Source organism: Callithrix jacchus, chromosome 10 (assembly GCF_049354715.1).
Source record: "Callithrix jacchus isolate 240 chromosome 10, calJac240_pri, whole genome shotgun sequence".
In the NCBI taxonomy this organism is placed as follows: domain Eukaryota; kingdom Metazoa; phylum Chordata; class Mammalia; order Primates; family Cebidae; genus Callithrix; species Callithrix jacchus.
Window position 1 is genome coordinate 117,123,720 of NC_133511.1, and position 110,079 is coordinate 117,233,798.

Here is a 110,079-nt window from a genome sequence, read left to right on the forward strand (position 1 = left end):
AACAAAAATCCCAATCACCAATAATTTTGCCACACAGAGATCACCACTAAAACATTCAAGCGTGGATAATATTTTAATGTGGTCGTGTAGTAGCCTTCATTCACTTGGAGTTGCCTTCATTCACTTCATTTATTCACTTCATTCATATTCATCATGAATGTCTTTCATGTCAGCAAAAATTTATCTTCAACATGACTTTTAGTAACTTTTAAGTATCCCCTCATATGGATGCACCAGAAGGTTTGTCCATTGTCCTATTGTTGGACATCTAGGTTGTTCTATTTTTTGCATGTTACAAACATTATGATATGTTATGATCCGAGAGCACTTTATTCACCACCCCTGAGATTCCCTAACATTACAGTGACGGTCCTGGCCTTTTTCTGGGATAGAGGGATTTACCTAATAGATGAGTTTGAAATGAGGACCTGGACCTTTCTCCTGGGAGCCAGACTGTTATCAGAGAGCATGTACTTGCTCAGAGATGCCTAGATGGGAGGCTTGTTCCCAGGCAGTTCAGTCTATCTGATTCTGGGTTCAGTTTTGTGCCTGTACATTTTACATGTAAGCTCTGGTCTATAATAGTTACCGCAGACCTTTTGATTCTTACATATTTATGTGTCCTCTTATATATATTTGTAGAAATTTCAGAATTGGGAGTTTTTTGGTCAAAGGTGAATATATTTTAGGTCTTTTTTTTTCTTTTTTGGAGATGGAGTTTCATTTTTGTTGTCCAGGCTGGAGTGCAATGGCGCTCTCAGCTCACTGCAACCTCCACCTCCTGGGTTCAAGCGATTCTCCTGCCTCAGCCTCTGAAGTAACTGGAATTACAGGCATGCACCACCACACCTGGCTAATTTTGTATTTTTGGTAGAGACAGGTTTTCACCGTGTTGGTCAGGCTGGTCTTGAACTTCTGACCTCAGATGATCCACCCACCTTGGTCTCCCAAAGTGCTGGTATTACAGGCATGAGCTACCACATGCGACCATTTTAGGTCTTTTGATACAAACTTTTATATTATCCTCCAGAAAGTTTGTACTAGTGTTGACTTCCACCAACAGAGATTAGAGTTATGTTTATCTTTGAAAGCTTAAATTTTTTCCAAGATCTATATCTATTTATCATATAAAACATATATTAAATTATATATAATCATATAAAATATATATTAAATTATGCATAATATATTGAATGTGTTAATTTACATTTTACATATATAAGTAATCTAAATATATATTTGAAATGTGAATTTAACCAAAGAAAATATTGGAAATGGAAGGAGAGAGTTAAAACATAGCATCATTTACCTAGTTCTGAACCATCTGGGAGTTTTATATGTTGAAATGTTTGGCCATTTCATGTATACATGTATGTACATACATGGGCATGTTTACATTAGGCAACTTGAAAAGGAGCACTTGGTATAATAAGAAAATATGAGATTTAAAAAATATATAATTTATAGAAATATGGAGTGCGTTATTTAATTAATCAAGAAATCAGAAAGATATCCAAAAATATCAGCTACTCTCTCTTTTCCCTCGCCTTAGGTTTAAATGGTAATTGGCAGTCATTGTGTTGAGAAGCTGGAAATTTTATTTTTATGAGTCATAGATGTTGAGACTCCAGTGAACTTTGCATTTTTATTTTACATAGTGGTTTTCCATGTTTTTATCAGGAATATGGTGGCATCACAGGCATTCACTTTTTGGCAAAGATTTGAAATGAAGTGGAAAAAATTTCACCCATCTTTTGGAGATGTTTGGTAGAAGCTGAACCCACCTCCTCCTTAGTACTGTGTGAAATTGGCTGTGATGTGCTCGTGGTTGAAGGGTATGTAGTCAGCAACCCCTGGAAATAAGCAGAGAGTAACACCAGGTGACTGTGGTGCATGTAACCACCTCCATCAGCCAAGGGATGCAGTGAGCTAGATGACGTGAACCCATTACATTTTTAAAGGAGTAACCTCATCCTGGAGATAAACAGGCAATTTGATTATGGAGAGAATGTGAAACTGAGATTTAGGAAGTTCTCGTTTCTACACTCTGGTCACCATTTCAAGGAGTATGTCTTTGGGTATACCCCGAAAGATGCACGAGCCTCTTTTTTTCTCACATTCAAGATTTTGTAAATAATATTTACTCTGAAGAGTCATTTTCAGAATTAGGAATAATGACCACTAGGTGCCTAATACAGTACCTGGCACAGAATAATTGTGCAACAAGTGGTGGTTACTGCTAACATGGCTCACTTAGGCCAAAATCAGGGCATTCAAGGGAGAACCTCATGCTCATTTTTGAAGATTTTTTAAGAAATAAGAAAGAGCAGTGGGTTGAGAATTTTTGGCTTTCAGGACATGAAAGATAGATGATGGCAATATCTGTTACCATTTACGTAGTTGGACAACAGAAAGAATGACAGTTTCAGGCCCAAATATTTTTTTCCTAAGAGGCCTTTATCATTCTTTCTCCCAGGGAAGAAAAGTAGTCGGTAGACATATATACACATATACATGAGGATATGCCTAAGTTCCTGGGGCAATTACTTCCTTTAAAAAAAAGTTCTGGGTGTTTAAAACAGTTTTAATTTTTGTGGGCACACAGCAGGTATATATATATTTATGGGGTATATGGGATATTTTGATACAGGTATTTCTTGAGATGAAGGTGATAGGAAAACTAATAATAATAATGATGAATAGTATTTTTGAACACATGCCATGCAAAAACATTGTACTCAATCATTCTTTCCAATCCTCACAATAACCCAAGTAATGATTAATGCAATTTCCATTTTAAAGCTGTGGAGAGTGGCTCAGAGATTTACTACTAATGTAATGCAGCTGTTAAATAAGGGCAGGAGCTTCTAACCAAGTCCTCTAAGACTCCAAGGTCTTTATTATATGCTTTGCTGCGATCCCACAAATTCTGACTGGCAAGATTTTGTTAAATACATGATAGACTTAAAAAAAACCTCCCCCTACTGTAATATTAGATAATGAAATGTCTTTACCAACCTATGACATTGGCTCTACTGTGACTTTATTTGGCTTTACATGTCTCTGCATGGTGACAGTTAACCATCAGGTTAACTAGGTAACATCATGCTTAGACAAAAGCCATATGCTAATGCTCTTTAAATTTGAGAATATTTTAACATGTGTGCAAAAGCTTTAACAAATGTTAAGGTTTTGCTGTTTTATTCTTCCCACTTTCTCCTAATTTTTTCAGGGTAAACATGCAGCAATATGCACATGTAGGCATTCTTCTCTTTGGAATTTTTTTTTTTTTTAAAAGAAGGCGAAGCATGAATTTTGAGTGAAACTATTGCAGAAAGTAAGTTTGTCCTAAAGTTTGGAAACCTGGGTTTAATCATCCACTTTTACATTCTAGATGCATGCCTTGTACAAGTCCCTTCAATGTCTCTAAGACTTACTTTCCTTCTCCGTAAAAAGTATTACCACTGCCTACAGAATTAATCTCTTTATCTAATGATTATATATATACATACAAAATATATATGTGTATACATATATAAGCAATCACTGTCTATAGAATTATTGTATATACACATGATCTCATAATTATTAATTGATTGAATGAATGAATAAATCAAATGAAAAATATAATTAAGGAATGTAGCCTTCAATCTGTGGAAGATAATGCCTATGCCTTTTCTTCCCTCACCTTCATTCAAAGGTGTTACGCCGCTAAGGAACTGCCAGTATGTCTTGTGATTAACATTTTCAGCGATATTGTTGATAGAAGAGACAACAAGGCCCCAAGATGTCATTGTGGTTTCAAATCTAAAAAAAAAATTATATATGATTAATATCTCACTTTAGGTCAGGGAACATGGGGTAAGATGAAGGGATAGAGGCATTCAATTAATTAGTTATAACTATTAATTTTTTTAGAGACAAGGTGTCACTTTGTTACGCAGGCTAGTGGTGAGATCACAGCTCATGGCAGCCTTGAAATCCTGGGCTCAAACAATCCTGCCGTCAGGATAGAGACATTTTAAATGCTTCAGATAAATGCTTCAGACATTTTAAATGATCATTCTCTTTTGAGTTCGATTTTATATGATCATTTTATCAGATAAAATCATGTTCAAAAGAGAAAATGCTTTAACCAGTCTACTGCTAATGGGCATTTAGGTTGATTCCATGTCTTTGCTATTGTGAATTGTGCTGCAGTGAACATGGATGGAGGTCATTATGCTTAGCAAACTAAGACAGGAACAGAAAACCAAATACCACAGGTTCTTACTTATAAGTGGGAGCAAAATGATGAGAACACATGGACACGTAGAGGGGAACAACATACACTGGGACCTGTCAGAGGGCACAGGTTGGGAGGAGGGAGAGGATCAGGAGAAATAACTAATAGGTAGTAGAATTAATATCTGGGTGATGAAATAATCTGTACAACAAACTCCCATGATACAGTTTACCTGTGTAACAAACCTGCACATGTACCCCAAACTTAAAATAAAAGTTAAGTTAAAAAAAAAAAAGAGAATATGGGCCGGGTGTGGTGGATGATGCCTGTAATCCCAGCACTTTGTGAGGCTGAGGAGGACAGATTGCTTGAGCCCAGGAGCTTGAGACCAGCCTTGGCAATGTGGTGAAACCCTCTCTCTAACAAAAATACAAAAATTAGCCAGCCTCATAACCTGATCTCAAAATAAATAAATAAATAAACAAATAAAGCAAACATGTGAATGACTAATGAATATGAAATTACTTCACTTAGCTTGAAATGAAAATGAATGGGTTTTGAAAACACGTATTAATAAGGAAATTTAAAAAATGTAAATTCCCTCTAATGGATAAAAAATTAGATGAGTGATTGAATGAATATCCAAGACTAAATATTTAGAAGCCATGAAAATATTGTCAAAAATTTTCAGTAACACAGGAAACGACTTGTGCAATAATGTTAAGTGAAAGTATGAGATACAAATTTTACATGAATTATCTGTCCCATGTATATGCTGGATCACACCTATGTGTAATATGCACAGAAAATAATACCTACAAAAGTTATAAAAATATTACAGTTGTGATATTGTGGGTGGACTGTAGATGATTTTTTTATTAATGCTTTTTCCCTCAAAATTTCTGCTATGTGTATTTGTTACATTTATAATCAGAAAAAGAAAAATCAGGTAAAATTAAAGCTAAGCTCAGAGAAATAAAGTACAGTACATTCAGAGGGTTTTAAAATCAAATATTTTGGGGCCAGGCATGGTGGCTCATGCCATTAATCCCAGCACTTTGGGAGGGTGAGGTGGGTGGATCACCTGAGTTCAGGAGTTTGAGACCAGCCTGACCAACATGCTTAAACCCGTCTCCACTAAAAATACAAAAATTAGCAGGGTGTGGTTGTGCGTGCCTGTAATCCCAGCTACTCAAGAGGCTGAGGCAAGAGAATTGCTTGAACCCAGGAGGAGGAGGTTGCAGTGAGCTGAGATTACACCATTACACTCCAGCCTGGGTGCTCGCAAAAAAAAAAAAAAAAAAAAAAAAAAAAAAAGAATAATTTTGAAGTGCAATTTTTATCCTGACCTGTCTGTGGAAGTTGGGGAAGTTATGGAGTCATGCAGTAGGCAGCAGACACAATGTGCTCAACAGAACTGGGTGGAATAGATCCCCACGTGGTATCACTCAGTTGTCAATTCCTTAGCCTTTGTCAGTATACTTTCTTGATGTCTCCCTGAAGAATTTGGACCATATCATCTTTTCTTTGAAAATACCTCCGTTTTTCCTTTCTATGACTTGGCACTTTTCTTTTTCTCCTCTTACGGCTTAGACTTCTCCATGTTTCTTTACTGCGTCCTCTATTTGCAAACTATAAACATTCCCTAAAATTGAATTTTCTTCTCTGTGATTCATTTTGGTATCTTCCCCAACCCTGATAGGGTATCAGATTCAGTCCAGTCTGGGTTCAGCTCTCTATTAGTTGCATATTATGTGATCTTAGGAATATCACTAACATCTTGGACCTAAGGGTTCTATCTGTAAAATGAGAATAACTAAATCTGTCTTATGGTTTCGTTGGGTTTATGTATCTGCTACCTACTGCACGGGTTCTTGCCTTTGGTCATCACCTCTAAGAGATGACTGTCCAATTTTTTTTGCCTGTCCTGACCTCTTTTCCTAGTATTCTTCTGTACCTCCAAAAGCCTTTTTTCTCCTTCCTTCCTTCCTTCTTTCTTTCGTTGTTTCTTTCTTTTTTGGAGATAGAGTCTTGCTCTGTCCCCAGACTGGAGTGCAGTGGCACAATCTCAGCTCACTGCAACCTCTGCCTTCCAGGCTCAAGCAGGTCTCCTGTCTTAGCCTCCTGGGTCACTGGGACCACAGGCATGCTCCACCATGCCTGGCTAATTTTTCTATTTTCAGTAGAGATGGGGTTTTGCCATGTTGCCCAGACTGGTCTCGAACTCCTAACTTCAAGTGATCTGCCTGCCTTGGCCTCCCAAAGTGCTGTAATTACAGGCGTGAGCCACTGTGCCTGGCCTGTACCTCCAAAAACCTTCTAATGTTCCTATTTCAAATGCCCACCATAAAACATATCTAAGGAATTTAATCCCTTTCTTTGAAAGATATTCTTTCTTCTTGACACTTTTATCCATAATTTTGAAGCTTCTTTCTCTTGATCTCTATGTCGTGTCACTCATAGAGGCTTAATGTGGGTCCGTGTATCCCAGAGGAAGTCATCATCACTTCACAGCTCCATTATTTCAGTCATGTCCTACTTTTTAGCCTTGTCTCCTATTATCGCGACCCAAACAACATTTTACAATGTGGATTTTATTACTCAAAAACTTGCAAAACAAAGTTCAGTCTCCTTAGCCTGATATTGCAAGACTTTTACACTGTCACCCAACCTGGTGTGTCCACCTGGCTTACTCACTGGCCCCAGATTCCTTGCTCAGTCTTAACGCAAATATTTGTTCTAGCCATTTCTTTTCCTGTACATACCTCTTCCCACATCTTTCTAAATAATACCTATTCTTTGTGGTTCAAAGGTACAAAGTCTCTTTTTACTGTTCTACTCTGCAATAGACTTTCGAATCTCCTCTGATTTTTCGTTTTTAAAACTTCATTGTGCATTGACTTGTATGATTTGAGTTTTCATGAGAGCTTTACCTATTTATTAGATTGTAACTTGCTCAAGGGGCTATTAAATAAAAATCTGTTATCAAAAGGAAAAAAGTTAAGAAAACAGAGGATGAGAAAGAAAATGAGAGTTCAGATTAGACCTGGAGAGAATGATGAGTGACACTTGTAACACTCACTTGAACATAGGATTTTTGCGCTGTGCTTCTTCTAGGACAGTCAGTAACACTGAACCACTTTTCACACTAACGTCAATGGTCTCATTGAACAGCAGCTCAACGCCCCTCAGCTGGTTGTTTATGGTGTATTTGACAGTGATGTTAGATGTGGAGGTGGGGCCAGGGCCAGGAGGGCTGGGTAGAGTTGGTTGTACCTCATGATCTGTGAAGGACAAAGAGGCCACATTTGTCAAAGATTATGGGGTTTGTATTATAGGTGCAAAATCTCTGTTATTGGCAACTCATCCCAGAAAACATTTCAAGAAAGCAGTGAGTTTCATACCATTTAACCAAGTAATTGGACAACTAGTGTAGAATTCTGGCAAAAACTCCATGGCCACTTTATTAAGGTTGGGACATCACTGGGAAGCAGCCTAAGGGGTTAAGTGAATGTGGTCATGTTTGGAAGGATTGGGATCAGTTTGCTTGATTTTGGTCTCCACATTCTGCGTTGAGATAGACAAGAAACTTATTAATCTCTTCTTGTCTTAGGAAGTTCATGCAATGCAAGAGAAATGATATTTTATGTTAGCATTAAGAAAAAAGGGAGGTTGAGGAATTGATACCAAACACTAGTAATTTCTGGAATGATAAGTTTTTATGTAAGACCTCCACTTTCTAAATGTATATTTCTGTAATGTTTGAATTTTAAATATTGTTCAATTTTATGCATAATTGGATAAAATAAAGGTAGTTTTAATTAAAAAGTGGCATGCTAGGTTTCCACTCCGTCTCATCCATGTGTCATGTGCATCAAGTGTTCACATTTAGATCTTTAATTCTCAACTTATATATGAATTCAGTTCTTCTCTGAAGCCTCCTAAACAAAATCAACAACGGGTCACTATTTTTCTTTTTTGCATTTGCACCTTGTGTGGCTTTAACTTCTATTTAATACTAATTTGATTGTCCCAAATGTTGTAGTTTTTGTTTACACATCTGTCTTCTGACTTTGTGAAAGGCAGATATGATAAGATATGCATAGTGTTTGATGGTACGTTTGTCAAATGAATAAATGAAGCTATATGTTATTTGATTGTTGGGACCACAGACCTTCTCCTACCTCTAGTATCCCACAAGATGCTCTGCACATAGTAGGTACTGTGTAAATATATGTTGAATGCAATAGATATGGGGCTGAGTTCTGAGTGCAGGAAGGTATATCTGTGTGCTGGCACACACTCTTTAGGACTGGAAGTCAGATGTGCTCTGCTCACATGGGAATAATGGACATTACAAGCCTACATGCCACTTAACATTGATCCATATGTCATTCCTGGCATAAGTTGCGGCTTTATAACATAAGGAGAGGTGGATGTCTTACCAGGGCTACAAGTGACCTGGGGCACATCTAGGTATGTCTTGCCTTTCAGGGAAGGGAGGATTTGAGCAATGGACATGGGGTTGTGGAATTTCCCCTGTTTAATCTCATGGAGTATCATATCCATAGTCTTCTTGCAGTTCCATTCCTTTGTAGGTGGCTCAGGTGTTACAGAGAGAGCCTGGAACAGGAAGAGAGAGAGAAAGAGAGAGAGAGAGAGAGAGAGAGAGAGAGAGAGGAATTAGGCATAGCTGAGAGTTGGCTCTTACATGTCTTAAGAGATAAACTTGATCACTCATCATTGTGATCTCCTAGTCATCCAGAATGCAAAGCCAATGCTATGTAAGTTTTGGAACACAATGCTATGTCCCCACCACTTAGCAGAGTCTCTGTCACACAGCAGACACAGAACAAATATCTGTGCAGTGATTAGATGCAGGGAACACCACTAGGCAGTCATATTTACCAATGATTCTTGAATGTAGAGTGAGGGTGAGAGCTGGGCTCCAGAGGGAGCTTTAGTTTAGGACAAGCTGGGCTCTAGAGGGAGCGTTAGCCTAGGACAATCTAGCCACATAAATGGAGTAGACCCCTTGTTTTATGCTGTCATGCACCCTCTTTGGTGGACTTTTCCCTCACTTTGTGCTTGTGTTAAGACTGTCAGTCAGAGGCTCCACAACCCTGGCTCAGGATGGACTCATGACCTGGGCTGGGCTGATGGTGGTGCCCATCCCCTTGATGACAGTGATTGGTGGACACTTGTACTAATTAGAGTTGTTCCCTGACATACAGACATTGGGAGACCAAAAGAATTTTTTTTCCCCGCTGAGGTTATTCAAGTAAGACCAAGCAAGTACACACTAAGCTGCTAGTGACCATCTTTCTCAGCCACTTTGAAGAAGAAGCCCTGTAGCAGGAAAGAATGAGGAAAATCAGGGCTGGACAATGAAAAAAGAATGGCCACTGATATCATGATTTGAGCCCTTTATTCTGATTATTCCTGAAACCACCTAGTTCAGCCCTAGACTTCCCAGTGTATGTGAGTAGTAAATCCTCATTTTTTTTTTTCTTGAGCTAAAAGGATTTGGGTTTCTGTTACTTGCAAAATGGGTCTTGATTAACACATCAAGTGATTCACCTATTTTGCTGAGTTACATATTGCACGAACAAAATGGAAATAATAATTTCTGCCTATTCTTATGGGAGTCATTTGAGGTTAAGGGGCTAACGTATAAAAGCATTTCGTGATGTGTGATATGGAATTTGTCATTATCACCTCCCTTCCTTTACAGTGCTGATGATGGCCACCAGGGCATGTTAATGGGCTGAGATTGTTGATGACTGGTTCACCTGAAGCTTGGAATAGGTCATGGGAGAAGGGAGAGAGGAGTCAGAAATGGATGTCTCAGCTGGGGTCAGTATGCACATTTGGGCATTTGTGACAGGCACGACCATCACTGTTAACCTCGGCATCCATGAACCATGGCTCTGGACAGAGGCCGCTTTACAAGGCAGTTTGCTCTAATGGCCATCAGGTGGGTGCTCCTCTGCAAAGCATCTTGTCCACCTGTCATATGCATCTACCAAATTTCACTAAGCAAGAACATCATTAATAACTTTCCATCAAGAAGTTCATCAGATCTCTTTTCTTTTTTTTTTTTTTGTTACTGAGACAGAGTCTCGCTGCAACTCACAGGCTGGAATGCAATGGTGTGACCTTGGCTCACTGAAACCTCTGTCTCCCGGGTTCAACTGATTCTCCTGCCTCAGCCTCTCGAGCAGCTGGGATCATAGGTGCATGCCACCATGCCTGGCGAATTTTTGCATTTTTAGTAGAGATGGGGTTTCACCATGTTGGCGAGGCTTGTCTTAAACTCCTGACCTCAAGTGATCTGCCTGCCTCGGCCTCCCAAAGTGCTGGGATTACAGGTGTGAGCCACCACACCCGGCCTATCAGATCCCTTTTCAAGATAAGCGCCTATCAGAGGAATCTTGAAAGCCATAGGATATTCATGGAAGAGAGAAGGGAAATTCTAGAGCAGAGGAAATGCCTCATGAGCATCTTTGGGTAGGGTTGAATGTGGTCTGGGCCACTGGAAGGGCACTGACTTCTTGGAGGAAGGTGAACAAAGACTGAAAATGAGGTTTGCTAGCATCACTGTTGTGCTGAGACAGATGGCAAACAATGGTTAAGCATGACATTATGCATGAGATTTTTTGTTTTGTTTTGCTTCGTTTTTGCAGACCACATTTTATTTAGCCTAATTGCAACCTTGCTATTGGGGAAGATAAAATTTGGGGAACTTCAAAAATTTGTCTGAGATGGTGGCAGGTCTGGGAGTCAAACCTAAATTGTGATAGCTCCAGAGCCCTTTGATTTTTCTATATCAGAATGTTTTAGATTAAGAAAAGATTAGGCCGGGCGCGATGGCTCAAGCCTGTAATCCCAGCACTTTGGGAGGCCGAGGCGGGTGGATCACGAGGTCAACAGATCGAGACCATCCTGGTCAACATGGTGAAACCCCATCTCTACTAAAATTACAAAAAATTAGCTGGGCACAGTGGCGCATGCCTGTAATCCCAGCTGCTCGGGAGGCTGAGGCAGGAGAATTGCCTGAACCCAGGAGGTGGAGGTTGCGGTGAGCCGAGATCGCGCCATTGCACTCCAGCCTGGGTAACAAGAGCGAAACTCCGTCTCAAAAAAAAAGAAAAGAAAAGAAAAGATTTTATATTAGACACCTATTGATTCCAGATTTCAGGATGCCTAAGTAAACTCCAGATAGAGATGGTAAAAAGGGTAGGGAGAGATTATGTATTCTGACTAGAAATCCACGTGGCCTGTGGTATTTGGATACAGATATGGTCCTGCCTTCTGATAAAAAAAGCTTTAATTCCCAGGTACGGCTTATCAGAGTGTACTCAGCAGGTGATAAAATCCAAACAGAATTCACAAACCAAGTTAGCAAAAGTAAACATTTCTCTGTCTGGTGCTAAATTGAAGCAAGGTTACTTTTAGTGAGTCACACATTTAAAAAAATCCCGAAACCATCTTTTCAATCTCTTCCAGACTGCCTTTTTCCTTCCAAAAAGCTTCTAGATTAGAGCACTGGGAATGCTCTTGTAAAATTCAGCCATGGAAAACACAGCGTTTTGTTCTATGACAAAGTCTCCTTGACCGTGACATAGAAGTGAACTTTGTTTTTTATTAGTCACTTCGTACATGGTCCATTGACATGGAAATTTTGTTTTTGCTCTTACGTTTAACAAGAATCAATTCTTAGGCTATTTATATCCTTTTCTAATGTTTAATGTATGAAATCTCAATACCAGTCTCTATTGTTTTACCCAGGAGACAATTTATTTCTAGTAGTCCAGGACCATGTTAGGTTTGGAGCTGGTGTCATCACTCCATGATTCTTCCTTTCCTGGGCTTTCTGAGGTGAAGAGTCCCTGGTCCTATTAATTCCCATAGGAATTAATTTTGAGACATTGGAGCTCAAACTTCTTAGTTGGGGTTAGAGGATTCAGCCACAGATGGTTGCTAGTTTTTGATTCTAGTTGGTCATTTTTGCCCACTATTATTGGTTTATCTGTCTTCTGTGGAAGAAGCTGCCCTAATCAACTAGGGTAGAGTGGGTTGTTGGATTTAGAACTATTAATACCAAGCACATCTTGCAGAATCCAAGCCTGGGAATACATGCTAGGAAAGCATAGAATTAAGTAAGGACTTGGCTGCCAGATATGTCTGCTTTACCATTTACTGTGAGTTTTTCGGAGGTTTAGTCAACTTTAGGTTATTGTCCTTAATCATTTTGAGTATAAACTTAACGATTTTTGGATCAAGGTAAAGTACTGAAAAAGAACACTTGGCTGGTAAGATTGCATTAGAAAATTCTCTATTTTTTGAGGGCCTACTTTAATATTCTTATTATTTGTACATCAAAATTGCAATAGTCTGTAACTGTTACAAATAAATTGATCATTGTTAATAATAAATCAACATATTTCTTGATTTATTTGTTTCATTTTTTTTCCCCAAGGAAGAGAAATGTGTTTATATAGATTTGCTTTCACACTTTACATGGAGTTAGGAAGGAATTAACACTTACCTGCATTTTACCAGTAGAGAAATTGAGGCCCAGGCACCACAAAGAATATATCTCAGGTCATACTAGCTGGACTTTCACAGAGATGTTACTAGAAGCATGTGGCCTCTTGAGTGTGCAATCCAGGCTTATTGGCAGGAACCCAACCAAGAGCATCCAGCATGTGTTTACCTGCATGGCGAGGCCAGTACTGTAGATGCCTCCAATGATGCCATTATCTTTGATCCTCATGCTGATATTCTCCACAATATCCTTTAGTACCTGACCAAACAGGGCTCTGTAACCTTCCTCTGAACCTACAGGGATCTTGTTGTACATGCAGGTCAGAGCCAGGGTTGCCATTGCTCCTGTGTCTGTGAATGACAGAGGGGATAAGATCACCATAGTCACCACCGCAATGTGAACAGCTAACATTTATTGTGTGCTTATTGTGTTCTGGTTCTATGATTTTATTTGCTCCTTAGAACAACCTGTGAAATAATACCTGTAATTGCCTCCCTTTAAGAGACAAAGAAATGGAGGCTCATAAAAATTAAGTAACTGCCCAAGGCCACATAGTCAGTAAGTACAGGGCCAGGATCTTAACCCAGAACTATACAACTCAACATCTCATGCTTATAATTAATGTAGACTGGCAGTATGTTCAGTCACACTGCTCTTGTGCCAGAAAAGACAGACGCAGTCTCTTCTCTAAACTGTAGCATTTGTTGTTTATATGGCTGTTACAGTCTTGGGGCTCTCTTTTATTTTTATGTTTTGTTACTGTGCTCTTAGATGTGAACTCTTAGATGGTGCGAGCTTTGCATCCACCAAAGCATGCCACAAAGGGACTTTTTCTTGTTTGCATGCAATAAACACGTGGAACCAATGAGCAAGTTCTGGGATGACAAGACTAGAATAAATAAAAGACTTGCCAGTTATCATCGTTTATTTCATTGATCCCCCCTCCTCACCTTAATCTCCATTTGAAAGTTGCAGAACTTCCTTAAGGGTGATAGTGTTATTGACAACCAGAAGCAAATAAGTCCGAACTCTTGGAGGCAGAGATGCCCCAGAAATGTGTGAGGTCCCAAAAGTGAAAGGGACCAGCTTGTTCTTGACCCTCAGGGAGGATCCTAGAGCAATGAAACTGAAACTGTTTGTCTGACAGAAACTGAAACAAGAGGGGTTGCTGATGGGGCATGCGTCAGGGAGTGAAAATCTGAGATAATACTACTTACTGCTTGGAGAGTTGGCAGAGGAGAAAAGGTGCCCATGAATGCGGGCTGTGACAGTGGCCCCCACAGAGAAGGGTCATTATCCATAGAAGGGGACAGAAGGAGGACATGACGTTGTAGAGGAAAAGGCTCCCATTTACAAACAGCCATGTGCTTGCAGAACAAAGCTGCAGGGTGGTCCCTGGGTTTCCATGAAGGGAAACATTATGAGTTAGGGTTCCGAGAGTAGCTGTTTCATAAAGAGAGGTTATTTGGCTGTAGTGAGGAGAGATATTGAGAAGAATGGAGTGTGGGAGCATAGGTAGTGATTAAAGAGAGGATGCAGGGGAGAAGTGAAGCAAGACATTAATATTTATTTTGGGAAGAGCTCTGACTTGAATGACAGGACTATTGTTCCCAGTGGAGTTTCTGTAGTTGCTAGACATATCACGCGTTTTATTCGTTTCTAAATGCTGCTATCTCCTCTTCCTTCATGTGCTCCTCAATTCACATCCAACAGACATCTGGTAAGTATCTCCCATCCACAGGCATGTTCACAGTCCTTAGCTCCTCCTCCATGGAAAGCTCTCCTTTCCCACTTCCCTGCCAGCTCCACCATTCAGTGCACAATGCCTCTGATGTTCCCAGTTCAGGGCAGTGGCGATCTACTCACCTACATTGAAGGGAGAGGAATTGGCCAGCAGGGTCTTGGCAAAGCGGACAGCTATTGGTAGGGTTGCCTCAGAGTTCTTCTGGCACAGTGCCAAGATCGCTAGACTGGCCCCATAGAAGGCTGATGCTTCAGTGTTGGGGCCTCAGAAGGGGACAGAGAAGCTTCATCAGACTCACGTTCACCATGATGAGGACATTTGCAAAGAAGGAAAAGCCAAGCCTTTAAAATGGAAATTGCTAGAAAACCTGCCCCCAAAGAGATACAGCACAGGCAAAGAGCAACTTCAGTGTTTTTCAAAAGAATGTCATTAGGCATCTGTAAAGAATGAAAGAGACGACTCTGTGTCTTTAGACAGGTGATGGCTCGATAAGCTTGTGCCCTTGGGGTCATGGCCATTTCTAGTTCATTTTGATTGGAAATGAATCTCTCCCTTTTGTGATTATCAGAAGGACCAGAGTGAAGGATACATTGTGTCTCTTCCCTGACTTTTCTTTCTCTCCACCCGCACCCTTTTCCTTTCTGGATTTAAAATTCTTAGGAAAAACCATGTGCCTGATTCTCTTCTTCCTTCCAGTGAGGTCTTACTGGAAGGTGCCCAGTTCTCCATTTGTCTTTGTAGGATGGATACTTTATCCCCAGGGTCTCGGCAGGAGGAGGTGAGGGCCATGATGGTGAGGCCGAGCTGCCCGATGGTTAGATCTGCATAGAAGAGAACAGAACAGTTAGACAGAGACATTCTCAGGGGACAGCTCTCCAGGAACCAGGGGTGAGGTTTCTGCTTTTTATCCAGAGCATTTTGACTTTTTAATAATGAGCAGTTTTTTTTTATCTTTCCAAAGAAAAAAATATGGGAGAATATGTAAAGGAATATTTAATCTAGCAGCCTTTGTGTAACTTGACTCTAGTATTTGGTATTTGAGAATCCCTGATATTTGATTAGAAAAGCAGCAAGAACACTCATTTAGATTTATATACAGAAATTTACATTTATGAAATAATTAAAACTTTATTATCTAACTGGGGCCTCCAGGCAACTCTTGGGAGATAGGTAGAACAGAGATTTTATTATTATCATTGCTGTTAGTATGTTAGTAGTAGTAGCATTATTGTTAGAATCATCTGGAAGGTGAGGCTGAGCAGTATCTGGTGACTCGTCTCAGATCCCAGAGTTAGGAAGTGGCAGAGCCAGAACCGGAAGGCTGCTTTTTTTTTTTTTTAAAAGATGGAGTCTCCCTCTGTCACCAGGCATGATCTTGGTTGGCTCGCTGCAACTTTTGCCTCCCAGGTTCAAGTGATTCTCCTGCCTCAGCCTCCCAAGTAGCTGGGACTACAGGCACACGCCACCATGCCCTGCTAATTTTTGTATTTTCAGTAGAGATGGAGTTTCACCATGTTGGCCAGGATGGTCTCAATCTCTTGACCTTGTGATCCGCCTGCCTTGGCAAGGCTGCTCTTTTGGGGTCTATTCCAGAGCTTGCTCTGATTGACTGCCCTCCTTCATGAATGCTCTAACTTCACATGTGTTTTTTTCCAGGTATCTTCCAGGTATGTAGGGAAAGGTGTTTGGATAGTTTATGTACAATCAGAGGCAGCATTGGGGGCGGGGGTGGGAAGGACGCTGAGTTGGGATCTGGAGGTGGTGAGTGACGTGCAAGATTCAGGGAGAGCACGAGCAGCTGGATGTCTCACCGTCGGCGTTGCTGGACATGAGCTGGTAAGTCAGGAGCTTCTGGGCTTTCAAGCTGTAGGCTCCGACTAGATTCATGGCAATCAGGATGCTGGGGTTTGGGTAGGCTGATGAAGTCACCGAGCTCTCCATGAGGACTTGTATGCCATTGACCAACTGCTCCTGTGCTGAGGGAACGTCTGAGAAGAGAAAAGCCATTTAGTCACCTCCTAATCCTCATCCCTTCTCAAAAACACGATTCCTGTGTCTTTGATGCCTTTTAGGAGAATAGTTGGTTAGCACTGGTATCCTGGTGTCTAAAGAGAAATGGAGAAAATGGTGAGATTTTACTTTTGAGGACAATTAGTCTCTACATCTTCCCAAATAACCCATATCCTTAAGAAAGCAAATTTTAAATTTAGTAACTTAAAGCAATATGACTCACGACATTTCTCATAATTTCTATCACTTTCATAAGAATCACTGATTTCCTTGCATTCATTTTTTCCTCACTTTTTCATGAAGTATAGTAAAGGTTTGGGATATAATTTATCCTCAGTGAGTTCCAAAATCTCTCACTAGTATGCAGTGGTGTCGGGTCATAGTAGCCACTGAGTGTCTGTCTTTGTACCATCAACCATCATTCCTGCAGTAGTACTTCCATCTCTTTTATTTTTATTTATTTATATTTTGAGATAGGGTGTTGCTGTGTCATCTAGGCTGGAGTGCAGTAGTGGGATCATAGCTAACTGTAGCCTCGACCTCCTGGGCTCAAGCGATTCTCCTACCTCAGCTTTTTGAGTAGCTGGGACCACAGGTGCATGCCACTATGTCCAGCTAATTTTTTTTTTTTTTTGAGACAGAGTCGTGCCCTGTCACCCAGCCTGGAGTGCAGTGGTGTGATCTTGGCTTTCTGCAGTTCAAGCAATTCTCCTGCCTCAGCCTTCCGAGTAGCTGGGATTACAGGCACATGCCACCACGCCTGGCTAATTTTTGTATTCTTGGTAGAGACAGGATTTCACCATGTTGGCCAGGCTGGTCTCAAATTCTTGATCTCATGATCCACCTGCCTCGGCCTTCCAAAATGCTGGGATTGCAGGCGTGAGCCACTGTGACCAGTCCATTAAAACCAGCTAATTAAAAATTTTTTTCTTTGTTTTGTAGAGATGGAGTCTTGCCATTTTTCCCAGACTGGTCTTGAACTCATGGGCTCAAGCAGGCCTCCCACCTGAGTCTACCAAAGTGATGGGATTATAGGTGTGAGCCACTGCACCTGGCCCCATGTCTCTGCTATTTTCAACCACTTTCTCATCAGCAGAGCTTAGCGTCAGAGGTCACAGCCCCTCCCCAGTACAACTGCTTTGCTGACCTCCTTGGAAAAAACATCATACTCACAGCATGAACTCCGGGTCTGGGTACTTGTCCCAGCCACAGCCCAGAGAAGGCTCAGGAGGTACAGGGCAAACCAGGCCATCTCACTCTCCCATCCACGTCTCTCATCCACAGGTACCGTGATTTGCAAGTGGAATATTTCTTTACCTTCTCTTATATGTGCTTCCCTTTGTTAAATAATCTCCCCCAACCCAGCCACTCCTAAGTACCTCTGTGCTGATCACTCCTTTCCTGATACAAGTAAGCAAATTTTCATTTGCTTATCTAAGTTTACCTACTATAGACCCTCCAAAGTGTTTGAAGGTGACTTCTAAGTTACACAGTCATGTGAGAAGAAACCTGGCACTGGGTATGCAGTGAAGACAATGTTGAGAAAATGTCCTTTACCAAAGTCCTGGGTCAGATATCAGGAACTCTGGCTAATGTGCCTGTATCAACAAGACTTCTCCTAGCCCTTATTGTATCCAATTACACAGTCATTGGGCTGCTTTTTAGTAACCACTCACTGGGATTTAGGCCATTCCTTGCATCGGCTCATTTTATGATCCTAGGCACCTGCTTTACAATATACCCTTTTAGGCTCTCAGGTGGGGATCTGCCAGGTGACAGCTGGCTTTAGGAAATTAATTATGTCTACCTGGACCTGGATTCTAGCCTAGACTATTTGAAGTTGTTTGACTTTAGGCAAGAAATGGACCTCGGTTTCCCAGAAATGGTTTTGTTTGATTTCTCTTTCCTTCTCTGGGAATAAAAGCAGTCTCAAACACCCAAAGCTTTCAGATATTATCTTTTAAAGTAAGTAATTAGAAAATGTGCCATCAGTTAAGTATACATATTTCAGATGTGTAGCTATATTAGAAAACAAATTATACCTCTTTATAAGCGAGAACTGAAAATGGTATCTTGAAATTAGAAAGGAGTTTTTTTTTGTTTTTGTTTTTGTTTTGTCTTTGCATGTAAAGTAGCTCATTTTAAGGGGAAATTCTCCAGTGGCTCCCATCATAGCATAAAAGTCAAAGCTGGGCAGGCTCAGTGGCTCACACCTGTAATCCCAGCACTTTGGGAGGCCAAGGCCGGTAGATCAAGAGATCAGGACTTCAAGACCAGCCTGGCCAATATAGTGAAACCCTGTCTTTGCTAAAACCCAAACCAAAATTAGCCGGGTGTGGTTGTGCACGCCTGTAGTCCCAGTTACTTGGGAAGCTGAGGCAGGAGAATCGCTTAAACCCTGGAGGCAGAGGTTGCAGTGAGCCGAGATTGCACCACTGCACTCCAGCCCAGGCGATGGAGCAAGACAAAGCCCTTTTCATGACCTACAAGGCCTTAGAAGATCTGGCTTCTGGTTCCTAACCTCAGCTCCAAGCATGATCTCCTTTGCTCACACTGCTCCCATCACACAGAACTTCTTATGCCCCTTGAACACTTCAGCTACCTTTGCACATGATGTCCCCTCAGCCCAGCACCCTCTTCTTTTCAATAGCCTCATGGTGGCTTCCTTACATCCTTCATTTCTCTGCTCAGAGGTAAGCTTTTAGAGAGGCCTTCCCAGACCATTCTACATAAGAGCGTATATCCTCACCTCCACTGACACTCATCATGCCCCTGGCCTGCTATAACTCATCGCCCTCTGTTGCACTATGTGTTTGTCTGTCTACCATTTATCTCCCTACTGGAATGACTGCTCCCCGAGGGAGGGGCTTTGTCTCTTTAGCTCACTGCTCTATCTTAGCTCTTACAACACTACCTAGCTCACAGTAGAAATAAAATATTTTTTGAATGAGTGAATTAGTGAGCAAATGTAAGACATGGATAATAAAGCAGTGTTTTCCCCCTCGGGAAACTTGGTGAGTTTTGTGAGATGAGAGCATAGGGTACATATTGGGGTGTGCTGGACAATTTCTAACATGGCTCCGTGTTTTCACCTCCTGGTATTCATGCCTTGTGTAGTCCTTCCCCCTAGAGTGTGGGCTAGCTGGGGCCACATTCTAATATAATGAATATAATGCAGCAAAGGTGGTGGGATGTGGTTGCAGAAGACCAATTTCCCTCTTGCTTGCCTTCTCTCTCTTGCTCTTCCTGCTCTGATGAAGCCAGCTGCCAAGTGTGAGCTGCCTTATGGAGAAGCGCATGTGTGGCCCCTTAAGAGTAGCCTCCAGCCAATATCCAGGGAGGAAACAATCCTTCCCCAGTGAGCTTTGAGATGAAGGCAGCCCCAGCTGACATCTTGATTGCAGCCTTGGAAGAGACCCTCCTAAGTCAGAGGACCATGTAAACCCTCCCTGGATTCTTGACCCACAGAAACTATGGGATAATAAGTGTTGTTTTAGGTCACTAAGTTTTAGAGTAACTTGTTATGCAGCAATAGCTATCCAATACATGGCATATGGTGGAAGATAAGGCTGGAAAGACAGTTCACATCTACTTGGTGGAGAGCCTTGAATGGGGTGTGAAGGAGTAGTAGGCAGAATAATGCCAGTGCTGGCATCCCGCCAAATGCTCATGCCTAATCCCTGGAACTTGTGAACATGTTACGTGGGTTATATGGCCAGGAAGAATTAAAGATGCAGACGGAATTAAAGTGGCTAATGAACTGACTTTAAGAGAGGAAGATTAGCTTGTATCATCTGGGTGGGTCCAATGTCTTCACAGAGGTCCTTGTTAGTGGCAGAGAAAGGCAAGAGAATTAGAGTCAGAAAAGCAAATGTGATGTTGGAGGCAGAAGTCAGAATGATGGAATTGCTGGCTTTGAAGTTAGACAGGGGCCATGAGCCATGCAATGTGGGTAGCTTCCAGAATCTGGAAAAGGCAAGGGAATGGATTCTTCTCTAGAAGCTCTGTTACTAGGGCAGCCCTAGCAAAATAGCTGGGAAGTCTTATTTTCTTAAACAGCTTTTTCCCCTTGGTCTTTTTATCTAAAGGTGCCACTAGTTATAGAGCTCTAGATCTTCCAGGATGCTGCAGAACTTCGTGATCCCTTGCCAAACACCAGAGGAAGAAAACAATTTTCTTTTAAGGGAAAAGAATCTCGTATTATAATGACATGTCAATGATCTAAAGGTAACTAGGGGTTGCCGGTTCTGGTTTGCACCTGTCTCATGCAGCCTGTCCCTGTCCCATGCAGCCTGTCCCTGCCCCATGCAGCATGGGACTAGTTACTTTTAGGTAATTAACATATCATTATAATACTAGATTCCTTTCCTTCAAAGAAAATTGTTGCCATGTTGTGTACATATGATGTAGGAAGAAGTATGTCTGGGGGTTGCGCCTGCGTGTTCGGAACTCCACCCTCGGGCTGCTTACATTCCTCCCTGCCCCATGTCTAACTCTTGAAAATTCCCCTGCTGCCTACTGCTTAAGGAGAAGGCACCTTCAGAGAGAAGCTCCCCTTCTCCATTCCCTGGCCAGTGAGTATGACCTGATTGCTTTTGTCCAATTGCATGTTCTTTCTTTGTGACCCATAACAAATAGGGTAAGAACTTGGTTTACTGGTGCCACCTCTAGAAGAAACACAGCTCTTTTGAAACCTTGATTTTAGCCCAGTGAGACTTCTGACCTCTAGAACTGAGAGATGACAAATTTGTCTTAAGTAACAAAATTTGTGGTAATCTGTTACAGAAACAATAAGAATCTAATACAGGACTATGAGTCCGATATGGTGCTGACTTTGGGTTCTAGAGCCTGCTCCTGATCATCCTGAGATGATCCACACACCCTTGGCCTGCCAGCTCTAACCACTCACTTCCTTGTGTTAAAAATTGCCATTTACAGCCAGGGCTGCTGCAAGACTGATCGTGACACAATTGTAGCAGTTAGTAAATCCCAGAACAGGAACCACACAGGCCATACATTTCTTAATAGAGGCATTTTGACATTCCTTGGTTAACTATTGACTGGGATTGTGTGTTCACTTATTTCCTTGTTTCTCCTGTGCCTAATATTTGGATATTAAAGCACTCAGACTCTCTCTGGACATAAGTAAGGTTTATTTGTGGTGATTATTCTTTGCTGTGGCAGCAGAAGCAAGTTTCTCTCTTTAGGCTCAGTTCAGGTTCTGTAATAGTCTCAAGCTGTAGTAGCTTCTTGTTGGGCAAGTGTGGTCTGAACTATCTTTCTTTCTTTCTTTCTCTCTCTCTCTTTCTTCTTTCTTTCTTTCTTTCTTTCTTTCTTTCTTTCTTTCTTTCTTTCTCTCTCTCTCTCTTTCTTCTTTCTTTCTCTCTCTTTCTTTCTTTCTTTCTCTCTCTCTCTCACTTTCTTTCTCTCTCTCTCTCTTTCTTTTTTTCTTCTTTCTTTCTTTCTTTTCTTTTTGACAGAGTCTGGCTCTGTCACCCAGGTTGGGATACAATTGTGTGATCTTAGTTCACTGCAACCTCTGCCTGTAATCCCAGCTACTTGGGAGGCTGAGGCAGAAGAATCACTTGAACCCGGGAGGTGGAGGTTGTAGTGAGTCGAGATGAGATGGTACCACTGCACTCCAGCCTGGAGACAGAGTGAGATTCCATGTCAAAAAAAAAAAAAAAAAAGTGACTTCTTAGCATGACAAAGATTGATTAGAAAAATAAAAAATAGAAAAAAAGGAAAAAAATGAATTCTGTGGAAATGAAGATTGGAAGTGATTTTTTTTTTGCACGTGCATTTTGATATGAATATTGGGGTGATTTTATGGGGAAATAAAGGGAAAATAAACCTAAAAGAAAAACAAGTAGGACCCCAGGGGAGACAGCTGGAGGCAGGGGATGAAACTGTTTCTCAAACTGTGGTCAGACCTTTTATGTATGTGCCTCACTTTCCCCTTCTGAGCAACATGTTTCTTTCTACCCACTACGCATATGAAGTCAGTGTGACCACTGGGTTCCTCTCTTGCATCTGGGCCTCAGAGAGCTCAGTCTCCTGCAGAGTTTCCGCTTGATCTCGCTGGTTGCTGCTGCAATGTTAGACCTAAAACCTTATCACCGTTTTACCCAGTTGCCCAATGCCACTTGGTTAATAGGAGAACCCTGAGTAGAACCCCGCTTATTAGACACGTGGGCTTTCCTCTAATACATTTTAAAATCCTCTAAGAATGAACTAATTAGAACATGCTCTTTTGTATGGTGGTTAATCTTTTATTGAACATGTAGAGAGAGAAGGGGAGGTTATGAACTCTCCTACTGGTACTGGGATAAATGAAGAAGAAGGCATAAGGCCAGTTGGCATGGAACTCCACTGCAAATGGACTTCATCCAGCTGAGGAAAGTTTGGGCTTATTAGTATGTCCTCCAGCGAACCTCCAGGTTTTCTCCATTATGGACAACGTAACTTCCAACTCCTGAAAACGAAGAGGAAAGAGACCTGGGTCAAATGATTTGACCACTAAATCACCAAATAATGGATGTCATCTCTTCTAACGCCTTGGCCCAATCACCACGAAGGCTCACAGCCCTCTCCATGCTTTGGGCATTTTTGGCACGAGTCTTTTTGGCATGTCTCACCCTTACCTTGGCTCAGTGGTTTGCCTCCACTCAGAAGTTCCCAGTAGGTTCTGTCATCATTGCTGGCCCATAAACCCTGAACAGAGGTGATGTAGGGCCCCCATTGGCTCTCCTCCATTGTGAAGCTGTGGGCAACAGCAAATACGTTACTGGAACTTAGAATTGTCAAAGGAAACCCTCAATGATCATTTCTCAAACTTTAATGTACCTGACAATCACTCGATGATATAAAAAAATGCAGATTTCCTGGCCTTATCCATAGACACTTTAATTTTAGATATGAGGTGGGGGTCAGGAATCTTCATGTTTTATAAACACTCCAGATGATTCTAATGCAGACAGTCCACACTCCATGCTAAATTAGAGAAATGGTGCTCATGGTTTCTGCTTCTCCCCCGCCCTTCACCTGCTATGGTAGATACTTTTCAGACCACAGCTTCAACCTTCCACCCCAAGATAGTATGAGCTGAAGATACTGATTCAGTAGAAGAACTTGTTAATCTCATGTCTTGGAGGTACCATAAGTTAGTGAGTTTTCCCTTAGGAAAGAGGAACAGGAAAGGATAATTTGATATTTCATACTGTGTTTTCTAAAATGCGACATGGTCAATATCTGTTTTATATTTCTTAGTCATTTTCTACCTTCCTTAAAGCCCTCGAGGGTATCCTTTATAATATATATTATATTATTATTCTGATTTTCTTTATAGCATCCCACGCTATGTTGTTAGACACAATAAATAACTGTCAACTAGAGTTAAGGAGCCAAATAAATCATACTTTTTTTCAGAGGCAAAGCCATCATTTTAATTTTAATACTTGACCTCCTTGGCAGTAACTTTAACTTAGGGATCTATGAATTTTCTGAAAGCAAGGGCAGGGAGAAGCTTCAGGGCATCTGTGAAACTCCCAATTTAAATGCCAAATTTGGCAGTGGCTCATGCCTGTAATCTCAGCACTTTGGGAGGCTGAGGTGGGCAGATCTCTTGAGCCCAGGAGTTCAAGACCAACCTGGACAACATAGTAAGACTTGTCTCTAAAATAAGTAAACAAATAAATGCCAATTTTTGTTTGTATGTTCATTTTTTTCTGGGGTGAACAGTCATTGCATTCATCTGATTTTCAAAGGGGTCAGTGATTCAAGAAGAGTTAAGAACCACTGTTCTAGATCTCAAATGTTTGACTTTAGAAGTTATATTTATTGAAAAACTTTTACTGAAATAAGAGAGAACCTTGAGACAAATTAATCTATTAAGTGAATATTAATTTACTACCTAATAGAAACAAGAAGATGAAATAGCTCACCTCCTATTTTAAACTCCTCCTGTGAGATGTAGATGGACAGCAAAGCTACTGACCCAGAGCGTTTTAAATATACTTTGTATTTAGGTGCAAAGGCATTCTTACTGCATCTTTAGAAATGACTGTAAACACCTTAGTCTCAAGTTAGGTAAAGACCTACCAAAATATGGTCTGATTTATTTCCTGAGCTTTCTCCATCACAGCGAGGAAGACAGAACCCTCTGGCACAGTGACATTGGCTGAATATGTTTCATTAATTCTCACAGAGTAATTGACTGAGATATTTGATTGTGACTCAGGAGGTGTCACAGTTACAGGCTCAGGAATGGAGATGTTGAAGTTACCTGAGAGAGACAGAAAAACCCAGAGCAATATTCAGAATAATAAACATGATACTAGAGTTTGCAGATCTACCTACTTAAGTCCTATCCAAGGACTCCTTGCCTTTATGCAGACATGGATTTACTATAAAGAACAATTATCATTACTCAAAGGGCAAATTTCTCATATGACTAAAGCCGAAACTAAGACCAAAACTCACCAGCTTGTGAATGTTGGCACTTGGCACAGCTCCCAGCTGTTGAAGCAATTCAGTTGCTCTAACTTCTGTTTCTCACAGAGGATCCTGACTTTTTTTTTTTTTTTTGCCTTGGTACAGAATACAATAATGCTTACCTTTTCTCCTTTTCAACTGCTTAACATTTATTGAAAACATATGAAGTGCCAGGCACTGTACTAATCATTTTAAACTGATTGTCTCATTCAATCTTTACAAAAACCTACATTAGATATTGTCCTTGTTCCCAATTTTTACATTAGAAAACTGAAGCTTAGAGGTTAAATATTTTGTCCAAGTTTCCTAAATCTGTAAGTGGCTGAACCAGGAGAGGGCAGAGATGTAAGAAAATGTCTCCTTTCCTTCTACCTGGTTGCAAAGTTATTTGTTTGAATAAGTAATGTATGCTACAATTTTCGCATACTGGCATATCCTTTCTACACAGATGTCTCATTTCCCTGAAGGATCACTCAAAATGGAAAGTCAGAGTCACGATACCAATCCTCTCTGCTTTGTTTAGGATGAGAATGATGCTCAGATTCTTCTATACCCAACAATCAGAAAATACGCCTTTGGAGATAGACATTATTTAATCAATCCGCCTTGTTAATGTTTGAACTAAGAAGGACATCTAGCACTCAGTTAAGAACAAATCCTCAGGTGGCTGTAATCCCTGATAACATTACGAAAACTGAATTCTCTCTGGTAACTATTATGTTTTGGAGGTTTATCTGGTCACTTTTGGTTTCTAAGGACACCTGAATCTCACATGCTTTGGGTGCTATGGTGAAAAGCAAAACAGTATGCTCTTTAATACTTGTACCTGAACCAGAGACACAAGAAGAGTCTCTGTTAACATCCAAGTAGGTCTTTCCCAACAGGGCAGGTAAGACCTGGGCTGCAGCAGTCGGAATACTGAATGCTCCTTGGGAAATTTTCATGAGCACTGCTTTCAGAGTTTCTTGGCAATTCCACTCATTTTCATTATAATAGTCTGATGATACAAAGAGGGCCTAATGAGGCAGGGCAACGGGAGGGGTGACGAGATAAAGAGAGACAGAGAGAATATGAGACGCTTCAAATAAGAACTAATTAAGTATTAATTGAACATTGACTACCTAGGAAGCACCTCAGAGAACTCAGATCCCTTTCCTATTATCCAGAAGCTTATAAACTAGTTTGGGCGGGGAGGTGAGAACTGTTTAATAACATAAGCTATAATAGTTCCAATGAGAGCAGACTTTGCCACATTATTTCTATATCCCAATACTGCGAAATACTGGTCATATAGGAGACACTCAATAAATATTAACAAACTATTGTAAAAAGAGATGCCAGAGGAATATCCTAAGGGATGCAGCTAGTGGCATGTCTCCTTCAAAAGAGGAGAGGAGCTCACACACATTTAATGAGGCAAAAAAAAGCCTCCTGAAGAAGGTGATATAACTCAAATACCTTGGAACGTGAGATGGAATTTAAATGCCAGCTGAGATGAGAGATGGGGAGCTCTGTACTCAAGAGGAACAACATGAACAAAGGTGTTAGGTAGGTGTGGCCAGGATGTGATCTGACAGTGATGAGAGTATCTGCATTTTAGCAAAGTTTCTCAGGGGATTTTTACTGGTTTAGGAGAACCAGTGTATAGGGAACATTGGAGGCAACTGTGGAAGAACAGGCTGGAGAAGGAAGTTGGGCTAGACTAGCAGATGCTTGAATTTTATGGTGAGGTGTCTGACATCATTTGTTGACAACAACAAGGAAGTAGCTGACATTATTTGATTGACAATGGGAGTCTAATAGTTCATTAAACAGAAACTCTCTGGGCAGCAGAATGTAAGCTCTATTGAAGGGGCAGAATTGTGAGGTAGTAAAGGTTAGGAGGGTATTGGGGTGAGCAAGACAGGAACTAAAGTGGGTTGGACTTGAACATGCTCTGTAGTTTCTCAGGGATGGATGGTTCCTGTTTTCATCTTTTCTTGGAGGTTCTTAAGCTAACCAAGTGATCCACAAGCATTTGTGGGATATTAAGAAAAAATAAAAACTGGTCATAGTAATCTCCTCTTAAGACACATCAATAAATGTTATTCACATACATAACGATAAATTAAATGTTATTAATATTTAAAAATACCCAGCAATGTCGTGTAGACAAGTAGCTCTTGATCATACTGTGAATCTGTGTCAACTGTAGGGCTTTTAAACAAGAGCAAGGCGCAGGCTCCACCTCTAAATTTCTGTACTACCTGGCTGATGTGGGCCTAGGTTTTAGTGTTTTCTAAGAGCTCTTTCAGGTGATTCAAACGTGCAAACAAAATGGGAAACCAGTTATATATTCAGTTCAAACTTAGTAAGGCAACAGCAACATAAATAGTAACAACAACAATACAGATAACCTCGTGACTGGACCCATGCTTACACCTCCAGCCTCCTGCTATGTTTCCCAAGGACTATGTGCTGGCCATGCTGAACACCTTGACCTTAAAATGCCTAACAGGGGGAAGGACGCAGCAAACCACCAAGGCACATGTATATCTATGTAACAAACCTGCATGTTCTGCACGTGTAACCCAGAATGTAAAGTATAATAATAAAAAAATGCCTAATTTTTTGTGCTTTTGGGTCTTTGTCCTTGCTGTCATCTCTCCCTTGAAAGTCCTCTCACCCTGAGTCAGCCTGGAAAACACCTGTTCATACTGAGAATGCAGTAATTTTTTTTTTTCTGTAAACCTTCCTCGATTGCTTCTAATAGCTTCCCCTTAGAGTTTGTAAATCAGTGGATGAATGAGTGCAGAAATGAAGTCTCAGACCTCAAGGAGCGTAGGCATGACAGGGTAGGTGCTGAGTGTCAGTTTTGAGAACAACTGCCCAGGTCCCATCCCAATCTGCACCATTTCCTGGTTTTGTGAGATTAGGTAAATTACTGACACAGTTACTGTGACTCATGCTTCTAGTTTAGAAATGGAGATAATGTGGTAGTTCCCTCTTATCAGCGGGAGATACATTCCAAGACCTGCAGTGGATGTCTGAAACCGTGGATAGTACCAAGCCTTAAATATACTATGTTTTTTCCTATATATCTACACCTATCATAAAGTTCAGTTTACAAATTAGGGACGGTAAGAGATTAACAACAACATAAATAATAACATAGAACAATTATAATAATATACCACAGCACCGTTACTCTTGTGCTTTGGGGCGATTATTAAGTAAATAAGCGTTACTTGACCACACACCCTTCAACGTTGGGACAGTTGATAAGATAACGGGCTACTAAGTTATTAACAAGCATAGATGGAGAGAGGAATCACTTCCTGGGTGGAACAGAGCCGGAAGGTGCAATATTTTATCACACTACTCAGAATTATGCACAATTTAAAACTTAGGAATTGTTTATTTCTGAAATTTTCCATTTAGTGTTTTCAGATCTTGGATGACCTTGGGATACTGAAACTGTGGAAAGTGAAACTGTGGATAAGGGGGGACTACGGTGTGTGTGAAAGTGTAAAACTACATGTGATAGAACAACAGGGTAGATTGTGTAGACTCTAGAGTTTCTTAGAGAAATTGTAGTTAGGAAAAGTTTCTAGAAGCATTGGTTATGGAGAAGTAAAGCCGAAGATGAGAAGAGTACATGTCAAGCAGGGGAGGGGAATCATATGAGCAAAATCAGTTAGTATAGGAACCGCAGAATGGATAATAAGATCTTAGGAGGCCAATAAGAAAGGGTAAAGATACTGGCCGGATGCAGTGGTTCATGCCTGTAATCCCAACACTCTGAAAGGCCGAGGTGGGTGGATTACCTGAGGTCAGGAGTTTGAGACCAGCCTGGCCAATATGGTGAAACCCCATCTCTACTAAAAATAGAAAAAACTAGCAGGGCAATGGTGGTGGGTGCCTGTAATCTCAGCTACTCAAGAGGCTGAGGCGGGAGAATCACTTAACCTCAGGAGGTGGAGGTTGCAGTGAGCCGAGATCACACCATTGCGCTCCAGCCTGGGCAACAAGAGTGAAACTCCATCTCAAAAAAAAAAAAAAAATATATATATATATATATATATATATATACTGCATTCTTCCAGAGAAGACTCCCTTCTCTGCCTCCTGTTTCACCCTTTGACTTACCTGCATGGCGTCTCCTGTACTAAATGTGTTTCCAATGAGACCATTTCTTTTTTTCTTAGACAGAATCTTGTCTACCAGTGACTTTGTATAGTTACTGATCTTCATCAGATCCCCTCCATCTGCTTTGACCTGCCCATTTATTAGACTCCTTTTCACACAGGTCAGAGCCAGGACAGCCATTGCACCAGTATCTGTCAGGAAACAAAACATTGTTGGTAGGGGACCAACCATCTTAGTTTGTCCTGGGCTGAGAGGTTTCCTGGGATGTGAGATTTTCCTGGGATGTTGTGCTAAAAGAAAAACAGATTTAGAAAAACTGGGATGGTTGGTCATGCTAATTGATGAAGAAAGATTTCAAGATATAGTAATCATCTCTCCAGCACTAACCACTCAAATATTTATAGATTTCTTAACAATGTTTGGTTGCTATGTACTCCATACTTCATACCTCATACTGTAGTGTGATGGGTTTCCCACCAGGTTATTTAAGTGAGTATGTCTGCTGCCTGAACTTTGAAGCCAAGGCCATGGTGCTGAACTGAGGAACAGGTGTCTCTAAGAATCCAAACATCCTGGAAAGCATCTAAGAACTTGCCAAGGCAAAGAGACCCATCACACATACATAGCAGGTAAAGAGCCAGGAAATTACCTTAAAAGCAGTGTATAGATGGGATGTAGCACAGATATCTAAAGCTGTCTTGCTGCCATGAGGAGTGTTTTTTTTTTTCTGAGATGGAGTCTGTCTCTTGCTGTGCAGGTTAGAGTGCAGTGGTCTGATCTCTCCTCACTGCAAACTCTGCCTCCTGGGTTCAAGCGATTCTCCTGCCTCAGCCTCCAATTCTCCTGCCTCAGCCTCCTAAGTAGCTGGATTTATAGGCGTGAGCCACCAGGCCCAGCTAATTTTGTATTTTCAGTAGATACGGGGTTTCACTATGTTGGCCAGACTGGTCTTGAACTCCTGACCTCAGGTGATCTGCCTGCTTTGGCCTCCCAAAGTGCTAGGATTACAGGTGTGAGCCACTGCGCCCTGCCTTTTTTTTTTTTTTAAATACAATTCTGGGTTTTTCTCATTACACATACCTTAGTCACAAACACCTATGGATTTGTAGCTGCATACACATGGACAGTATTTCACTTTTACACATTGGTTGCTCTCATCTTTTCCATCTTTCTCCAATCTTGTAGCCATGTCAGCCGAGGAATTGAGAAAATTTGGGACAATGCACCAAAGAAACTTTGTCTTTGTAAACCTCTCAAAGGTTTCATTAGACTGATTAGAAAATAGTACTTAACAGAGTTATTGCCCAGTAAACCTCTTTAAAAAAGAGAATGAGGCAAGAGATTGGAAGAAGGAAAGATAAGGACTCATTTTCTGGCTTGATACTTGGTCCCTCCTGTGTTCTTTAGCATGGGACCTTCCCTCCCTCATGGGAAAAGAAGTCTGAGGAATCTCACAATTCTCCTTACTATCCAGAAATACTAAATGGTGACTTGCTTTGAATTTGAATTTGGAGAAAGATGAACTTGTGTGTCTGGATCCATAGAGGCTAAGCACCTATGCTAGCTGTCTAAAGACTTCTTTTTGGATGTTAAAGCTGACGCAGTGGGAAATTTCCAGTTTATTTCCCAAGGTGAAATATACTTTATTGATGATAATATTGGACTTTGTCACTGGAGAGCTGGTGTTGTTCAAGACAATATTGGTATTCAAATTGTCTCAATAAGCCAGAGAAAGAGGCAGTGATAAGATAAACGAATTCCATTGCACTTTCCTTTTCTAAAACTTAACATTTCTAAAATGTTTCATGTAAATATTCTCATGCTTTATCCTCATTTTACAGTTAGAAAAATTAAGACCAAGAGTTAACATTCTTTGTTTATATAACTCAAAGAAGAGCTGGAGCAGAAACCAGGTATTTCTAGTATACCACACATCTAGAAAGAGGCTTAAATGCCATCCATCATCCATTCTTCTCAAAAAGAAAATTCCCTTTTGAGGAGACTAGAGCAAAGACGGTAGAAAATAAAACCCAAGTGCTTACCGGTAGAAAAACACAAAGGGCAAGACCTACTGGTGACCATGTCCTCTGTACCAAAGGCATTGGGCTTAGTAACTCACCTACTGAAAACTGGCTACCAAAATAATAGTTTTTATTTTCGGGATTGAAGCGTTTGACAACTTCAGCGGTTGAGTAGTTGCCATCAAACAGACACAAGGCCAAAACATCCAGGCTGAGCTGGTAGTAGTTAGTCAGGGGATTGTCATTGTGTGTTTCTAGAAAAGAGAAGAAATACCTCCCTTACTCATGGAAGCAGTAATGGAGTACACATTTTCAATCTGTTTCTACTTACTCTATTTCCGTTTCTTGACATTTAAGGAAAAGTGGATAATAGAAGCATGAGGTCATGCATAGAATCAGAAAATCTGAGGAACATAAAGGCTTTTAAGGGCCACTTAATTCCACTCAACTTCTTTCATTTTATAACTGAGGGGACACAGCCTTAAAGAGATTAAGATGCTATCTAGATATCCAGGTGGTTCCAGAGCTAGGGCCAGAATACAGGTTTTCTACCTCCAAGACTCTTTCTATTGTGCTTTCAATAGCAAGGTGTTGAAACTGTTACGTAGAAACGCAGTTTGGAGGCCATCTCAAACGAAGATGGACTTAATGAAAAATAGAATAAATATTGGGTGGGAGCTGAAATAAAAACAATGCACCTCACTAGTGGCTCCCATGGCCAGTTTATTTTTCCCAGTGATAATGTGCTCTGGCCACCTTTAGCTCATACACTAGCATTGCATATTTTGGTACTTACGCCACTGTGTCCTGTGTTTTTAAGCTATTTCTGGTGTAATTTATCATTTGACTTAAAGCCAAGCTCCTGGAGGATTACAGAATGGAGTCGTGTGTGTGTGTGTGTGTGTGTGTGTGTGTGTGTGTGTGTGTCTTGCCATCATATGTAAAGTAGTACTTGACACAGGGTCAATGTTTAGCTAAACATATTTAAAAAGAAAATTCATAGAGCTCTCCACTTCAAATACACAAAATATACATTCTTGTCAATACCACATCACACCTACTCATAGGTTTATATGAAACATTGATTGGCCATTATTAATACCCTTTTTTTTTCAGAATAAAGCAATATTTCCGTTCACCCTCCCTCTTTCTCTTCCTCTTTCTTACTCATTTTTTTTCTTTCCTTCTCTCAAAAAAAAAAAAAAAAAAAAAAAAAGAAATCAACTTGTAAACCTCTAGATCCAGGTCGGCAATTTCTCTCTCATTGCTTGATTTCCTTCCCTCCCTTCCCTCCCTCCCTTCCTCTTTCTTTCCCTCCCCCCTTCCTCCCTTCCTTCCTTCATCCCTTCCTTCCTCCCTCCCTTCCTGCCTTCCTCCCTTCCTCCACCCCCCAAAAAAAAAAGAAAATTCAAGATGCATACTGAAAGGGAAAAGGAAAGTGCCCTGTAAAGATATAGTGAGATGAATGGGTTTACGAGGAGAAGGAAAGAGTGGAGGGAAACTTCATATAATCTGAATCAGTGGAGGATAAGGTAAGGTTCTCTATGGTCTCTAAATATTTGATTCTTACCCATATTTTTGATTTCTGCTTGGAACTTATTTTCTAGCTGGTCAATCAGGTGGTAATCATATATTAAGGTTTCCTCAGGGCTACGACATGCTCCCAAACCCAGTATAATCAAGGCAAGCTCTCCCGAGCTTAAATCTGACACTGAAAAGAAAAATATTCGAGCTTAACAAGGTACATGCTTGTGATTTTTTGGGCCTCCCGATTTCCTTGAGACTTACATTGCCTGTCACTTCTTTCTTCTGTTGCACTCTGTACAGTCTTGTTGCACTCTGACAGGGATAAATTCTGAGAAACTGGTTGTTAAGCGATTTTGTCACTGTGCAAACATCATAGAGCGTACTTACACAAATCTAGATGGTATAGCTGACTACACACCTAGACTATAGGTTACAGCTTGTTGCTCTCAGGCTGAAAACCAGCACAACATATTACCATCCTGAATACTAGAGACAATTATAGCCCAATAGTATTTGTGTATCTAAACATATCTAAGCACAGAAAAGTTACAGTAAAAATACACTATTAAAATCTTGTGGGACAGTTGTCGTATATCTTCATCATTATGTGACAGAAATATCATTCCTGTACTGATATTTGATTCCTCTCTTCTTTATCCTCAAAGCAGAGCCTTCTAGAGCAGTACTGTATAAATGCAAACTAGATCTTGGTCTTTTCATTTTGGAATCATGCAATCCTTATAAAAGTGAAAAAAGAGGAAAATCATTTTGGAATCATGCAATCCTTATAAAAGTGAACAAAGGGGAAACATAAACAACATCTTGGGATTTTTTTCTCTCTTTGTGGTGCCAGCTTGCTCAGATAGTAGTACTTGATTTTTTAATATTCTGCCTCATAGAGTATCAAAACTTTCCGGCTTCTCATATTCTTATACTAATATTATGAGGTAGATAAGAGTGGCTTCATTTCCCCTTATGCTAGTTAGAAAACCGAGGCTCAGTATTAACATGACTGGTTCAAGGCCAACTCACACCTAGTCCAAATCTGGTTTGCTCCATGGTTGCTTTGCCGTCACCAGCTTTCTTAGTTGTGATCTGTATTCCCGTGTGGTTGTGAACTAAGCTAGCTTATATAACAGCATTAATGGATAAGAATCAATAGCTTTTGTTTGTTGCTTCTTGAAGAAAAATTATTATTACTATTTTCAGTTTTTTAAAGTTGTACTTTAGGTTCTAGGGTACATGTGCAGATCATGCAGGATTGTTGGCTAGGTACACACAGGGTAAGGTGGTTTGCTGCCTTCATCCCTCAGTCACCCATATCTGGTATTTCTCCCCTCATTATCCCTCTCCACCCTCCCACCCCCACTGTCCCTCCCCTAGCCCCCACCCAACGGTCCGCAGTATGTGATGCTCTCCTCCCTGTGTCCACCTGTTCTAATTGTTGAACACCGGCCTATGAGTGAGAACATGTGGTGTTCGGTTTTCTGTTCTTGTGTCAGTTTGCTGAGAATGATGGTTTCCAGATTCATCCATGTCCTTATGAAGGACATGAACTCATACTTTTTTATGACTCTGTAGTATTCCATGGTGTATATGTGCCACATTTTCTTTATCTAGTCTATCGTTGATGGACATTTGGGATGGTTCCAGGTCTTTGCTATTGTAAACAGTGCCTCAATGAACATTCGTGTGCATGTGTCTTTATAATAGAACAATTTATAATTCTTTGGGTATATACCAGTAATGGGATGGCTGAGTCAAATGGTATTTCTATTTCTAGGCCCTTGAGGAATCGCCACACTGTCTTCCACAATGGTTGAACTAATTGCATTCCCACCAACTGTGTAAAAGTGTTCCTATTTCTTTACATCCTCTCCAGCATCTGTTGTCTCCAGATTTTTTAATGATCGCCATTCTAACTGGCGTGAGATGGTATCTCAATGTGGTTTTGATTTGCATTTCTCTAATGACCAGTGATGATGAGCATTTTTTATATGTTTGTTGGCCTTATATATGTCTTCTTTTGTAAAGTGTCCTTCACCCACTTTTGAATGGGCTTGTTTGTTTTTTCTTGTATGTCTGAGTTATTTGTAGATTCTGGATATTAGCCCTTTGTCAGATGCATAGATTACAAAAATTTTTTCCCATTCTGTTGGTTGCTGTTCACTCTAATGATTGTTTACTTTGCATTACAGAAGCTCTGGAGTTTAATTAGATTGCATTTGTCTATTTTGGCTTTTGTTGCCATTGCTTTTGGTGTTTTAGCCATAAAGTCCTTGCCTATGCCTATGTCCTGAATGGTTTTGCCTAGGTTTTCTTCTAGGGTTTTTATGGTGTTAGGTCTTATGTTTAGATCTTTAATCCATCTGGAATTAATTTTAGTATAAGGTGTCAGGAAGGGGTCCAGTGTCTGCTTTCTGCTCATTGCTAGCCAGTTTTCCCAACACCATTTATTAAACAGGGAGTCCTTTCCCCATTGCTTGTTTTTCTCAGGTTTGCCGAAGATCAGATGATTGTAGATGTGTGGTGTTGCTTCTGAGGTCTCCGTTCTGTTCCACTGGTCTATGTTTCTCTTTTGGTACCAGTACCATGCTGTTTTGATTACTATGGACTTGTAGTATAGTTTGAAGTCAGGCAGCATGATGCCTCCAGCTTTGTTCTTTTTGCTTAGGATTGTTTTGGCTCTTGCACTCTCCCAAGACTAAACTGGGAAGAAGTTGAGTCCCTGAATAGACCAATAACAAGGGCTGAAGTTGAGGCAGCAATTAATAGCCTACCAACTGAAAAAAGTCCAGGTCCAGATGGGTTTATGGCCGAATTCTACCAGACATACAAAGAGGAGCTGGTACCATTCCTTCTGAAATTATTCCAAACAACACAAAAAGAGGCAATCCTCCCCAACTCATTTTAGGAGACCAACATCATCCTAATACCAAAACCGGGCAGAGACACAACTAAAAAAGAAAGCTTCAGGCCATTATCCATGATGAACATTGACACAAAAATCTTCAATAAAATACTGGCAAACAGAATGCAACAGCAAATCAAAAAGCTTATTCATCATGATCAAGTAGGCTTCATCCTGGGGATGCAAGGCTGCTTTAACATACGCAAGTCTATAAATGTAATCCATCACATAAACAGAACCAAAGACAAAAACCACATGATTATCTCAATAGATACAGAGAAGGCCTTTGGCAAAATTCAACAGCCCTTTATGCTAAAAACTCTCAATAAACTAGGTATTGATGGTATGTATCACAAAATAATAAAAGTTATTTATAACAAACCCACAGCCAATATCATACTGAGGAGGCAAAAGCTGGAAGCATTCCCTTTGAAATCTGGCACAAGGATGCCCTCTCTCACCACTCCTATTCAATGTAGTATTTGAAGCCCTAGCCAGAACAATCAGGCAAGAAAAAGAAATAAAGGATATTTAATTAGGAAAAGAGGAAGCCAAATTGTCTCTATTTGCATACGATTGTATATTTAGAAGACCCCATTGTCTCAGCCCAAAATCTCCTGAAACTGATAAGCAACTTCAGCATAGTCTCAGGATACAAAATCAATGTGCAGAAATCACAAGCATTCCTATACATCAATAACAGACAGAGAGCCAAATCAAAAGTGAATTCCCATTCACAATTGCTACAAAGAGAATAAAATACCTAGGAATACAACTAACAAAGGATGTAAAAGACCTCTTCAAGGAGAACTACAAACCACTGCTCAATGAAATAAGGGAGGACACAAACAGATGGAAAAACATTTCATGCTCATGGTTGGGAAGACTCAACATCATGAAAATGGCCATACTGCCCAAAGTAATTTATGGATTCAGTGCCATCCCCATCAAGCTAATGACCTTCTTCACAGAACTGGAAAAAAACACTTCAAACTTCAAATGGAAGAAAACTTATTTTTAAGACCAAAATAAGCAAGACCTTGCTCTAGGGTGAGTGGCGTGGGCATGTATTTTGGGCATGTTTCTGTTACCTCAAGTTTGGTACCATTAGAATGGATGTAGCAGGGATACTTTGGACGCATCATTTTTAGGATTAGTTGCAGATAATATTTTTTAAGATTCTCTGTAAATCTTCCAGAGAATACAGAAACTTACCTCTCATTTTCACATTGTATTTGATTTGTTTGATCATCTCTTGCCTCAGGCTTTGGTTCTGGATTCCAACAAGTTTGAGGGACAACAGGACATTGGCAGTGCTGGGTCCCCTGGTATACTTTGAATGGATCATTGTATTCAACAGAGGGGTTATGTCATTTTTTTCACTTACCTCTGTGGCAGAGGAGGAAGAAATAAGAAACACATATTCAGAAAATAGTAAGACTTAGAACAGTCGTATAAACTGTTAGCAGTTGTATAAAATATTTAGTAACAGGTATGGCACAGATGTAAACCAATCCAGTGGCGCTGACTGTGTTGGTGGAATAATACAAAGGTGGCTCTTGAACCATGCTCCCATGCCAGACATGACTCCTTTAACCACTAGCATGAAAATGTTTTAATATTTTAACAACTGGTACAGCCTTACCATTGTGTACTGGCAGACTCCTTGCCTGGGATATCTAGCATCATTCCCTAATTTCATATATGACGCTTAGAGAGAGTGTCCTTAAAGAAACCTCCATAATTGGAGGCTTAGCTGAAACTAGACTGCATGTCTTCTGATTCTTAGTCAGCTGGACTTTCTACTTCCTGGATTCAGTTCTTTCCTTCTCCATCTTCTAAATCAATTGGGCTAATGCTGAAAAAATGCAGGTACAAATTCTGTTATATTGGTGATTGACCCCAAACCTTCATTGTCTGATTGCCCAGATGGCTGGGCATCAAGATCATTATTCAGCATTATGCAGCCTTTGAAAAAGCCTCCAGTTTTAGTCTACAATATGCCCCAATTCCAGAGATGGAGAGAAGTCACATTATACTGTGGAAGTAGGAGAATCTGGAGCTCCCAAAGAAATAGAGGTGAATAAAAAGAGTTACTGTTAAAAACACAGAACAGTTTCTCAATATGTTTTTCCATAATCTTGAGGGGTAGCCCCAGATCCTACCCTTCTCCATATTATCTAACGGATTAGTAGGGGAGTGAGAAGAACATGAGCTTTGGATTCATATTTTGGCCACACTCTGTGCTCCTTAATTTATGACTGTGAATAATAAGTTACGTAGCTTGTTTTACCCTTAGTTTTCTCATCTAAAAATTGTGGCTGTTAACACCTACCTTACAGATATTGGTCAATAAACCACTGAATTAACTGTAAAATGCTGCACATATTATTATTTGTAACTCAACTGGAGTTTTTATCGCTATACTTGAGAATCAAGGAAATGTAATTTCCCTTGCCCAGTTTTCTTCGCTTTAAAAGGAAGAGTCAAGAAGATCTGAATGCAGTAATTGTAGAAAGGTCATGATGTGTTGCAGACACAATGGACCAATTGAGTCAATTCTCTGAGATTTTGTGGACGCATCCAGCTCAGCAGATTTTCTGGCCCTGAAACAGACTTTTTAGTTCCTGGTCAACAACTCAAATCAGCTTCCTTGACTGCTAAAGATAAATTCAATTATTATTATTGTTACTTAAAACAAATTGAACTCTAAAACCTACATAGCCATCCCCTATTCTTAGGATCCAACAAGGGAAATGTTAGGCCGAGAAGAAAAATTAGTCAGAAGAGTCTATGCTATAGCCTGTATGTATACAAGCCTGTCTTCTGTGGTGTTGTTCTCTTCTTACTGGTTACAGAGCACAGACTGTACCACCTAATCATCTTTGGGTTGAAGCTCAATTTTAGAGTAAAGTCTCACAAAAGAGAAGGCATGCACCTGAGAACTGCACCAGACAGACTTCAGGAGATAATTTGCTTCAATAGCCTCCCCTTATTATCCTTCATTTATGAAGAAAGCTAAAGAAATTCAGAAATGTTGGGTCATTCAGCGACTAAGGGAGCAAACTAAACATGAATCTAGTTTTTCTTTCTCTTGCTTTATTATTCTTTTACAGAACCACACAATCTCTGGGTATAACATCCAGGCAAGAGATGATGGAACTTTATCCCATGTCTCCTAAGAAAGAGTTGAAGGGATGTGGACATGCAACTTGGAACATCTAAACTCACTCATGATAAGACAGCAATCATCACTATTTGAAAGAGATTATTAGTTTTTTTCTGTGTAGTTACAAGGGGTTAACCCAGAAATCATGGATTGAATTTCAGAAAAAAAGATTGCATTTCAAAACAAAAAGATCACTTTCCATGATCTAGAAAAGTTTCTGGGAGCGTACATTTTCTGTCATTGGAAATTCACATGAATAAAAAGTTACTTGGCAGGGATGCTGTGCTAGAGAGGATCTGAGCATAGAAAGAGCAGTTAGGCAAGTTAACACACAATCTATAATTCCTCTTACAACAACATGCATTGTGGGACTTTCCTCACCATCTCCTGCCACCCTTGCCATCATTCATGGAGTCCAACCACATATGGAACGGGAATGGGATCTTTTCTCAGGTAACTCTATATAGAGTCTCTTGTCAACAGTCTTCAGCAGACTATCACTCGAGTAATTTTAGCTCAAAGTGTACTCACCACAGATCTCACATAGCTGGCTTGGAATGAGAGAAAACAGTAAGAGCCCCACTAGGGGCAGCTGGTGTGACTGCCTCATCTCTTCAACAGTGTACCGGAATGTTGAGGGATTGGCTATTTATTAGGTGATGGACAGAAGGTAATGAGAACTCCTCCTTCAGGTTGCCTCGGCTTCTTTTCACTCAAGCAAATATTGAGAAATGTTGGGAGGTGTGGTCAAGTGTATTTGTCCATCTAATGTAATAAATCAGGAAGAAGAATTGTAAAGTGTGGTTAGAAAGAATGAGGAAATAACTTTCCTTTGTTTCCTGCCCCAAACTTTCAGGATTCATATCCATTATTTACCTTCCACTCAGTGAACCTATATTAGGTGAATGACTCCTGTAATGTTTCCCTTTTTTTCCATTTCACTTTATGTCTTATGTTTCCTGACAAAGTAGATTTGATCATGCAAACACATACAACATATAAAAATGGAAGTAAAATAAGACATCCAAATGGCAAGCAGGCATATGAAAAGGTGCTTGCAAAGGTGCTTAACATCACTGATCATCAGAGAAATGGAAATCGAAGCTGCAATGAGATATCCTCTCATCTCAGTTAAAATGGCTTTATCCAAAAGACAGGCAGTAACAAATGCTGGCAAGAACATAGAGAAAAGGGAACCCTCATACACTGTTGGTGGGAATGTAAATTAGTAGAATAACTTTGGAAAAGAGTTTGGAGGTTTCTCAAAAAACTAAACATAGAGCCACCATATGATCCAGCAATCCCACTGCTCGGTATATACCCAAAGGAAAGGAGATCAGTATATGGAAGAGATATATGCATTTCCATGTTTGTTGAAGCACTGTTCACAATAACCAAGATTTGAAAGCAACTGAAGTGTCCATCAGCAGATGAATCAATACAAAAAATGTGGTACATATACACAACAGAGTGCAATTCAGCCATTTAAAAGAATGAGATCCTGTCATTTGTGACAAAATGGATGGAACTGGAGATCACTATGTTAAGTGAAATAAGTCAGGCATAGAAAGACAAACATTGCATGTTCTCACTTATTTGTGGGATCTAAAAATAAAAACAATGTAACTCACAGAGACAGAGAATAAATAGATGGTTACCAGGGGCTTGGAAGGGTAGTAGTGGCAGGAAGGAGGAAGAGAGGGTTAATGGGTACAATAAATTAGAAAAAATGAATAACAGGGTAACCATAGACCATAATAATTTAATTGTACATTTTAAATAACTAATAGTATGATTGGATTGTTTGTAACATAAAGGATAAATGGTTGAGAGGATGGATATCCCCTTCTCTATAATGTGATTATTATGCATTGCATTCCTGATTCAAAACATCTCATGTGCCCCATAAATATATCCACCTCTTATGTACCCACAAAAATTAAAAAATTTTAAAAACAGAAGTAAAAGTCATAAGTCTGAAATTGAAGCAGGCGGTATTGGAGAACCCAGCACATGAAGAGATCTTTGGCATAGTGGTTTTTGACCTATGACTTTTCTCCTAAGATAGATCCCCTAGCCAAGGAGGAAAACCAGAGGGCTATGCATCAAATGTGGATTTCCTAGCCACTGTGAAAAGAGAGAGTTTCCTAGCCAAGGAGGAAAACCAGAGAGCTATGCACCAAATGCGAATTTCTGCCCTGCCAGGACAGTTGCTACATGTGAGAAGTGTTGCCTGTCACAGTTCTGATTAGCGAATACTGTCAGCCTAGCTAAGGATGTCATGACTTAGTGACACACTATTTGCATTGTATCTCTGTGCTGGTCAATTTTCTGCATCAACTTGATTGGCACCTGAGTGTTCATATTAAGCACTATTTCTGGATGCATCTGTGAGGGTGTTTCCAGATGGGATTAGCATTTTAATTGGTGGACTCAGTAAAGTAGAATGCTATCTCCAGTGTAGGTGGGCATCAATCAATCTGTTGAGACCCTGAATAGAGAAAAACCGTGAAGGAAGGAGGAATTCACCCCTGTTATGCTTCCTGCCAGCCTGTTTGAGCTAGGACATCTTATCTTCCCCAGCCCTCAAGCTGAGATTTACATCGGCTCCCCTGGGTCTTGGGCCTTCAGTTTGGTCTGAATCACTCCTCTGACTTTTTTGGGTCTCTAGCATGCAGACAGTAGACTGTGGGACTTCTTAGCCTCCATAACTGCATGAATCAATTCCTTGTAATAAATCTCTTTCTTTCTCTCATATATTTATGTAATGCATATGTGGAAACAACCATTCTACTCTCTGTTTATATGTATTTGATATTTTTAGAATCTACATATAAATGAGATCATAGTATTTGTAACTTATTTCATTTAGCATGATATTCTTCAGGTTCATCCATGCTGTCTCAAAGGGCACTATGTCCTTTGTATGGCTGAATAATCTTCTATTAGGGTAATATATATACACACACACATACACATACATTGTGTATCACAATTTTTATCCCATCATCCATCAGCAGACACGTAGGTTGTTTCTGTGTCTTTGCTATTGTGAATATTGCTGCAATGAACATGGGAGTACCTATATTTCTTTGAAACACTGATTTTGTTTCCTTTGGATATATACGCAGAAGTAAGATTGCTGGATTATATTGCAGTTCTATTTATAATTTTTTGAGGAGCCACCATACTCTCTTCCATAATGGTTGTGCAAACTTATATTCTGCAAACACAAAAGATTCTCTTTTCTCTACATCCTTGCCAATACTTGTTATCTTTTGTCATTTTCATAGTAGCCACTCTAACAGGTATAAGGTGATATCATATTATGATTCTGCTTTGAATTTCTCTGATGATTAGTGATATTGCACATGTTTTCACATGCCTGTTGGCCATTTTTATGTCTTCTTTGGAAAATGTTGAGGTCCTTAGCCCATTTTAAAATCAGGTTGTTTTGTTTTGTTTTTGCAATTGAGTTGCATACGTTTCTTACATATTTTGGATATGATTATCAGATTCAGGTTCACAAATGTTTTCTCAAGTATTCCACAGGATGCCTTTTCATTTGTTTTTTCTTTTTTTTGCTTTGCTATTGATAAAATTTCTAGTATGATGTAGTTTCACTTTATTTTTACTTTTGTTGCATATGCTTTTGATGTCATATAAAAATCATTATTATGAGCAATGTCAAGGGGCTTTTCTTCTATGTTTTCTTTTAGGAGTTTTGCAATTTTAGGTCTTGAAATTATTTTTTGTGAATAATGTAAGAGAGGGGTCTAATTTCATCCTTTTTTGTGTGGATTTTGAGTTTTTCCAGTACTTTTTATTGAGGAAACTATTCTGTCCTCATTGTGTATTCACAGTGCCTTTGTTGAAAATTAGTTGACTGTATAGATGTGGGCTGATTTATGAGCTGTTGACTCTGTTCCATTGGTCTGTGTGTCTGTTTTTAATGCCAGTACCATACTGTTTTGATTACTATAGCTTTGGAATATAGTTTGAAATCAGAAAGTGTGAGCCTACAGTTTTGTTCTTTTTGCTTTGGTTATTTGAAGTTTGTTGGTTACATATGGATTTCAGGATTCTTTTTTCTATTTCTGTGAAAAATGCCATTGGAATTTTGAAAAGGTTTGCATTGAAACTATAGGTCATTTTGGGTGATATGGACATGTTAATGATATTAGTTCTTCCAATCCATGAACATGAGAAATGTTTCCATTTATTTGTGTTTTCAGTTGCTTTCATCAATATCTTGTAATTTTCAGTGTACAGATCTTTCACCTCCTTGGTTAAATTTATTTCTATGTATTTCATTATTTTTGATGCTATTATAAATGGGATTATTTTATTTATTTCTTTTTCAGATTATTTCATTGTTAATGTAGACAAATACAACTGATTTATTAATTTGCTTTTTTGCAATGTTATTGAATTTGTTTATTAGTTCTAACAGTTTTTTGGTATAGTCTTTAGGGCTTTCTTTATATGAGATTATATTATCTGTACACAGAGATAATTTTAGTTTTTTCTTTCCCATTTGTGTGCCTTTCATTTCTTTTTCTTTTCTTTTCTTTTTTTTTTTTTTTGCCTAATTGCTTTGGTTAGGACTTCTAGTGTGATATTGAATAGAAGTGAGAAGAATGGGCACCCTTGTCTTGTTCCTGATTTTAGGAGAAAAGCTTTCAACTTACTATTGAGCATGATGTTAGATGTGGGTTTGTCATATGTGGCCTGTATTATGTTGAGGTAGATTTCTTTTTCTCTTTTCTTTTTTCTTTTACAGTGATGAACAGGTTTCCTTACTGTCAGATATTCCCCAGCCTCCAATATCTAATGCCTTTTGACTCTCTATAAAGGAAAATTCATTACGTATTAGGCTACATTTCTACAAATGTTGGACCATGGAACACAGAGTTCTCCAATTGTACTTGGTCATAGAACACTTTTTCTGTGAAGGAACTGTGAATATCCTGGGGAACTATTTTTTCAAAAAATTAATTTTATTTCAATAGCTTTTGAGGTACAAGTATGTTTTTGTTACATGAATGAATTATATAGTGGTGAATTCTAAGATTTTAGTGCACCTGTCACCTGAGTAGTGTACATCGTACCTAATGTGGAGTTTTCTTTCTTTCTGGCCTCCCTTCCTTCCCTCCCTTTCTGAGTCTCTAAAGTCCCTTATATCATGGTATTTGCCTTTGTGCACTCACAGCTTAGCTCCCAGTTATAAATGAGAAAATATGATTTTTGGTATTCCACTCCTGTGTTGCTTAGAATAATTGCCTCCATCTCCATCCAAGTTGCTGCAGAAGACATTATTTAATTTCCTTTAATGGCTCAGTAGTGGATTTCTTCTATACCTAATTTGTTGAGAGTTTTTATCATGAAAGGATGCTAAATTTTTTCAATTGCTTTTTTTTTGCATCTCTTCTTTTAATGTGCTGTTGAATTTGGGTTGCTTGTATTTTGTTGAGGATTTTTGCATCTACGTTTATTATGCATATTGGCCTGTGATTTTTTTTTTGTTGTTGTTAGTGTCCTTATCTGGCTTTGGTATTAGGTTATTACTCATCTTGTAAAATGAGTTTGGAAATATTCTTTCTACAATTTTTAAAGAACAGTTTGTGAGGAATTGCCATTAATTCTTCTTTAAATATTTGATAGAATTCACCAGTGAAGAATCTTTTCCTAGGCTTTTCTTTATTGGGAGTTTTTAAATTACTGATCCAGTCTCCTTATTTATATTTTTGATCTGTTAAGATTTTCTATTTCTTCATGATTCAGTACTGGTATATTGTATGTTTCTAGGAATTTATGCAGTTCTTCTAAGTTATCCAATTTGCTGTCATATAATTGTTCATATTCTTATGATTTTTTGTATTTCTGTGATAGCAGTTGTAATGTCTTCACTTCTTTCATTTATAATTTTACCTATTTGAGTTTTCTCTCTTTTTTTCTTGATTAGTCTAGCTAAAGGTTTGTTGATTTTTAAAATCTTTTCAAAAAACCAACTCTTAGTTTTCTTGATTGTTTGCATTGTTTTTCTATTCTCTATTTTGTTTCTTCACTGATCTTTGTTTCTTTGGTTTTTCTTTGTTGTTTCCTTCTTTTTGATAAGTGGTTTTTGATAAGTGGGTTTAGATTATGCTTTTTCTAGTTCCTTAATGTGTGAACTTAGTTTGTTCATTTGAAATCTTTATTTTTTCTTAATGTAGACATTTATAACTATGAGCTTTCCTGTTAGTACTGCTTTTGCTGAATCCCATATGTTTTCAGATATTGCATTTACCTTCTCATTTGTCTCGAGATACTTTTTTGCTTCCTTATTTATTTCCTCCTTGGCTCATTGATTGTTCCAGGAGTGTATTATTTAATTTCCATGTATTTGTAAATTTTCTAATTTTCTCACATTTTTGATTTTCAGTTTTATACTATTGGAGTCAGAAAAGATACTTGATATAATTTCAGTATTCCTAAATTTGTTATCAGTTATTTGTGACTTAGTGATCAATCCTGGAGAATGTTTTATGTGTGCTTGAGAAGAATGTATACTCTTCTGCTGTTGGATGGAATGTTCTGTATATGTCTGTTAGGTCCATTTGGTCCAAGTATTGTTCAAATATGGTAGTTCCTTATTGATTTTCTGTTTGGATTGAAAGTGGAGTATTAAAGTCACCTACTATTACTGTTTTGCTGTTTATTTTTCCCATTAGTTCTGTTAATATTTGCTTTATGCACCCAATGTTGAGTACATAAATATTTACAATTTTATATCTTTTTGATGAATTGGCTTCTTTATCATTATATAATAATTTTTTTTTTGTCTCTTGTAACAGTTTTTGAAAATGCCTCTTTGTCTGATATAAGTATAGCCACCCCTGTTCTCTTTTGGTTACCATTTGCATGGAATATCTTTTCTCATTCATTCACTTTCAGTCTTTGTGTGTCCTTATAGCTACTGTGGGTCTCTTGTATGCAGAATCTTGTTTCTTTGGTTTATCTTTGAGACTGATTCTTGCTCTGTAGCCTAGGCTGGAGTGCAGTGGTACAATCTTGGCTCACTGCAGCCTTCGCCTCCTGGGTTCTCCTGCCTCTGGAGTAGCTGGGACTATAGGTAAGCACCGCCATGCTTGGCTAATTTTTGTATTTTTAGTAGAGATGGGGTTTTAGATTATTTGGCTTTAATTGAGCTACCAGATGACTAAAGTCACATGAATAACAGTGAATAACAGTGGCCAAGACCAATGGAAGTGCCTAGCTAACTCTAACCCAAGTTGTTACACATAGATTTGTGAGAAAATGATTGTTTTAAGCCACTAAGTCGGGAGGTAGTTATGTGGAAGTAGATAAATAATACACTATATTTAGAAGTTTTTCCAGTTATATAGTTAAAGCAATATTTTAATCAATTGACCATCTATTTAATTCCCAGTTACCTCATGTTTTGTTAGGTGATGTCATAAATCATTGTGGATCAATCACAGTGACACTTCTGTTGTCACTCTGATTCTATAGCCGGCTATGGTAATTTCTACAACTTGTCTTTGATGATTAGGTACTGCCATCTAATTCTGGCTAAACTGGGAACACATTATAGTGACTGAGATAATTTCAGCGGCTAAATCTTTCACTGTCAATCCCAACAATTTGCTTTCACTAATTCATATCGTAATGTCTAATTCAGGTAGTATTCTCTGGGCCTTTCCAGGAAAGAAAGAGGCCAGGTGAGTTGGAACAGATTTTTGTGCTTGTCTCCTTGGGGTGTAATGGGATCCAATCCTAATGATAATTCTAGAGGCAATTTAATATTGTACATAATAAATCCCCTTCTAAATTCTTACCTCTCTTAGCCTTTGGCCACACATTTCTGGCATCTCATTGAACTGAAGAATGTAGTTTGGTGGTTTTTAGTGTATTCACGAATATGTGTAAACTGTCACACCACAGTCAATGATAAAGCATTTTCATCACCTCGAAAGAAACCTCATACCCATTAGCAGTGACTAACCCGTCCTCCCAGTCATAGGAAACCTTATCTATTTTCTCTCTACATACTTTGCCTATGCTGGAACATTCATAAAAATGGAATTATACAATATATGGTCTTTTATAACTAGTTTTTTCATTCAGTATAATGTTTTCAAATTTCATCTATGTTGTAGCATGTATCAGAACTTCATTTTTAAAAATTTTTTTGAGATGGAGTTTCACTCTTGTCGCCCCAGCTGGAGTGCGATGGTACAATCTCGGCTCACTGAACCTCTCTGCCTTTCAAGTTATTCTCCTGCCTCAGCCTCCTGAGTAGCTGGGATTACAGGTGCCTGCCACCACACCTGGCTACTTTTTGTATTTTTAGTAGAGTCAGGGTTTCACCATGTTGGCCAGGCTGGTCTGGAACCCCTGACCTCAGGTAATCCATCCGCCTCCGCCTCCCAAAGTGTTGGATTACAGGTGTGAGCCACCATGCCCAGCCCAGAACTTCATTTTTAATGGCCAAATAATATTCTATTGCATGGATATATAACGTTTATCTATTCAGTAGTAGGGTTTTTTTTTTTTTGTTTGAGACAGGGTCTCACTCTGTCACCCAGACTAGAGAGCAACATGATAAACATTTCTCACTGCAGCCTTGACCTCCCAGGCTTAAGTGATCCTCTCACCTTAGCCTCTGAGTAGCTGAGACTACAGGCGTGCACCACAATGCCCAGCTAATTTTTGTATTTTTTGTAGAGATGGAGTTTTGCCATGTTGCTCAGGCTGTTCTTGAATTCCTTGGCTCAAGAAATCTGCCCATTTTGGCCTCCCAAAGTACTGGGATTACAGGTGTGAGCACCATGCCTGACTCTTTTCAGTAGTTGATGGACATTTATGTTGTTTCTATTTTTTTTTTTTTTTGCTAATGCTGCTATAAACATTTGTGTACAAGTTTTCTATGGACATTTTCAATTCTTTCTGTGTATATTTAGGAGTGGAATTACTGGGTCTTATGGTGATATGGTAACATTATGTATACCTTCTCTAATGACTAATGATGTTGAATATCTTTTCATGAAATTATTGGATATTTGCATATATCATATATATATATTATTTTTTTTTTGAGGCAGTCTTGCTCTGTTGCCCAGGCTGGTGTGCAGTGGCAAAATCTCAGCTAGCTGTAACCTCCACCTCCTGAGCTGGGATTACAGGCATGTAGTACTGCATCCAGCTAATTTTTGTATTTTTTTTAGTAGAGCTACTCTCTCGACACTCTGTACTTTTGTTTGCAGCACTTATGAGAATAGCAATTAATTTTCTGCAGGATTATTTCTTAACTGTGTGTATTTGATGTTTGTCTCCCTGCCAGACTACAACTTCCTCAAAGGAAGTCTTTCTTGTTCACTACGGTGTCCTCCACCGTACCATGCAAAATGCCTATGATGCAAGAAGTTATCAAGTATTTGCCAAAAGGAACCTCAGATCCTTAAGCCAAATGATAAATTAATAACACGTATCAGGAGATAATCTCATTGGATAAATATTAGAAGTTTTTACAGGAGCAAACTAGAAAAGAAGTAAATGATAGAGGTACATTCCATGGAAATCAAGGGTGCGGTAGGGATGTAAACATCTGGGGTGGAAGTCAAAGTGGCCCAAGCCTTAAGTATGTTATTCACATTTACCCAGCATTCCTTTATCTCCTCAAGCAGATCCACTTTGAAATAATCAAGACTCCTTTTTTTTTCACTTCTCTCCATGCTAAATAAGACCTATGTAATTCTGATTATTTGCTTGACTCACTGAAGGTGAACATTGATGAGTGACCTAAGCACAAAGATGTTTAGTAAAACCCAGGTCCTTTGAGGATTATTGGCAAAGCAAGACAAGGTCCTAAGAGAGTTCCCAAGGAAACCAGTAGATATCTCCCAAGACAAGTTATTAGGTTGGTTCAATAATAATCGCAATTTCTGCCAATAAAAGTAATTGCAAATTAAAAGTAGTGGCAAAAACGGAGATTACTTTTGTATCAACCTAATAGTTTGTGTGGAGGGCAAATGGCCGCAAGTCTGCTCCCACCTCACGTGCACAGGAACTGGAGCAAGGGTACAAGTGGAAGCACATAACGTGTATATTTATATAAAAGCTTTAAATGAAGAAACTAGTAAACAAGATATGTTATGTCTCCTATTTTGAGAAACATTCTTTATTTTATTTATTAAAACAATTTTTATTTTATTTGTTTATTATACTTTCAAGTTCTGGGGTACATGTGCAATGTGCAGGTTTGTTACATGTGCCACGGTAGTTTGCTGCATCCATCACCCTGTTATCTACATTAGTTATTTCTCCTAATGCTATCACTCCCCAATCCCCCTGTCCCCTGCTGTCCCTCCTCTAGTCACTCCACCCACTGATACGCCCCAGTGTGTGATGTTCCCTTCCCTGTGTCCATGTGTTCTCATTTTTCAACACCCACTTATGAGTGAACATGTGATGTTTGGTTTTCTGTTATTGTGTCAGACAAACTAACTTTCATAATGAGATAGAAAGATAGATTTTAATCTAAAATTCTCAGAGTCCTGGGAATTTCACACTGGAACACTGCAATGTGGTGAGAGCTGCCATCTGTCTCCGCTCCCATAGTTCATGGCCAAATCCCTCCTCTTTCTAACCCCACTCTGACTTGCATTGTAGGGGTCCTCGAGTGTACATGTGTAGACACTCCAGGTGTTGTGTCCAAGCTCCATCCATATTTCCAGCAGACAACTGCCCCTTGGCCAGCCAGCATTAGGCTCAGGGCTATATACGCCTGAGAGAACTGACTCAGGGACGCAGCTCAAGCAGTCCTTGGATGTAAGTTCAAGGCCATTTAGGCAGGAAATTATGAAGGCTTGGGATTTGGATGGCATGTTCCCTTGTTTCAACATGTTTCTTGTGCCCAGAGAAGAACATGACAAAGTTCAGAGTGGAACCCTCTAACACACGGGTCCCTGAACAAAGGCTCTTCCTTCCCAGATCTGAGGGAAAGTAGTATGGTAGCAAACTGATTTATTCCGTCTCTTTTTTTCTGTTATAATATGTAGGTGTGTAGAAGAAGCTAAAATTGGGAGGAAGGTGTGAAATGTTTCATTGGGTGAAGGCATTTTTATTTTATTTCTTGTATCTCTTATGGGAAGACTTTGTTTAGACTGCTGATTCTGGAACTTGGCCCAATGTCATGCTAGTTGGACTGGTCTCTGTTTTAGGTCATTCCAGATTCTCAAAAGATAATGACTAGTAGCACAGATAACGTATATGCTTTGCAGGGTCTATATTATAGATGTTGGAAGTCTCAGGAGACTATATGATGAGAAATAGGATTTGGATTTATGGTTTTACTCCTTATTGATCCATCAAAGACGTCATTTATTGAGTAGCCCCAGGCACATCTGATTTCTTATTTAAAATCATGATGTTACATTTCAGGTCAAAGGATGCTGAGAAGTTATCATGTAGGTGTTTTCAAAAAAAAAAAAAAACACCAAAAAGATCTAATATAAAACAGATAGAAATAAAATGAAAATAATCAAAGGTGAATTGGAGATCTGCCCTCCTTGCCTCATCAGCATCCTGAGGACTTCTCTGCTCAGTTTCTCGAAGAGCCTCCAGGAATTACCTGCGGGCAGTCGTTAAAAATGCAGATTCCTGGGTCTTGCCCCACTGAGTTAGACTGTGAGAATCTGATTGTTTGACAAGATCCTGCAGTGATTTATATGTGTTCTTACACTTCCAGCTACAACAGATCTCACTGGACTAGATTGGGGTTAGGATACACATATTTTTAAAGTGTTCCGGATAATTTTGAAAATTATTCTAAAATTTGGGAGCTGTTGAAATAAATACTCTCTAAAGTGACAACGTCTGAAGCAGTGGTTCTCAAAGTATGATCCTGTGGCCGGCAGCATCAGCAGCACCTGAAAACTTTCAGAAATGTAAATTCTTGGCCCTCCTACTCCCAGGCCTTAGTAAGAATCTCCAGAACATGGCCCACCTATCGGAGTATTAACAAGTTCTGCAGGTGTTTCTCATGCTGCTGAAGTTTCAAAATCACTGGTTTAAACAACCCCCTTAATACCATTCCCCAACAATTCAATAAACATGCGTTGACACTCTGTGAACATTCGGCTCTAGGAACTTTGGAGAGCCTGAAGAAGTCACAGTTCTCAAAGACTGGTCAGTGACATTTTATTTGCAGTCCTGATTTTGGTTCTGGAGAGATCAAGAGAATGTCAAGTTTCAGCAGGTAGAAAAATTCTTTCTGTGAATATAAAAACAGTCATTTTTAGAAATAGTTTTTATTTTATTCTTTATACTTTCTGTATTTTTCAAATATTAAACAATTTAGATTGGCAAAAACAATACAATTCTGGAAAATATAAGCCATTGGCAAAAAGTGATTTGTCAATGCAGCCATCTGGGTGTGGCCGTGGGTATAAAAGTATCCCAAGCAGGGCAGCCGCTTCCAATTGCCTGAATTTTTCAGGAGTCATTAGTAGGCTGCTGACGTCATGAGGGATTTTGTGGGGTTGCAATCGTCTTTGCTTTTGTCTCTTTCTGAGCAAAAGTCAGGTACAAGTGACCCTTATATTTTGTTGTTTAAAGGCATGGTTTCTTAACGGCTGTGGGCCTTTTACCGTTTGTTGTTTTGAGTAGAAGTGACTTTCCGATATAGTTTTCTGACTTCCGTAGTGGTATTGCTTCCTCTTGTTTGTTCTCTACCACCCCATAAAGCAAATGATTGATCTCGTTTATCCTAATGCGCGGGAGAGAGCTATTTTTCATTATTCCTCTGGATTTAGGTGTTTTCTGTTGCGTTTGGTCACCCCATTCACCCTTCCTGTGGAAAAATATTTCTCTGTTTAAAGTTTCAACTCGATCTTCCACCTCCCACCCTGATCTCCCACTCATAATCCTGCTGCCTGCCTCCTGTCCCGCCCTGTTGCCTCCTAAGTGATCAGGAGTTAGTGATCATAAATCAGGTTGTGAAAATAAAGCTCTTCATTCTTTCGCCTCTCACTTCTTATTCTTCCTAAGTCATAAAGTTGTTATCATTAATATTAATTGTTTTATTTGTATTCCACTTACTTTTTCCTTGTGTCCTACCTACCTGCGGCTTATTTTACAGTAATCTTCTCATCTAAACTATATGTTTTTTCTTTATTTAAAAAGTTACTCTATAGAAATGCCACATATAAAATAAATGTAACTTTGTTATTTCTAGTATTTTTTTTTATTATGAAAATACAGTGATGAATCATTTGTTTAGACAAAAACATGTTTTTGTCTAAAAACTTTTTTGGGATATGTTTCTGGTAGTAGAGTTAATGGACACAAGTGAGGAAATGCTGCTGAAGCACCACAGCTGTGAATGTTTTGAGTTGGCAGACTCACCAGAAGTGAATAGGTTTTAATCTGAGACGATCTTCCTTTTCATCATAGAAGGATGCAGGGTGGAGACATAGCAGGTGCAGCTCTTTATCTTATTGGCAGGTCTAGCAAATGCTCAAGGGTACAGTTTCCTTTGTCTCTTCACCCACATGGGTTGTAGATGTCTGCCAGGGATGAGAATAGGAGGCCACAGAAGCTGCAGCTTCAGTGCCCTATCAGTCATCTACACCAGCCTAATTATGTAAACTCAAGCCAGCTTGAGGCTCCTCCAATCCAGACAGCAAAAGAAGCAGAGACAGCATCCCACATTTAGCTTACTGTTGAACTTTTAAGGAAACAGCACTGGAAGTGTGGGGAAGACAGAGGTTGTCTCTAGATAGGCTTGAATAGGACTGATCCTCCATTTATAATTTTACCGTTTCATCTGAATGATCATATTGTATCTCTCAAGGATATTTTACAGTAGTATCTTTTTAAAAAAAATATGCTATGTTCAAATTTCCTCTTGGTGTCCTCTAGCATAAAGTTTCTATCTAAATATTTTGTAAAAATATTTTTCAACAGTGTCAGTAGGATGTACTTCCTCTATGTTCTGGGTTGTGGCTGAACCAACTTTACTTGGTCAAGATCATATTTTGCATTCTGATGAAGTATCTCTAGGAACTGGCTGTCCTGTAACCAATGTAATTGAGAAGGGATATGAGTTTAATTACCCTGTCACTGAGTGTGGGATTCAGAAAGAGGTAAGAGCTGTGAGCATTTCAAATAATAAACTAACCTGTCGATTGTACCTTGCAGTAGCACTGTGTGTACTGTCAGTGTGAGATATTTTTATGGCACTTGAATTTGGTATTTTGAGGATAGGAAAACCAGTGGGAACCTTGATTTGGCCATGAAATATAATGGCTTATGGCCATTGTGGAGAATACTTCCACATACATATATATTATTATAACTTTCCACGCACTCTCTCCTTTTTTTTTTTTTTTTTTTTTTTTTTTGAGACAAAGTCTTCCTCTGTCACCCTGGCTGGAATTCAGTGGCACGATCTCAGCTCACTGCAACCTCCGCTTCCTGGGTTCAAGCGATTCTCCTGCCTCAGCCTCCCTAGTAGCTGGGATTGTAGGCAACAGCCACTGTGCCTGGCTAATTTATTTTTATTTTTAGTAGAGACAGGATTTTACCATGTTAGCCAGGCTGGTCTTGAACTCCTGACCTCATTCCACCTTCTTCAGCCTCCCAAAGTGCTGGGATTCCAAGCACTTGTAACTCTTTTTTAGTCCTTACATCCCCTAAAGTCTAGAAGCACTGTAAAACAGCCATTGTTCCCAGTTTTCACAGTAAGTAACTGAGGCTAAAGTGAGATAAAACATCTGTCCAACAGATCTATAAATGAAACTTGCATGTTGGTAAATTAGGATTTACAATTCTCCCTTCAAAGAAGAAGGCAATGAAATAAAGTGGATAATAACAGAGGTAGAATTCACTAGGGGAAATCAGAGGAAAAAAACTCTGAGGAGATTTGAGGTTAAGGTGGATTTGCTAGTATGTTGTTTTTAATTTTTACATCTATGTCTGTGAATGAGATTGGTCTATAACTCATTCTTTCTCATATTGCTCCTTGTCAAGTTTTGAAACAGTTTAGTTAAGACTGGAATTTTTTGATCCTTGAATGCTCAATAGAATTTGGCAATAAAATCTCCTGTATCTTTTCTCTGTGGTTTTATCACTGGAATGACGTTGAATCTAGGTGGTGAAGGCAATTGAATTAGGGAGGAAGAGAGCCAGGATTTTCTGACAGCAACGTACAGACTATTCAACATGAACCTTTGATGGAGGATGAAAAGTGGACTCTGCAGCATGCAGTGGTTTTACAATGTGAAAAAAGTAGTATATTTTGGGAGGCTGAGGCCGGTGGATCACCTGAGGTCAGGAGTTCAAGACCAGCCTGGCCAACATGGTGAAACCCTGTGTCTATTAAAAATACAAAAATTAGTCAAGTGTGGTGGCAGGTGCCTATAATCCCAGCAACTCAGGAGGCTGAGGCAGGGTGAAGAATTGCTTGAACCTGGGAGGCGGAGGTTGCAGTGAGCTGAGATTGTGCCAGTACGCTCCAGCCTGCAGGACAGAGCAAGACTACATCTAAAAAAAAGTAGTATATTTATAGGAAAATTAAGTGGTGAATAACCACACTCTCCATTTAGAGGTATGTATGTCCTATACAAACCATTCTGATTTCTTCCATATGTTGTTTCACATCTACAAAACTTATTAATTTAACTTTACATGGAAGTTTATAGATTTCTAATTTCTTTGGCCTTTGTAGTTTTTCCCTTATTTTGAAGTGTGACTTATTATGGATATACAGAAATCGTTACAAAGACCAAAGGATTAATAACCTGACTTTACAAAGTTTGTACAACTAAACATGAGACACTAGGAGAGGCAGAGACATCAACCACAATGTTATTACAGGAGCCACAAACTCTGAAGTCAAATAACCAATCAGAGCTGTAGGTTTCTTTTGAAGGCCTTTTTCCCCCTATGGCATGAAAACCTTTTCTAAAGTTTTCAGGGTCTTATAACACCCCATTGAAATTACCCTTTAAAGGGCAGATTGTATATGGAACAATTTGGTTAGTGTTTAAAACGTTCTTAAGTTTCTATAGAATACAAAAAACAATGTTAATATTCACATGAGTAATTTGATTTAATACCTTATCAAATCAGGTTATTTCAAGGAGTTTTGATGCAAAGGATCTCTCTCTACCTTGGCAGCTTCATTTCTTTCTTAGGTTTTTAATTTATAAAGATTTTCCATTTAAAGGGCAGGATCTAGAATTTCAACCATATTAAAAACAAAACGAAGACTGTAGCACTCAGTCTTAAGCAGCAGACGTGGATTAGGAAAGAATTAAACATTTAAGCGCACAATACATGGTTTTTAGTACACTGAAAAACTTGTGCAACCGTCACTGCTATCTAATTCCAGGATATTTTAATCACCTCTCAAAAAAATGCACCCATACCTATTATTAGTCACTCCACTGCCTCTTCTCCACTAGTTATAGGCAACCACGAGTCTAATTTCTGTTTCTATAGATTTGAATACTCTGGATATGTCATATAAATTCAGTCATACAATATGTGGCCTTTCATGATGTTTGCTTAGCATGTTTTCAAAGTTTATATCATAGCAAATCTCAATACTGTGTTTCTTTTTATGGCCAAATAATTGTTTTTACTTTTTGTCTGTTACTGCTATACATTTGTGCACATGTTTATGTGTGAACGTATGTTTTCGATTGTGCTGCGTAAATATCTAGAACTGAAATTTCTGGCTCATATAGTAACTCTTTAATTTTTTGGAGTTGCATAGTCTTTTATTTCTCTAAACATGATGAGTCTTTGGCTGGATGTCTTCAATAAAAGGTCTAACAATCAAAGTTAATCATTTATTTGTCCCAACTCCAACTCTTCTGTGGGAACAACTGTTCATCCTATTGTTTGGTTTCTTCCTTCAGTGCCCACCCAAAATACCAGTTTTAATGCCCACAGGATCAAAGCAAAACACTGAAACACCAGAGTTGTTGTAAATGAGTAGATTTTTTAAACAGCCAATTTGGACACCTGTTCATTGGAACTTATTTTTGCTCCAGCTTTAGTTCTTTGAGAAATGCAGGAATTCTTTTCACCAAACTATCAGCCTGATCCAAGAATGTTGAAAAGTTAGCTGCCATTGCTACCTCCAACCTCCAAAGAAACCTAAAAACCTTAGAAGATTAAATGTAGTAAAATGTAAACAGGAACTATAATGTACAAGCCACTTGAGAACTATAATTGTGCAGAATTTACCCATTTTTCAAATTATTTTTCTGAGTGAATAGAACATTTGTGAAACAAAGTATATGGTGCTTAGAAGAGTGGTTAAATGATGGGTTAGCTTTAGTACAAAACTTTTTCTGTCTTAGCTGGGTGCAGTGGTTCACCCCTACAATTCCAGCACTTTGGGAGGCCGAGGTGGGTGGATCACTCGAGGTCAGGAGACCAGCCTGGTCAACATGGTGAAACCTCGTCTCTACTAAAATACAAAAAGTAGCCAGAAATGGTGGCAGGCACCTGTAGAGCTGCTACTTCGGAGGCTGAGGCAGGAGAATTGCTGGAACCCAGAAGGTGGAGGTTGCAGTGAGTGGAGATCACCCAACTGCACTCCAGCCTGGGCAATGAGACTCCATCTCAAAGCAACAACAACAACAAAATAAAAAACTTTTTCTGTCTTAAGAAAGACAGGGGACTGCACAATCATCCTGTCAGGTAGGTCCTCTTATCCCCATTTTACAGAAGAGGAAAATGAAGTTCAAAAAGATTAAGTAACCTACCAAAGATCACACAGCCATGACTGCCAGTCTCTTGCTGGACACTGCAAACTTAGCTACTTTTAAAAGAAGACAATTTTAAATGGAGTACTAATTGTTATCCACAAAATGAAAACATTAATGTGATTAACAACAAAATATTTCTCAGATAACGGTTTTATAGAGAGGTTAAGGAAAACCAAAGTTAAGGATTCTGGATTCATATATAAAGATTTGGATTCTTTTTCAAATATAAAACACTCCTAATATTCCTGGTTCACTATTGAGAGGAAGGGAAGAATCTTGCAGTGGCTTAAATAACAAACAGCAATTTAATTCCTGGGTAGATATGCAAAAGAATTAAAAACAGACATTTAAACAAATATACCTGCACATATGTTCTGGAAATGAAAAGGAGAGGGCAAAGAGAGACACAGAAGAGAACCACTGCCGCTGCTGCCAGGATCCAGCTGAACTTGAGATTGTTTTATTAATTTTATTTTCAAGTTGTTCATTGCTAGTGTAGAGAAATAGAATTAATTTCTATCTATTGATCTTGTCTCTTATAACATTATTGAGCATGCTTATTAGTTGTAAAAGTTTTTTTGGGGTGGATATCTTATGATTTTATATATACAAGATCATGTCTTATTTATTTATTTAAAGATGGAGTCTTACTCTGTTGCCCAGGCTGGAGTGCAATGGTACGAACTCAGCTCACTGCAACCTCTATCTCCTGGGTTCAAGCAATTCTGCTGCCTCAAGGCTCCCAAGTAGCTGGGACTACAGATGTACACCACCATGTCCTGCTGTATCTTTTTATTTTAAGTGGAGACCAGATTTCACCATGTTGGCCAGGCTTGTCTCGAACTCCTGACCTGAAGTGATCTGCCTGCCTTGGCCTCCCAAAGTGATGGGGTTACAGGCATGAGCTGCTGTGCTAGGCCTCATGTCATTTTTAAATAGAGCTAGTTTCACATCTTCCTTTCCAATCTGGATAATTTTTGTTTTGTCTTCTTGCCTAATTTCCCTGGCTAGAACCTGCAGTACAATATTGGATGCAAGTAGTGAGAGTGAACATCTTTACATTATTTTTGATTATAAGGGAAAAGCTTTCAGTCTTTCACTGTTAAGTATGATGCTGGCTGTGGGATTTTCACAGGTGCTCTTTATCAGGTTGAGAAAGTACCCTTTTGCCTTTAGTTGTAGAGAGTTTTTTTTTCCATCACAAATCATATTGAATTTTACATTTTTTTCCCTTGAGGCTATTGAGATGATCATATGGGGTTTGCCCTTTCTTCTATTGATATGGTGTATTACATTGATTTTTGTATGTGGAGCCAACATATGCTTTTCCTGGGATAAATCCCATTTAGTCACAGTGCTTAATCCTTTTTATAGTTGCTGGATATGGTATGTTAGTATTTTGCTGAGGTTTTTATTTTTTTGTTGGTGGGGGGAGTGGTTAGACAATGGTTCTTCTTTTTTTTGTTTCTTCAACTTTAAGTTCCGGGGCAAATGTGCATTATGTACAGGCTTGTTACATAGGTAAACATGTGCCATGATGGTTTGTGGCACAGATCATCCCACCACTTAGGTATGAAGTCCAGCATGCATTAGCTGTTCTTCCTGATGTTCTCCCTCCCTATACCCTTGACAGGCCCCAGTGTGTGTTACTGTCCCCCATGTGTCCATGTGTTCTCATCATTCAGCTCCCACTTAAAAGTGAAAACATGTGGTATTTGGTTTTCTGTTTCTGCATTAGTTTGTGGAGGATAATGTCTTCCAATTCCATCCATGTCCCAGCAAAGGACATGATCTTGTTCCTTTTTATGGCTGCATAGTATTCCATGGTGCATATGTACCACAGTTTCTTTATCCAATCTATCATTGATGGGTATTTTGGTTGGAATTTTTTATATGTACATTCATAAGGTACATTGATCTATAGTTTCTTTTTGTGATGGCTTTGATTTTGTTATCAGGGTAATACATCATAGAATGAGTTGAATAATGAGCTCTCTTCTATTTCTTTTTTTAAAAAATATTTATTTAATTTTTTAAAATTTTATTTTAAGTTCCAGGGTACATGTGCTGGATGTGCAGGTTTGTTACATAGGTAAATGTGTGCCATGGTGGTTTACTGCAACTGTCAATCCATCACCTAGGTATCCAGCCCAGCATGTGCTAGCTGTTTTTCCTAATGCTCTACTCCCCCACCCTCCCCTGACAAACCCCTGTGTGTATTGTTCCCCTCCCTGTGTTCATGTGTTTTCATTGCTCAGCTCCCACTTATAAGTGAGAACATGCAGTGTTTTTTTTTCTGTTCCTGTGTTAGCTTGCTGAGAGTAATGGTTTGCAGCTTCATCTAAGCCCCTGCAAAGGACATGATCTCATCCCTTTTCATGGCTGTATAGTATTCCATGGTATATATGTACCACATTTTCTTTATCCAGTCTATCATTGATGGGCACTTGGGTTGATTTCATGTCTTTGCTATTGTGAATAGTGCTACAATGAATATACACATGCATGTATCCTTGTAATCCAGTGATTTATATTCTTTTGGGTATATACCCAGTAATGGGATTGTTTGGTCAAATGGTATTTCCAGTTCTAAATCTTTGAGGAATCACCATACTGCCTTCCACAATGGTGGAACTAATTTACATTCCCACTAACAGTGTAAAAGAGTTCCTATTTCTCTGCAACCTTGCCAGCATCTGTTGTTTCTTGACTTTTTAATAATCGCCATTCTGACTGGTATGAGATAGTATCTCATTGTGGTGTTAGTTGGCATTTCTCTAATGATCAGTGATTTTGAGCTTTTTTTCATGTTTGTTGGCCATATGTATGTCTTATTGTGAGAAGTGTCTGTTCATGTCCTTTGTCCGCTTTTTTTTTTTTTGAGACAGAGTCTTGCTCTGTTCTCCAGGCTGGAGTGCTGGAGTGCAGTGGCATGATCTTGGGTCACTGCAACCTCTGCCTCAGCCTCCTGAGTAACTGGGAATACAGGCATGTGCCACTATGCCTGGCTAATTTTTGTGTGTGTATGTTTTTAGTAGAGAACAGGTTTCACCATGGTGGTCTTGAACCCCTGCCCTCAGGCTGGTCTTGAACCCCTGCCTTTAAGTGATCCATGTGCCTCAGCCTCCCAAAGTGCTGGGATTACAGGCATAAGGCACCATACCTCTTTGCCCACTTTTTAATGGGGTTGTTTTTTTCCTGTAAAGTTACTTAAGTTCCTTATAGAGTCTGGGTATTAGACCTTTGTCAGGTGGATAGATTGCAAACATTTTCTCCCATTCTGTAGGTTGTCTGTTTGCTCTGATGATAGTGTCTTTTGCAGTGAAGACACTCTTTAGTTTAATTAGATTCTATTTGTCAATTTTTTGCTTTTGTTACAACTGGCTTTGGCGATTTCATCATAAAATCTTTGCACATGCCTATGTCCTGAATGGTATTGCCTAGATTTTCTTCTAGGTGTTCTATAGTTTTGGGTTTTACATTTAAGTCTTTAATCCACCTTGAGTTAGTTTTTGTATAGGCATAAGGAAGGGATTCAGTTTTAATTTTCTGCATATGACTAGCCAGTTCTCCCAGCACCATTTATTAAATAGTGAATCCTTACCCCATTGCTTGTTTTTGTTAGGGTTGTCAAGGATCTGTTGGTTGTAGATGTGGGGTTTTATTTCTGAGTTCTCCATTTTGTTTCATTGGTCTATGTGCCCATTTTTGCACTGGTACCATGCTATTTTGATTACTATTCCCTTGTAGTATAGTTTGAAGTTGGGTAGCATGAGGACTCCAGCTTTGTTCTTTTAGCTTGGATTGCCCTGTCTGTATGAGCTCTTTTTTGGTTCCATATTATTAAAACAATTTTTTTTTTTCTAATTCTGTCAAGAATGTCAGTGGTACTTTAATGGGAATAGCACTGAATCTAGAAATTGCTTTGGGCAGTATGGCCATTTTCACGATATTTGTTCTTCCTATCCAAGAGCATAGAATGTTTTTCCATCTGTCTGTGTCCTCTCTGATTTCCTTGAGTAGTGGTTTGTAGTTCTCCTTGGAGCCCTTTACTTCCCTTGTTGGCTGTATTCCTAGGTATTTTATTCTCTTTGTGGCAATTGTGAATGGGAGTTTTTTCATCATTTGGCTCTCTGCTTGTCTGTCGTTGGTGTGTAGGAATGCTTGTGATTTTTGCACATTGACTTTGTATCCTGAGACTTTCCTGAAGTTCTTTATAAGCATAAGAAGCTTTTGGGCTGAGTCCATGGGGTTTTCTAGATCACGTCATCTGCAAACGAAGACAATTTGACTTTCTCTCTTCCTATGTGAACACCATTTATTTCTTTCTTTTGCCTGATTTCTCTGGCCAGAACTTCCAGCTATGTTGAATAAGAGCGGTAAGAGAGGGCATCCTTGCCTTGTGCCAGTTTTCAAGGGGAATGTTTACAGCTTTTGCCCATTTGTTATGATATTGGTTGTGGTTTGTCATAAATGGCTCTTATTGTTTTTAGGTATGTTCCTTCAATATCTATGTTATTGAGAGTTTTAAAGACGAAAGGGTATTGAATTTTGTTGAAGGCCTTTTCTGTATCTACTGATATAATCATGTGGTTTTTGTCTTTGGTTCTGTTTATGTGATGGATTATGTTTATTGATTTGCATATGTTGAACCAGCATTGCATCCCAGGGATGAAGATGACTTGATCGTGATGGATAAGTTTTTTGATGTACTGCTGGATTTGGTTTGCCAGTGTTTTATTGAGGATTTTTGCATTAATGTTCATTAGGGATACTGGCCTGAAGTTTTCATTTTGTGTTGCATCTCTGTCAGGTTTTGATATCAGAATGATGCTGGCCTTATAACCTGAGTTAGGGAGGAGTTCCTTATTTTCAGTGGTTTGGAATGGTTTCAGAGTAAATGGTACCAGCTCCTCTTTGCATCTCTGGTAAAATTCAGTTGTAAATACAGCTGGTCCTGGGCCTCTTTTTTATTTTTTATTTTTGGTTGTTAGGCTATCTATTGCTGCCTCAATTTCAGAACTTGTTATTGGTCTATTCAGGGATTGAACTTCCTGGTTCAGTCTTGGGAGAGTATGTGTCCTGCAGTTTATCCATTTTTTTTCTAGATTTTCTAGTTTATTTGCATAGAGGTGTTTAAGGTATTCTCTGATGGTTGTTTGTATTTCTGTGGGGATAGTGGTAGTATCCCCCTTACCATTTCTGACTGTGTTTATGTGAATCTTCTGTCTTTTCTTCTTTAATAGTCTAGCTAGTGGTCTGTCTATTTTATTGATTTTGTTTTTCAAAAAAGCAGCTCCTAGATTCATTGCTTTTTTTTGAAGGGTTTCTCATGTCTCTATCTCCTTCAGTTCTGCTCTGAGCTTGGCTGTTTCTTGTGTTCTGCTAGCTCTGGGGTTTGCTTGCTCTTGTTTCTCTAGCTCTTTTTAGTTTTGATGTTATGGTGTTTCTAGCTTTTTCATGTGAGCATTTAGTGCTATAAATTTCCTTTTTAATACTGCTTTAGCTGCATTCCAGGGATTCTGATACATTGTCTCTTTGTTCTCATTAGTTTCAAAGAACTTGATTTCTGCCTTAATTTCACAATTTACCCAGAAGTCATTCAGGAGCGGGTTGTTCAATTTCCATGTAGTTGTGTGGGTTTGGGTGGGTTTCTTAATATTGAGTTCTAATTTGATTATGCTGTGGTCTAAGAGACTGTTATGATTTCAGTTCTTTTGCATTTGTTGAAGAGTGTGTAACACACTCTTCCAATTATGTGATCAATTTTAGAGTAAGTGCCATATGGCACTGAGAAGAATGTATATTCTATTGTTTTGGGCTATAGAGTTCTGTAGATATCTATCAAGTGTACTTGATCCAGAGCTGAGTTCAAATCCTGAATATCTTTGTTAATTTCATATCTTGATCTGTCTAATATTGACACTGTGGTATTAAACTTTCCTGCTATTATTGTGTAGGGGTCTAAGTCTCTTTGCAGGTCTTTAAGAACTTGTTTTATGAATCTGACTGCTCCTGTGTTGGGTTCATATATATTTAGGATACATAGCTTTTCTTGTTGAATTGAAACCTTTACCATGTAATGCCCTTCTTTGTCTTTTTTTTAACTTTGTTGGTTTAAAGTCACTTTTGTCAGAAACTAAGGTTGCAACTCCTGCTTTTTTCTGCTTTTCATTTGCTTGGTAAATTTTCCTCCATCCCTTTATTATGATCCTATTTGTGTCTTTGCATGTGAGAGGTGTCTCTTGAATACAGCACACCGATGGGTCTTGTCTGTTTATCCAGCTTGCCATTCTGTGTCTTTTAATTGGAGCATTTAGAACATTTACATTTAAGATTAATATTGCTATGTGTGAATTTGGTCTTGTCATGATGCTGGCTGGTTAATTTTGCAGACTTGTTAATGTAGTTGCTTCATAGTGTCATCGGTCTACGTACTTCAGAGTGTTTTTGCAGTGGCTGTTAATGGTTTTTCCTTTTCATATTTAGTGCTTCCATCGGGAGCTCTTGCAAGGCAGGCCTTCTGGTAATGAAATGGATTTTATTTCTCCTTTGCTTATAAAGCTTAGTTTGGTCAGATATGAAATTCTGAGTTGGAACTTCTTTAAGAACATTTTATATTGACCCCCAATTTCTTTTGGCTTATAGGGTTTCCACTGAGAGGTCTGCTGTTAGTCTGATGGGCTTCCCTTTGTAGGTGATCTGGCCTTTCTCTCTGACTGCCCTTAACATGGTTTTCCTTTATTTCAATGTTGGAGAAGCTGACAATTACGAGTCTTGGGGTTGATTTTCTCATGGAGTATCTTATTGGGGTTCTCTGGATTTCTTGAATTTGAATGTTAGCCTGACTTGCTAGGTTGGGAAGTTCTCCTGGATGATATCCTCAAGTGTGTTTTCCAAATTGGTTCCATTCTTCCCATATCTTTCAGGTACTCCAATCAGTCATAGGCTGGGTCTTTTTCCATAGTCCCACAGTTCTCAGAAGTTTCGTTTGTTCCTTTTCACTCTTTCTTCTCTAGTCTTGTCTGCCTGCCTTATTTCAACAAGATATTCTTCAAGCTCTGATATTCTTTCTTCCACTGGTCAATTTGGCTGTTGATTCTTGTGTTTGCATCATGAAGGTCTTGTGCTGTGTTTTTTAGCTCCATCAGGTCATTTATTTTTCTCTCTAAGTTAGTTATTCTAGTTAAAAGATCTTGTAATCTTTTATCATGATTCTTAGCTTCTTTTTATTGGGTTGGAACATAATCCTTTAGCTCAGTGAAGTTCATTATTACCCACTTTCTGAAGCCTACTTCTGCTAGTTTATCCATCTCAGATTGAGCCCAGTTCTGTGCCCTTGCTGGAGGTGTTGCAATCATTTGGAGAAGACATTCTGCTTTTTGGAACTTTCAGCATTTTTGCATTGGTTTTTCCCTCATCTTCTTGTATTTATCTGCCTTTAATCTTTGAGGCTGTTGACCTTTGGATGGTGTTCTTGTGGGGTCTTTTTTTTATGTTGTTTCTTTTTGTTTGTTTTTCTTTTAACAGTCAGGCCCCGCTTCTGTAAGTCTGCTGTAGTTTCTGGAGGTTCACTTCAGACCCTGTTTGCATGGGTATCAACCGTGGAGGCTGCAGAACAGCAAAGATTGCTTCCTGTGCCTTCCTCTGGAAGTTTTGCCCCAGAGGGGCATGGACAAAATGCCAGCAGTTACTCTCCTATATGAGATGTGTGGCAACCTCTGTTGGGAGGTCTCATGTGATCAGGAAGCATGGAATAAGGGACCTGCTTAAGGAAGCAGTCTGGCCGTCCCTTAGCAGAGCAGGTACACTGCACTGGGGCAGGGCGAGGGAGTCTTCCAACTGCTTACTAGAGTCTCAGTAATGGTGGTGGCCCCTCCCCCCAGGAACTTGGTCATCTTAGGCAGACTCCAGGCTGCTGTGCTGGCCACGGGGGATTACAAGCCAGTAGGTCATAGCTTGTAGGATTCCATGGGAGTGGGACCTGTTGAGCAAGGCATTTGGATCCCTGGCTTCAGTCCCCTTCCCACAGTAGTGAACAGATCTCTTGCTTCACTAGAGTTCCAGGAGCTGCCAGAGTATGCAAACACTCCTGCAGTTCAGTGCTTGTCTGAGTGGCTGCCATGGGTTTGCAGAGCTTTGTGCTTGGAACCGAAGGCCCTGATGGTATGGGCTCATGAGGTAATCTCCTGATCTGTGGGTTGTAAAAATCCATGGGAAAAGTGTAGTTCCCCAGACGGGTAGCACAATCCCGCACCCATCTCCCTTGACTAGGGGAGGGGTTGTCCCTTTGCCCTGTGCAACTCCTCCTGGGTGAACCATTGCCTCACTCTTCTTTTCCTAGCTTTCTGTCGGTTGCATGAACCGCCTGGTCAATCCCACCAAGAGAATCTGGGTACCTCAGTTGGAAATGCAGAATTCAGTCACCATTTATGTCCATCTCTGTGGTAGCTGCAGACTGGAGCTGTTTCTACTTGGCTATCTTGGCCTCTCCCCACCTCCACTTCTATTTGTTGGGAGATTTTGTGAAGCACTAGTTTTAATTCTTTTTTACATGTTTGATAGAATTCAGAAGTGGAGACTGGTGGAGCTTGGACTTCATTTGCGGGTAGTTTTTGGTTACTAATCCAATCTCTTTACTTGTTATAGGTCTATTCCTTTTGAGCACATTCAGAGTCAAGTCAAATAACCAGCATTTCAGGAAAAGTTAAAAAAAAAAAAAAAAGAAATTCTCTGAAGATGGGCTTTTGAGGAGCTCCAAACCATCTGTTTCCTATGGATTCTGCTAGGCTGTTGGCTTTCATATATACTGTGGACTGGGAAGAGGGAAATTGAAATAGAACAAGTTAAAATGCCACAAAGCTATAATTCTGAGATTCTACCACTTTTTTCTTTAATAAATGCTCCTTGAATTGTTGCAAAACTTAGGATAATATTCAGAGTCTTAAAAAATGTTGAATTTGATAATTTCTGTCATTTTCTTATTGTTTTATGAAAAAGTGGATTTTTTGGTCATCCTTACTTTGCATATTAGAAGTGACTATTGAATACATAATCACCAAGGGAAGTAAGGAGCATATAGTATTTATTTTATACACTTTAGATACAATTTATATACTCAACTAAAATAATCTTCAATAGCAATACAACAGAAAAGTAATCATGTTATTGAATGCTATATTCTATTCATTATTTTTGGAAACATTTTATTTCTATGAGATATTTATTGTATAATTTAACAGGTTGAAAAATAGTAATTCAGTAAGACTTTTTGTAAAAATTGTCAATAAAAAACATATCTAAATACATTTACAGAAGTTACTCTTGTGTTAAGATTATGAATCTTTGACCATCACCATAGTGGCTTTTTTTTTTATACAGAGACTTTTTCTGTCATCAAGGCTGGAGTGCAGCAGCATGATCACAGCATGATCACAGGTCACTGCAGCCTCCACCTCCTGGGCTCAAGTGATCCTCCCATCTCAGCCTCCTGAGTAGCTTGGAACCACTCAACCCAGTTGATTGCTTTTTAATTTTTAGTAGAGAGGAGGTCTTTCTATGTTGCCCAGGTTGGTCTCCTGAGCTCAAGTGATCCTCCTGCTACTTCCTTAGCCTCCCAAAGTGGTGGGATTACAGGTGTGAGACACCATGGTGGACCAACATAGTGTTTTTGATGTCTTCACAATAAGCATGTGTTCAGAAAACACAAATCTCCAATTGGTTCAGTATTTTCAAACATTTGGGATATAGTACTGTGATAATGTTTAAGGGCCAAATCTCAGGGAAAAAAAACTTTAGAATCGTAATCTTGTTTCTAGTCTGGGAATTCAAGGTTACAATCTTATTTTATTTCCACAAATGATAACTGATTGCACTGATGATCAAAAGCTTTGGATGGTGTTTTCTTAATTTTTCTGGAGACTCAGTTTTTTTTTCCAGCTCTATGTAGAGAGACCTTGTTGTAGTATAAAGAGCTTACATCTTGACTCAATCTGTTCATTGTTCAGATGTCTTTAAAACACCTGTGTGACATGACATCAACTTACAAAGTCTTTTTGTCCCACTAGGTTTTCTCATATGGAACAGTTTTTTATTCAACACTCTACTGTAATATAATGCAGAAAGGAGTCACTGGCAAAGTTCCTTTGATGTGCATTGTATACAGGTGAGTATAATGAACAAGATGTTTCACAGTATCCTCTAAGAACTAATTAAAAGGAAAACATTTTGAATATGAAGCTTTATATCATTAGAACTCTAGAGTGATGTTGGTTTGCATAGTTTCTCTGTGCAATGAGGTATTTATCTATGCCATTTGGCTATTACAGATGCTCTGGCCAAATCCCCTGGAACCCGCCCCCCTCCCCACTTCTGTTTGCCTCTCTCCCTGCTTGTGTGTGATCTGGCTTTCAGTGATATGAATTGGGCTTGGACACTTAGAAAATGCTTCCCACTCTCATGATTGAGTGATTTGAGACTGAAAAGCCAGCTCTGTTTCTCAAGTCAGGGATAAACGTGGAGGCAGGATTTAACTTTTCAACCTTAAAGAGTTGAAAACTAATTCAACTACTATTCCTGTTTCTCCAAGCATCCTCTGATCTGCGGGAAGGCAGCTAGGTGAGAAGGTGTGCTCACTTGAGGGTCCTGCTGGGGCAAGGACTCTGCCTTAAAAAGTCTTGTTGTCTTTACCTTCTATGTCCTGCTTTTCTCCCATTCCCTTTCTGGGGACACTTATATAATAAATCACCTGCATGTAAGTGTCCTTGCCAAGTCCTGCTTTTGGGAAATCCAAGTAAGACATAGTAAAATGAATTAAACAGAGCTCAGGTGATTGTGTCCATGATCATGTAGCTAGGGAGTGCCAAGTTAGGACTTGAGCACACCTTCTCAGCTACCTGCCTCCCCACAGATCAAAGGATGCTTGGAGAAACAGGAATAGTAGCCAAATTAGTTTTCAACTCTTTAAGGTCAAATTAAAAAAAAAAATCTTAGCCTAAATTGTTCTTTATTCTACATAATTCTTTTTTTGATCGGATTGGCCTTTACTGGACACTGCACAGAGCAACAGCAGAATGTATAATATTTTCAAGCATATGTGGAATTTTTACCAAGATGGACCATTAATATTTTACATAATTCTTAATTTCCCCCCCAATTTTGATAGCTTGTATAAATCAAAAGGCTTGAATGGGCATAATTGTATTAAAATATTTTTTTAAAAAGCAATAATTTAGATATTTTCTTAATATACTATGGCCCTATGGCTTTTGGGGAAATCCCCAAAACTTCGCTATATCTTCAGGATCAAAGGACAAATGCTGTTAACCTTTTAATAGTTTATGAATGACAACTTTTAAAAGATCCAGGATTCTCAGTTTATACTTGTAATAAATTGTCTTGGGGATTTAATTAAGCTTATCAGAACTAATGTTTTCTGTTTGGAATATATTTTCCAATGGTAGGACTTTTATTTTTTTTGACTAACACCCCTAACTGGAGGTGTGTTAATCCAAAAAACAAAAAAACAAAGTCAAGTAGAGGGCAGACAGGTAGCAGTGGTAGTAAATCTCCTGCTAAAGTAGAAAGAATAAAAATGAATTGAGACAAAATGAGTCTTACTGGTTTGTTTATTTTTTAATGTAATCTGATGTAAAAATTGTGTTTTCTTTAAAACTTTCAGCTCATCTTTGGATACCACTCCAAGCACTGTCCATAACAATCTTATAAAATTCCAAAATGATCCTCCCTGTACCAATTCTCATTCTGCCTGGAACTTAACCAACACTTGTCTATTTGGATTGCCTCGGATTCCATATTTTCAAGACTCCTTGGTGAGGATTCTTACAATAGACAAAACATGGCAGTGTCCACAAAGAAACGATCATATTGTTATAAGGAAGAAAAAAGCTCAAATCTCTACTAAGGTGTGTTTTTGTTGTTTAAATAGTGTCGAACTATGTGATGGGTCTCACATTACATTTCAATCTTGTTTAGAATGAATACTACTTCCATGTGTCTGCATATATCCTGTCTTGTCAGTAAGTCTCCCTTTACTCTGGTTATGACAAAAAAAGAAAAAAAAGAAAATCTCTAGTATAGTTCAAACATAATCTGAGTTGATAAACCATTCACTTTAAATAGTGCTCAGACACTTGAATAAAATTTTTCAGCTCTTTCAACCCTTCCCTCTAATCCCTGGCACATAGTAGGTCCTCCATGTTCACCGGTCAGTATATTAGTCAATGTGTTTTCTGTGCTAAGCTTATCAATTAAGTTTATTAATAAAAGTTAATAAACTTTTTATTAACTGCTTTTATTTTTTCTCTGCAGGTAGAGGCATCTCATCACTCACTTCTACTTAGTATGTCTCATCCGTTAGTCCATGAGAGTGCAAATGTAGCTATATTCTAGGTTCTTCCATCGCAATCCTGATAACTCTGTTGCTATAGCTTCCTTAAAATTTCATTTTTGAACCACTCACTACAGAATTCATCGCTTTTTGGTGCCACTTCCTGAGAGGACATTGGGTTGGGTAGTGCCCATTGCTTCATATGTTTTTTAAAAGTGTTCCTTTTAAACAAAGGCCATGATGCCCTTGCATAGTCTCTTATAATAAGATGTCTATGTATAATTTTTAGATGTGGAGTTGATCTTACAAATAAAATGTGTTGTGCCTTTGGCTGCACTTCTTGATGACTGGGTTATAATCTCAAAACAGAACTTAGGCTGGAATGTAGGCATGGAAGGGTCTCTGTCCTCCACCTGCTGTTAGTGTACAAGCCATGTTTTAAATACAGTAGACTGAGAATAATGCTACATGGTTGTTAGTTTAATTCCTTTAAGAAAGATTTAGTATCCATGATGGAAATGAACACATTGGATCAACCAGGAAATAGAGTAGAAAGTTTGACCTCTTGTAGATGTATGGCTTTGGGAAACAGCAATACAAGAATATTTCTATATCTTTATTCAAGATCAATAGGGTGAGACTAGTTGTCATTTTTGGCACTCTAGGAACTAAACCTTTAGTGATCCCTTAGGGCCATCCTTCTTTATTTCAACGACCACCCTCCAGTCATTGTATGATTTCAGAATGATGTTATTACTAACTGGAGGGTGGTCTTTGAAATAAAGGGGTCCAGATCTGTTGGGGGAGGGGGTTCTACCATTACTGAGGCAATCCACAGCTACCAAGGCAGTCTGCCATTACTGAGGCAATCCACCATTACAAAGACAGTCTGCCATTATAGAGGCAATTCTAACTATACCTTTATAAACAGAACCACAAGGAAGTTCACATAGCAGCTGGGCAGAGCCCATGGCAGCTCAGCAATGCCTCTGCTGGCAGACAGTGACTAGGCTACCTTCTTGCAGGACAGGGCATCTCTGAAAAAAGGCAGCAGCACACCAGGAACTTATAAATAAAGCCCCACCTTCCCAAGACAGAGCACCTGGGGAAAAATGGTGGTTATGAGTTCTGTTGCAGCAGACTTAAACGTACCTGACCAGCATCTCTGAATGGAACAACAGAGCTCACAGCTCAGCACTTGAGCTCCTATAAGGGACGACTGTCTCCTCAAGCAGCCCTCTGACCCCCATATATCTAAAGAGATACCTCATAAAGGAGAGCTCAGGCTGACATCTGGCGGGCATCCTTCTGGGACAAAGATAACAGAAGAAGAAACTGGCAGCATCCCTTACTGTGCTGCAGCCACTGCAGGTGATCCCCAGGCAAACAGGGTCTAGAGTGGACTGCTAGCAGTCCTACAGCAGAGGGACCTGACTGTTAGAAGGAAAACTAAGAAACAGAAAGAAATAACTTCATCATCAACAAAAAGGATGTTAACTCAGAGACCCCATCTGAAAGTCACCAACTACAAAGACCACAGGTAGATAAATCCATAAAGATGGGAAGAAACCAGTGCAAAAATGATGAAAATACCCAAAACTAGAACACCTCTCCTTCTCCAAGGGATCACAACTCCTCACCAGCAAGGGAACAAGGTGGATGGAGAATGAGTCTGATGAATTGACAGAAACAGGATTCAGAAGGTGGGTAATAACAAACTTTTCTGAGCTAAAAGAACATGTTCTAATCCAATGCAAAGAAACTAGGAACCTTGAAGAAAGGTTTGATGAATTGCTAATGAGAATAAACAGCTTAGGGAAGAATATAAATGAATTGATGGAGTTGAAAAACACAACACGAGAACTTCACAAAGCATACACAAGTTTCAGTAGCCAAATTGGCCAAACAGAAGAAAGGATATCAGAGATTGGAGATCAACTCAATGAAATAAAATGAAAAGGCAAGACCAGAGAAAAAAAAGAGTAAAAAGAAATGAACAAAGCCTTCAAGAAATATGGGATTATGTGAAAAGACCTAATCTACATTTGATAGGTGTACCCGAATGTGTTGGAGAGAATGAATCCAAGCTGGAAAACACTCTTCAGGATATTATCCAGGAGAACTTCCCCAACCTAGCAAGGCAGGCCAATATTCAAGTCCGGAAAATATGGACAACACCATGAAGATTTTCTCCAAGAAGACCAACCCCAAGGCACATAATTGTCAGATTCATCAGAATTGAAATGAAGGAAAAAATGCTAAGGGAAACTAGAAAGAAAGGCCAGGTTACCCACAAAGGGAAGCCCATCAGACTCACAGTAGATCTCTCAGCAGAAACCCTACAAGCCAGAAGAGAGTGGGGGCCAATATTCAACATCCTTAAAGAAAAGAATTTTCAACCTAGACTTTCACATCCAGCCAAACTAAGCTTCATAAGTGAAGGAGAAATAAAGTCCTTTATGAACAAGCAATTGCTCAGAGATTTTGTCACCTCCAGGCCTGCCTTGCAAGAGCTCCTGAAAGAAGCACTAAACATAGAAAGGAACAATCAGTACCAGCCACTCCAAAAACATACCAAATGGTAAAGAGCATTGACAAGTGAAGAAACTGCCTCAACTAATGGGCAAAACAACCAGCTATCATCAAAATGGCAGGATCAAATTCACACATAATAATATTAATCTTAAATGTAAATTTGCTAAATGCCCCAATCAAAAGACACAGACTGTCAAATTGGATAAAAAGTCAAAACCCATCAGTGTCCTGTATCCAGGAAACCCATTTCATGTGCAAGGAAACACATAGGCTCAAAATAAAGGGATAGAGGAAGATTTACCAAGCAAATGGAGAGCCAAAAAAAAAAAAAAAAAGAAAAAAAGAAAAAAAACCCAGCAGGAGTTGCAATCCTAGTCTCTGAAAAAATAGGCTTTAAACCAACAAAGATCAAAAGAGACAAAGAAGGGCATTGCATAATGGTAAAAGGATCAATGCAGCAAGAAGAGCTAACAATCCTAAATATATGCACCCAATACAGGAGCACCCAATACATAAATCAAGTTCTTAACAACCTACAAAGAGAGTTAGACTTCCATACAATAATAATGGGAGACTTTAACACTCCACTGTCAGTATTAGATCAACAAGACAGAAAATTAAGGATATCCAGGATTTGAACTCAGATCTGGACCAAGCAAACCTAATAGAGATTTATAGAACTCTCCACTCCAAATCCAGAGAATATACATTTTTCTCAGCACCATGTCACAGCTACTCTAAAAATGACCACATAATGGAAGTAAATCACTCCTCAGCAAATGCAAAAGAACAGAAATCATAATAAACAGTCTCTCAGACCATAGTGCAATCAAATTAGAACTCAGGATTAAAAACCTAACTCAGAACCACATAACTTCATGGAAACTGAACAACTGGCTCTTGAATGTTGACTAGATAAACAGTGAAATGAAGGCAGAAATAAACATGTTCTTCAAAACCAATAAGAATGAAGATGCAACATAATGGAATCTCTGGGACATATTTAAAGCAGTGTTTGGAGGAAAAAAATTTTTTTAATTGTACTTTAGGTTCTCAGATACATGTGCAGATCATGTAGGATTGTTCCATAGGTATGCACATGGCAATGTGGTTTGCCGCCTCCATCACCCTGTCACCTACATTTGGCATTTCTCCCCATGTTATCCCTCCCTGACCTCCCCATTCCCCCCACTGTCGCTCCCTTGCCCCCCCAACAGACCCCACTGTGTGATGCTCCCCTCCCTGTGTCCATGTGTTCTCATTGTTCAACACCGACCTATGAGTGAGAACATGTGATGTTTGATTTTTTATTCTGTGTGAGTTTGCTGAGAATTGTGGTTTCCAGATTCATCCATGTCCCTTCAAAGGACAAAAACTCATCATTTTTTATGGCTGCACAGTATTCCATGGTGTATATGTGCCACATTTTCCTTGTCCAGTCTATCATAGATGGGCAATTGGGTTGGTTCCAGGTATTTGCTATTGTAAACAGTGCTGCAGTGAACATATCTGTGTGTGTGTCTTTATAATAGAATGATTTATAATCTTTGGGTATATACCCAGTAATGGGATTGCTGGGTCAAATGGAATTTCTGTCTAGGTCCTTGAGGAATTGCCACACTGTCTTCCACAATGGTTAAACTAATTTACACTCCCACCAACAGTGTAAAAGTGTTTCTATTTCTTCACATCCTCTCTAGCATCTGTCGTCTCCAGATTTTTTAATGATAGCCATTCTAACTGGCATGAGATAGTATCTCAATGTGGTTTTGATTTGCATTTCTCTAATGACCAGTGATGATGAGCATTTTTTTCAGATGTTTGTTGGTCTTATATATATCTTCTTTTGAAAAGCATCTGTTCATATTCTTCACCCACTTTTGAATGGTTTTTTTTTTCTTGTAAATCTGTTTTAGTTCTTTGTAGATTCTGGATGTTAGCCCTTTATCAGATGGGTAGATTGCAAAATATTTTTCCCATTCTCTTGGTTGCTGGTTCACTCTAATGATTGTTTCTTTTGCTGTGCAGAAGCTCTGGAGTTTAATTAGATCCCATTTGTCAATTTTGGCTTTTGTTGCTAATGCTTTTGGTGTTTTAATCATAAGTCCTTGCCTATGCCTATGTCCTGAATTGTTTTGCCTAGATTTTCTTCTAGGGTTTTTATGGTGTTAGGTCTGATGTTTAAGTCTTTAATCCATCTGGAGTTAATTTTAGTGTAAAGTTTCAGGAAGAGGTCCAGTTTCTGCTTTCTGCACACTGCTAACCAGTTTTCCCAACACCATTTATTAAACAGGGAATCCTTTCTCAATTGCTTGTTTTTATGAGGTTTGTCAAAGATCAGATGGTTATAGATGTGTGGCGTTGTCTCCAAGGCCTCTGTTCTGCTCCATTGGTCTATGTCTCTGTTTTGCTAACAGTACCATGCTGTTTTGATTACTGTAGCCTTGTAGTATAGTTTGAAGTCAGGTAGTGTGACGCCTCCAGCTTTGTTCTTTTTGCTTAGAATTGACTTGGTCATGCAGGCTCTCGTTTGGTTCCATATGAAGTTTAAGGTAGTTTTTTTCCAGTACTGTGAAGAGGGTCATAGGTAGCTTGATGGGGATAGTGTTGAATCTATAAATTACTTTGGGCAGTATGGCCATTTTCACAATACTGTTTCTTCCTAACCAGGAGCATGGAATGTTTTTCCATCTGATTGTGTCCTCCCTTATTTCATTGAGCAGTGGTTTGTAGTTCTCCTTGAAGAGGTCCTTTACATCCTTTGTTAGTTGTATTCCTAGGTATTTTGTTCTCTTTGTAGGAATTGTGAATGGCAGTTCATTCTTGATTTGGCTCTCCTTAAGTCTGTTATTGGTGTATAGGAATGCATGTGATTTCTGCACACTGATTTTGTATCCTGAGACTTTGCTGAAGTTGCTTATTAGTTTCAGTAGATTTGGGGCTGAGATGATGGGGTCTTCTAAATATACAATCATGTCATCTGCAAATAGAGACAATTTGACTTCCTCCTTTCCTAACTGAATACTTTTATTTATTTTTCTTACCTGATTGCTCTGGCTAGAACTTCCAATACTGTATTGAATAGGAGTGGTGAGAGAGGGCATCCTCGTCTCATGCCAGATTTCAAAGGGAATGCTTCCAGTTTTCACCCATTCAGTATGATATTGGCTGTGGGTTTGTAGTAAATAGTCTTTGTTATTTTGAGATATGTTCTGTTGATACCTAGTTTATTGAGAGTTTTTAGCATAAAGGACTGTTGAATTTTGTCAAAGGCCTTCTCTGCATCAATTGAGATAATCATGTGGTTTTTGTTTTTGATTCTGTTTATGTGGTGAATTACGTTTATAGACTTGTGTATGTGGAACCAGCCTTGCATCCCTGGGATGAAGCCTACTTGATCGTGATGGATATGCTTTTTGATGTGCTGCTGCTATAGGTTTGCAATATTTTATTGAAGATTTTTGCATTTATGTTCATCATGGATATTGGCCTGAAGTTTAATTTTCTTGTCGAGTCTCTGCCAAGTTTTGGTATCAGGATGATGTTGGTCTCATAAAATGATTTGGGAAGGATTTCCTTTTTTCAGATTGTTTGGAATAGTTTCAGGAGGAGTGATACCAGCTCCTCTTTATACGTCTCGTAGAATTCAGCTGTGAACCCATCTGGACCTAGGCTTTTTTTGTTTGGTAGGCTATTAATTGCTGCCTGAACTTCAGTCTATTCAGGGTTTCGACTTCTTCCTGGTTTAGGCTTGGGAGGATGTAAGTGTCCAGGAATTTATCCATTTCTTCCAGATTTACTGGTTTATGTGCATAGAGTTGTTCATAGTAATCTCTGATGGTAGTTTTTATTTCTGTGGAATTGGAGGTGATATCCCCTTTATCGTTTTTTATTGCATCTATTTGATTCTTCTCTCTTGTCTTTTTTATTAATGTGGGTAGTGGTCTATTTTGCTGATCTTTTCAAAAAACCAGCTTCTGGATTTATTAATTTTTTGGAGGGATTTTTGTGTCTCTGCCTCCTTCAGTTCTGCTCTCATCTTAGTTATTTCTTGTCTTCTGCTAGCTTTTGAGTTTTTTAAAATCTTGCTTCTCTAGCTCTTTAAATTTTGATAATAGGGTATCGATTTTAGATTTTTCCCTGCTTCTCATGTGGGCATTTATTGCTATACATTTTCCGCTACAATGGGGAAATAATTCCCTCTTAAATAAATGGTGTTGGGAAAACTGGCTAGCAGTGAGCAGAAAGCAGCAACTGGACATCTTCCTGACACCTTACGCTAAAATTAACTCCTTGTAGAAGTTTTTCGACTCCTTGGTTACATATATTCCTGAATATTTTCTTTTCTTTCTTTTTTTTTTTTTTTTGGCAGCTATGGTAAAAGGGGTTGGGTTTTTCGTCTGATTCCCTGCTTGGTTGCTGTTGGTGTATAGAAGAGCTACTGATTTATGCACATTAATCTTGTATCCGGAAACTTTGCTGAATTTTTTTTTTTAATCAGTTCTAGGAGCTTTTTCGAGAAATCTTTAGAGTTTTCAAGGTAAATGATCATGTTTTCAGCAAACAGTGACAGTTTGATTTCCTCTTTACCAATTTGGATGCCCTTTATTTCTTTGTCTTGTCTGACTACTCTGGCTAGGACTTTCAGCATTATGTTGAAGAAGAGTGGTGAGTGTGGGCATCTTTGTCTTGTTCCAGTTCTCAGAGGGAATGCTTTCAACTTTTCCCCATTTGACATTATGTTGGCTATGGGTTTGTCATGGAAGACTTTTATTACGTTAAGGCATGTGCCTTGTATGCCAATTTTTCTGAGAGTTTTAATCATAAAGGGATGCTGGATTTTATAGAATGCCTTTCTGCATCTACTGAGATGATTGTGTTATTTTTGTTTTTAACTTTGTTTATGTGGTATATCACATTTATTGACTTGCATATGTTAAACCATCTCTGCAACCCTGGTATGAAACTGACTTGATCATTGTGGATTATCTTTCTGATATGTTGTTGTATTTGGTTTAGCTAGTACTTTGTTAAGGATTTTAGCATCTATGTTCATCAAGGATATCGGTCTGTAGCTTTCTTTTTTTGTTATGTCCTTCCCTGGTTTGCTATTAGTGAGCTAACTTTATAGAATGAAATAGGGTGGGTTTCTTCTTTCTTTATCTTGTGGAGTAGTGTCAAAAAGATTGGTATAAATTCTTCTTTGAATATCTGGCAGAATTCTGCTTTGAATCATCTGGTCCTGGATATTTTTCTGTTGGTAATTTTTAAATACCAATCATGTCTTCCCAACAATCCCCCAAAGTCTTAACTCATTTCAGTATTACCTCAAAAGCCCACAGCCCAAAGTCTCATTTGAGACAAAGCAAGTCCCTTCTGCTTAGGAGCCTGTAAAATCAAAAGCAAGTTAGTTGCTTCCTAGATACAATGGGGGTACAGGCATTGGGTAAATACAGCCATTCCAAAGAGAAGAAATTGGCCAAAATAAAGGGGTCATAGGCCCCATGCAAATCTAAAATCTAGCAAGACAGCCAAATCTTAAAGCTCTAAAAAGATCTCTTTTGACTTTATGACTTACATCCAGGTCACAGTGATGCAACACATGATGCACGCAATGTTGGGCAGCTCTGCCTCTGGCTTTGCAGGGTACAACCTCCCTCCTGGCTGCTTTCATGGGCTGGGAATGAGTGTCCGTGGCTTTTCTAGGCACACAGTGCAAGCTGTTGGTGGATTTACTATTCTGGGTTCTGGAGGACAGTGGCCCTCTTCTCACAGCTCCACTAGGTGGTACTCCAGCAGGGACTCTGTGTGGTGGCTCTGAGCCCACATTTCCCTTCTGCACCACCCTAGCAGAGGTTCTCCATGAAGGCCCTGCCTCTGCAGCAAACTTCTGCTTGGGTAACCAGGTGTTACCATACATCTTCTGAAATCTAGATGGAGGTTTCCAAACCCCGATTATTGACTTCTGTGCATTCACAGGCTCAACACCACATGGAAGCTGCCAAGGCCTGGGCTTGCACCCTCTGAAGCCATGGCCCAAGCTCTACATTCAGCCATGGCTGGAGTGGCTGGGATGCAGGGCACCAAGTCCCTACACTGCACACAGCACAGGGACGCTGGGCCCAGACCACACAAACCATGTTTTCCTCCTAAGCCACCAGGCCTGTGATGGGAGGGGCTGCTGTGAAGACCTATTATGTGCCCTGGAGACATTTTCCCCATTGTCTTGGGGATTAACATTTGGCTTCTCATTTATTATGCATATTTCTGCAGCCTCAGAAATATGTCACCTACATGAGATTTCCAGTGCATAGAACAGAACCAGCACATGATATATTTTATCCATAATAACATGGATAGTTTTTTACATAGTAAAAAAAATCAGAATTCACAAAGTTAATAATCAAGTATATATAAGGATTGGCCAGTGGACAGGAATGCTGTAGCTGTCATCATTTCCTCAGAAAATGGGATTTTCTTTTCTATTGCATTGTAAGGCTACAAAGTTTTGAATTTTTATACTCTGCTTCTGTTATAAAACTGAATGCCTTTAACAGTACCCAAGTCACCTCTTGAATGCTTTGCTGCTTATAAATTTCTTCTGCCAGTTACCCTAAATCATCTCTTTCAAGTTCAAAGTTCCACCGATCTCTAGGGCAGGAGCAAAATGCTGCCAGTTTCTTTGCTAAAATCTAAGAGTCACCTTTGCTCCAGTTTTCAACAAGTTCCTCATGTCCATCTGAGACCACCTCAGCCTGGATTTCACTGGCAATATTATTATCAGCATTTTGGTCAAAGCCATTCAACAAGTCTCTAGGGAGTTTCAAACTTTCCTAGAGACATTTTCCTGTCTTCTTCTGAGCCCTCCAAACTGTTCAAACCTCTGCTTGTTGCCCAGTTCCAAAGTTGCTCCACATTTTCAGGTATTTTTTCAGCAGTTCCCCACTCTACTGGTACCAATTTACTGTATTAGTCCATTTTCACACTGCAGAAAGACATGCCCAAGATTGGGCAATGTACAAAATAAAGAAGTTTAGTAGACTTACAGTTCCAAATGGCTGGGGAGGCCTCACAATCATTGTGGAAGGTGAAAGGCACATCTCACATGGTGGCAGGTGAGAGAAGAGAGCTTGTGCAGGGAAACTCTCATTTTTAAAGCCTTCAAATCGCATGAGACTTATTCACTATCATGAGAACAGCACAGGAAAGCCCTGCCCTCATGATTCACTTACTTCCCACCAGGTTCCTCCTACAACAGGTGGGAATTGTGGGAGTTACAGGTTAAGATGAGATTTGTGTGGGGACAGCCAAATCATGTTACCCCTATTCCTCTATGATCAGTTCTTTTGACAAGCAAAGAACTCTGTTTAAATGTCAGCTTCTTAGTGAGGCCTTCCCTGAATACAAAAAAAATCACATAAAATCCTATCCTCTGTACTACATTAAACTTTTTACCTGCCTTATTCTTTCATAGTATTTATCACCATCTAACGTGATATATAATTTTTTTTTCTTTGAGACGGAGTCTTGCTCTGTTGCCCGCTTGAGCACAGTGGCATGATCTCAGCTCACTGCAACCTCTGCCTTCCGGGTTCAAGCAATTCCACTGCCTGAACCTCTCAAGTAGCTGGGACTCCAGGTGCATGCCACCATGCATGGCTAATTTTTTAATTTTAGTAGAGACTGGGTTTTAAAATGTTGGCTAGGATGATCTTGATCTCCTGACCTCATGATCCACCTGCCTCAGCCTCCCAAAGTGCTGGATTACAGCCATGAGCCACCGCCATTTTTTGTTGTCTGTATTCTCTCATTATAATGTCACCTACATGATATTTCCAGTGCATAGATCAGAACTGATACATGATATATTTCACCCATTTTAACATGGATAGTTTTTTACAAAGTAAAAAAAATTAGAATTCTACAAAGTTTATAAACAGCTATATATAAGGATTGGCCAATGGCAGGAATGCTGTAGCTGTAGCTGTCATCATGTGCACATGGAGAACTTGGTCTGAAGTCTTCTGCTGGTACCTTTCTGTAAGGTCAGAGAGTGCTGGCTTGAAAATTTGAGAAATAAATGCCACCAGTTGGCATACAACCTAGAGATAAGAATGAAGCATTCTTTTTTCTTTTCTTTTCCTTGCTTTCTTTCTTTCTTTCTTTTTCTTTCTTTTTGAGATGGAGTCTCACTCTGTTGACAGGCTGGAGTACAGTGGTGCAATCTCAGCTCACTGCAACCTCCACTTCCTGGGTTCAAGTGGTGCTTCTGCCTCAGCATCCCAAGTAGCTGGGACTGTAGGTGAATGCTACCACATCCAGCTAATTTTTATATTTTCAGTTTTTTTTTAAAATTTTTATTGCATTTTAGGTTTTGGGGTACATGAGCAGAACATGCAAGACAGTTGCGTAGGTACACACATGACAGTGTGTTTTGCTTCCTTTCTCCCCTTCACCCACATTTGGCATTTCTCCCCAGGCTATCCCTCCCCACCTCCCCCTCCCACTGGCCCTCCCCTTTTCCCCCCAATAGACCCCAGTGTTTAGTACTCCCCTTCCTGTGTCCATGTGTTCTCATGAGACGGGGTTTCATCATGTTGGCCAGAATGGTCTGAATCTCTTGACCTCGTGATCCTCCTGCCTCAGCCTCCCAAAGTGCTGGGATTACAGGCAGGAGCCACCGCGCCTGGCCAGCATTTTTCTAAGAGATGTTGCATCATCAGTGGTGGTGATGGCTCAAAGAGAGATATATCTGTGGAGAAACAGTAACATTGATGACTGTGGTCTAAGAAGTGATTTAGAAGAGTGAGACTCACTAGAAATATTTTAGGATTACTTTAACCAATTAATTTTGTTTATACTTGCTTTTGTATGCAGCACAAGCATGATATGATTAAAAATAACCATAAGAGGCCGGGTGTGGTGGCTCACGCCTGTAATCCCAGCACTTTGGGAGGCCGAGGTGGGTGGATCACAAGGTCAAGAAATCAAGACCATCCTGGTCAACATGGTGAAACCCCGTCTCTACTAAAATACAAAAAATTAGCTGGGCATGGTGGCGCGTGCCTGTAATCCCAGCTACTCAGGAGGCTGAGGCAGGAGAATTGCCTGAACCCAGGAGGTGGAGGTTGCGGTGAGCCGAGATCGCGCCATTGCACTCCAGCCTGGGTAACAAGAGCGAAACTCTGTCTCAAAAGAAAAAAAAAATGACCATAAGATCTCTTTAAATATTTCTAAAATGACTCAAAGACTAAGTAGTAAAGTGTGCCTGATTCATTGACGGTTTCTTTAATCTTACCATTATTTAAAAAATGGTATAGCTAAAGCTTAGATTCAATGAAAAAATGGGAGCAGATGCTCAAATGTTTGTTAAATGAGTGAACAAATGTTCACTCCAGACTTTTTCTTCCCCTATCCAAAGGTCCCTGTGGCTTTTCCTCTAAACCCATTAAACAGTGCCATCTGCAGGGAAAGTAGCTCATGACATCCTGTTTAGAGAGAAGTGCAGTAACAGCACAGAAGGTAGAGCTCTTTATACCACTACACACATTATCCTTTAAAACTTGTAGAGGTCCATTTTTTTTTTAGAAGATGTGAACTCAGAAAGCCAGAAATGACACTCAAGCTTTGAGTTCTTTCTGCTCTAATATAGCTTCATGTTTAAACATTAGAAGAACAATAACAAGGTAAAATCGGCAATGCCACCATCCAACTCTCTGTATCTCTTAAAACTAGCAAGTTTATTTTGACCCATCATGAGTCAGATCTAAGATGAGCAGTTATTATCTTTAGGCAAGACTGAGTAGGCATGTCAGATAGATAAAGGAAAGAGAGAGAAAGAGTTAGAATGTTTGTCCAGCCTATATTTTTCTGGCTAACAGCCACTAGGAAAAGCTAGATTGAGAAAGACCTATATTAACTTCCTTGTGTTCTAGTAACTAAACTTTTAGGCAAAGCCTAAGACTGTCCTGTTTAAACCAACTATTTCTATTTAGTAAGAAATTATAATGATATGGTATGATGGCAAAGCTACTTTTGAAGCCTGGACTCTCCATTAACTATAGCAGTTTATCAGAGGACAAGGTCTCTTCCACAATCCGTTATCCTAAAGTAGCACGTGGGTGTTGGAGATGGGTGATGGCCTGACAGCTCCTTATGAGTATCAGGAATGAATAAACGGAAGAGGCTGCAGCTGCTAAATCCAGACCTATTATTATGTTTTGATCTCTGGGTCAGTTCCAGGTCACTAGCATCTCAACTAACCTAAAACCCATATAATGCTTATTTGTAATTTTAATTTTTAGTTCTATATTAATTGCATTTTATATGCCCCTGGTTATAATGGAACAAGAGTCAATTTGGGCATCAGAAATGCTGATTTTGCTATGGATAGAATCTCAGGCCTGTGTGCTGTCTGAATGCTCATGCAGTGGTTGTAGACCACTGTACTTTACCTGTTAGATGGTGAGGATGTTGAAAGGGTATTTTTTTTATTTCCACATAGATACTCTTGTGATCATAAAATCAGTTTTACAATTAAAGTGATGCCTAGATTCCTGCAGCACATCTCTTATCAAGAGTCTTGTTTAGTCATCTCTATATGCAATAAAAGGATTGCATCTCTCTCTTTTGCATCTCTCATGGGCCATCTTCCTTCCCCTGGTGCCCTCTGCTGCATTCTTTCTTTGACTGCCAGTCCTGGTTTCTGACAATGTAACCTCAGCTGGAACTTAGGTGATGATTTTGCTTTCCTTGTTTGGTTGAATAAACTTGTAACCCCAGGAACATGTGGAAAAAATAGATATAAAGTGTACATATTGTGTTTATAGAGACGTAAACATTTTCCAATCATTATGCTGCTTTATGGGTGCTGTGAGTTAAGGTGCTTAAGGGGATTTGAGCTACTAAGTATCTAAGTTCCAGTTTGGATTCATGAATGTGATTTTAGCCATTGGGAGAATTTATTCTAATTAGCAAGTATGCTTTGCTAGAAATTTGAAATGTTTGAGAAAATCAGATATATTGAATATATAACTGTACTTAAAATATCCAAGGATATTGACATTAAGTATGATCAAATGAGTAGGGAAGATATCATTTGTAAACTTGGATTAATTGTACATTAATCAAAGAAAAAGTAAAAAAGTAATGATTTTAATACTTGAAAAAATAGGGTTTATAAGGTTGGGATACTTTAAAAGTTTCACATATATTTAATCAAACTAATACTGATTAGAAGAAAAAGTAAAATTAAACTTTTAACGCACAGAAATGCTTTTAAGATAGTAAAATGTCAGTAACAAATATCACATATTTAAAAGACAGTTCCATAGAAATATGTGATCTGGGAAACTGCAGTGTCTTAACAACTCTGTGCTATCTTGGAGAAAACGTTTGTCTAAAAGGTAATAGCTTCATGAAGGAATAAAAGATTGATAGGCCCTGAGTGTGGAAAACAGGACACTGATAGCTAGAAACACTTCCTCCAAAAATTACTGGGTATCTTATGATGACTTTAGGAAAAAAGGCATCTACTGAGGTGGTCATATGATTATTCTTTTTCATTATATTCACTAGAAATTACGGTAATTTTTACTGGATATTGAATACTAGATTGTTGTTTTCTAAGTCAGCATTTTGAACATGAATTTTTGTCCACTGTTCTCCCTATTTCCTTCTGATACATCAGCCTTCATTCCTGTTATTCTCCTATTTGTAATGTGTCTGTATTAGTTTGTTCTCACACTGTAAATAAATATCTGAAGCTGAGTTCCTTATGAGAAAAGCGGTTCTGCAGGCAGTATCGGAAACATGGCTGAGAGACCCCAGGAAACTTGCAATCATGGCAGAAGGCAAAGGGGAAGCCAGCATGTCTTAAATGGTGGGAGCGGAAGAAAGAAACATGAAGCAGGAGATGCTCCATACTTTTAAACAACCAGATCTTGTGAGAACTCATTCGCTAACATGAGAGCAACAAGGGGAAATTCATTGCTATGATCCAATCACCTCCCACCAGGCCCCTCCTCCAGCATGGGAGATTACAATTTGACATGAGTTTGGAAGGGGATACAAATCCAAGCCATATCAGTGTCTTTTTAAAAAGCCCTGGAATCTTTTTCATATTTCTTGTTTGCAGCAGGAAAACTGTCTTTGTACTGGCACTTCAGTTGCACTTTGCATAGGTATTGCGTTTCTCTATCGGGTGAGCAGCTTCTGGATGGTTTATGATATGACCAGTGGAACTCTTGATCATGCCCTTCAGTTCTTGCTATAAATGAGTCCATTGGTCTGACATGATGTTATCTGGGATCTATGCTGGTGGTGAATTAAATACTCTAATCCCTTGGATAGTGGTGTTGACTAAGGCCCTGAAGGCAAACCTATACCTGGTAGGCATATGATGTGGTCAAATTGTCACCAAGTTGCTGATTGGTCTCTTCCAGTGCTATGTGGTCTCAGGGACTTAGAGTTATTGTCAGGTTTGGCAAATAACATTTGGCAGCGGCAGTGGCTCGATTAGTTTTGTTAAGTCAGAACCCATGCTACTGAGCCAGATACAGCCTCCATCCTGGCCATCACAGCCATTCTGTTCAGGTTCTTTTGTGCTAACAGTAGAGTGGGTAGTGACAGAAACTGGTCAATGTCAACTGGCCAAGTTGTTTTGTTCTCACTCACAGGTGGGTGTTGAACAAAGAGAACACGTGGACTCAGGGAGAGGAGCATCACACACTGGGGGCAGTTGAGGGGGTAGGGGAGAGACAGTGAGGGGTGGGGAGGGAGGGGAGGGTGGGGAGGGATAACATGGGGAGAAATGCCAGATATAGTATGCATCTAAAGTAAAATAAATAAATAAATAAATAAATAAAAATCGCCAATTGCTCTTCACATTGCTTCACCAATTACCCTCCACATTTGCTAAGTCCAGTGGTTGTTTTGCAGTCCTCTTCTTGCTTTATCCATCAGTAGCACTTGTCTATTTTCCCTACTGGTATTCTATCTTGATTTCCATGCTGCCACACTTTCCTCATTTCCTCCAGTATAACCTCACTGGCTTCTTCTTAGCCTTTGCTGGTTCCTCTTCATCTTCCTGGTCCCTAGCATTAGAAGGCCCCAGAGCTCAGCCTTTGACAATCCAACTTTTACTAAATTATAGACAATAATGATAGACGTCTAATGAGATAAAATAAACTTTATTCATAAATATTATCTCATATAAGCTAAAAATGAAGAGAGTGCCTACTGAAAAGGGATTATATAAAGGTACATGGCCATTTCATATAAAAGTAAATTATTTTCTCAAGTGGAAGATAGCCTATGGAATAATTAGTCCCAGCTTTCTGAAAATGACTAAGTAGCTCATCTGATGCATAATCCTTAAGCGGTGATGGAAATTGGTGTCAAGATAGGATTTGGTTGGAGTTGTATCTTAAAAGAATATGCAATGATGTTCTGGAGGGGAAGAGAGGCAATGAGATAAGCGAGGCCAGTTAAGAATGTGTGATTGAGGTACCAGCAATGGCAAGAGAGTGTCATGGAGAAAAGCAGATGGTCCAAGGATGACTTGGTAGGCAATTCTAGTAGCTGGTAAGTAGGAAAAAGTAGAAGAAGAAAGACTATTTCTGAGAAACCTCAGAGAAAATAAGAGCAACTTGAGTGTACTACCCTCCTTCACCCAGTGGTATTAGCTTGAGTCAAGGGGAAAAAAGCATGGGACTAAGAAGAATTATTGAATTACAGACCTTGAGGATGAAGCCATCAGGTTCTGACAACTCCAAGCCCCATGACTCATGGTCAGTGAGAAACTATCCCTTCAAGGCACCATAAGTCAAGATCCACTCTTATACCGTCCCCAGAACACATCCAAGTCAAGGAAACAAGTATATATAGCAGTCCTCCTAATACTGCCAGGGTCTTCATTATGCTGGATCATGGGCTAAGACCTCCTGAGGCAACAGAATTTGGAAGGTGCTGGGAAGCCTAAAGTGGTTTTAGAGCCAATGCCACACTGAGATGTATTCAATTAACCTAATTCAGAGATGAGAGAAAATCTTTCACATACTGATGGAATAAGAAACCACAGTGTTATACAGGGAACATAAAGTATTATGTAGTGCCCTTAGAACTGTCATTTAAGTACTTTTGAAATGCATAAATAGATGTCATTTGCTGGCCAATTTTTAATACTATATAAGCTGATTTAGAAATGCCACAAAACTTTGACCTGATGATGTACTTGTACTTCATTATCCACAGCTACAGCCATTTTTCAGTCTCTCTCTCTCTCTATATATATATGTATACATATACATATATATAAATATTAGTCTTACATACACACCCCCAACACCCCCCCCCCCACACACATGTATGGGTGTGTGCATATAAGACTGATAACTTACTTGGAATGTTAGTAGGAGCTGCACCGGTAGCTGCAGAATTTACCTAATATTATCAACCTGGGAAGGAGAAGCCCGACCTTGACTACTTCTACAGTTTGCAAAAATCATCCTCGAAGAGTCCCATTCACTTAAGTGATTTCTGAATGTCCTCCTCAAGTCGAACCCTTAGGTTCCTTTTTCTTTTCTAAAAAGGTTTTACATATCCCAGAGACACTGCGGTGTGCCAGGTGCTGATGGATACCCCTGGGTGAACAATGTGTATCTCCTGGAGAGTCTGTTTAATCTGAAGATTCTCAAAAAGCTTAAGTCTCCTTTAAGTTGATTCTTATGAAAATATTTATTAATTTCTCCAGTAGTGTCCCTTTTTCTATATTGAGATTTGTACAAGATCAAGAATATGCTGTCACTGTGTTTTGGGATTTTTGGGGTGTCAATTTTCTTTCTGAAAATTTTTGTGGCCAGTGGTACCTTTGCCTGAGTTCTTGTTCTATATCCAGAAAGAATAGGGTACACACACAGTGAAGGGTAAAGAAGACCAAGGGGAGCTTTATTTGGGGTTAGAACAGCTCAGTGGAGACTGGAAGTAGGTAGCTCCCCTCGGTAGGCAGGCAGGTTATCTGTAGAGTGTTCAGCTTTCAGCAGAGAGGGTAGGTCCTCTCTGCAGTTGGTCCTCTGGATGTCTGTTAGCAGAGAGGAGGTCCTGGAGAGGGTGGTTTTTCTCTGCAGGCAGGTTGTTTGGTCATCTTTGCAGGTCTCTGAAGCTCTCAGCAGAGAGGGTAGTTCCTCTCTGCAGCTGGTCATCCTGTGTCTGCTCAGCTCTGGTTGAACCCAGGGCATTTATGGGCCTCAGAGGGGAGGAAGTGCATGCCAACTGGCCTATGGGTGGCCGTGGTTGGGCCTGGAAAAGGCACCAGTTCCCACTTGAGTCAGTGGGACTGGCAGCCTGGTCCCTAGCCTTCAAGCCCTCCCTGGCCTGAAAGAGGGACCTTACTGGAAACCCACCCCCTCCTACTTATAACTTTGGCTGCCTCCTGCTGTTCATGGTGCCTGGGCTTGGCTTGACTTTGCTCCAAGATTGAAGCAGGTCCCAAGAGCAGGGAGAAGCCAGACAGTGGAGGCAGGCACTTTTAGCCTGCAAGAGTGGGTAGGGTGGAGACCATCCCAGGTTCCCAAGAGTGCAGGCATGCCTGAGTTTGGCAGCCGAAGTTTGGGCACCTGCAGACTCACCAAGAAAGACAGGTCTCCTGCCTGCTATGTGGAGCATGCAGCCCCAGTGGTGCCTCCCTGCTGCAGCTGGGATGATGGCAGGCCAACTAGGGTGGCTTCCACCACCAATTGTACCACAATATAATCAAAGAATGGATAGGGGAAAATTTCCCAGAGAGTCTATTAAGAGAGTTACTTAATGACTTATTTGGGCAATTTAAAACGTTATTTAAAATGTAAATAAAAGGCATGCTGTTGTAGAAAAGAAAGGAAGATGCCTATGAATATGAGTAATTAGAATAAAACTAGATTGCAGCAGGCTGCTTCCGGCTATAACTCCATACCCTATGTTGCTTATCTTTTTCCATTTCAGAAATAGTTAAAAAAGCATCAGATAAGTAGATCTGAAAATGTCCTTAATTTTAGAAAATGACTTAAAAGGTATATCAGGTGAAGCAAATCCAGTATCTAAGTTTTAAGCATATTTCTGTCAGAAGCTGAGGGCAGGGGAAGTACTAATGAAGACAGGTGGCTTTAAGAAAATTCATGAAATAATATAAAATGCAAACAAGATGAAAATGTTAAATGTAAAAAAATAAAGTCTCATCAAATACATTCCTTGGTGATGGCCATTGTGATCAATTTTTCTAAAGTTTTTCATAGTGTATGTATGCATATATATAAAATTAATATATAAAGTATGTAGATAATTTATATAAAATTATATATTGTATGGTAACATTTAATATATTAATATTCAATGTTATATATTATGTAATACATATAAAATTAATGCCATAGCTCTTGCCAAGGAATTTATACTATAGAAAACTTTGTACATATATATATATATGCATGTGTGCTGTGTATATATGTATACTATAGGTATGTGTGATAGGCATGTATGGTATATATATATATATATATATATACTGTAGGTACACAGGTTTGTTATTTTTAATTGCTGAATGTCAGTGCATTGTATTGATATCCCACAATTGATTCAACTCATATCAAATGACGGATTGTTGAAATGATTCTACTTTGCTAATATTGCAAAGAGTACAGTAATTGATATGTTTTAAGATAAACTGTTGCAATCTCATATCAATATTTCTATGGGATAAAATATTAAATTAGGAATTGTGATAAAGAATAAACATACTAAAAACAGTATTTATTGCTAAATTATTCCCTGGAAATGTATCAATTTACTTCATCATAGGAAGTAAATGATACTATTTCTAACAAAACCATGATGACTGAATGTTAACAAACTTCTTAAACATTTTTCCCCAGAAGAGTGCAAATGATACCTATTTATTTAAATTTGAAATTTTTTTGCCTATTGTTTTTGCTCAGCTAGTTTTTTTTTTGTAGCACAGATCCCTTTCACAAAGGCAGACCTATCCCTGGGTTTTTCTTTATGGGTTTGATTTTCATTGAAAATGATCTTATCCAAGTTAATTTATTAAAGTAGTCATTGGTTGGTTTTATGCTTTTTTGTTACATGAAAAATCATTTAGAGATAATTGTAGATTCATACACAGTTGTAAGAAACAACACAGATCAACAACACAAAATGTATGTGCGTTGGTCTCCTAAGGACACCTACCTGGCTACCTTTCATTAAAGAGACATTGCTCTATGAAATCGGGGGTGGCGGGGGAGAGAAATTCAAGCAAATTCAGAGATCCAGTCACCAAGGGGTTCAGCTCATTACTTCTCACCTTGTGAAAGGTACCTGGTGAACTTCAGCCCTCTGAGGGACACGCAGGATGACCCTCAGACCATAAACATCTGGGACATCCTTACTGGACACAAGAAGAGAGATTTTTCACTGTGAGAGCTCAGCCCATTAGCGTATTTTTAAATGGAGCCATGATGGTAAATTCTTGGCCAGAATGACCCTGGGTACACTTAGTATCTATGAAACTCCTTCTATGGGTCTTTCGGAAAGGAAGAGTTTGAAGATCTCTGGGATAAAAGACTTTTCTTGGTCTCCTGGTGGTAACATCATTGCCTTCTGGGTACCTTAAGACAAAGATATTCCAGCCAGGGTAACCCTGACGCAGCTCCCTACCAGGCAAGGGATCCGAGTGAGGAAATTTTTCAATGTGGTGGATTGCAAGCTGCACTGGCAGAAGAACGGAGATTACTTGTGTGTGAAAGCAGACAGGACTCCGAAAGGTACCCAGGGTGTTGTCACAAATTTTGAAATTTTCCAAATGAGGGAAAAACAGGTACCTGTGGATGTGGTCGAAATGAAAGAAACCATCATAGCCTTTGCCTGGGAACCACATGGAAGTAAGTTTGCCGTGCTGCACGGAGAGGCTCCGCGGATATCTGTATTTTTCTACCACATCGAAAACAACGGGAAGACTGAACTCATCAAGATGTTAGACCAACAGCAAGCAAACACCATCTTCTGGAGCCCCCAAGGACAGTTCGTGGTGTTGTCGGGCCTGAGGAGTATGAACTTCGGACTGCACGGTCACGAACATCGCAGAGCACTACATGGCCTCTGACGTCGAGTGGGATCCTGCAAGCTGCGCTGCTAAGAGTCTGCGAAGCCAACACAGGTGGTTCCGACAGAAAACCCCAAACAAGAAAGAAGCGTTAGCGGTGCCTTAAATCCCCCCACTGCAGACACCAGGGGCTGAAAGGCACAAAAATGTGTCGCAATGGCAGAATCCCAGTCGAGGTCACAGTCCAGAGCAAGAGCACGGGGAGGTGGCAGGAGTCGCGCGGGCTTCCCTGCAGGGCGGCCTCCGCTTCGCACCACAGGCGCTGCACGCCGCGCTCCCCAGTCACTCCTGATTCCTGAGGGAGATGCTTTCTTCAGTGACAGAGAACTCCATGGTCTCCTCCTTCCAGTAGTCCACGTTGCTGTCCAGCCCGTCAGTGTACCCCTCCTCGAAACTCCAGGCGCTCGTTTTTCCGCTCCATATAGAGCTCCTGGGCTGTCTTCCGGTACTTCCGGAAGTGTTCCATCATTGTGCCCCGTCTCTCCACCAATTCCTTTGAGATTTTGGACTGGCTCAAACGTTCCTTCTGTTCAAAGATCTTAGAGAATTTCTTCAGATCCATTTTAATTTGCTTGATCTGCTCCTGGCTCAGGAGTGTTGGAGGCCGGGGCCGCCACGGCATCTAGCAGAAACGGTCCTTGTTCTTCTGCAGAAGGCTTGCCAGGTTCACGACTACGCTGTCATGTTGAGGTCTGAAGGGAGTGGGTGGATGCGCAGAACACTCAGGGGGGCCGTAGGCAGGTGAGAGATGGTTTTATTCAACAGCAGCTTTCATCAACAGTTTTCTCACACTGTCCCCCGTGTCTCGGCTCCTTAGTCCAGAGGCTCCCACACAAAGCTACACGGCCCGCTCTCCCTTGCCTTCAGGGTCAACAGCTTAACTTTTTCTCTGTCTGGGCACCAGCAAGCCAAGCTGTGCCCTGGTTCCCTCCATCCATCTGCAAAGATGAACAGTTTTGACTCTCTCTCTTTCTCTGGGTGCCAGTGTGAGCACATGTACAGTGTTAGCAGGGCAATTATATTTTTTACAGACAACGCTGGCTTAGAGCCTGTGGTGGTCTTCCTATGTTATGAGTACATGGCTATGATAACAAGAGGACACAGTTGCTAAACTCTAGTAACTGGCGATTAGAGAAAAAAAAAAATCAGAATGTATTTGAACCAAACATTCATTTAGGCTTCTTCTGGTAATGGAATTTTGAATTTCTCATTTTTAAGTTGGCATCTTCTGTTTTGAAGAAAAGAATCTTAAGTGTGACTATTTTCAGGCATTGCTACTCACAATGTAGTCTGCAGAGCAAAATTACTGTTAAAAATGCAGAATCTTAGCCCTCACCCCAGACATTCTGAATTAGAATCTGCATTGTAACAAGAGCATCAGGTGATGTGTATGCTCCTTAAAGCTTGAGAAGCAAGCACTGCTGCTAATAGGCATCAAGACAGCATGAACCCTGAAGGCAAAACCCTGTAGACCAGCGTTTCTCAAAGTGTGGTCCCTGGGTGGTCAGTATGAGCATCACCTGGGAACTTATGAGAACCATTAATTCTCAGGTCTCAGTCCAGTCTTAGTGAATCAGAAAACGAAGTGATACTCAGCTGTGCTTCAACAAGCTCTCCAGGTGATTCTGATGTCTATTAAGTTGGAGAGCCACTGTTTAGAGATTGGTTGGTGAAAACAGGTGAAAGTAGGTGAAATCTTTCAATTTTCATGTTCTCAGGGCTTTGCCTTCTGAGATGCATGGAACAACCAAATTATCATACAGTTATTGCTTTAGTGTTCAGATGTGGAGGCAGATGTTATAGGATGTTAGGAAGTTTTAATAAAGTAAACCTTAGTGCATAAAAATATATCTGATGCTTTGCCCTCTAAAGCAAGTGGAGCTTTCTATTATACTCAGCACATTTTGCTTTATCTTTGATCTTGTCTTTTGAAATTTGAGTAAAAAGTGTAATGTTTTAGAAAATGAAACAAAATTATATTCATGGGGCGTGTGTGCTGGCCAGTTGTAGTTAATGACCCACACCTGTGTATGGCTTCAGGTATTTTGCATATAAGGCTGTCTATTCTCCGCAACTTCCTGTTTCCTGAGAGATTTGGTTTTCAATCTGGGCAAATGGAGACTATTCTGAGGTTAAAAGGGCTCTTTTTTCTCCATTCCTTGATATGGACCTGTGCTGGGGACTTCTCAGGTATAACTTATGACTTGGGGAATAGAAGTTTCTTAAAGAGGGCTGAAAGATGTGACTTTGGATTCTTTACATAAAATTTTGGTCTGCTTGAATCTTAATAGTCAAGCACACATGGAGGGGTGCAGTCTCTTTTAGATGTGTGATCTTGAGATACCATGTTTTTCTCTTGCATATCAGCTCTGAGACAGAGAATGTGCTACAACTTGAGACCGTCTTTCTCCAACTCCCCCTTCCTTTTGATCTTCTTCTGACCATATCAATTCTTGAGGCTCAAATACTTGAACTGGGTTTCATATATAGAGTGTGGAGTGGCCTGGAAAGCAGAAGAGGTGGTGGGAGGAACTCAGGACTCTGTGGTTTGTCACATACAGGAAGAAAGCCTTATTTATAAAGGCTGAGACTTCCTTTACCTTATCCTCCAGCGATCCTTTTCATTGGAGAGGGAGCAGTCAGTGCCTCCTAAGTGAGGTGACCATTGGTTCAGGTTTTTCCAGTACTTTTCCTGCTGTTAGCCTCCTGTTAACCTCTTGTCAGAATGATTGGTAGCCCTGCGTATAAACTGGGGCTGTCAGTTTCTTTCTCTTTCTCCTTTTCTCCCTCTCTTCCTTTCTTTCTCTCCTCTCTTTTTTCTCTCTTCCTTCCTTTCCCTTTCTCCTCCATTCCCTCCTCCCTCCCTTGTTCTTTTCTTTCCCTTCCTTCTTCCCTTCTTTTCTTTTTCTTTGAGACAGGAGTCTCGCTGTCACCTGGGCTAGAGTACAGTGGTGTGATCTGGGCTCACTGCAGCCTCTGCCTACCAGGTTCAACTGATTCTTGTGCTTCAGCCTCCTAAGTAGCTGGCATACAGATATGCACCACCACGTCCAGCTGGTTTTTGTATTTTTAGTAGAGATGGGGTTTCACCATATTGGCCAGGCTGGTCTCAAACTCCCAGTCTCAAGTGATCTGCCCACCACGGCCTCCCAAAGTGCTGATATAACAGGCATAAGCCACCATGCTGAATCTTTCTTCCTTTCTTTTCTTTCTTTCATTTCTTTTTTTCTCTTTTCTCTTTTCTTTTTTCCTTTTTCTTCTTTCTCTTCCTCTTTTCCTTTTTCTCTTCCTCTTCTCTTCCTGTTCCCTTTCCTTCCTGTTCCCTTTCTCTTCCTGTTCCCTCTTTCCCTTCCTCTTTCTTTCTATTCCTCTCTCCCTTCCTCTTTCTTTCTCTTCCTCTTTCTTTCCCTTCATATTCTTTCTTTTCTCTTGTCTTTCTCTTTCTCTTTTTTTCTCTTCTTTCCCCTCTCTTATCTTTCTTCTTCCCTTCTCTCTCTCTTTCACTTGCTTCTTTTTTCTTTTTTCTTTCTCAGGTGGGAGTGCAGTGGTGCCATCTTAGCTCACTGCAGCCATGAACTGCTAATTTTAAACAAAAGTGATCTACCATGGTGGGCAGATCTCTTGAGGCCAGGAGTTTGAGACCAGCTTGGCCAATATGGCGAAACCCCATCTCTACTAAAAATATGAAAATTAGCTGGATGTGGTGGTGTAGAGACTTGCTATGTTGCCCAGGCTGGTCTACCACTCTTGACCTCAAGGAATCCTCCCAGCTTGGCTTCCCAAAGCTTTAGAATTACAGGCTTGAGCCACCACTTCCTGCCTGGGGGAAGGAAGTTTCAGTTTCTCTACTGAGTTTTCAGTGTCTCCTGACTCAGGCTCCTTCTAGTATCTTAAGTGCAACTGATAAAGTATTCCTTTAGTGAAGTCTAGAAGAATAGCCAAACTTAAAAAACAAAAACAAAAAACTTATGCTACCCAGTCTCATAATTCCTAGTTTGTACTAATTCTCTTCCTTGGGACCTAACTCAAGTAGCAGATTATATCAGAAAATTATTTCCAATTCCAAATTTAAAAAGCCTAATGTCCAGATATTTCAAGATAGAAGAGAAAGGATAGCACTGTTTTCACTCAGTTTCTATAAAAGCCTGATTGCTAGCTGGAGTTTTCTGGACAAGTCTTTATGTATCATGAAACTGTGGATATGAAAATGGAAACTTGTTTGCTTCCATCAAAATGAAAGGGCTTGCTTCAAAGAGCTTTGTTTGAACAAGGGAGACAGAAAATCCTCTATACTTAGGATAAATACTATAGATATAGTCTTGTGATTCTAGTTCTATGATAAGTGACTTTGGAGAGTTAGACAAAATCTTATTTTGTATTGACTTCTCCCCCCTGCATATAGATTCATTAAAGAGTGTATTTGAAGGATGAGTATATATGTGTGTATTTATAACACAGAGACCATGTATTGCAAACTTGTTCACCTCTGAAGACATTTTGTTTTAGTAACGGATAATCTCTTCATTTGTATGAACTGGGTACGCTAAAATTTTTTGAGGTGATCCCTGTAACTGCATACTAACAGAAAGTTTCTCTTTTCTGCTTTTCAGCTATTCAAGTACAGTGCACCCAGTTTTGGTTCTGTGCCAGGATTAAACCCACGATATTTCACAATGTGTATATGAATTCTGATGAAGTGTTTCTAGGAGATGGCTGCCCTGTAACCTATTCTTTGCCAGATGTCTACTATGAGTTTTTCTACCATCCTCATGACTGTGGTATCATATCTCAAGTAAGAGAAATGACTGTCTTACTTAAAACCCAAGTGTCCTATGGTTCCTTCAACACACCTCCAAACTAGAAGTCACTGTCTATTTGTAATATGGCTAAACTCTTTAATTATCACATTTAGGACAGAAGCAGTTAAAAAAGGAGATGTTGGCTGGGTGCGGTGACTCATGCCTGTAATCCTAGCACTTTGAGAGGCTGAGATCGTGGATCATGAGGTCAGGAGTTCAAGACCAGTCTGGCCAACATAGCGAAACCCCGTCTCTACTAAAAATACAAAAAATTAGCCAGGCATGGTGGCATGTGCCTGTAATCCCAGGTACTTGGGAGGCTGAGGCAGGAGAATCGGTTGAACCCAGGAGATGGAGGTTGCAGTGAGCTGAGATCTCACCATTGCACTCTAGCCCAGGTGACAGTGTAAGAATCTGTCTCAAAAAAAAAAAAAAAAAAGAGAAAGATGCTAAATACTTTTTTTTTTCTTTTTGGGTGGTAATTGCAAACACTAATTATTCATTTAGTGATAAAGCAGGCTGGAGAGTTGAAAGTTTTGAAGGAGAGAAGTATTTTCCATGTATCACAAGGTTTTTCAGCAGTTTCTCTACTAATTATTTGTTATAATTCATGAAGTTTGGTCAGTTGCAACTAGATGGAGGGAGTAACACTAATCAAGCGTTAGAAGCCTTTTCAAAGTAAATATTCATTAATCTCCCAGCCCTAGCCCTTCCTCAGATATTTTGGGTATATTAAGTCATTGTGCATATCACTGATAACAGTATAACTGGAATTTTGACTTGATTTAAAAAGTTTTTAAAATTAGTAAAATCTTGCTATGATATTACTTATTTTTTTCATAATCCCAAATAAAATGCTAAGAGAAGTAATAGAACTTCATCAGGTTTAGATAAATGCCACAGATTGGGTAACATAGAACGCAAAAGCAAAATTTGAAGTAGAATTGAGTGTGCAGAATATTTATTAAGAAGTGCTTTTGAAAAAAAAAAAAAAAAAGAAGTGCTTTTGGAGAAAGAAGATTGGGCAAAGAGCAAAGCTGAGCTGTGATGTGGGCTCAAAGACAGCTTTGGCTGACCCTGCACAGGGCTTCACATTCCTGCTGGGTAGGTGATCTGAAGTGGCCACCCTGGGAGAGGGGTGTGGCCATGGGTAAGACAGCCCTCAGCAGCTCCACAATTCCTGGAGGGGCTGAGAGCTGAGAGCTGAAGGCTGAAGGCTATAGTCTATCTGGTAACAGCATGCTCAGCAGCCAGGGCAGCAAGCCCTTAGGGTATCTGGGAAGCACATTCCAGGTCTAATACACCACAGCATGTATTAGGTGGGCACTGTCAACCTTGATATAAACTAGGGAGGGGGGAGGAATATTCACATGTTAACTGAAGAATTTGAGTGGTGGTAGTATGTTAATTTCATTTTATCTATGCATATATCTTCAAATTATCCAAAGAGAGCAGGATAGATCTAAGGAAATAGAAACATTTAAAATTATGTAATGAATATGGGTATCTCTGAATCATCTTATCCTCCTATGCTGTCAAGTACTGGGCCTTATATTGAGAAGCATATACAAAATGTTCTTAGAAAAATATTTTACTATTAAGTGTGTTAACTCCACTCTCCCTGAAAACAGCTATTCTTCCTGTTAGGTATTTACGACGTGCTGAGAACTTAATTACTATTATTCTTTACCACCACAATTATTGCTTTTTTTTTTTTAGAAATAAGAAAACAGACTTAATTGTTTAAACACAGTTTCCAAGAATTCATGATGAGTAGAGGCAGCTCCAAATTCCAAACATGATTCTATGATTTCAAAGCCCATGCTCTCTTTGAATAAGCAATGCATCACTACAACTGTGTGTCTCAAAAAGAGGTGCCAAATGCTTTCTCAAATTTGAATCCCAAAGCTCCTTTCTCTTTGAACTAACAAGTATTGCTTGCCTTTTATGTACAAGCACTATGCCAGATTTTAACACATTTGTCCATTTGGAAAATGGTCCTGTTTCCCATGAACAGATGCTGTTTATAGTTTAGTGAGAGTGTGACCATTTTTAGGAAGCTTGATGTATCTATAAATTCCTATTTAAGTAACTGCCTCTAAGTTTCCTGAGATACTTGAGACAAACATGGGTTTAAAACGTCTCTTTGTCTTGTAGCCTCTCCAGGAAGTTATTCTGCTTAGAACTAAAATCAAGTATATCTCAAGAGATTCTACTGTCCGATCTGAAATGCCTCTGTCGTGTGTTGTCCGCAAGTGAGTATGGAGTGCCAGACCCCTGTGCTAGCCCCTGCCTTCATTTACTGTCCAGATAAAAATCCCAAACCTGAAAAGCTAAATGGTGCAACCAGTGATGGGATTGGGGAGACACCAAACCCTAATGTGCACACAAATCTCTTGACCACTGGTGTCTTAGTCTTCTGTTGCATTGCTATAAAGAAATACCTGAAACCGGGTAATTTGTAAGAAAAGTTTAGCTCATTGTTCTGCAGGCTGTAGAGGAATCAAGGCTGGGGAGGCCTCAGGGAGTTTTTACTCATGGCAGAAGACAACAGAAGGCAAAGCTGGAGCAGGCATCCTCACATGGCCAGAGCAGGAGGAAGTGGTGGGGGGACGTGCTACACACTTTTAGAAAACCGCATCTCCCGAGAACTCTATCATGAGACCAGCGCCAAAGGGATGGTGTGAAACCAGAGGTCCCCAAACCCTGGGCCATGGACCTGTAGTGGTTCCTGGTCTTTTAGGAACCTGGCTGCACAGTAGGAGGTGAGCGGTAAGCCCACATTACCACCTGAGCTGTACCTGCTGTCAGATTCGTGGTGGCATTAGATTCTCATAGAAGCATGAACCCTATTGTGAACTGAGCATGTGAGAGATCTAGGTCGCACCCTCCTTATGAGAATCGAATGCCTGATGATCTGAGGTGGAACAGTTTCATCCCCAAACCATCACCCCCCCATCTGTGGAAAAATTGTCTACCGCAAACTTGGTCCCTGGTGCCAAAAGGTGTGGGGATCACTGTGCTGAGCCATTCATGAAGGGTCCACTCCCATGACCCGGTCACCTGCCACCAGGTTCCACCTCCAGTATTGGGGATTACAATGAACATGAGATGTGGGTGGGGACACAGATTCCAAACCATATCACTTGGCCTTGTAGTCCTCAAAATGTTACAACTGTCTCCTAGAACATAGGAATACTAGGAATATTATTGAAAAATGAAATCATGACTTAGTTTTTGATATAAAAGAACTTAGTTCTTTTCAGGGTCACTGAAAACCCGATAGGTCTTAGCCAACCAAATCAAGTTATTTAAGTTTTAAACTTGAGCCCATATGCAAGTTTCCTGAAGGCAATAAGAGAAGGTATAATGACGTCTAAATGATACTGAACTCATCAGGTTCAGCATGTGCTAGGCAGGGCTGACACTGGTGGGAGAGAGACGTCTTAAAACAGGATTTGTGGGTTAAGATCAGGTTTTTTTTTGTTTTGTTTTATTAATTGACATTTTTGAGAAAGTCTAAATGCTTATTTCATATTACATGCCTGTATCAAAACTTCTCATGTACCCCATAAATACATATACCTACTATGTACCCACAAAAATGAAAACTAAAAAATATTTAGAAAAGATTAGCAGCCACTTTGATCAGGTCTTAGCAAAAGTGTGATGATATACTTGGCAGGACTTTGGGTAATTTTTCAATTAGCTTTTTCTGGTTAAAATCCTGAACTGAAATATTCTTCCCTGAGTAATTATGGAAGGGCCATATTACACAGTGCTCTTCCCACAGATAATAATGATAATAGTGGCTGACATTTATAAGTCACTTACTGTATGCCTACACTGTGCTCATCTGAATGCATTTGTTCCTCCTGGTGACTCAATGAGGTAGATACTATTCTTTTTTATTTTTTTATTTTTAAGTCGTGGAACCTCGTTATTTTGCTCAGACGGATCTCGAACTTCTGGGTTCAAGGAAGTCTCTCTCCTCGACCTCCCACGTATCCGGGACTACAGACCCCCAAATGTGGTGGTGGATACTGTTATGCCAAATTCAGGGTGAGAAAATTGAGACACGGAGAAATTAAGTTACGTGGCTAATATCATTTGCTGGTAGATTGTGGAATCAATAAGTTGGACCCAGAAGTCTGTTTATTAAGTTTTTGCTTCTTAGCGCCACCCTGCCTGTGATGTTGTGGGGCAGGGAGTGGGGTGGGAGGCAGAAAAAGCAGAAATCAATATGTCTACTAATAATAGGAATTTGGCCCCAAGTTCAGCCTTGTAAATGCTAAGATCTGAGTAGATCTTAACCGCTATGTGATATTTCTCTCTTACTTTAGTCAGAATCCTCTTTTAAATGCAGTTGAAATGAGAGATGGGGAAAATGTTACTGAATGGGAGATAGATGTGAGGATACACATTGCGAATGAAGATGAGGCAGTAACTTCTACAACACAATCTTGGTAAGAACTCTCAAAACTGGCATCTAATGATTGTTGTCCAGGTATGTCCTAGATACCAGTCAATACAATTGTGAAGGAAATGGCATAATTTGTACTAAGGTGCATTGTGCCTAAAATGTTCCCAGTTCAAGAATGCAAGTTCATGCTTTCCTATGTTTGTTGAAGATTTTCTTGATCACGGTGGTCTTGATAATCTGTTACTAACTGGGAACACCATATGACTAAGAGCTAGTCATTTTGGGTACTACATGAAATACTATAATTAAAAGGAAAATACCTACCAATTTCAATATCAACAAAGTTCTGAATTATAATAAGTGACTATTAACACTGAGCCTACAAAGTGGCTTAGATATGTTGATGATCCCTGGGAAAGTGAGCTCAGAAGTGTCATAAATCTGTGTTGCAACTTTTTCTGGGAAGTATCAAATGATTGTACTACAGTTTTTCATTCTTGAGTCCCATATGAAGGTATATTATGAAAAATCCTTCCGGGCACAGTGGCTCATGCCTGTAATTCCAACACTTTGGTAGGCCTAGATGGGTGGATCCCGAGGTCAGGAGTTCGAGACCAGCCTGACCAACATGGTGAAACTCCCTTTCTACTAAACATACAAAAATTAGCTGGGTGTGGTGGTACGCACCTGCAATCCTAGCTACTCAGGAGACAGAGGCAGGAGAATCACCTGAACCTGGGAGACAGAGGTTGCAGTGAGCCAAGATTGTGCCACTGCACTCCAGCCTGGGCAACAGAGTGAGACGGTCTCAAAAAGAAAAGAAAAATCCACATGTATTAATATTTGGGTATTAATAAAAGGATGGAGCTATGTTTAATAGAGAGTAAACAGGACACCTAGAACGTTTGGAATGTACTTCATAACTTAGAGGGCAGAAGTATCCTTATTCACTTATACATACCTCACTTGAATCATTGTACACTAAGGATACAGTCTCAAGGATAGAATATTTACTTTCTCTTTCTTCTCCTCCCTCAGTTCCCACTTATACCTTTTCCCTTACTCCCATACATATGTATTGCTTTACTTATGAATAACAGGCTCTTAGAAGTAGCAAAGTAATGTTGACATTGGGATGTATTACTTCCAATTTTTCTTTTGTCTTTCTTCCTGTCTTCCATTTCAGTAAGAATCTGACTGCTATAGGCCCTTGTTCATCAAATGAGTGCCTTTATTGCAAGAGAAGAAACAGTGCTGTCTGCTTTGGTATTGAGAGGCAATTTGAAATCTCTGCCATGGCTGCTTAGGACTGAGGATTTACTGTGCTATTTTGTGAAAATCTGAGAAGCAGGAAGGGGATTTAATGATCTCAACCATCATCCACCTGAAAAACCTAACTTGAGATTTTAAATAAAATGGCAGGCTGCCTTCTACTATTTCCCTTTTAAAATGGGAACTTTCCCTACTTTTAACCTCATGAAGTTTTATTTATGAATAAAGTTTGTACTATTATATATTTGTTTCTAATTATTGCAAGACTGACTTGCATATAATTATAAGCTTGTAAGCTTCAATGCTCCTTAGAAATAGGTTTTTAAGGGTGCAGTTACTAACTTTTCTCAGTTGCTGATTCATGCCATTAGCTAAGGCTTAGCTGTGGTTGGTCCTGGTAACAGTGCCTAATCATTTATTTATTCCACAAAGATGCCCTCATGGAGTTCACATTTTAGTAGGAGGAGGCAGAGTATGCACAGAAAACATACTTTATAGTATTCTAAGAAAGAGTAAACAGAGGGAGAGAAAGAAGATGGGGGGCGAGAAAGTGGGGTGAGAGTTGTGGTTCTAACTATGGCATCAGGGAAGGCATCCCTCAAAGGTGATGATTGAGGAAAGAGCTGGAGGAGGTGAGGGAATGAGCCCTGCAGATCCTGGAGGAAAGGTTGTTCAAAACTGTGGGAACAGCTGGTGCAAAGTTGCTGAGTGTTTGCTGAACAAGGCCAGCAAGACTGGAGAGGGGAAGTCATACAGATGAAGTCTTAAAACAACCCAAACACCTAAAACAATGAGCGGAGGGCATCATCTAATTTCTCAAAGTTGATGGACACGCTTTTGTTTGAAATAAGATGGGAACCCCCTGGAAAGTTCCAGATGGAGGTGTGACGTGATCTGACTTGGGTTTTTATTATCAGGATCACCCTGGCTGCTGGATGGAGAATGAACACCGAGAGGGAGCAAAGACTGAAGTAGGGAGAGGGATTAGGTAGTGATGATGACAAGGCCAGCGGTTCTCATCCAGGGGCAATATTACCCTCTGAGGGCTGTATCTCAAAGCAGCTTTGTTCGTCACAGTGATGGTGTTAGTGTGTTACTGGCATCTGTGTAGGCCCAGGGATGCTGCTGAACATTGACAGTGCCTAAGACACCCACTGATGGCAAAGTGTTATCTGGCTCCAAAGTCAATAGTACTGAGAATGGGAATCCTGGTTTAGAATAAGAACCATGTTAGTTTTAGCATGGATCTATAGGAAGAGATCAGGTGATTGATCTAAGGATTTGCAGACAGCTAAAAATAAAGTACATTAGAAGAATTTGAGAGTTTAGGATTTACGACCTACTGTAAAGTGGGAGATGCTACTATCTTGGATAAAAATGTGGAAGATGTTGGTTCAGAAACCCTATTTTGAAAATGTCATGTATAAGATGCTGCTTAGATCTCCCAGAGGAGAGAGCAAGTAAGTAGTTGAATATATAGGACTGGAGTTCAGAGGGAGAAGGCCCAGACTGGATGTAGAACGTTAGGATTCATCAGCACATACTAGTACTTAAAGCCAGTAAGATTGCATGAGTTCAAAGCAAATAAGTGAGGAAAATGATAAGAATCAGTCCAAACTTTGGGTTTTGGGATATCCAATGTTAAGAGGGAGCTGAGAGAAGTCAAAAACCGTTGAACAAGCCAAAGAGAAGACAGTGAGGGCAACTGGAAGTAAAACCATGGCAGAGTGTGGTCCTGGGAGCCATACAGGTAGAGCTGTCAACTGTTATCAACTGTTGCTGTAAAGTTACGTGGGATGAGAACTAAGGGTTGACCAGTAGATATAGCAATGTGAGGGGCACTGGTGACTTTGATAAAGGACAGTTTTGGTGAAGAGGTGTGGGTGAAAGTTGGCTGGATCAGGTTGAAGGAAGGATGAGAAGAAAGAAACCCAAAAGAATGAGTATAAATAGCTTTTTCTAGGAGTATGACGAAAGAGAAAAATAGGCATGAGGTCATTGTAGAACAAAGTGGGGACAGAAACTAGTGTATAAGGTAAGTACTTGCACATGGTAATAGTTTTTTTCTTTAATAGATTACCATGGATTCCTGAATACTTTTTGAAGAGATCTAGATATTTACAAAATGATTAAGAAATTTTGGCTTTGGATTTGTATTCTTAAGTAAAACCTGCCTGCATTACTATCGCATTAAAGTAAAAAGTCCCAAACATTTATAATACTACAGCTGTTTATGATAAATTATTAAATTACAAAAAATCCACACTAGTGTACAGATGGAGGGATTGCTGAAGTGCTCCAATAGTGTACGTGGTAAGATGGATTGCTGAAATGCTGAATATAAAACAGGTGGGTAAGAGGTTCAGGCACATCAGTAAGTCAGGTAGGGTCTCCTTGTGCTGCTCAAATTACCCCTACAATAACAGATCCTAAAATAAAAAAAAAATGGCATGACATTACCTAAAAAAGAGACAGATCTCTAGGTACAATAATTTTCATCTTTACCTACTCTTTTGAACTTTAGAGCCCAGGTACACAAGGAAGGCTAGGATTTATAGAAAACTGGGCTGAGTACATGGTCAGGCCTTAGGAGGTGTGCATATGCAACACCTGAGTTCATTGTGCGCTATAAAATCACGTGAGGCAGCCGGTTGGGCTTCATTCTGTGGTCTGCATCCTGAGAGGCGGTTGCTTTGGATCTGGTATCATGAAGGCGCTCTTGGAGTTAGCTTTCGTTCGTCTCCTTGTAGCTGTGACTTTGTTTGGGTGTGGAGAATCAAGTGGTATAAAGCACAAATATGAGAAATTTGGTCAAAGAGATGGCTTTTGTTGACATGCTCAATTTGTGTGTTGAATAAACTGCATTCTTACTTGATTTTCTGATTCTTATTGTTTTGGCTGGATACTAACTAGGGAGTAACTAAGGATTTTCTGGCTCTAATTAGACTCAGGAACAAACAAATGTTAGTTTTATTTCCTTTTTGTTCAGCTGATGTGCTGAGTTCAAATTGATATTATTTTTGCTTTTCTAAAACACTCGTTAAATATCAGGGATTTTTTTTTTCTGGTTTCAAGTCTGTCTTTTCTCTTCTGCTACATGCGTCTTCTGTATTTGAATCCTCATGCGAGAACAACTTTAAAAAAATCTCACTGGTCTCTGCAGCCCTAATCACCTAATTCTCATCCACAATGATCATCCTGAATGAATTTTCTTTCTTTTTTTAAATTCTTTTTGAGACGGAGTTTCGCTCTTGTTGCCCAGGCAGGAGTACAATGTCATGATCTTGGCTCACCACAACCTCTGCCTCCACAGTTCAAGCAATTCTCTTGCCTCAGCGTCCTGAGCAGCTGGGATTACAGGCATGTGCCACCACATCCAGCTAATTTTGTAGTTTTAGTAGAGACAGGATTTTGCCATGTTGGCTAGGCTGGTCTTGAACTCCTGACCTCAGGTGATCTGCCCACATCAGCCTTTCAAAGTGCTGGGATTACAAGCGTGAGCCACTGCACCAGGCCCTGAATGAATTTTCTTATGCTGCTCATCCTCCAGCTTCTGCAGAGCATTTTATATTAACTGAAACTTGTTTTTCCATCTTCATCTCTTTTTCCTCTTGCATGTAGTTAATCCAGAAGTGACTAATTGGCCTTGGCGGTGAGCAAGTGAACTGGAAAGAAGTAGTTGTCAGATGTTACTCATTCTACATGAAACCTTAGAAAGTTGAGTGATACCTAAGTGAGTCTCAGAGGGACCCATGAGCTGTTGGACCTCATTGCTGTCCTTGTTTATGGATTTGTCTGAAAAGTTCAGTTTGGCCAACAGGACTCTTGAGGCTCTTCTCCTGAGACCATTTGTAATAAATCAGTGTGACTAATTTTGAAATAACCCAATTAGACTTTAATGTTGTTAGCTATACGTAGCAGAACCTCAGTGGCAATTACTTTAGATTGAATTTTTTCTCAGTGAGAAAATGTAGTTGTTACCAATGTGTTTCCTCTCTGTGAATGTAGTGGCTGTCATTTGTGGCAAGATGAGATTGGAGGCTTTCTGGAATTAAGAGATGTCTGGGACGGGTGCTATGGCTCAAGCCTGTAATCCCAGCACTTTGGGAGGCCGAGGTGGGTGGATCACAAGGTCAAGAGATCGAGACCATCCTGGTCAACATGGTGAAACCCCGTCTCTACTAAAAATACAAAAAATTAGCTGGGCATGGTGGTGCATGCCTGTAATCCCAGCTACTCAGGAGGCTGAGGCAGAAAAATTGCCTGAACCCAGGAGGCGGAAGTTGCAGTGAGCTGAGATTGCGCCATTGCACTCCAGCCTGGGTAACAAGAGTGAAACTCCATCTCAAAAAAAAAGAGATGTCTGGTCCAGGCATGCCACATGTGGTTTAAGTATAATGCGAATATGGTTTTGTGGACAGGAATCTTCAAAGGTCAAGCCTCTAAGATCAAGCATTGTTGAAAGCATGTGAGCCTTAAAACATATAAACCCTTAAAGAGGAGGGAAGAAGACAGCCACAACCTTAGTGATAGAAATAGACCTGGAGTACCTTTCTAGAAACACAGTACATGCAAGTTCTTTGTGCCTCATGGTCAGAAGCAGTAATGTGAAGAAGTGAGCAATAAGACGTGTTTAAAACATGGGGCCAGTTCTAGATGTTTGTTATTTAATTTTCCCCCATAGGTATGATGGTTTTAAAGTGCCAATTAAAAAAAACAAACCTGACCACTGGTTGGGGGAGTCTTCGTTTAGTGGCTAATTTAGGTCCTATGAAGACAGATGTGTCTGGGGGGAGAAAGGAGCTAGCTAGTGTAATAGCAGTTCCTAGTTATCTTAGCTGTAGGAATTTTGCTTTACATTTCCAGCAATTTGTTCCCCACCGGCATCCTAAGATTCTTGTACCTAATTCCTGATATTTTAAAAAGTAAATGTGCATTCCTTTAAAATATTTTTAATGATATTAAATATTTTATTAACTTTAATACACACATAAAAGCACATAAGCTATTGCTTATTAAGTTATTTTAAATTGAACAGTTACGTACCACCCAGGTCAAGAACATGACCAGTACCCCAGAGGGACATCTATAGAGATTCTTCCCAAATATAATACCTGCCACAATCCCCACCCCTATTTAATCATTGCCTTGAAAGTTTTATGGTGATTGTTTCTTGCTTTGCTTTATTCTTTTATCATCTAAGTATTCATTTATAAGCTTTGTCTGTTAGTTTTGTTTTTCACCTTTGTAAATATGATTTTGTGTTTTGACTTCTTTCCCTCACCATGAGTTTTATGAGACTCCCCCGAGTTGGAATTTTCATGACTTGCCATATTCTATTACATAAAGATATCACATCATTAGTCAACTTATGCACATTTGGGTTATGAGCACTCACCCATTTTTAGCACACATACACATACAGTTTTAATGTATGTGCACTTAGAGGAGAATTGCTGGGGTACAGGGCATGTTCAACTTTTAGATACTACAAAATTTTTTTTTCCAAAAGGTTTATATGAAGTTTATAAAAGTTCTGACTGCATCACATCTGAGTCAAACTTAGCGTTTTCAGTATTTTTCATTATATCCAGGTTAGTGAGTATGCAGTAGTATTTTATGGTGGTTTTATTTGGCATTTTCTCTTTAAAAAATGAAGTTTTCTACCTTTTCATAATTATGTTGGCCATTTAAAGTTGTTGGAGAAGTGCTTTTGCCAGTCTCTTGTCCAATTATTTTTCTATTGAATTCACTTAGGAATTTTTAAATTTCTGTATGTATTCTGGATGTGAACCAGCGGTTTATGTGTTACAGATATTTTCTCCCATTCTGTTGCTTAACTTTTTACTTTTTTAATGGTCTGTTCATGATCAAAAGATCGTACTGTTATTGTCCCTCATTTGTATTCATCTTTTTCTATATGGCTAGAGCCTTGTTAAAAAATTTTACTTGAGCGCAAAGAACACAAAATCTCATTCTCTGCCAGTTCTGTTTTGCTGTTAATTTAGCTCAGTATTGTAGTTGATTATCCATGCCCATGATGTGAACAGTGAATCAAGTTGCTTTTATATAAATATCCAGTTGCCTCAGTTCTAGATATCATGAAGTTTGTCTTGTCCTTTCTGCCCTATAATTCCATCATTGTAAAAAAAAAAAAAAGAAAGTGTCCATAGATTCATGGGTATTCTTTTCAGCTGGTCTGTTTATCTTGTATTCTGGCATATATACATTATAAAAGTATTATATACACACACACACACACACACACACACACACACACACACATATATATATAAATCAATGGTATAACATGAATCAATATTTGAAATGGATCACTAGATATCAAGACCTATTATAAAAGCTTGATATCTATCATGCCATGATTTCATTCAATTGATTCATGTTATGTCAAATATAACATGAATCAGTGGAATGTTAAAAATATTTTTTATCATATATATTCATTCAAATTAAAGTAAGAAATTACTTGGCTGATCAATCAATCTTCTGGAACTAGTCAGGTTGATTAATTTTTAATTTCCAACCAGTTAGGAAGTTTGACTTTTTAAAAAAATTATACAGATGGAAGCATGATTTTGGAAATTTGTCCAAATAGTGGTTGTTAGCTAAAAAGAATTGTGTGAATCTTTGTAGCAACAATAATTGTTGGGCATCCAGCTTCTACTGCATCATGAGAGCCAATAGTACATATTTCTTAGCAACCCCATGTTCAGCAAATGCTTGTGATGAGTTATGCTGGGAGTATTAATACTATGTGCTATGATTCCAATGTGTCCCCTCCAATTCAGCAGTTGCCAATGTAATAGCATTAAGATGTGGGGCCTTTAAGAGGTAATCAGGACTTGAGAGCCCATACCTTGGTGATGGGATTAAGACCTTTGTGAAAGAGAATTCATGCAGCATTTGGCTAGCTTGTGCTCTTGTGTATACAGTGTTTTTCCTCTCTGGAGGATGTAGCCCTTACAAGACACCAAACTGGCCAGTGCCTTGATCTTGAATTTCTCAATCCCCAGAACTGTGAGAAGATACATTTCTCTATAACTTACTCAGTCTCAGGTATTCTGCTATAGCAGTGCAAATGGACTAAGACACCATGGAAACTGGAAAACACTGTATATTTGTGTTTTTCCATGTCAGAATCAGGTAAATATTTACCATTCCACTATTGAGTATAAAGGCAGTGGCTAAGCTAAGCTGATGTAACAAATTTCAAGTGGACTAAATAACGATTTATATTGTTAATGGGTGAGTCCAGAGATAGTGATGGTCCAGGACATAGAGATGATTCCTCCGTGATTTCACCCCATGTATTTGAGTCAGCAGCACTGATGTCCCAATGCTGCACCCAACTGACTGCTGCAGTTGACACCACTTCTCAGTTAAAAAGAAAGGGGAATGAGGATCTCTAGTTCAAGTGTTTTTTTTTTTTTTTCAAAAAAATGACCCAGATATTGTACATATCCCATCACATCTGCCAAGTCCTACTTAGGTGGCCATACTTAGCTGTAGTGAGAATTCAGAAACAGGGTCTTTAGCTACACAGGTTTCTAAAACATTGAAGTGTTCTATTTCTAAAGGCAATGGTACTAGAGAACATATAGAAGTCTCTGCCATAGTTCGTCTTTCTTGGCCACACTATAGTGATACATACCCTTGTAGACATAGAATTTATTAACTTTTTCTTATGGGAGACCTATGGTCCTACAGTAGTTATGGATAGGGTGGCCGAAGTCGATGTAATGTATGGGTATTATTAAGCCATATCTAGAGAAATTATCAACTGCAGTCGGATCTAGCTGAATACTCAGAATGGGATGGTGGAGTGAGGGGTCCAACATGATGTATTTGCTAAGAACATCCTGGCCATCGGTTGAGGGATTTGTCCCAGGGGATTATTTTTAGCCTTAGCCAGAACTTGGAAGACAGGAATGTTTTCCATGCTGTTTTGACATCTTCTGATGACAGCAGCCGTCCATGCACATAGGCCCAGTAGAGGACGGTGTCTAAATTTTCATGAGTCATCCTCTTGCAGATCTAGGAAACAATTGGCAGCACCTCTGCTCTGAAATAGAAAATAATTCAGTCTCCACATTTAGTTGACAAACACAGACTGCTCATTGGTTATGTTCTCCTTTGTCAGTGTTAACATTTATTAGAGTGTCCAGATTGATAACAAAGAAACCTATTAGTAGCAGAGCTAATATTTATACAACTCTCTCATCTCCACCAAGGGTCTTATTTATTTGCCACTCCAAGTCTTGCTACTAGCCTGACTAGAAAACTTTCTATCAGTCAGTGAAAATATATCATGGCTCATTTGCCAGGGTGGACAAATAGCAATCCATATCGCATAAAGCTTTGCTCAGTGTGACAAGTGTCCCTTACCATGCTCAGTAAGGGAGAGGTCACTTTAATGTTGAAATACAGGCTTATCCTCGTCAATTCCTGTAGAAGCTAACTGGAAAATCCATGAGTGAACCAGGCCCTGTTTGAGCTGAGAGGTCTCTTTATCTGTTTCCCCATTGGGCCAGTAGATCAGTGTCTTCTTGGGTGATTTACCGGAGAGACAGGGGGACATTCCTGAGACATTTTCGTACAGCTACAAGACCCCAGCTTGCCCGTATTTCATCTGCTCCTTTATGTACTATTTCCACTTCACTACAGAGGATTCCTGGGCTGTCCTACTGGTGATTTGAGGTCTCTGGATATACACGATTGGGATTTCTGGTCATAAAATCACTTCATGGTGATGGTTCATGTACTAATTATCTAGTAATGTCCCTATTAAGGCCAATATGTTTTTACTAAATATTTAAGAAAAAATAATTCAATCTTAAGCAAATTCTTTGACAGAATTGATAACAAAATAATCTCTACCTCATTTTATGAAACTAAGATAATCTTGATAACAAAATGTGACAAGGACAATAAGAAAGGAAAATAATTGGTCATCATTCTCTGTTGCAGATTCTGGGGAGAGTACTGGGTAAATAATGAAATTAAGGCAGAAATAAGTTCTTTGAAACCAATGAGAACAAAAACACAATATACCAGAATATCTGAGACACAGCTAAAGCAAGGTTAAGAGGGAAACTTTTAGCACTAAATGCCCACAGGAGAAAGTGGGAAATATCTAAAATTGAGACCCTAACATCACAATTAAAAGAACTAGAGAAGCAAGAGCAAACAAATTCAAAAGCTGGCAGAAGATAAGAAACAAGAGCAGAATTAAAGGAGATAGAGACACAATGAATCCAGGAGCTGTTTTTTTTTTTAAAGATTAACAAATTAGATAGACCACTACCCAGACTAATAAAGAAGAAAAGAGAGAAGAATCAAATAGACACAGTAAACAATGATAAAGGGGAGATCACCACTGATCCTACAGATATACAAACTACCATCAGAGAATACTATAAATATCTCTACACAAATAAACTAGAAAATCTAGAAGAAATGAATAAATTCTTGGACACTTACATCCTCCCAAAACTCAACCAGAAAGAAGTCAAATCCCTGAATAGGTCAATAACAAGTTTGAAAATTGAGTCAGTAATTAATAGCCTACCAACCAAAAAAAGCCCAGGACCAGATGGATTTACAGCCTAATTCTAACGGAGGTACAAAGAGGAGCTGGTACCATTTCATCTAAAATTATTCTGATCAATAGAAATAGAGGGACTCCTCCCTAACTCATTTTATGAGGCCAGCCAGCATCATCCTGATACCAAAACCTGGCAGAGACATGACAAAAAAAGAAAATTTCAGTCCAATAACCCTGATGAACATCGATGTGAAAATTCTCAATAAAATATTGGCAAACCGAATCTAGCAGCACATTAAAAAGCTTATTCACCATGATCAAGTTGGCTTCATCCCTGGGATACAAGGCTGGTTCAACATATGCAAATCAAGAAATATAATCCATCACATAAGCAGAATCAATGACAAATACCACATGATTATCTCAATAAATGCA

The 110,079-nt window shown here is 39.5% G+C and overlaps 4 protein-coding genes and 1 pseudogene across 5 annotated transcripts; 3 read left to right on the forward strand and 2 right to left on the reverse strand.

The window, feature by feature from the left end:
* Positions 1-1,553: 1,553 nt before the first annotated feature.
* CBLIF (cobalamin binding intrinsic factor) lies at positions 1,554-17,828 on the reverse strand. The gene is made up of 9 exons (XM_054240938.2): positions 17,704-17,828; positions 16,332-16,508; positions 15,228-15,341; positions 14,643-14,783; positions 12,945-13,126; positions 8,671-8,848; positions 7,308-7,509; positions 3,689-3,807; positions 1,554-1,853 (listed from the first exon to the last, which is right to left on the reverse strand). The coding sequence occupies exons 1-9, from the start codon at positions 17,780-17,782 to the stop codon at positions 1,792-1,794; spliced, it is 1,254 nt and encodes a 417-aa protein (XP_054096913.1). The 5' UTR covers positions 17,783-17,828; the 3' UTR covers positions 1,554-1,791.
* Positions 17,829-22,787: 4,959 nt separating this feature from the next.
* TCN1 (transcobalamin 1) lies at positions 22,788-39,403 on the reverse strand. The gene is made up of 9 exons (XM_002755392.7): positions 39,311-39,403; positions 36,826-36,999; positions 32,743-32,883; positions 31,271-31,426; positions 29,152-29,342; positions 25,850-26,039; positions 24,631-24,814; positions 23,175-23,293; positions 22,788-23,005 (listed from the first exon to the last, which is right to left on the reverse strand). The coding sequence occupies exons 1-9, from the start codon at positions 39,387-39,389 to the stop codon at positions 22,944-22,946; spliced, it is 1,296 nt and encodes a 431-aa protein (XP_002755438.3). The 5' UTR covers positions 39,390-39,403; the 3' UTR covers positions 22,788-22,943.
* An 11,876-nt stretch (positions 39,404-51,279) lies between these two features.
* OOSP3 (oocyte secreted protein family member 3) lies at positions 51,280-69,250 on the forward strand. Its single transcript, XM_054241525.1, has 5 exons — positions 51,280-51,367; positions 52,751-52,929; positions 66,636-66,733; positions 68,249-68,399; positions 68,899-69,250. Exons 1-5 carry the CDS (start codon positions 51,307-51,309, stop codon positions 68,977-68,979), a joined length of 570 nt encoding a protein of 189 aa, XP_054097500.1. The 5' UTR covers positions 51,280-51,306; the 3' UTR covers positions 68,980-69,250.
* Positions 69,251-88,639: 19,389 nt separating this feature from the next.
* LOC100411454 (eukaryotic translation initiation factor 3 subunit B pseudogene) lies at positions 88,640-89,691 on the forward strand (annotated as a pseudogene).
* On the forward strand, positions 89,291-100,279 carry OOSP1 (oocyte secreted protein 1). Of its 2 annotated transcripts, none has more exons than XM_035262802.3 (6): positions 89,291-90,326; positions 94,196-94,377; positions 96,542-96,639; positions 98,312-98,446; positions 98,728-98,850; positions 99,994-100,279. In XM_035262802.3, exons 2-6 carry the CDS (start codon positions 94,267-94,269, stop codon positions 100,112-100,114), a joined length of 588 nt encoding a protein of 195 aa, XP_035118693.1. In that variant the 5' UTR covers positions 89,291-90,326; positions 94,196-94,266; the 3' UTR covers positions 100,115-100,279. The 2 variants fall into 2 exon arrangements, with proteins under 2 accessions (XP_035118693.1, XP_035118695.1); XM_035262804.3 differs by having other exon boundaries at positions 89,291-90,249.
* The last annotated feature ends 9,800 nt before the right edge of the window (positions 100,280-110,079 follow it).

Coding starts and splice junctions, on each gene's coding strand:
- CBLIF (XM_054240938.2), bottom strand. CDS start 17,782: ATGGCCTGGTTTGCCCTGTACCTCCTGAGCCTTCTCTGGGCTGTGGCT. Junction 13,127..14,642: donor TTCCTCTCCCTTCAATGTAG/GTGAGTAGATCG, acceptor TGTCATTCACAG/ACACAGGAGCAATGGCAACC. Junction 7,510..8,670: donor CCAGGTCACTTGTAGCCCTG/GTAAGACATCCA, acceptor TGTCCTTCACAG/ATCATGAGGTACAACCAACT.
- TCN1 (XM_002755392.7), bottom strand. CDS start 39,389: ATGAGGCAGTCACACCAGCTGCCCCTAGTGGGGCTCTTACTGTTTTCT. Junction 29,343..31,270: donor TGGTAGCCAGTTTTCAGTAG/GTGAGTTACTAA, acceptor GTTTCCTGACAG/ATACTGGTGCAATGGCTGTC. Junction 23,294..24,630: donor ATAAATCAGACCATATTTTG/GTAGGTCTTTAC, acceptor TGTTGCCCACAG/CTTCACAATGGAGGAGAGCC.
- OOSP3 (XM_054241525.1), top strand. CDS start 51,307: ATGAGGGATTTTGTGGGGTTGCAATCGTCTTTGCTTTTGTCTCTTTCT. Junction 51,368..52,750: donor TCTTTCTGAGCAAAAGTCAG/GTACAAGTGACC, acceptor ATTTTTCAACAG/TGTCAGTAGGATGTACTTCC. Junction 52,930..66,635: donor AGTGTGGGATTCAGAAAGAG/GTAAGAGCTGTG, acceptor TTGTCCCACTAG/GTTTTCTCATATGGAACAGT.
- OOSP1 (XM_035262802.3), top strand. CDS start 94,267: ATGAATTCTGATGAAGTGTTTCTAGGAGATGGCTGCCCTGTAACCTAT. Junction 98,447..98,727: donor ACTGTTATGCCAAATTCAGG/GTGAGAAAATTG, acceptor CTCTTACTTTAG/TCAGAATCCTCTTTTAAATG. Junction 98,851..99,993: donor ACTTCTACAACACAATCTTG/GTAAGAACTCTC, acceptor CTTCCATTTCAG/TAAGAATCTGACTGCTATAG.